The 112,515-nt window shown below is 45.0% G+C and overlaps 2 protein-coding genes across 2 annotated transcripts; one reads left to right on the top strand and one right to left on the bottom strand.

Annotated features, from left to right (window-relative positions):
- The first annotated feature begins 7,700 nt into the window (after positions 1–7,700).
- On the top strand, positions 7,701–84,060 carry KIF6 (kinesin family member 6). The gene is made up of 22 exons (XM_053461012.1): positions 7,701–7,774; positions 12,780–12,889; positions 13,671–13,745; positions 23,345–23,492; positions 24,405–24,514; positions 31,782–31,911; positions 35,169–35,375; positions 37,514–37,657; positions 38,357–38,443; positions 38,555–38,658; positions 41,455–41,560; positions 42,296–42,437; positions 43,114–43,287; positions 53,736–53,838; positions 56,823–56,878; positions 77,265–77,315; positions 80,218–80,302; positions 80,663–80,798; positions 81,018–81,082; positions 81,893–81,964; positions 82,508–82,614; positions 83,924–84,060. Exons 1-22 carry the CDS (start codon positions 7,715–7,717, stop codon positions 83,938–83,940), a joined length of 2,289 nt encoding a protein of 762 aa, XP_053316987.1. The 5' UTR covers positions 7,701–7,714; the 3' UTR covers positions 83,941–84,060.
- Positions 84,061–110,788: 26,728 nt separating this feature from the next.
- On the bottom strand, positions 110,789–112,126 carry LOC128483045 (DNA ligase 1-like). The gene is made up of 2 exons (XM_053459082.1): positions 112,070–112,126; positions 110,789–111,744 (listed from the first exon to the last, which is right to left on the bottom strand). Exon 2 carries the CDS (start codon positions 111,650–111,652, stop codon positions 110,789–110,791), a length of 864 nt encoding a protein of 287 aa, XP_053315057.1. The 5' UTR covers positions 111,653–111,744; positions 112,070–112,126.
- Between the last annotated feature and the right edge of the window lie 389 nt (positions 112,127–112,515).

Raw genomic sequence — 112,515 nt, 5'->3', positions numbered from 1 at the left:
GATAGTTTTTGGAGTAAAACCCTTTCTAATAAAATATCTAAATAAATAAAAAAATAATATTTTTGAGTAGGGGATGTTAGAAAGTTTTTTTTTTTTGTACTGGGAGATGTACGGGGTGTTTTGGTATCTATTTTTACATGGTTTATTATGTTTATTTTTTTCCATTTTTTATTTATTTTTTTAAATTTATAATTTTCTTTTACTGAATATTTCTTAGATGCCTTATGATGTCATAGTGAGGTCTGTTATTTTATTTAAGAGATTTCCCCCTGTTTTCAGTTCGAAGAAGCTGCTCTCTAATCTTGTCATCTTGCGGTTATTCAAATTGTTCGAATTGCCTTCTAACGTAATTTTATATCTTTTTTTTAATTAGATAGAATTATAATATAATAATTTAATTAAATTTAAATTTAATTTAATTTCTTTTAAAAATATGTAAAAATACGTCCTCAGGTCACAAAGAGTTAAAAATGGTAGCTTACAGCAAGACCACAAGATTAGAGACTGGCTTCATCCAACTGGCAACTGGCAAAATATTATCTTTTACATATTTTATCTTTCCTGGGTTTTTAAATATTTTTCAGGGTGCTAAAGGAAATTTTTACTTACAAAAAAAAGGCTACGAAGTGAAAATTAATATCAAAAACTTTTTTCAGGCTGCTGTTTTCCTGAACTTAGTGGCGCTACCTCCCAGGCTCCGCCCCCCAGCATCCTGATTCGCTGAAGCTGGGAGGTATGGGATATGATGTCACATCCTGGCACCAGGTACAGCACACTATAGAGGTCCTGTCGGCTCGGCACTGTCCTCTATGGCATAAATGGGCCGGTTGGGGAGATCAGAGCTATGCCTACGCAGCGGCCCACCAGGGGCCCTGGACACCAAATCTGCCCACAGCAAAGTGGCTTCAACATCTGCAACCTGCTGCCTACACCGTCTGGAGTATTGGGCCGCCATGTTCCACAGGAACGTTCTCCCCTTCATGTAGGGTTCCTACAACATCTTCATACCCCTATCCTTGCGATACACGCATGTTGGTACAGGACACGGAACGGTCACGACAGGGAGAGCCTTGGCACGTGGAACCCCTCGTTAAACGCGGTGTCTGGTATTTTTCTTGCATGTCGACCTCACTGTTAGAGAGGAACGAGCGTCCAAAATCCCGATGATAAAAGTAAAGATTACGGAGGAGAAGGCTGTGTTTTCCGTGCCAGATCTAACGCAGAGCATCTGTACGCCATTTATTGCTAATGTCTCCGTTCTGGAGGTCAGGTCTCCTGATGCTACTACTGATTATAAAAAAAAAAACACTTCTAATACTAAAAAAAAGAATAATAATAAAAAAATATTTGCCGTCACAATAAAAACCCGCTGGATGTTGCAAATCAAACATCTGGGTTCCTCTCTATTATTTTTATAGAATATTTTCCTTTGCGACGTCTCCAATGTAACCGGTAATAAAGAAGTCACTTAGGGGTTATTGTGGGTCCTCTCTGCACTGCTGGAGCCGGTTAAAGTTGGGAACACAGGTTTGATGCGAACCGTCGGTAAGTGACTGTCGGTAATCCGTGGCTGGTGGGATGCGCAGGGATAAAAGGTTGCATGGTTTTCATTGCCTGTGTTTGCTTGGATAATAAATGGGGTCTGGGAGACGGTCTGCTGTCTCCCCCGTTTGGCGCCGGCTCATATGATGTGCTGAAAACCTGCTGTCCATGTGTGGGGCTGTTCATGGCCGATTGCACTGAACGTGGCTGGCACATGAGGGATAATTCAGGGAAGCATTGTGCATCAATTTCTTAACGTTAGATGTTTCTTCTACCTCTTTTATCAAACCTCCCCAGGTGTCCCTGCTTGTACCCCAAATTCCTGATGTCCATCTTTTATCCCCTGATGCCTTTCTCTCCTCCCCTGATGCCCCTCTTTCCTCCCCTGATGCCCCTCTTTTCTAGGAGGTCAGAATGTTTGCTGGGTATGAGGGGATCGCAGGGTTCTACAGCCCTAAAAGCCCCGATAATGTGTATAGAAGCAGCAGGGACCGGCTTTATAAATTAAACGGGGGAAATAAACCCCATTATTCTTCTTCTATATTCCCGGCTCAGTTACACAAATACCCGCCAAAGGGCACAAAGTCCCATAAAAAGTCAAGGAAAAGCCCCGCCACCAGCCACATCGATTACACCCAATGCTCTCGGGTAGGTTGGAACATCTCTCCTTCCATCTAAAATCTTCAGAAATATATAAAAACTGAAATATCTCCCAGAAAATAAGCTCTTTCCAGACATGGTTTTTTAGAAAGATTCCATCAGCCCATCCGAAAGATAATCTGTAATTGCAGCACAATGGAGGAGCGAGAGCAGAACTCATGAAGGTAGAAGGGAGATGATGGATGTGAGAATGGATGCTGGTACCAGAAACTATGTTTCTTCTGTGACACGTCTGAAAATGCAGCGCTCTCCCCAAGCGCGTCGTCGGCACGAAGCAAAATCTGTCCCCAAATAAAACTCAATGGGGCTTTTTACTAACCTCCAAGTTTGGAACTTTTTGCACCATTTGCAGGGTAACCTTTTGTGGAATGCCGTGAGTTCATAGTCGAGTTGCCAAGGAACTTTGTAACTTGAGGGACTGCTTGATATCTTGTGGAAGGACTTGCTGGGGAGTAGGGTATGGTGGAGTGTTAAATGTTCTTAGGAGAGTTTGAGAAAAGAGGAAAGCCAACTTCTCACAAATTAGTTTTTGATATTTTGGCTGGACTTTCTATGCAAAGAGCCTTGCAGGTGGAATAACGAATAATCTTTGTCAACTGCCTTTCTCACCCTCTCTGTGTGCGCCATAAAATATATTATACGAACCGAGATTGGGCGGTTGAAGAAGAAAGAAGAGAGAAAGAGATTGAAGAACAGCCAGGTGATGTCTGAATACTTGGAAGGCTTGTAATCTTTGCTTTGTCTAAGAAGTCCCACTGGACGTAAAGATACAAATTTACTTTTGAGCACCACCTGATCTTCATGGGACACCATCAACCAGCACCGATCTTCATGGGACACCATCAACCAGCACCCGGTCTTCATGGGACACCATCAACCAGCACCTGATCTTCATGGGACACCATCAACCAGCACCCGATCTTCAAGGGACACCATCAACCAGCACCCGATCTTCATGGGACACCATCAACCAGCACCTGATCTTCATGGGACACCATCAACCAGCACTCGATCTTCATGGGACACCATCAACCAGCACCCGATCTTCATGGGACATCATGAAACAGCACTCGATCTTCATGGGACACCATCAACCAGCACCCGATCTTCATGGGACACCATCAACCAGCATCTGATCTTCATGGGACACCATCAACCAGCACCTGATCTTCATGGGACACCATCAACCAGCACCCGATCTTCATGGGACATCATGAAACAGCACCCGATCTTCATGGGACACCATCAACCAGCACCGATCTTCATGGGACACCATCAACCAGCACCCGATCTTCATAGGACACCATCAACCAGCACCTGATCTTCATGGGACACCATCAACCAGCACCTGATCTTCATGGGACACCATCAACCAGCACCTGATCTTCAAGGGAGAACATCAACTAGGTCCTGCTCTTCATGGGACACCATGGGACAGCACCCGGTCTTCATGGGACACCTTCGACCAACAACCGCTCTACATGGGGCACCATCGACCAGCACCTGATGTGAAAGTGACCACTTCCCCACCAGCATGCATTCAAAACAACCGCTCTAAGGGCTCCCGGCCAGAAAAACACAAATTACCCGCTAGGATATTAACATCCCATTAACACACATACTGACACACTATCACACACTCTGCAACACTTCTTGTTCTCCATTTCTTCTGTCTTTGTTTCCTGGCTCTCCACCACGTTATACTCAGTCAGGACACGGAGCGTAACCTCGCCTCGTTAGTTTCATTCTAATTAGGGTAACGGAACAAGAAAGTCAGGTTTGTCGAAGCAAACAAAATATATTTATTTTCCAAGAATGTTTTATTACATTGCCTGCGCTTTGGGAATATTATATATTATATATTTATTTATTATAAAATTATATATATAATTTTGAATGAGCAAAAACTGCTACTTTTTGGCTATATTGCTTATCAGCGGGCCTGCACTGGCTTTAACACACTGAGACTCTCCTGCAATTTAAAGCCTTCCCTGTGTGGCAGGAGGGGGGTTAAACCGGGGGTAAGTCTGGTCAGATCCTGCAAACAGGCACAGAACAGAAAAGGTTAACATCACGTTGGTCCTTTTTAGTCTAGAAAGTATCTCACAGAAGACGTTTGTAGATATGGCTCAGATCAGATGATTGAAACGATGGAACAAAAGCAGATCCTTTCACTCCTAATGAATAAAAGATCCGCGGCGCGTCGTCCGGCGCTCCTGCCATAAACGCGCTCCGGCAGATGGAAATCTCTTCTATAACGAGCTCAGCGAGGGATCTGGAATGTGACATCATACATACATCACAGCCACACCACACTTACCCCGACGACTAGAAACTAGCGATTCCTCGCTGTAACAACTCAAACCGTAATCAGTCGTTGGTCTCGTCTTAGATTCAGGAGCCGTATGTCTATCCCATGCATGTTTAATACCCCCACTGTATTACCCTCTACCACCTCTGCTGGGAGGCTGCTCCACTTATCTACAACCCTCTAAGTAAAGTAAAACTTCCTTACTGGGATCCTCTCGTTTTACTAGTTTTCACCAGTTACTTTCCAATTATTCTACGATACGTTTTTGCTTTGTTTTTTTTGTCCGATAAAGCGCAGATACTGGAAGTATTTAAGGATGCTTACAGTCCCACGATACAAAAGGGCGCAAGGTCGGCCAACAAGCAAGTAGATGAGGTGAGATTCTAAAAATGCAAAATGTAATATCGCTCCGAGCTTTATGGTCTGGCTATTTGTTTCGATGAACATTCCGTTGCTAGGTGACCTCATGGAAATCCATCGCGTTCTGGGCTACTGACGGTTCCAAAAGGGACCGGGTCCAGGTCGTTCTAAACGCGAAACCTGGAAACGTCCGCATGTATTTTTGGAGGAAAAAAATCTGTTAGTATAACATCCGCGCTCCTGCGCTGCAGCGTCCGGGGCCAAGGCATTTAACCCCTTCAATACCGAGGTTTTTTCCCCATATTTTGCCGTTTAATCATTCTTTTTTTGGGGTGAATTATCATTATTAGAGCGTTCTTTGATATCATAGATACATAATTAGCCGAATATTTAGCATGAGTCATTTATTCAGTGTTGAGAAAAATAGGGATTTTTTTTTTTATATTTTTTATTTTTCTAAAAAAAATGTTTATGTAAATCCCCATTAAGAGAAAATAGAATCTAACAATTTTTGAAACGATTTTGGAAAATAGCTACGTTAGTATAGAATTTCTATACTTTGCCAGCAGTTAAAGGGCACATATTACAAGAGGGGCTTTCTGGACACTCGTCATGCGACTGTTAGCCAAAGTTAGCCGTAGAAATAATTTATTAGCGGCTGCCGGTAACCCGCCGGACATTTTCATCCTCAAAGAGTATTTCTCGTAAATTCTTGTAATTGGAACGCCAAGAATTTGCAGTTCTTTCCAGTTTTACATTTCCTGTACAGCGCGTACCGCATCGAACATGGCAACCTGGGTCAGGTAGACGGCAACCTGGGTCAGGTAGACGGCAACCATTTCATACCGCGTTCCGGTGTCCGTAAGGCCAGGTCTGGCTGTAGACACCGATCGGAAAGATCTGCCCCCCCCATGTTTTTAGTGTAGTTAATGAAGCGCTTCGGACCTGCGCGTCACCCCCTCCTCTAATTCACTGACAGGCGCCAAGCGTTCGTTGGGTATGGTGGAGATGAGCGAACAAAAAACTTATTTTTTTTTTCTCCTTTCCTAATCTACACTCCCCAATTCCCTCCAGCCACCCCCCAAAGTACCCAACACTATACACTAAAAATATATATATTTGTCTCCCTCCCTAAACACCAAAACCCCCTACACTCTCCCCAACGCCCTCTCACCACCCACCAAACCCCCTACACTCTCCCCAACGCCCTCCCACCACCCATCAAACCCCCTACACTATCCCCAACGCCCTCCCACCACCCATCAAACCCCCTACACTCTCCCCAACGCCCTCTCACCACCCACCAAACCCCCTACACTATCCCCAACGCCCTCTCACCACCCACCAAACCCCCTACACTATCCCCAACGCCCTCTCACCATCCATCAAACCCCCTACACTATCCCCAACGCCCTCTCACCATCCATCAAACCCCCTACACTATCCCCAACGCCCTCCCACCACCCATCAAACCCCCTACACTATCCCCAACGCCCTCTCACCATCCATCAAACCCCCTACACTATCCCCAACGCCCTCCCACCACCCATCAAACTTCACCTTTTGTTTTATTTATTTTTTGAGCTGGAAAGGTTAAATAAAACTGGGTTGAATGGGAGCGATTTCCGTGCATGTACAGGGAGAGGCCAAACGTTAGTGGCCCCTGTACCTAAAACACATGCACACACTTACACGCAAACTCACCCTAACACCATGCACTTACACATCTATACACATACACTATCCTCTCCCCCTACCACACACATACACTCATACTAACACCATACACTCATACCAACCTCATACTATTACACATCTATACACTATACTCCTCTCCCCCTTCCACACACATACACTCATACTAACCTCATACTATTACACATCTATACACTATACTCTTCCTCTCCCCCCTACCATACACATACACTCATACTAGCCTCACCCCCTTGTCGTACACAGTATATATCACCCCCCTGTATTACACACAGACAGTATATATCACCCCCTGTATTACACACAGACAGTATATATCACCCCCTGTATTACACACAGAGAGTATATACCACCCCCTGTATTACACACAGACAGTATATATCACCCCCTGTATTACACACAGAGAGTATATATCACCCCCTGTATTACACACAGAGAGTATATATCACCCCCTGTATTACACACAGACAGTATCTATCACCCCCTGTATTACACACAGACAGTATATATCACCCCCTGTATTACACACAGACAGTATATATCACCCCCTGTATTACACACAGACAGTATCTATCACCCCCTGTATTACACACAGACAGTATATATCACCCCCTGTATTACACACAGACAGTATATATCACCCCCTGTATTACACACAGACAGTATATATCACCCCCTGTATTACACACAGACAGTATCTATCACCCCCTGTATTACACACAGACAGTATCTATCACCCCCTGTATTACACACAGACAGTATCTATCACCCCCTGTATTACACACAGACAGTATATATCACCCCCTGTATTACACACAGACAGTATCTATCACCCCTTGTATTACACACAGACAGTATCTATCACCCCCTGTATTACACACAGAGAGTATATATCACCCCCTGTATTACACACACAGTATATATCACCCCCTGTATTACACACAGTTTGTAACATCGTCAACCGCCCCTATGATATATATGCCTCTCGGCGTTTAACTCCGCCCCTTTAAACTATCCATCACTTGTTACCCGCTCCCTGTATGGCCCACTGTGTTCGCAGTGCATGCTGGGTAGCGTTCTCTGGTTACTGTTGCTAGGGAAGGCAGAGCGGGGACTCCAAGGCGGAACATGGTGAAGCAGACCATCCAGATCTTCGCCCGAATCAAACCGAGCAGGAGACCCACAGGGGTGAGACGGGGGCAGCCTTCAACATGGGGGAGCCGGGGCCATCCAAGGGGTGCGGGGCCTAGGGGCAGGTGAAGGGGCGGGGCATGGTGCAGGTGGCAGGTTAGGAGAAGAGGGTCGCGGTACTGAGGAGGGGTCAGGGTGCAGGTGCGGAGTGGGGTCAGGGTGCGAGGTGGGGTCAGGGTGCGGAGTGGGTGCAGGTGCGGAGGTCGGGGTGCAGGTGCGGAGTGGGGTCAGGGTGCGGAGTGGGTGCAGGTGCGGAGTGGGGTCAGGGTGCAGGTGCGGAGGTCGGGGTGCAGGTGCGGAGGTCGGGGTGCAGGTGTGGAGTGGGTGCAGGTGTGGAGTGGCGGTCGGGGTGCAGGTGCGGAGGTCGGGGTGCAGGTGTGGAGTGGGTGCAGGTGCGGAGGTCGGGGTGCAGGTGTGGAGTGGGTGCAGGTGCGGAGGTCGGGGTGCAGGTGTGGAGTGGGTGCAGGTGCGGAGGTCGGGGTGCAGGTGTGGAGTGGGTGCAGGTGCGGAGGTCGGGGTGCAGGTGTGGAGTGGGTGCAGGTGTGGTGTGAGGGGATAGACGGGGGGGTAGTTTTTGTCAGGGGATTACGCAGCAGTAGTCTGTGAGTTACTGAATTTTATTAAATCAACTTTTTAAGTATTTCGTGGTTAGCGAGCGCCGGGGTCACCGCATTGGAAATATATTCATGAAATGACCGATGCGCTCCGCTCGCCGTCTGAACTCGTTCCGGATTTCAATTAACCCTTTGGGCGCTGCACAATAACTCAAATATATATGAAAAATAAGACAGACCGACTGAGTCCACTTCCATGGACTAAATGCTTTTGTTTTAATCCATATTTTATCCCCAGACTTATATTTTCGGTTGCGGTATAACGATGTATTCGCTAACCCCGGGGGTTACTGGAGTTTGTATGAGAGTCCGTGCTGGGGGTCTCTGGGGGGCTTTATTTTAGATCTTTCTGCTTTATACACGGCTGTATAGAAAGTATTACATTAAAATATCAAATGATATTTACATTTATTAATGTATATTTAATTTATACCGTGTGCAGGGTTTCACAGGGTTTATAATAAACGCGTTTCACATTTTAAACACCTTGAAGATTTTATGTTTTTCCTCCAGATGGAATTAAGTTATATTTTCAAACACTTCGTTTAAATCACCTCTTAACTTTTAAGTGTCTGAAATTTTTCGCACTCTGTGAGACGCCCCGAGACGCGTCACACGTATGAGCCGTGTTCTCAGAAATCACGCGTGTGCGGAGGTAGTTATCGCGTTTTACTTACTCATCATCTGTGATCTGATCTGTGTGATCAATACAAATCATATTAAACAGGAGGCATGCGACCAGTACATGTATATGTGTAATATACCCCCCCACGCTGTATACAGTAATATAACCCCCAGCGCTGTATACAGTAATATAATCCCCAGCGCTGTATACAGTAATATAACCCCCAGCGCTGTATACAGTAATATAACCCCCCAGCACTGTATACAGTAATATAACCCCCAGCGCTGTATATAGTAATATAACCCCCAGCGCTGTATACAGTAATATAACCCCCAGCGCTGTATACAGTAATATAACCCCCAGCGCTGTATACAGTAATATAACCCCCAGCGCTGTATACAGTAATATAACCCCCAGCGCTGTATACAGTAATATAACCCCAGCGCTGTATACAGTAATATAACCCCCCAGCGCTGTATACAGTAATATAACCCCCACGCTGTATACAGTAATATAACCCCCAGCACTGTATACAGTAATATAACCCCCCAGCACTGTATACAGTAATATAACCCCCCAGCGCTGTATACAGTAATATAACCCCCCACGCTGTATACAGTAATATAACCCCCAGCGCTGTATACAGTAATATAACCCCCAGCGCTGTATACAGTAATATAACCCCCAGCGCTGTATACAGTAATATACCCCCCCAGCGCTGTATACAGTAATATACCCCCCCACGCTGTATACAGTAATATAACCCCCAGCGCTGTATACAGTAATATAACCCCCCAGCGCTGTATACAGTAATATAACCCCCCAGCGCTGTATACAGTAATATAACCCCCAGCGCTGTATACAGTAATATAACCCCCAGTGCTGTATACAGTAATATAACCCCCCAGCGCTGTATACAGTAATATAACCCCCAGCGCTGTATACAGTAATATAACCCCCGAGCGCTGTATACAGTAATATAACCCCCAGCGCTGTATACAGTAATATAACCCCCCACGCTGTATACAGTAATATAACCCCCCAGTGCTGTATACAGTAATATAACCCCCAGCGCTGTATACAGTAATATACCCCCCAGCGCTGTATACAGTAATATAACCCCCAGCGCTGTATACAGTAATAACCCGCAGCACTGTATACAGTAATATAACCCCCAGCGCTGTATACAGTAATATAACCCCCAGCGCTGTATACAGTAATAATACCCCCCCAGCACTGTATACAGTAACATAACCCCCCAGCGCTGTATACAGTAATATAACCCCCTAGCACTGTATACAGTAATATAACCCCCCCAGTGCTGTATACAGTAATATAACCCCCCAGCGCTGTATACAGTAATATAACCCCCAGCGCTGTATACAGTAATATAACCCCCAGCGCTGTATACAGTAATATAACACCCAGCGCTGTATACAGTAATATAACCCCCAGCACTGTATACAGTAATATAACCCCCCAGCGCTGTATACAGTAATATAACCCCCCAGCGCTGTATACAGTAATATAACCCCCCAGCGCTGTATACAGTAATAATACCCCCCCAGCACTGTATACAGTAACATAACCCCCCAGCGCTGTATACAGTAATATAACCCCCTAGCACTGTATACAGTAATATAACCCCCCCAGTGCTGTATACAGTAATATAACCCCCCAGCGCTGTATACAGTAATATAACCCCCAGCGCTGTATACAGTAATATAACCCCCAGTGCTGTATACAGTAATATAACCCCCCCAGTGCTGTATACAGTAATATAACCCCCCAGCGCTGTATACAGTAATATAACCCCCAGTGCTGGTTATTATAAGTCAGAGTGTCTGGCTGGGTGGTTGAGACTGAGCCATTCTATTGTTTCCCGCAGGTAGTATGATAAGGAGCATATAAGGGGCATATGTCTAGTAGATTGGGGCTCAGCGAGAACAGGGTAATATTTTTATTCTGATGCTGGGAATCAGAGTATTTGTTGGCTCTCTGTGATGTAATTTGTTCAGCGGGTCCTGACTGCGGCAGGTGATGCAGAATTAGGTCATTTGGTTCTGTAAACACAAAGGCGAGAGATTATCTGAGTAACCAAAAAGTGCATTATTACCCTAAACTTGTTATTGGAACGGGATTATTCATTATATGTTATTGTGACCGTTGCCAAAACATATCTGTATATTATCACTCACACGACGTGCGTTTGTCGCCTCCGGTTAGGTTTCCTTGGTTTTGCTGGATTATCTTTAGATCCTGTATATATGTGCACTCACGCTATATGCGGTGAGATATACGCATCACATGACTGTATGATATCGAGCGGTTGCTGTTTATGCGTTCTTTGGGATGGGGGAGAGTGAATTATACGAGTCTCCTGTGGAAATAGTGATTAGCGGATATCGGAATTTACAGAGACCGGTGATGCACATTTGCTGTGTTAATATTCACTATCGGGAAAAGGTTTGGGGGTCACTTAGAAACGTCCTTGTTTTTGAAAGAAAGCACATTTTGTCCAGTAAAATAACATGAAACGGATCAGAAATCCAGCACAGATGGGGTTAATGTTGTAAATGACTATTGTAGCTGGAAACGACTGATTTTTAATGGAATCTCTTCATAGGCGTACAGAGGCCCTTTATCACTCCCATCACTCCTGTGTTCCAATGGCTCTTTATCACTCCCATCACTCCTGTGTCCCAATGGCCCTTTATCACTCCCATCACTCCTGTGTCCCAGTGGCCCTTTATCACTCCCATCACTCCTGTGTTCCAATGGCTCTTTATCACTCCCATCACTCCTGTGCTCCAATGGCCCTTTATCACTCCCATCACTCCTGTGCTCCAATGGCCCTTTATCACTCCCATCACTCCTGTGTTCCAATGGCCCTTTATCACTCCCATCACTCCTGTGTTCCAATGGCCCTTTATCACTCCCATCACTCCTGTGTTCCAATGGCCCTTTATCACTCCCATCACTCCTGTGTTCCAATGGCCCTTTATCACTCCCATCACTCCTGTGTTCCAATGGCCCTTTCTCACTCCCATCACTCCTGTGTTCCAATGGCACGTTTTGTTTGCTGATCCAAGTTTAAGTGTAAAAGGATAATTGATGGTTAGAAACCCTTTTTGTAATTATGTTACAGCCAGAAATGTCCTTGTTTTCCATGAAAACAGCCGAGTGACCCCAAACATTTGAAGGGTAATTTTTTATGTTAGGTGAAACGTCCCACAGAGGTTTGGGGCAGTAGAATCGGGGTAGTATCCTGTATGTGGCCCCTGGATGTTTCCCAGCTCAGGCTTTGCTACAGACCATATCTGGGTGGAATTGGCTTGGGCTGAGCTACAGCAGAACATCTTACTCGGCTCGGCTCTGGAATCATGGGGGGGGATAGACCGATCTGCTCTTGTGGTGAGTCCAGTTCAGCGTCCTTGTGGCTCCGTGAGCCGAGGATCGAGTCTGGGTCACCCTGTCTTGGCTCGTCCTCTCCAGAGGTGCCGCTCTGCACACGTAATCTGCCCCACGCCAGAGATACATTAAGTTATTGACTCCATGATTAATCTATGGCCAATCGAGCCAGGGATACCTTAGAACTTCTCTTCTAGGTTTAGGAACCTGAGGCCTCGGAGTCAGTGAGGCTTCTGTTGAAGGGGAATGAAATACATATGTTAGCTGCTGATGTCCTGCGTTGCCCCCGCCATTTGCATCCTGTTAGACCCCCTGGATCCGGCTGACCCCATTAACCTTTTAATTCTCACAGATCTTCTCCGTTTCTGATGAAGATGCCGCCTCGTCCTGCTTGGAAATCACCGTCCCCCGCGACCTCGCAGACGGATTCGTGAACAATAAGAGAGAGAGTTATAAGTTTAGGTACGGCCTTTCCTGATTCCCAGCACTCCTTGGCCCAAGCTTTCTGTGAAAGGAATTCTTTTTAATTTCTGCCTTTAATTTTTGGGTGCAAAATAACATTATATTCACGAGCCAGGTGATTGGTCCCCCGCCGGGATTTATATTTTATATATATTTATTATTATTATTTATGTCACCGGTGGTCCACTGAAGTCAATGGGCAGTCCCGCTGACATCCCTGGTGGGGTCCCCCAGGAACACGCTGTGGTTGGAGGGGAAGTGGGGGTGACCTGGAGGCGCCGCAGAATGCAGGTAGGGTGTTCCAGGGGCCAAAGAGCATGGGCCCTCCTGCTCATCCGGGTACCATACAGGGGTACTGGCTGTAGCCCACCTGATGATGGCAGAGGTTTGCCCCCGTGGCAGTTATCTTGCTGTAATCGTAGCTATTAGGGTACTATTGAAAGTAATGGGATTTGTAACGAGGTTTTGTGTTTTAAGCTAATATTTGAGATTAAGGGGTTTTTGTGTATTACTGTGAGTTCCCGCTCAGAATGCGTTTACTTTCCTCGGTTTGTTATCTCGTACGTGATTGGCCGCGGGGACCTGAATAAATAACAGAGCTTTACTGCCCAGAACTAATCTCTGGCGTCCGCGTATTCACGACCCGGCGATACAGACCACCCTGCGGGCGAGGGGCCAACACGGCCCTGTGTTTTTTAAGCTGCGTTCGGTAAGGAGGGGCCAATGATATCCTGCGAGAAATTGCTTTGCTGCTAGCGCTTAATCTTTGGATATTTTGCAGGTTTCAAGAAACGTTTAACCAAGACGCCAAACAAGAAGCCGTGTTCGAGCGCATCGCAAAGCCGGTGGCCGAGAGGTACGCGCTCATCAAATCTGTGCTTTTACTCAATAAATAACTTTGTGTCGCGTGAATTACGTGGAGTTATAAATAGTCTGAAATATTACAAGTAATACCAATGTTTGCTGTTGTTAATTTTGTGCTTTAGTTTGCCAAAGTCAGGCTGTTTGAACTCATGAATTACGTTATGTAGTTAAAGCATCAATCTACCTACTCTACCTAAATCGGCCCCATTCGGCCCCTGTCTAGTTGCCCATTTCTCCTGCTGTAAAGACTCAAACCTTAATCAGTCGTTGGTCTCGTCTTAGATTCAGGAGCCGTATGTCTATCCCATGCATGTTTAATACCCTCACAGTATTACCCTCTACCACTTCTGCTGGGAGGCTGCTCCACTTATCTACCACCCTGTCAGTAAAGTAAAACTTCCTTCTATTCCATCTCAGCCTCTGTCCCTCTAGTGTTAGATTCTGGACTCTTGTTTTTCTCCTCCTTTGAAATAAACTCCCCTCCTGTCCTTTGTTAAACCCCTTTATCTGTTTAAATTTTACTGAACAAGATACTTTGGCCCGGGGGCCGCCTGGCATCTGCCTCTTTTCTGTGGCGTTACATGTACGTCTGATGGATGCTCTACGTTTTCTTTTTGTTTGGGGTTTCTTTTTTTCTGTAGGTTCTCCACAATGTTGGAGAAAATTGTCTGATTTTGGTCTTTGGGAAGTTGAGGTCAAAATCCAAGATGAAGCCGGACCGGGCTAATGATTATTTCACGTGTGAGGAATGCGTTAAAACCTTCAGACTCGGAGAAAGATCAAAGCGCAGTTCATTTACAACGCCGTCAGAAGTCTGAACAGGAGCGAGCGGTCCGTGGAGAGCCGATCGCTCCGTATCTGCCGAGCTCCAGTGATTTCACGGAAACTCCGCCAGATATACAGCGACCGGCGAGGCTCAGAATGTTTGCTGGGTATGAGGGGATCGCAGGGTTCTACAGCCCTAAAAGCCCCGATAATGTGTATAGAAACAGCAGGGAACGGCTTTATAAATGTCCAGTAGGAGGGTGGCAGTCCCGGTATAGCGACCGAACTGTCTACTGTCTTCCGGGTCCCAGCGACTGGCGTTATGATGTCATCTGATTATCTGATGATTCTTTGCTTGTTTAGCTTTCAGTGGCTGAGAGTCAAACATTTGGGGTCGATGCGCTTAACCCCGCAAAGAACCAGATCGTGGAGCATGTTTACGCAAATAGCCCGAGTTATCAGGCTGGGGTGCGGGGTCTCGGAGTATCACTGAACATCTCTTCAGAGACCCCGCGTGCGTCTCGTGACTGTATACGTTTCACAGAGACAGCACCAAACGCACTCAGCACATTTTCCAGAGACTGCAGGCCGAAAAAATATGATACAAACCGAGGATAATTGCGATGTTTACCCAAACGCGGGGTAAACACGGGAGCCGGACCCCCGGGAGCGAGCAGCTGCGGCCGCCGCTGTACAGAAAATGATGAGGTTTATGAAATATGACACGTGGCTTATTCAGGGCAAACAACGCTGATATTATGTAGCCCTTGCACATTGAGGCAAACGTCTCTGCAAATAGCGAGAATTCCAAGGAAATTTACCACGGACTACGGAATGAACTCATCAAGCATTTAAATGAACCCTTTAATTACTATCTTGGCACAAATAGTTAAAGTCTGTCGTAGAAAAAGATGTAGAATCACAAAAGCTTTCAAGACCTCGGAGGTCTCTTCATTAGTTATCATTGGTCCAATAAAAAGTATCACTTTTGAATTAATACTCCATTATACAGGGCATAGCACTAATTTAACTATACATTATACAGGGAATCACATCCATATAACTATACATTATACAGGGCATCACATCCATATAACTATACATTATACAGGACATCACATTCATACACCTATACAGGACATCACATTCATACACCTATACATTATACAGGACATCACATTCATATAACTACATTATTCAGGTCATTTCACCCATACAACTATACACTATGCAGGGCATTTAATTCATATAACTATACATTATACAGGATATCTCATTCATATAACTATACATTATTCAGGGCCGACAGAAGGCCCCCTGCCGGAGAAGCTTCCCATGGCTGGCATGAATGAGTTAAGTAATGTTCTTCTCGTGATGATTTTGGTGAATAAACCTCATGGATGGTTCTTTATGGCGAATAGCGCAGGCTGCGGATGAACTCTGCAGGATTAATATACCGGGGGGGAAGCTGTTTGGAGGATCTGGGAGTCTTTACGGTGCGACTTGGCATATAAAGCGGATTTCTGTGAACGCAGACCCTGCCAGCCAAGAGAAATCCAACTCCGCCGAATCATCCGACGTTTTAATTACAAGACAAAAAAGCCGAATTATATATAAACTCCTGAATTAACTCTGTTTGGGGAGAAAGTGTGAAGAGCCGAGGCTGTCCCCCTTCTCTGCTCAGTTCAAATGTGTTCCCCGGCATGATGTTCGGAGGCGCACTCCCACCCGCCCTGGACGCGCATGCACAACCGTGACGGCGCAGGCTCCAGATGTTGGGGTCCTCGGCATTCTTCTGTGGTTGGTGACCATGACCTATTGGCTTGCCTTTTGGCACCTTACCTTGCCTTTTGGGGAATTGTTTTAGCCTAATAGCCTCCAGCACGCAGGAGTTTTCAGCCGCGTTGGTAATCTAGGAGCCGGCTCTTGCGCAATCCGAGTTGTTTTTTTTCTCCGACGGCCGCCGTGTTTTTATCAAAGGCCTGTTTTCTGGTTTTCTGTTTTTTGTTTTTTTTAGTTGACACGGACGCCTGGGCTAGAAATGTTGCTTTGGAGCCAGAGCGTAAGCGTTTAATACGCGGAATGATACGGTGTTTATACTCCAGGAAAAGCCCTAAACCCTCCGAACGGCGTCTCTGAAACATTCTGCAACGCACTAATTACTCGGATATTTGTTTGGAAAGAAGTTATTATATTTACAGCGAGCTCCAGAGCGTTAATATGAGCCGAGCAGAAGTACATGTGGAGAGCAGACTCTCTTCTCCACCATCCCTTACTTCTCTCCTCATCTCTCGCTCTCCCATTCTCCCTTATCCCCACTTTCCTTTTCTCCCCTTTTTAATCTCTCGTTCTCTTTTCTCTCTTTTCCTTACTCTTCTCTCGTCTTTCCTTTCTCCTTACTCTTCGTTCTGAGTCCTTTCTCTCTCCCTCTCTCTCCCATTCTCTTCTCTTTTTGCTCTCTTTGTCATCTCTCCTTTCTCTCTTCTCTCCTTTCCTTTCTCTCTTCTCTCCTTTCCTTTCTCTCTTCTCTCCTTTCCTTTCTCTCTTCTCTCCTTTCCTTTCCTTTCTCTCTTCTCTCCTTTCCTTTCCTTTCTCTCTTCTCTCCTTTCACGTCTCTCTTCTCTCCTTTCACGTCTCTCTTCTCTCCTTTCACGTCTCTCTCTTTTCCTTTGTTTTCTATCAGCTTTACCTCCTCTTATTTCTCTCTACTGCACATTTTATCTGTCACCATCAAAACAATGCCCATGGCCAGACCTCTGACCATGCCCCGGTCACACCCCTAGGGAGAACCTGTGAAAGAGCACCCAGGAAAGGCCTATGTGCCCTCTGTGCCCGTGGCACGGTGCTGGCTTCGCCTGCTGTTATCATTATCATTCATTATCTGTAAGTGAATCCCGCACCCGGCGGGGAGCTCCTACTCTTTTCTGCTGGTTATGTGTATATACACGGTCGGTGCCATCATGCCCTTTGTGACAGCGCTGCTTGTATTGTTCGCTGTACTCTGTGCTGCGCAGCTTGTGTTTATGTTGGCTCATCGCGTCCAAACTACTGTCCAGCTGCTGCCGCTGCTCTGAGACGGGTCGCGTATGCACAGCTCCCGGTACATCGTGTCTCCGAGCGCCTCTCCACCCAGATACAGGGAGTCCTGTTTACCGGCTCCATGTCTACAGTCTGGGGAGATCTAATAATAGAAAGAAAACAGCGCATGACTTTTAACCCAAACTTCACCGTTCTCTGCTGGTTTTCAGCCACCTTTATAGAAATGAGAGAGAATTTACTGCCCTGGAAACCTGCAGGAACAGAGCGAAACATTATAAAGAATTAACCCCAAGGAGCATAACCCAGCGCTGTATACAGTAATAACCCCCAGAGCTGTATACAGTAATATAACCCCCAGGGCTGTATACAGTAATATAACCCCCCAGCGCTTTATACAGTAATATAACCCCCCAGTGCTGTATACAGTAATATAACCCCCAGCGCTGTATACAGTAATAACCCCTGCGCTGTATACAGTAATAACCCCCCAGCGCTGTATACAGTAATATAACCCCCAGGGCTGTATACAGTAATATAACCCCCCAGCGCTTTATACAGTAATATAACCCCCCAGTGCTGTATACAGTAATATAACCCCCAGCGCTGTATACAGTAATAACCCCTGCGCTGTATACAGTAATAACCCCCCAGCGCTGTATACAGTAATATAACCCCCCAGCGCTGTATACAGTAATATAACCCCCAGGGCTGTATACAGTAATATAACCCCCAGGGCTGTATACAGTAATATAACCCCCCAGCGCTTTATACAGTAATATAACCCCCAGTGCTGTATACAGTAATATACCCCCCCAGCGCTATATACAGTAATATAACCCCCAGCGCTGTATACAGTAATATAACCCTCAACGCTGTATACAGTAATATAACCCCCCAGCACTGTATACAGTAATATAACCCCCAGCGCTGTATACAGTAATATAACCCTCAACGCTGTATACAGTAATATAACCCCCCAGCGCTGTATACAGTAATATAACCCCCAGCGCTGTATACAGTAATATAACCCCCAGTGCTGTATACAGTAATATACCCCCCAGTGCTGTATACAGTAATATACCCCCCAGCACTGTATACAGTAATATAACCCCCAGCGCTGTATACAGTAATATACCCCCCAGCGCTGTATAGAGTAATATAACCCCCCAGTGCTGTATACAGTAATATAACCCCCAGCGCTGTATACAGTAATATAACCCCCAGCACTGTATACAGTAATATAACCCCCCCAGCGCTGTATACAGTAATATAACCCCCCAGCGCTGTATACAGTAATATAACCCCCAGCACTGTATATAGTAATATAACCCCCAGTGCTGTATACAGTAATATAACCCCCAGTGCTGTATACAGTAATATACCCCCCAGTGCTGTATACAGTAATATACCCCCCCAGCGCTGTATACAGTAATATAACCCCCAGCACTGTATACAGTAATATAACCCCCAGCACTGTATACAGTAATAACCCCCAGCGCTGTATACAGTAATATAACCCCCCAGCACTGTATACAGTAATATAACCCCCCAGCGCTGTATACAGTAATATACCCCCCCAGCGCTGTATACAGTAATATAACCCCCAGCACTGTATACAGTAATATAACCCCCCAGTGCTGTATACAGTAATATACCCCCCAGCGCTGTATACAGTAATATAACCTCCCAGCGCTGTATACAGTAATATAACCCCCAGCACTGTATACAGTAATATAACCCCCAGCGCTGTATACAGTAATATAACCCACAGCGCTGTATACAGTAATATAACCCCAAGCGCTGTATACAGTAATATAACCCCCCAGCGCTGTATACAGTAATATAACCCCCAGCGCTGTATACAGTAATATAACCCCCAGCGCTGTATACAGTAATATAACCCCCAGCGCTGTATACAGTAATATAACCCCAGTGCTGTATACAGTAATATAACCCCCAGCACTGTATACAGTAATATAACCCCCAGCACTGTATACAGTAATAACCCCCAGCGCTGTATACAGTAATATAACCCCCCCAGCACTGTATACAGTAATATACCCCCCCAGCGCTGTATACAGTAATATACCCCCCCAGCGCTGTATACAGTAATATAACCCCCAGCACAGTAATATAACCCCCAGCGCTGTATACAGTAATATAACCCCCAGCGCTGTATACAGTAATAACCCCCAGCGCTGTATACAGTTATGTCGGTCGGTGACAAAAAACAGTTTTTAACTTATTTTACCCCAATAAACTCTCTTTATCTGCAGACCTGGAGCCGCCGTTGCTGTCAGTCATGTGATATTTTGGGTGACTTTCCTGGCTCAAACCCCGCACTGAGCTGACGCTTTATGGCAATGCTAATGAAGTCCTTTTTTTCTTTTTTGTTTTCTGATCCACATGGAGCTAAAATGTGACTTCTGTCATTTCTGTAGTTTGTGACAAGTTAAAAAATGTAAAAATGATGTTAACATGACACTTTGTTTGCCTGGAATATCTTTCTAATAAAATAACATTTTAGTATATAGGTGAATCTGCCTTTCCACTCGATTCATTACCTAAAACTAGAGGCTCAAATGTAATTTTGAATGTAATTTAAATCTGGTCTGAAGTCTTAAGGTCTATGGAGTCTTCATCCATGCGGCATTAACAGGTTAAATGGTTTCGGAGCAGAGATCTGTATAGCAAACCCCCAGACTTTCAGCTCTTCTCCGAGTGCCAGCGATCTGCCGACCGTAGGAGGTGGTCTCTGCAGAGGCAGGGAGATGATTCATCGCGGCCTTTCTGAATATAACGCAGGGCTGCCTCGCAACGCGGAGGAGAATTTCCATTTCTGAAACGGAATATTTATGCAGCTTCCTCGCCGGAAAGTTCCAAAAAAACACTAACGCCTCTTAAAAATAAAATAAAATTCCTTTTCATCTGGAAATGGGAAGCCGAGCGAATTCTTAGTGCTTCGTTCTATCCTCGGGGGGTTAAAAAGCCGTCACATTCCATCCGAGGCAGCCGGATTTATCTCTGAGCTCTCTGCCTGAGCTGTCCGTGCCCAGCGGATGCCGCGTTCCGTTATTCAGTTCTCTGTGGAGCATCTTTGGGGTATATTTACTAAACTGTGTCCTTACAGGAGATTTTAACCCCCCCCCAACATCTGCCTGATAGACCAACCGCTGTGAGCTTCTCCTCCATAAGAGCTGAGCCGGCCCTGTATAATGTATAGTTAAATCAGTGACCGTCCCCCTGTATAATGTATAGTTAAATCAGTGACCGTCCCCCTGTATAATGTATAGTTAAATCAGCGAGCTGGCCCTGTATAATGTATAGTTAAATCAGTGAGCTGTCCTGTATATTGTGTTGGTTAGTTGGGGAGCTGACCCTGTATAATGTATAGTTAAATCAGTGAGCCGGCCCCCTGGATAATGTATAGTTAAATCAGCGAAATGCCCTGTATAATGTATAGTTAAATCAGTGAGCCGGCCCCCTGTATAATGTATAGTTAAATCAGTTAGCCGGCCCTGTATAGTGTATAGTTAAATCAGTGAGCCAGCCCCCCTGTATAATGTATAGTTAAATCAGCGAGATTCCCTGTATAATGTATAGATAAATCAGTGAGCCAGCCTTGTATAGTGTATAGATAAATCAGTGAGCCGGCCCTGTATAATGTATAGATAAATCAGTGAGCCGGCCCCCCTGTATAATGTATAGATAAATCAGTGAGCCAGCCTTGTATAGTGTATAGATAAATCAGTGAGCCGGCCCTGTATAATGTATAGATAAATCAGTGAGCCGGCCCCCCTGTATAATGTATAGATAAATCAGTGAGCCGGCCTTGTATAGTGTATAGATAAATCAGTGAGCCGGCCCCCCTGTATAATGTAGTTTGCACCCTGGTGCCCCCGCTGCCCGCTCGTATTATTTTGCGATACTCGCCAGTATTCACAAACATCTGGTCTTCGTTGCCAAACAGTGCCAGTTGTAGTTTTTGCTGTTATTTACTGGGTTTTCGGTTAAATCTGAAAGAATGTTTCGGCTACAAACCCAGCTTGGAATCTTCTAATAAAAACATCGCGGCCCCAGTTATCTGACCTCCGTCAGACTTCCTAACCTTGGCACATTTGAGCTTTTGGAAGCATTTTTGAGCGCATTGTAATGGAAACGGCCGTTTATCACTAATAACGTCTATTTTTAAAGCCTGATTAAGAACAGCCCTTTAAGACATTCGATGGAAATCTCCCTAAAGCCTCCTTCACACAGTCTCTAAACGTTTGTGGTTATTGTGTAAATATTCAGCCTGGGAAAAAAGCTAATAATAAGGATAAACAAGATTTACTAATAATGCTTAAACCACAGGGTTTGCGACCAGGGGGTCTCTAAAGCCCCTTGAAGTGCATTGATAAAGGTTCTTGTGACAGGACGTCAGCGATCACACCCCTCCAACGATTCATGTGACGAATTGTGACAGCTGTGTGGGAAGGTGTGGCAAGAGGTGGTAAGGTTCCAACACCAAAAGTGGGCAGGGCCAGATGTGTGGCCGCCCCTGAGGAGCCGCCATGAGCTACTCAGCTTCAGAATGGAGGGCGCTGCAGTGGAGATCTGTGCTGCACTAGGGTTGGTCGTTGTCCTGATCCGTGGTTCAGGTCCCATGGTGGCTCCCTGCATGCTCTGCGCTCTCTGTGCTCCCTGCTCTCTCTGCGCTCCCTGCACTCTGCTCTCTTTGCAGTCTGTGTGCTCTCTGCGCTCCCTGCTCTCTCTGCTCTCCCTGCTCTCTCTGCTCTCCCTGCTCTCTCTGCGCTCCCTGCTCTCTCTGCGCTCCCTGCTCTCTCTGCACTCCCTGCTCTCTCTGCGCTCCCTGCTCTCTCTGTGCTCCCTGCTCTCTCTGCGCTCTCTGTGCTGCCTGCTCTCTCTCTCTCTGCACTCGCTGCACTCGCTGCACGCTCTGCACTCCCTGACCCTCTTATGGGTTCTCTAATGAGAATGTCTCTTACATGCTGTCTAATTATACCGGTACAGAGACCCTCATTAAATGAGTAAATCAATGTATACGTCTAAAAATATATATATATAAAAGGTCAGGAACGCGTGTTTTTATATTTTTAGAACTTTACCGTTTCATACAAGTGCTTAATTTATGGGTATTTATAACATTCCATGTGCTCCTGGCATACAGTTCTTTTTTAACCCCTCTATGGCCTGGAGGTGAGCAATGAATTACAAAAATGATTCTGTCTGTCTGCCTGTCTGTCTCTCTATCTCTCTATCATTGTAGTAATAATAATAATTAATAAATAGTATCAATTAAAGTCATTATTTATCTGTAATGCAGGACATGATTTTTTTCATTGGAATGTTAATTTTCTTTTGCCACCTTTAATATTTTTCATAACTTCCTGTTCTCAAGATCTGCAGGATTATTCCTCCCCGTTAAGTTATCTCTCCCCCATTAAGTTAACCCCCTTAAGGACAACAGGTCCTCCATCAGGACTGATTTAAGCCCATAAGAGGATGGATTCCACCTTTCTGTCTTTCTACTCTGATCCATTCACATTTTTCTCTGAAATCTCAGATATTCCCACCGCCTCCTGAGCCCTAATTGACCCCTCGGTGTTTTCTCGCTTCTTACGCCCCCCCTCCAGGCTTTGGCTTTATCTAAGTAAATGATAATTAAGTATCTGAAAGTAGTTGCCGAGTGATGTGTTTAGTGCCGGGGTGGCTAAAGTGTCCTGGGGGGGTCTCGAAAGTCCTACCTGTCCTGTTCCATTGATTGACCGCCATGTTTCTTCGCAGTGTCCTTACGGGTTACAATGGCACCATATTCGCGTATGGACAGACGGGCAGCGGGAAGACGTTCACCATCACCGGAGGAGCCGAGCGCTACAGCGACAGAGGAATCATCCCTCGGACCCTGTCCTACATTTTTGAGCAGATCCAGAAGGTACAGGTGGCTGGGGGCGGAGCTTCGAGAATTGGGTTCCCAATATCCCAGCCAAATAACTTCACACATTTTAACTTTTTCAGTTTGCAGCGAACTTCATGACTTAGAAGAACTTGGTTGATTAACTGATCCATAGACTGCTAACATTATTATTATATATTATATATTATTTGTTTTATATAGCGCCATGAGATGCCACAGCGCTACTTTTGGAATATTTGAGAAATATTTATTATTTGAGAATCATGGATTAATGAGATATTTAAAGCAATTTACTTTTGTTATACACGCGACTATTCACACACAGTTTGGGGTCACTTATAATTTAAAAAAAAAAAAAAAAGAAAAACACATTAAAATATCGTGAAATGGATCAGAAATGCAGCGCAGACAGGGTTAATGCTGTAAATGACTATTGTAGATGGAAACGGCCTTTATCACTCCCATCACTCCTGTGTTTCAATGGCCCTTTATCACTCCCATCACTCCTGTGTTCCAATGGCCCTTTATCACTCCCATCACTCCTGCGTTCCAATGGCCCTTTATCACTCCCATCACTCCTGTGTTCCAATAGCCCTTTATCACTCCCATCACTCCTGTGTTCCAATGGCCCTTTATCACTCCCATCACTCCTGTGTTCCAATGGCACGTTGTGTTCGCTGATCCAAGTTTAAGTTTTTAAAAGGCTTATGTAATTATGTTACAGCCAGACATTTCCTTGTTTTCTGTGTAAACAACTGAGTGACCACAAACTTCAATCGCCATAGAAACCAATTGATTTAGAAACCAATTGATCAGTTTGCATGTGCGATGCCTGGTATGTTTCATAGACACCGGGCTTCACTGATGAGGGCTCCGTGTATCCCGGTATCTGCCGCCGTTAATGATGCGTCACATTGTCTGTCGCTGCAGGACGCCAGTAAAGCGTACACGATGCACATCTCCTACTTGGAAATTTACAACGAGTGCGGATATGACCTGCTGGACCCCAGACACGAAGCTTCAAAACTGGAAGATCTCCCGTGAGTAGACCGATCCGACCCTCTACCACTTCTGCTGGGAGGCTATTCCATTTATCTACCACCCTCTCAGTGAAGTAAAACTTCCTTAAATTACATCTGCGCCTCTGACCCTCTAGTTTTGTACTAGTTTTGGTCTCTTTGGAGCTTATGAGACAGACAGCGACTCTGGAACAGGAAGCATTCGCTGCTCCAACTTCAGACAGGAAGTGTCCATGGAACAAACCACTTGACGTGCGAGGGAGGTGGAATCTGGTCTCCTCTGTTACACCTAACTGTCCCAGGCCCTAACCGCCCAGGGGCATTAAAACACAAATGTCGGGGAAAAGGGGCAGCCGTGGATGGACCATGAGGATGTTTAACCCCTGGGTAGCAGCTTGCCCTGTGCTAACGATGGCCATGTGCACAGCGCTGTGTCTGAAATATGCTTATCTCCCCCGGGCCGCCCCCTTTAATCCACGGCTTTTAATGAGTTTATTATTTATTGTCCGGGCCGGAGAAACGCGTTATCTGGCCAAAGCATCTCTGGAGCGCGTTTCAAAGCCGTCTTTTTAATTATGTTGGAATTATCCTGTTAGTGTAGTTCTTATTTTTGGCCGCGGTCCGTGTTTCAGCCGTGGCCTCTGTTCTGTTGGCGGCTCATGGACCGGGACGCAGGCCTCCTCTGCTACTTCTGCCATCATTTCAAAGATTCTCGCTGTATTTCTCCGACAATCTGCTCTTTTTTGCAAATGTTATATTTTAAACATAGAGACCCAGGACCTCCCGGCAGATCGGCCCCCATTCGGCCCCCGTCTAGTCTCCCATTTCTTCCTGCTGTAAAGATTGAAACCTTAATCAGTTGTTGGTCTCGTCTTAGAGAGACGTTTAATAACCTCACTGTATTACAGTCTACCACTTCTGCTGGGAGGCTGTTCCGCTTATCTATCACAATCCCAATTAATTAAAAAGTCATTTTATTACATTTAAGCCTCTGACCCTCTAGGTTTAGATTATGGCCTCTTATCCTAACATTTAAAGGTATTTAAAGCATTCATCATTTTATTATTTTCCTGCATAAAAACAAGCAAGAAATGTTTAAGGAGCTTTTTTAAGTTTCTATGGTAACAATAATTATTAACAGGGCAAAATGTTCAAAGATTGAAGTATTATTTATGGGAGAGGTCTGGACATTTAGCATCACAATTAACGACGTTTCTAATGCTGCATTTAGACACAGAGTTTAAAACCCGGCAGAAGCTCAGTTTCCTAATAGACCCATGTGACGGCATCTCCAGACCAATCAACAGAAATCAGCAACCCTGGGGAGAGATATTGGAATGGGGAGGAATAATCACTTAGATCAGGAAGTTAAGGTGGCTGCTCCTATGGTATGCACATAAAGTTGGTCTATAATATACAGAGCCAGACTGGGGATGACTAAACAACCTTGGCAGATTAAGGCTACTGGCCAATTGATGGATGTGCGGCCACCGGCCGGACAGCCACCGCTGCACGTTATTTTTTTAAATACTTTCACAGTGTGCTGCTGCGCATATCCAGCACCCGGTCTGCAGTGGGAGCTGCAGGATTGGTACGCGGCCCTATCGCCCATCGTGCCTCATGTCGCAAATAACCATTCCATGGCTGTATATATATATATTTATATATTAATGAAATGGATCAGAAATCCAGCGCAGACGGGGTTAATGTCATAAATGACTATTGTAGCCGGAAACGGCTGAATTTTAATGGAATCTCTTCATAGGCGTACAGAGGCCCTTTATCACTCCCATCACTCCTGTGTTCCAATAGCCCTTTATCACTCCCATCACTCCTGTGTTCCAATAGCCCTTTATCACTCCCATCACTCCTGTGTTCCAATAGTCCTTTATCACTCCCATCACTCCTGTGTTCCAATGGCCCTTTATCACTCCCATCACTCCTGTGTTCCAATGGCCCTTTATCACTCCCATCACTCCTGTGTGTGTGGTTTTTTTTTTTTTATACATAAAATATTTGGGAGAAATGCGACCCATTTACCACTCTGATTAAAGAAAGATTCTCCTCCCGGCGGGGACAGTTAACGCCGCCGCATCTGTGTGTTTATGGGTTAGGGAGCATCCACAGATCAAAAGCGCTGTCACAGAGTATCCTGTTACGGTAATAATGCGGGGAACGCGGAAAATTACAGACGCTCAAAACTGGCCTATATTTATCAAAAGCTTTTTTTAAAAAGTTTGAAATTGTCTATTTTGGGGAAGCAAACTCCCATTTCTGGAAAGCCACTAAGTGGAATGACATTCTCTGGTATGGTGACATCATGTTTTCCATCGCATGGTGACTCTATCCGAGCATCATGTCTCTTAAGGGGAAACTGTCCCATTAACCGCGGTCACTGTAACAAAGGCATTCTTAAAACCGGTAGCGCGTGCTTTCGTTTGTCATTCAGTGTCATTATTTTAGAGAAATTCAAGGTATTTACCCCAGGAAAGATCGGTGGCAGCCTGTGGCAGAGCCAGCATTATCTGATCAATTTCCTGCCCTGACGTTCTCTCTTCTCCACCTCCCAGCAACTTAACAATAGAGGAGAGATAATATAATGGGGAGGATCCTGCAGATCCTAAAAACAGGACGTTACGATGGCTGCTCCCATTGGATGCACATAAAGGGGCGATCTACATGGATTAGTTTCTTAAATTTTGATTAAGGATTAAGGAAAATATAATACAATATGATAATATAATACTAATAATATAATACCTGTTTTATACAACCAAGGCTAACTGCTGCAAATTTCTTATCAAACATAGAAACATCAAAACTCATTTTGCTTTACCCGGCCCATCATCCTTATCCATGTCACTGAGAATAGAGGGAGCTGAGGCCAGCAGCTTATTTTTTATTTTTTATATACGGTATATATTATACACTCTCCGGCCCGTATAACTAATCCCGTCCTTATAACCCGTTATATCCCTGTATATTCCTCATATTATATATTATATACTCTCCCCCGTGTAACTAATCCCGTCCTTATAACCCGTTATATCCTGTATATTCCTCATATTATATATTATATACTCTCTGGCCGTATAACTAATCCCGTCCTTATAACCCGTTATATCCTGTATATTCCTCATATTATATATTATATACTCTCCGGCCGTATAACTAATCCCGTCCTTATAACCCGTTATATCCCTGTATATTCCTCATATTATATATTATATACTCTCCAGCCCGTATAACTAATCCCGTCCCTATAACCCGTTATATCCCTGTATATTCCTCATATTATATATTATATACTCTCCCCCGTGTAACTAATCCCGTCCTTATAACCTGTTATATCCCTGTATATTCCTCATATTATATATCATATACTCTCCCCCCGTATAACTAATCCCGCCCTTATAACCCGTTATATCCTGTATATTCCTCATATTATATATTATATACTCTCCGGCCGTATAACTAATCCCGTCCTTATAACCCGTTATATCCTGTATATTCCTCATATTATATATTATATACTCTCCGGCCGTATAACTAATCCCGTCCTTATAACCCGTTATATCCTGTATATTCCTCATATTATATATCATATACTCTCCCCCCGTATAACTAATCCCGCCCTTATAACCCGTTATATCCTGTATATTCCTCATATTATATATTATATACTCTCCCCCCGTATAACTAATCCCGTCCTTATAACCCGTTATATCCCTGTATATTCCTCATATTATATATTATATACTCTCCGGCCGTATAACTAATCCCGTCCTTATAACCCGTTATATCCCTGTATATTCCTCATATTATATATTATATACTCTCCGGCCGTATAACTAATCCCGTCTTTATAACCCGTTATATCCTGTATATTCCTCATATTATATATTATATACTCTCCGGCCGTATAAATAATCCCGTCCTTATAACCCGTTATATCCCTGTATATTCCTCATATTATATATTATATACTCTCCGGCCGTATAACTAATCCCGTCCTTATAACCCGTTATATCCTGTATATTCCTAATATTATATATTATATACTCTCCCCCGTATAACTAATCCCGTCCTTATAACTCGTTATATCCTGTATATTCCTCATATTATATATTATATACTCTCCCGCCGTATAACTAATCCCGTCCTTATAACCCGTTATATCCTGTATATTCCTCATATTATATATTATATACTCTCCTCCCGTATAACTAATCCCGTCCTTATAACCCGTTATATCCCTGTATATTCCTCATATTATATATTATATACTCTCCCCCCGTATAACTAATCCCGTCCTTATAACCCGTTATATCCCTGTATATTCCTCATATTATATATTATATACTCTCCGGCCGTATAACTAATCCCGTCCTTATAACCCGTTATATCCTGTATATTCCTCATATTATATATTATATACTCTCTGGCCGTATAACTAATCCCGTCCTTATAACCCGTTATATCCTGTATATTCCTCATATTATATATTATATACTCTCCGGCCGTATAACTAATCCCGTCCTTATAACCCGTTATATCCCTGTATATTCCTCATATTATATATTATATACTCTCCGGCCGTATAACTAATCCCGTCCTTATAACCCGTTATATCCTGTATATTCCTCATATTATATATTATATACTCTCCGGCCGTATAACTAATCCCGTCCTTATAACCCGTTATATCCCTGTATATTCCTCATATTATATATTATATACTCTCCGGCCGTATAACTAATCCCGTCCTTATAACCCGTTATATCCTATATATTCCTCATATTATATATATTAAATACTCTCCGGCCGTATAACTAATCCCGTCCTTATAACCCGTTATATCCTGTATATTCCGCATATTATATATTATATACTCTCCAGCCGTATAACTAATCCCGTCCTTATAACCCATTATATCCCTGTATTTTCCTCATATTATATATTATATACTCTCCGGCCGTATAACTAATCCCGTCCTTATAACCCGTTATATCCCTGTATATTCCTCATATTATATATTATATACTCTCCCCCCGTATAACTAACCCCGTCCTTATAACCCGTTATATCCTGTATATTCCTCATATTATATATTATATACTCTCCGGCCGTATAACTAATCCCGTCCTTATAACCCGTTATAACCCTGTATATTCCTCATATTATATATTATATACTCTCCGGCCGTATAACTAATCCCGTCCTTATAACTCGTCATATCCTGTATATTCCTCATATTATATATTATATACTCTCCGGCCGTATAACTAATCCCGTCCTTATAACCCGTTATATCCCTGTATATTCCTCATATTATATATTATATACTCTCCGGCCGTATAACTAATCCCGTCCTTATAACCCGTTATATCCTGTATATTCCTCATATTATATATTATATACTCTCCGGCCGTATAACTAATCCCGTCCTTATAACCCGTTATATCCCTGTATATTCCTCATATTATATATTATATACTCTCCGGCCGTATAACTAATCCCGTCCTTATAACCCATTATATCCTGTATATTCCTCATATTATATATTATATATTCTCCGGCTGTATAACTAATCCGAGAAGCACACATGGAAATGGCCTTTTCTGGATCTAATACCTTAATTCCTTTTTTTTTTATGTATTTTTTTTGAAATGACTTCCAGCCCTGATTTTCTTGAGCTATTCCCGTTAATCCAGGGCGTTCACAGAGTACCCAGTCGGAGGCGGCAGCTGCCCTACGGGCCGGCCATGTGCGTATTATCCATAAACACCTCGCAGTAACAGGGTGCGGAGACCTTCTAAGAGCCTCTACATTTATTCTGACCGCTGAAAAACAACCTTAAAGCGGACGAAGGTGAAACAGAAACCTCCAAAAAATAACAGTGGGAAAGAAAGTATATATTTCTGCCGCTCGCCAGCCTCCGTGGGTCTGCGCGGCCGTGTGGTTCTTACCCCGTGGGCTTTAACACACGGCCGCCTGGCAGCGGTGGAACGTTGGCCAGCTGGATCTCCTGCTCGCTGCGTCTGGTGGCCGCTCTAACAACTCCCCCGACCAGAAGAAACAAAAATAGGCGCTTCTGCGGAGCAAATTACTACCTCTGCATTCAGCTGGCCGCGCAAATTGCTTTTTTTTCAGAAATCCGATGCCCGTCACCATAATGATTCTTTAAAACAGATGCGATGGCCTCAAAACTTCAAGTTATTTCAAATGAAAAATCCACAGTAATTAAACGTATCCACAAAACGCTTAATTTGCTCAAAGTGAAATTACAAGGATTCCAGGGGAAAAGTGAAGAAGAGCTCTTATCACCCAGAGACTCTGGGTCAGACCCAGAGGGTTTCCCAGGTTTGGCTGCGGGTATAAGACCCATACCCGGGTAGTTTAGACATCTATATACTTTGATATAAAAGCTCTACTAAATATTTAATTTCCATATTTTGGGACCCATATTCCCTTTTTTATATTACTGTATACAGCGCTGGGGGTTATATTACTGTATACAGCGCTGGGGGTTATATTACTGTATACAGCGCTGGGGGTTATATTACTGTATACAGCGCTGGGGGGTTATATTATTGTATACAGCGCTGGGGGTTATATTACTGTTTACAGCGCTGGGGGGTTATATTACTGTATACAGCGCTGGGGGGGTTATTACTGTATACAGCGCTCGGGGTTATATTACTGTATACGGCGCTAGAGTTATATTACTGTATACAGCGCTGGGGGTTATATTACTGTATACAGCGCTGGGGGTTATATTACTGTATACAGTGCTGGGGGTTATATTACTGTATATGGCGCTGGGGGTTATATTACTGTATACAGCGCTGGGGGTTATATTACTGTATACAGCGCTGGGGGGGTTATATTACTGTATACAGCACTGCTGGGTTATATTACTGTATACAGTGCTGGGGGTATATTACTGTATACAGCGCTGGGGGTTATATTACTGTATACAGCGCTGGGGGGTTATTACTGTATACAGCGCTGGGGGGGTTATATTACTGTATACAGCGCTGGAGGGGTTATATTACTGTATACAGCACTGGGGGGGTATATTACTGTATACAGCGCTGGGAGGGTATATTACTGTATACAGCGCTGGGGGGTTATATTACTGTATACAGCGCTGGGGGTTATATTACTGTATACAGCGCTGGGGGGGTTATTACTGTATACAGCGCTGGGGGTATATTACTGTATGCTGGATATGAGAACACACTCAGAAATGCATTAATTTTAATATTTTTCATGCGTTTTACAGGAAAGTGACTATAATGGAGGACCCGGATCAGAACATTCACCTTAAGAATCTGTGTCTGCAGCCGGCAAACAGCGAGGAGGAGGCCCTGAACCTGCTGTTTCTCGGAGACACAAACCGGATGATAGCGGAGGTGAGAGCGCGGCACCGGCATGGCCTCAAGCACTAGATCTTCTCGTTTAACGGGTGTGGGGTCCGTTAATGGATCTTTGTGTTTTATTTCTGGGGTGGCTATTAGTGGAAACATTCAATGAACAGCGAGTCGCGGGGATGGGAACAATAGCTTTCTAGGCGCTCTCTACAAGTCCATGTTCTTCGAGACTTCTCCCCGCACCCCACTGGACTCTCTCCATCTGCCCTGCGTTGGACTCTCCCCTACCCACTCTGCCCTTCATTGGACTCTCCCTCCACCAAACTCTCCTGTCCCCCCACACGACTCTCTTCCCCCTTCTTCCCTCTATTGGACTGCATCCTGCTTCACCCTCTCCATTAGACCCCAACCTTCCACTGGACCCCCATCCACCATTAGGCTCTTTCCCCCAGTGCTCTCCACTGGACTTTCCTGGACCACTCAAGGCATAGCTTACAGTTTCTTGCAGCCACCGAGAGTTTCTTTGCCTGCGTTTATACTGCGAGTGATCAGAAGGAGGACCCGCGTTGGCTTTTATTCTGCACGGCGAGCGGATCCGGCTCAAACTATCGCTCAGAGGTCTGAAAACCAGCAGCAGACTCGGAAATCCAGAAGTCAAATAAAGTGTAACGGCTGGGGATGCCGACCGCGCCGGGTATGATCTAGAACCCCGGTTCTGCCGTGGGACTGGGCACACAACTACCCGCTTTTTAATGTTTTTAACAGAAGTTCTAAACCTAGATGACATCACTCCGGAACACCAGAAAACATGAAAAAAAAACCTCCCTGAGAACATAAGGAGCACATATTTTTTTTATTCTTAATTTTTTTTTAATTAAAAAGATCTATTTTTTTATGCAACGTTGGCTTGAAAGGCACGGCCTGCGGTTGGCCGGTAGTGATGTCATCGCTCGCGGAAAACCATTAACACGCACCCCGGAGTACAGAGTCAGAAGGCCCTGCAGTCCGGCCTCGACAAGGCATGGGGACCACATGTAGGCAAATAAAAAAGATCAGAGCGTCCCGTGCTATACTGCGGCATTGTTAGGGGGTTTTCAGACATATTGGCCGCTATTTGAAGTGGTTTTATCCTATTTATTTAATAATGAACACGTGGAGCGAACGGTTGTTTTTACGAGAAAAAAAATTTGCTCTTTTATGATTTTTTCCACCCCAAAATATAATAAATATATAATATTTATTCACAATAACTGTTGCCTCTGGAGAAGACTCGGCGGTCTCTCTGTGAGGAATACTTTACCTGGATGCGGGAGGATTCAGCAGGGCTAGCTAGGATCGGAAAACGTCTTTCGTTGCTTGACCGACGGCGTTAGTGTTATTTAGACTGAAATTACTTTAAAAATAACTTTTTTTTGGAAAATACATAAATTACATAAATTACAAATGCAGGTTTGATGTCTTCCTGTCGGCGATGAATTTATTTGCTGATGAGCTTTGGGATTGGCCGATAAATATAGAAGGATTCTAGGAACGTTACATTCAAATTAAAAACAACCCGAGAAGCTGGATTATTGGCAAATCCTTGATTTTTTTTTATTTTTTTTGTTGGTTTGGCAAAAAATGATCTAAAAATTATTTAAAACATTAATGAAAAAAAAATATTTAACTTAAAAAAAACATGGATGGGTGTGTACTGGTAATATATATGACCTAATGGGAGGTGGTTAATTTGCATGTGGGGGCTGCAAAAAAGGGGTGGAGCTTCCACTTAGAAAATTAACATAATTCTGATAAACGCGTTGGCCGGAATCTTCCTGCACAGCCATGCGCGGGTCCTCCTCCGCCGCCTTCTTCTGCGTCCCGGTCTGCCGTCGGCAGCAACCGACGACGACCGGCACAGATGCTTCAATGAATACGAGACAAACATGCGCTGACATGCGACGCTTTGTTAACACCGTTTATTTTCAAAATAAAACGCCAGATCTGATGGCCTCCAAACAAATGCATTCCCAAGTTTTAATTGGTGCCAAACCCGCTCACCGCATTAGCCTTGATCACACGCTTTTTTTTTGGCGCATGATCTCATGGACATGTGGCGTCGGGATGAAGCTTTTATGTGCCGAGCTGTGAATAGAGAGCAGCCGTTCCAGATGCCGGAGTCCCGACTTGAGTGTCTGTAACGCTTGGGAATCAACTGCCAATCATAATAATAGTAAAAATAATTGAGCGCAGGGTCTCTCTAGCAATATTCACTATAGGAGGGTCATAGACAAGTGGAACAGCCTCCCGGCAGAAGTGGTAGAGGGTAATACAGTGGGGGAATTTAAACATGCACGGGATAGACATATCTGAGTCCCAGACATTTCACTGCTGGATTTGGGTTGTTTTTATATTTAAATATTTTATTTTATTTTAAAAAAAAGTTAAGTAAATATTAAATTAAGTAAATAAAATACAAAAAATATTCACTCCCCCCCCATGACAAACACAGAATTTGGTAAGTTTGAAATAAATGTTTCTGATCTAAAGGATTCGAACCTCTATCTATCCATGGTCCGGTCCCACGCATGTTTAAACTCCCTCACTGTATAAGCCTCTACCACTTCTACTGGAAGACCGTTTATCTACTACTCTCTTGGACTTCCTTATATTACATTCAAGCCCGAGCTCTCTTCAAAATGGGGGTCTCCAGAACTATCCCCAGTACACTACGTAGGGTCTGGGCAGAGATCTGTAAAGTGGCAGAACCTCCTCTTCTTTCCTGCTACTAATGGCTCTCGTTATACTACCCAGCATTCTCTTGTGTTTTCCAACTGTCTGCTTACCTTTAAGTCATCAGAAATAATTACTGCCGACTCCTTCTCTTCCGGCGTCTCTGACAGAACAGGGTCCCAAATGCTATGTCGTGCTTTGGGATTTTTGTGTCCCAAGTGCGTTATTTGACATTTATCAACATGAAACGGCAGCTGCCACGCTCCAGACCATTCTTCTAATTGAGTAAAATCGTTTGCCGTTTGATTTGTTCCACCGGAAGGTCTACCCTGGTGCAATTTGTAAGGGTGATCATCACACCTCCCGGGGAAATCAACGAAACCATCAGGTTGTTGTTTCACCTTTGGGTCGGTCTCTATGTAGACGGCTGAGACGAGAGGAGACTTCTACACTCGGACATCACTGGGTTGGTGTTGGGGTGCAGTCTTGTAATGGCTCGGTTCTGTTACTACTTATAATTAAAATGTTTCTATTATTATTTAACGTTTCGAGTCCGTTGTAACGTTCTGTTCTTTCTGTGTGTCCAGACCCCAATGAACCAAGCCTCGACTCGTTCGCACTGCATCTTCACCGTTCACATCTCCAGTAAGGAGCCGGGATCGGCCACCGTCCGGCGCTCCAAGCTGCACCTGGTGGACCTGGCCGGGTCGGAGCGGGTCGCGAAGACCGGAGTGGGCGGCCAGCTGCTAACGGAAGCAAAATACATCAATTTATCGCTACACTACCTGGAACAGGTGAGCGCGGGCGGAGCGAGAACAACGCGAAGCGTCAGCATTTATTTAAACCGAGGATTTTCCGCTGACAGAAAAATTTAATGTTAAGCAACCAAACCCTAGCAGATCTGTGATTTTTTTATCTTCTTTTCTTCCAAAGGTTTGATTGATAAAAAAAAAACCACAGAAACTATTAGGAAGTTTATTTTTTCATTTTCTATGCCAACAACCTATCAGGACCTGCTTTTGTGTCACATGACAATTAAGTGTTCCCTGCAAAAATAAGGACTGGAACAGAATTGTACGGGATTGAGGAGTTACTTTTGGGAAGGGTTTGGGCATTCAGCATTAATAGGAATGATGTTTAGGTTAGTATTAAATTTAGTAGGCGGGACAGCATCTTTAACTATATTAATCCAGTTTATCCCCCCCCTCCCCCGGCCGGTTATCAAACCGCAATAAGTTTTATTGTTTTTGGGTAAAAAAAGACACATCTTTAGCCTATTCATGAAATAATAATAAGTTCTGGGAGGCCGTGGGCAGATTGCGGCAGAGAAGGAGCTTTGGGTAAACATTGCATCATTGATACAAACCCACACAATATCAGCCACGCTTGTTTTCCCTGCTTCTTTCTGATTTGAGGCCAGGGCAGGAGGTCGACTTGCGTTACATCAAATGCATAAGATTTATTGAGTGGTGTTTTCGCCCGTCGCCGCGGTGAAGCGAGAATAATAACAACGCGGCGGCGCGTTTTGGGTCTCTGCTCGGAAGGGCGCGCGGAGGACCTCGCACCTGCGCAGGGCTGGGGAGCTGAGACTATATACCCCATTGTTAGGAGCCGATCTCTCTGCCAAACTCCGTGTTCCGCAGGGAACCCGGATCACGTTCCGTGATCTGCTTTTCCCAAATTAAAAATTCGGACAATTAGGTCTATTGTTTTATAACAATCCAAAAGCACAGGATAGAGGATCGAGCCTTAGAAGCTCCTGGGATTTCTGATTGGTTTTTTTTATTGTTGCTTTAGGTTAAACAAATATGTTTAATAACTTACGGGAAGAAAGACGAAACCTTGCGATTTTAACAATAAAACAAAGTGATAAAAATGAAAATACACTTAATAAATAAATAACAATGTAACAACATTTTATCGAAGCGCCATTTTCATGGTGTCCGTGGGGGTGCTGCTGGCCATTCTGAATCTACAAAAATTTTCGACAGGTGTGAAGTAAGAACGCTTTAAAAACAGACATGTTCATGGTTTATTTTTGTCATTTAACAAAATACAAATTGAGTGAACAGAAGAAAAATGTAAATAAAATCTATATTTGATGTGACCTCTAAAATAGCATCTTCCGATAGCGCAGGGACGTAAGCATGATGTGTCTTTCATCTGCCGCGCCTGTGGTCCGAAGCGTTGCCCATTTCTATGCGCTTCTTCAAAAGAGCTTGGTCAAAGCATCTGGAAACTTCCGTCTGCCTTGAAATGTCTGCCTGGCAGAGACCTGTCTGAAGCGGTGTAGCTACCTTGGGGGTTGTTGCTGTGCTCAGTGCCACGGTGTAAGACTTCTGACATTAAACTGTCTCCAGCGGCCTCACCTTGTGAGGAAGTTTGGCCCCCAACCAGTTTTAATTCCCCCTACAGGTGTTCCTGTTTCAGTTAATGCCTACATATTGCATCGATGATCACGAGTGCCTGTCTGTTTAATCAAACACCTAACTAAATGCCTGCAAATTCCCTGACTTTGTGTAAGCGCCCCTAGGAGAATTGAAGGCAAATGGCGGTCGCATCAAATATTCCTTTGGTTTAGATTTTTCTTCTGTTCTCTCACTTTGCAAAAATAAACTATTAACGCGTCTATTTGTGAAAGCATCCTTACTTCACAGCATTTTTGTTACACGTGCCTAAAACTTTTGCACAGTACTTGTATGAGTGAATTGTATGAATTTTTAAAGGGACAAAATGTTCAGTTCATGCATTTAAACGCAACTCAAACTCGACGCCCCACATTGTAAAATAGAGAAATCCGTTATTAAGGGCTGTGACGTTCATTGTGTCATCATCACAGATCTGAGACTTGTAGCAAAATGTTTTTTTTTTTTGTTTTTTTTTTTTACTGTTTCCCGCTTTTGGATCATTCGGTAACCGGTGGCGTTTCTAGGTAATCATCGCTTTGGCTGAGAAGAACCGCTCCCACATCCCCTACAGGAACTCCATGATGACCTCGGTTCTGCGAGACAGCCTGGGGGGGAACTGCATGACCACGATGATCGCGACGCTCTCGTTGGAAAAGAGGAACATTGACGTACGTGCACAAAGGACGCCGTTTACATTCTGTTCAAATGTTTGGGGTCACTGAGCTGTTTTCCTGGAAAACAAGGACATTTCTGGCTGTAACGTAATTACTAAAGGGTTTTCTAACCATCCATTAGCCTTTTAACTTAAACTTGGGTCAGCAAACGCAACGTGCCATTGGAACACAGGAGTGATGGGAGTGATAAAGGGCCATTGGAACACAGGAGTGATGGGAGTGATAAAGGGCCATTGGAACACAGGAGTGATGGGAGTGATAAAGGGCCATTGGAGCACAGGAGTGATGGGAGTGATAAAGGGCCATTGGAACACAGGAGTGATGGGAGTGATAAAGGGCCATTGGAACACAGGAGTGATGGGAGTGATAAATGGTCTCTGTACGCCTATCAAGAGATTCCATTAAAAAATCAGCCGTTTCCAGCTACAATACTCATTTACAACATTAACCCCGTCTGCGCTGGGTTTCTGATAATTTGATGTTATTTTAATGCACAATATCTGCATTTCTTTCAAAAATAAGGAATTATGTAAATGACCCCAAACCTTTTGAATATATATATATATATTTACAGCTAAATTACACCTGATTTATATGTTTTATTGTAAATTAATACACATATTCACTACGCTATGTAAACTGTATGTTTTGTGCTATAAATCTATAAAAAGCGTGTGTTTTGGGTCGTTCCAGGAATCCATATCCACGTGTCGCTTCGCGCAGAGAGTTGCCTTAATAAAGAACGAGGCCGTACTCAACGAAGAGATCGACCCCCAGCTGGTAAGCGATCTATAATTACTATAATCTGATGACGGAATATTATTATTCCACTTACCCCACGCAGGGGCAGCAACACCATGAGCTCCGTTCACCGGCACTTCTTTGTCTCAGGTGATCGTTCGTCTTAAGAAGGAGATCCAAGCTCTGAAGGACGAGTTGGCCCTGGTGACCGGGGAGCAGAGGACCGAGGAGCTGACGCACGATGAGATTCTCAGGTATTGTAACAGAGCCCAGAATCGCTAATCGAGGTGAAAAGACAAAAGTCCGTAGCGCTCCTCCCCGCCGCTGATCCAGGCGAAGACGGGACACGGGGGTATAGAATGTGTCCGCTCTTGGTATTAATTACATGGGGGATCTATAGGCAGCCTAGATGGGCTAAATGTTTGTAATGTAGGGAAGATTTCGTTTACTGGGAGGGTGGTGGATAAGTGGAACAGCCTCCCAGCAGAAGCGGTAGAGGGTTATACAATGAGGGGGTGTAAACATGCATGGGATAGACTAGACGGGGGCCGAATGGGGGTCGATCTGCCGTCAGGTTCTGTGTTCCGTCGGGGCTCCTGCTGCTGCTGTACAGAGGGAGTCGTTTGGGTTAAATCAGACCCCCCGCTCTGTATGGAAGTATAAATAGTAAAGCGTTTTTCCTGCGTGACCCGGGCTGGCAGCTCGCGTTTGAAACGCTTTCTTTTTATTACTATTAATCGGAATGAGGTCACCGGCACCTCAGTGTATACTTAGAATCAGGATTTTACATCAGATCTGGCCCAGCGGCCCCCGCGTGTCCCGGGACGCTGCCAGCTGGAAGCAGAGGACGCTGCGAGGACGCGCTGGGCCGGCGTTTCATTTAATTAGAACAAAACTATGTTTCCAGGTAAAGCAAAAGCCACAAATCCCCTCTATTTACCTAAAACACTGCAATCTTTGTAATATATATATATATATATACTCACACAAACGCGCACTCACACACACACACGGGATATATATATATACTCACACTCACACAAACGCGCACTCACACACACGCACGGGATATATATATATACTCACACTCACACAAACACGCACTCACACACACACAAACGGGATATATATATATACTCACACTCACACAAACACGCACTCACACACACACACGGGATATATATATATACTCACACAAACACGCACTCACACACACACAAACGGGATATATATATATACTCACACAAACACGCACTCACACACACACAAACGGGATATATATATATACTCACACAAACACGCACTCACACACACACAAACGGGATATATATATACTCACACTCACACAAACACGCACTCACACACACACACGGGATATATATATATACTCACACTCACACAAACACGCACTCACACACACACACGGGATCGCAGCGGCTTCCGCGGCTTTCTGCATTAGAAGCCGTTGTAAAAACCCCAGTGTAAAGTTTAAAGGACCCCGCGGGTTAAGCTCCGCACCCTGGGTCACTTTGGTGTCATGTAGAAAAAACGCGTCGCTATGGTTACAACGCCACATAGAATCATGGAATTTGCTGGCAGATAAGACCCACTTGGCCCGTCTATCTCGAAGCTTAATCTGTCGTTTGTCTTCAGGAGCCGTATGTCTATCCTATATCATGTTTAATCCCCTCACTGTATTACTCGCTACCACTTCTGCTGGGAGGCTGTTCCACTTATCTACCCCGCTCTCAGTAAAGTAAATCTTCCTTCCATTTCTTCTCAGTCTCTGAGCCTCTAGTGTTAGATACCCCTCGTCCCCCCCTCCCCGTCGAGCTGATCAGCCCCGGTAACCGGGATTGCTGACTTCGGCTCCGCTCTATCTTCCAGTTACGGTTTCCTGGGCTTCTGAAATCCGTTTTACGGGTTTTGTCTTTTTTTTTTGCCAAAAAAGTGATTTTGCTGCCAATTTAACCTCTCGGGTCAGCGAAAAAAAGAAGGATCCCGTTCTAATTAGAATTCGGTGCGAAATATGTGTGTGAATTGTACCGGCGCCAGGGAATCGCTGGAATAAACGGAATCCGGGATCCGATGTATAGCGTTTACCCGTCACACCTCTTTATTCGGCACAATGATTTTGTTTGATCTATACGTTTTTGGTTTTTTTATGTTATTTGGTTCCGCCGGTTAATGTGGGAAGTCAGCGCTTGCCGGTTTCTGATGCCTCAGTCAGGTTCCGATATGTAAATCGGAGCTCCAGCCGGCAGAACGTTGCCTTGCGTTACGGTATGAAGGGGTTAAAACATTCTGTATGTTTTGTATATACATTTTAGCCGGGTATATTTTAGGCGTTAAATAACTGACGAGCTCCCTCTTAGCCTGGAATGGCCCCTATCTCATACCTGCCAAGTGTCCCTGTTTAGTTTGGCCAGTACCTATTTAGCCCCAAATCATTGTACCCCTCTTTCCTCCACTAATGCCTCTTTTTCCACCCCTGATGCCCCCTTTCCTCCCCTGATGCCCCTCTCGCCTCCGCTGATGCCCCTTTTTTCTAGGAGGTCAGAATGTTTGCTGGGTATGGGGGTATCGCAGGGTTCTACAGCCCTAAAAGCCCCGATAATGTGTATAGAAACAGCAGGGAACGGCTTTATAAATTAAACGGGGTAAATAAACCCCATTATTCTTCTTCTAAATACCCCCTCAGTTACACAAATTGCCTCTCCCCAGCCAGACCCCCCAAATAAAAAGTGTCCTGTCTGGGTATTTCAGTGTTGGCAGCTATGACCCGTGTGAACCGCTCTCACACGTCGTGTACCCCGTTAATGTTGTGTGTTTGTCTCTTTTCTTGAGACGCGCATGTACAGCGGGAACGGCGCTCCGTCTCTGGCAGTCGGATCGCGGTTATTAATCATGTAGTCGGCTCCATGCAGTTTCCTCTGTAAATCTGACCCGATACCTCTGGAAAAGCTTTGAAAACGCGCAGCGACAGATCCGTCACCATTCATTCGCCTCACCGGAGGTTTAATTCTGTGTCCTGTGCACCTCCCCCACAGACTCGAGGAGCGAAGCCGCGCATACCTGGAAGACAGAGATCCAGAAAGCTTTCTGGAAATAGGGGCTGACATGCGGAAAATTCAGCACTGCTTTGCTTTCTTCAAGGTACCGTGTTCTCCCTCTGTGTGTTTAATACATTGAGAATGAAATAAAAAATAAGAAGCAAAGAAACGTGGAACCTGCCGGCAGGTCGGCCCTTTCGGCCCGTCTCGTAAAGAATCAAACCTTAATCAGTCGTTGGTCTTGTCTTAGATTCAAGAGCCACATGCCTATCCCATGCATGTTTAATACCCTCACTGTATTACCCTCTACCACTTCTGCTGGGAGGCTGCTCCACTTATCTACCACCCCAGTAAAGTAAAACTTCCTTCCATTCCATCTCAGCCTCTGAGCCTCTAGTGTTAGATTCTGGCCTCTTTTCTCCTCCTTAGAAATAAATCCCCCTCCTGTACTTTGTTAAATCCCTTTATGTATTTAAATGTCTCTTCCCCCCCCTCTTCTCTCCCTGTAAAGTGGCAGAACCTCCTCTCTCCTCCTGCTACTAATGCCCCCCGCTGTACACCCAGCACCTTTATCGCACTTCCCTCAGAAATCATTACTCCGCAGCCCCCCATGCTGTGTTCTGCTTTGGGATTCTTACATCCCAAGTGCGTTATTTGACATTTATCAACGTGAAACTGCCTTCCATGGATATTGTCGTCTGCAGACGTTTCCGTGCCGATGGCTGCCTGTCCCTGCTTCCCGCCATGTGAGACCGCTGTGATCGCAGAGGCAGCGGCTCCTCCAGTAGATATCCACACGGCCCTCGCGGGATTTACTTTTTGTTTTCTTGTCAAACAGAAACTTTTAAACGACTGCAAACAGAACGAGAGCACAGCGGACTCTTCTGACGCGGCTCCCGACAGACCCAGCAGCTCTGCGGCCAAACCGGAGGAGATCAGGAGACTCCGTGACCTTCTGCAGCAACGAGACAACGAAATCAGTATCCTTTAACTTCTACACCAAAACCAGAAAGACGGAAGTTTCACTCACCAAATGCTTAAAATCGGATAAATTCGAGTTCTCTTCATTGTTAGCCGTTTCTGGCCTGACTGCCCCCATCTGAGGTGAGGATGTGTTGACGGGGTCAGAATGTCCATGGCTTTGGATCACTTCAACGTAAGCGGGTTCTTGAGTGGTAGTTCATTTGGTGGAGCCTCCTCTAGAAGGTCAAGTACATCCTGAAGGTCATCCGGACGATAAGTCTTTGTAGCCCACAATGAGAACTTTACAAAAACGACGCTTTTTATCTGTTCTTTGAAGACCCTTAAGCTGTAGGACCCAGGAAAAAAGGGGGCTTTGCTTCTCTTGCTAAACTTAATCCAGGTCCCCGGCCGATAACAAAGCATCAAAGATGGCGGCAAAGAGCAAGGGTTGCCTTGGAAATACACCAAACCTAGAGGGGCCCAAATGCCCCATTATGTCCCCCCCACCACCCGATACAATGGCTTCTGCCCCTGCCATTGGGGTCCCAAGGGATATTCATTGAGTCTGGTGAGCTCCACCGCCACAAACCACGTCCATAACTCAAATAACCCCACATTTCTGCAGAGCGCTTTGTGTTTTTCTTGTTACTTCGGGCAAAGTCGAGGTTTGACGTTTCTGAGCCAGCTGCCCAGATATCTTGGTCGGAATGCTAAAGAAAGAGAAGAGGAAGGCTCAGCAGGCCAAGGGAGAGGATGTCTCCTCGAGTCTCCTTCCGGATATCTCAGCCGGGAACGGAGGTCAGAGGACAGCGGTACCTTCTGGCGGGCGAGACACCCACAGATTCAATGCTCAGCGCAGGAGAACAGGTGCGTAACGTGGGGGGCGATGAGGGCCGTAACGCGTCCAACCAGAATCCAGGCCCCTCCGAGGAGCCGTAAAAACAAAAAGCGCTTTCTAAAACATGACATGAAATTGCTGAACATGACGTTCCGTGCCAGAAACATTACTGCCAGCGCCGTGGAAACGGACCTCATGCCGTAGCCAACTACTTTTCTAGTGAGCCGTGCGAGCGACTCTCCAGATGTATCGGGGGCCGAGCCAGTAATATCCACGATGGATCTACACGATGAAAGCGCTTTCTTTAAAGTCTTCTTCATGTGCGATCGTTGCCCAAAATCTGTCTCAGAACATCGGACCAGATGGATCCGGGGGGGGGCTTGGGGGTGTTATGGGGTTTTATGTTTGAATGTTATCACGCCGATCAAGTCCTGGGAAGATTTGGGGTCTTTTCTGTTACCGGGGGGGGGGGGATCTTATCGATGGTTTGTTTGCGTCGTGCTTGTCGTTTGGGGGGGGTAGAAACGATTTGTCTCCGGGTGGGACGGCTTCTCCGTCACGCGAATCGTGAAGACTTTTGCCCCTTTATAGTCCCGCAGCCTTCCCTTGAATGCGAATCTGAGCTTCTGGAGGTCTTTTTCTCGGGAGATAGCGGTGATGTCCGCAGGGGCCACGGCAGAAACTTTTCACGCTTTAACCCATACGACTCCGACCGCTTATAAATGCTTTGAAATGCATCCTTCGTTAACACAGAGCCCCCGGCATCTACCGCTAAAAGGTTTCAGGGATGTCGCGGAACGTTATTATCCATCCATGTTCCTCCAGGGCGTGTTATGTTTGCGGAACCGCTGTTTACCCTTTGAGTGCCGCAGCTCTCTGCACTGAATCTTAAATGTCGTAGTCTTAGTATTGGAAACCATTAAACTCCGTCACCAACAGCCACTGGCGTGTAACGAGTCTTACCGCGGTTTGACAAAATAAATTCCATATTTAAGTCTAATTCAGGAAAAAAATACAAACATAGACCCTGCTGGCAGATCGGCCCCATCCGGCCCCCGTCTGGTCGCCCGTTTCTCCTGCTATAAAAACTCAAACCTTAATCAGTCGTTGGTCTCGTCTTAGATTCAGGAGCCGTATGTCTATCCCATGCATGTTTAATCCCCTCACTGTATTACCCTCTACCACCTCTGCAAAGAGGCTGACCCACTTATCTACTACCCTCTCAACTTAATTAGTTCTTAAACTATCGCTCCTTTTAACACCCGGCTGTACTTGACCCCCGTAAGCATCAGTAACAAACTCTCTCTTCCAGGCATTTTATTAATTTTTAACTGTTTTACTGCTTGAATCTTTAGTAACCTGGAATTAAATTGACGGCTCAGCGGGGACTTCATGCCGTGCGTCCGCTCTTAAAAACACTCAGCGGAGCCAGAATTATTATTGTTATTTTTTTTCCCTGTCTTTATTTTATTGCAATAATGAAAAGCCGCGCTTGTTCGGTCGCGAAGCTCACAAAAAGGCCGTATTGTTCTCTTTAGAAATAGCAGCGATGGCGGGCTTTTCGTTAATGCGGCTTGTATGTGTGTTCCAACTCATCACCTGGAACCGCTCAGGCCTCGTAAACCCCCCATGACTCACCGGATCCTTTAACCCTTTGCTGCCCCCGACGCGGCTCGGGATGTCGGGAATCTTTGGAGGACCGAGGTTTCCCACTAAGAATGCAGCCTCCGGAATCCCGTCAGCCTCATGAACCACGATGATCGACGGGATCCCAAGAACGTCCGCGGGAATAATTAGTGCCGTGCGTCACATATCTGCTTGTAGAACAAGAGGCCGGTAACACTAGAGAGTCAGAGGCTGAGAAGGAATGGGTCGAAGTTTTACTTTACGGAGAGGGTGGTAGATAAGCGGAGCAGCCTCCCAGCAGAGGTGGTAGAGGGTAATACAGTGAGGGGATTAAACATGCATGGGATAGACATACGGCTCCTGAATCTAAGACAAGACCGACGACTGATTAAGGTTTGAGTCTTTACAGCAGGAGAAACGGGCGACAAGACGGGGGCCGCCAGGGGCCGATCTGAAGGCAAATTCCATGTTTCTGTGTTCTCCAAGTTCTTCTCAATCATCCTGCCCGTCCTCCATAGTCTCGACTCCATTGCACATCATCGCTAATCAATATCTCTTTGCGTTCTAATAAGAAAGAATGGAATGATATCAAATTTGACGAAGGAAGCTAACAATAGATGTTGGAGAATAAATATCGTGGACTATGAGACTGGAGCTACTACAGAGTGATGTGAAGAGGAAGCATAACGGGGGCTTCTAGGATTCCAAGTACCGGTGGGCTCAGAAGGTGACATTGATAATGGACGAGGGACTCGTCTCCGGGCAGTTTGAAAACATCGGAATTTTATTTATTTTTTCTTCCTAAAAGCAAAAAGGGCCCTCTTGTCCATTTCCCTGCGGGTTCCCCTTTCCTGAATCCCACGGGCGTTAAGTTAGTCGCTGACCAAAAACACATTGTTGACCCATTGTCATCTCCCAAAAGGGAATTATGGAACCTCGTGCTGTCTCGAGGGTTCCGTTAAGAATTGGCTTCATCTCTCAGGGACTATGAGGTCTCAAACAGACTGGGTTTATCTGCTAAATGGCAGCAGGAACCTTTTGGAAGCACATGAAGCACGATGGCCGGTGTCCTGGGGAGGAGAAAATAACCAATGACTTCCTCATCAACGAGATGTTGGAAGCAGAACAATTCTGAGCGGATTTTGGCGTTTGCTCGTTTCATGCACATATTCTTATTTTTTTTCTTCTTTTTGGTCCAAAATAAGCAGGTGCAGTGAATTGTCTTGAAAAACCGCAAGTGAATGACCTCACCGCCGCGCGCTCCCCGGATCGCAGCTTCCTTGATGTTTGGAAGGCGCAGAGGGCCGTTTTCTGCTGAAGTCAATAAGGGCACCGTATATTTTTATTCAAACAGATGATAAACTCTTCCTCACGGGCAGCTCCGATTTCACTGAACGCGCTCCTCGGTGGATCTCGGCAACGCCGCTAATTCAATGGGGAGAGCAGATGTTCTGTGAGAGCAGATATGGGATGGAACATCCAAAAAAAAAACTCCCATCACCCTCAGCCAAGCCAAACAGCCTGCTACTTTTTAGAATAGGCGGAAGTTTTTGCGACCTTTCGTTAAATGGGCAATTTAATTTTCGTCACTCTTAAAAAAAAAAAATAAAAAAAAAAATTATAATAATAACATCCTGCTGAAAAAACATTTCTGGCACTCAAAAAAAAAAATTGAGTCTGACGAGGGTTTTATTTTATATCATTAATTTATGTTGGGAGAGTACGAGGCGCTTTTGGACTTCCTTTTTTAAAAAAGTATTTTTTTATTACATTTTTTTTTACTTCTTCTATCAGAGAGAAGTGCAACATAAATAGAGATCCTATTAGGGTCTTTGAAGACCCCCGGCATCTTCTCTTCTCGATATCACGGTAGCATCTCCGGGGCATCCTTACATTTTTATTGTTTAAAAATAATATATATTGGAGAAACAATCTTCTCGCGTTCCTTCCCCTAAGGCTAAACGCTGGCCCAGCAGGAAGGGAAGACCCGAAGTTCTTCCATTATTGGCAAAATTATCTGTGAGATATTGTGTTTCGACACAAGGCAATATTTCATGGAAGCGGAGATGGGTGGCAGCCTGTGGCAAAGCCAGTATTATCTGATCAATGTCATGTCCTGAATTTATGTCTATTCTCCCACCCAATATGTGACGTTTTCTCCTTTTGGGGTCGATTCACTAAGGGTCGCGCTGCCATTGACGGGCTTCACTGGAAAGAGTCTGACGCTCTCTAGCTAAGAGAAGTCGGAGAGCTTGGCGTGTAGAGATAGAGCTGTCACGTTGGACATCCGGAGTCTCCCGTTGAGTCCCGCTCAGCAGCTGTTGAGTTGAGGACTTATGAGTTGAACCAACGAGTCGGCCGCCGAGTCTTTCCAGCCGGAAATCATGACTTTGGATGAGTTGGTCTCCGAGTCTGTCTGTCCGGGGCAGTTCAGTGCGGTTCTGGGGTAACCTTTCGGGGTTGTGTGGTGTCTGCTGGGATATGGAGGGCGTCTGTTTTACATTGAAGCAGCTGTCAGGGGTGGATTAAAATAGGAAACATTTAATAAAACAGCAATCATTTGTTCTACTGACCTCCAAGCTGTAGGCGTTGGGACCGACTTGGTCTGGTCGTACGGGGCAGTCAGAACGCTATTTGGATAATGAGTTACTATCGAGAGCACAACGTGCAGTAAACGACGGAGCAGAGCGGAGAGAGCCGGTCGATTAGATCCGCTGATCACTTTGGTCAGGTGGCAAGGCTGAGGCTCTAGGGTAGAGGATAGGGATTTGGCGCGGAGAGACGTGGGGGACAAGCGAGGTCAAAATCCAATGGCGGGTCAGGCCAAAGGGTAGAGGATAGGGATACGGAGCGGAGGGACGTGGGGGACAAGGAACTGGGTGAGGGCCGGACCTGGACGAGTCAAGTATCAGAAAGCCGCGTTCCATCGAGAGCAACCGAGCGGCACCTGAGCACCTTGGGAAACGGACGGACATTGAGCATGCGGTGCAGAGCCTCCCGCTGCCCCGGCAAGTCTGGCTGCTGACCGTAAAGGTCTTTTGCTCTCAATGTATGGAGGCATCTATAGAGAAATCGCTAAAGGACGTCTTCCACCCCCAAAATGTTCATTTACACTGGAAACTGTCCGTAACCGCCGTCACAACGCTTAAATACGCAGGGAAAATAATTTGAGATTCTGAAGGGTGAAGTAAAAGCATTCTGTATTTAAGATAATCCCCTGAGAAGCAGACGCCTCGCTGTGGCTTGTGGCAGAACCACCGAGGACTGGGAACGCGGCCGCGCGATGAGGGTGGAGATACGGCCGTCATATTAAACAGCAGCTCGGAATAGGGACTGCTGCGCGTTTCACGGGCTGCTGTGTAACAAACGCACAGGTTTATTACGTTAAAGGGGTTTATTGCCCCCCACAGACCCATTAAACGTCTCAGACCCCAACACAATGCGAGTGATTCAACGTGCGCTCCTCCAGAATCAAAGGAAAAGCCCCGGCCTAAAGTAGAAACTGCAGCTCCCCAGCTGTAGCTGCCCTCCTCCGTGGTCCGACGATTCTTGCCACTGATTGGCTGCTTGAAGCTGAGCCAGCTCACGGGGAGGGCTCCTAGACACATCACCCCCGCCGGGTAGCGAATATACGCTCCAGCACACACACTCACTCTAACACTCACTCTAACACTCACCCTCACTTTATCATCCCACCTCACTGGAGGATGTGACAAAAGATGTGATTGGCCAAGACATAGCGCTAAAAATGCTCGCTAAAAAGCCACCCGTTCTGAGGAGCTAACAGTCTATCCTTACTTCCTAATAGATTGTAAGCTCCCAAGGACGAGGCCCTCTCTGTATCGGTGCGTGTTACGTGCGTTCATATTGTTTATTTTGCATGTTGTCGATTTTAATGTTGTTAATTTTATATTCTCTTTCATTGTAACAGCGCTATGGAATCTGCTGGCGCCATAGAAATAAATAATGGGTATCCGGCGTAGAAATCGCGTTCTTTTAGATTATTTGGCTTTGTGGTTTATTGTTAGTGAATAGCTGCGGCGTCGCTCACACCTGCGAGAGCGGAGACTGAATATGAATAGATTTTTTTTATCGTCACCGCATCTCCCCAGGAGGGGCTCGGGCAGAATGCCCCCCGCACCGATCATTCCCAAGCTCTGAAACATCTGTCGTGCATCTCAAAAATGCCTGATTCCTGCCCAAAACCAGCGAGCCTTCTCCTCGCTCACAAAATGATGCATTTCAGGGTTTTTTCCGCGTGATATAAGCTCTTGTGGTTAAATCAAAGACAAACCCGCCCGGTCCGTCGGCAGCGTTCCTGGGGTAATAGAGCGGAGTTATGGGGGTGATAGAAATGGGGTCTGGGATCAGAGTGTTCGGTGCTGGCTGTAATGGTGAAGGATGATCAATGAATCCCTAAATTGCCCATATGTTTTGTGTCTGTACCTCCTCGATCACATTACCCCCCCAGTGTACCCACTCAGTAACAGTACCCCCCCGGTGTACCGCCTCAGTAACAGTACCCCCCCCAGTGTACCCACTCAGTAACAGTACCCCCCGGTGTACCCACTCAGTAACAGTACCCCAGTGTACCCACTCGGTAACAGTACCCCCCCGGTGTACCCACTCAGTAACATTACCCCCAGTGTACCCTCTCAGTAACAGTACCCCCCCTGGTGTACCCACTCAGTAACATTACCCCCAGTGTACCCTCTCAGTAACAGTACCCCCCCTGGTGTACCCACTCAGTAACATTACCCCCAGTGTACCCTCTCAGTAACAGTACCCCCCCTGGTGTACCCATTCAGTAACATTACCCCCCCCGGTGTACCCACTCAGTAACACTACCCCCCGGTGTACCCACTCAGTTACAGTACCCCCTAGGTGTACCCACTCAATAACTTCCCCCACTCAATGTGCCCATCTAGTAATGTTACCCCTGGTGTACCCACCCAGTAACATTACTCTCCTGGTGTACCCACTTGGTAACAATACCCCTTGGGATGTCTACTCAGTAACATTACCCCCTCCCCCCCAGTGTATTAATGTTATAACCCCCAGCGCTGTATACAGTAATATAACCCCCCAGCACTGTATACAGTAATATAACCCCCAGCGCTGTATACAGTAATATAACCCCCAGCGCTGTATACAGTAATATAACCCCCAGCGCTGTATACAGTAATATAACCCCCAGCGCTGTATACAGTAATATAAACCCCCAGCGCTGTACACAGTAATATAAACCCCCAGCGCTGTATACAGTAATATAACCCCAGCGCTGTATACAGTTATATAACCCCCCAGCGCTGTATACAGTAATATAACCCCCCCAGCGCTGTATACAGTAATATAACCCCCAGCGCTGTATACAGTAATATAACCCCCAGAGCTGTATACAGTAATATACCCCCAGCGCTGTATACATTAATATAACCCCCAGCGCTGTATACAGTAATATAACCCCCAGCACTGTATACAGTAATATAACCCCCAGCACTGTATACAGTAATATAACCCCCAGCACTGTATACAGTAATATAACCCCCAGCGCTGTATACAGTAATATAACCCCCAGCGCTGTATACAGTAATATAACCCCCAGCGCTGTATACAGTAATATAACCCCCAGCGCTGTATACAGTAATATAACCCCCAGCGCTGTATACAGTAATATAAACCCCCAGCGCTGTACACAGTAATATAAACCCCCAGCGCTGTATACAGTAATATAACCCCAGCGCTGTATACAGTTATATAACCCCCCAGCGTTGTATACAGTAATATAACCCCCCCAGCGCTGTATACAGTAATATAACCCCCCCAGCGCTGTATACAGTAATATAACCCCCAGCGCTGTATACAGTAATATAACCCCCCAGCGCTGTATACAGTAATATAACCCCCAGCGCTGTATACAGTAATATAACCCCCCAGCGCTGTATACAGTAATATAACCCCCAGTGCTGTATACAGTAATATAACCCCCCAGCGCTGTATACAGTAATATAACCCCCAGCGCTGTATACAGTAATATAACCCCCAGCGCTGTATACAGTAATATAACCCCCAGCACTGTATACAGTAATATAACCCCCAGCGCTGTATACAGTAATATAACCCCCAGTGCTGTATACAGTAATATAACCCCCCTGCGCTGTATACAGTAATATAACCCCCAGCGCTGTATACAGTAATATAACCCCCAGCGCTGTATACAGTTATATAACCCCCCAGCGTTGTATACAGTAATATAACCCCCCCAGCGCTGTATACAGTAATATAACCCCCCAGCACTGTATACAGTAATATAACCCCCAGAGCTGTATACAGTAATATAACCCCCCCAGCGCTGTATACAGTAATATAACCCCCAGTGCTGTATACAGTAATATAACCCCCCAGCGCTGTATACAGTAATATAACCCCCAGCGCTGTATACAGTAATATAACCCCCAGCGCTGTATACAGTAATATAACCCCCAGCGCTGTATACAGTAATATAACCCCCAGCACTGTATACAGTAATATAACCCCCAGCGCTGTATACAGTAATATAACCCCCAGTACTGTATACAGTAATATAACCCCCCTGCGCTGTATACAGTAATATAACCCCCAGCGCTGTATACAGTAATATAACCCCCAGCGCTGTATACAGTTATATAACCCCCCAGCGTTGTATACAGTAATATAACCCCCCCAGCGCTGTATACAGTAATATAACCCCCCCAGCACTGTATACAGTAATATAACCCCCAGAGCTGTATACAGTAATATAACCCCCAGCACTGTATACAGTAATATAACCCCCAGCGCTGTATACAGTAATATAACCCCCAGCGCTGTATACAGTAATATACCCCCAGCTCTGTATACAGTAATATAACCCCCAGCGCTGTATACAGTAATATAAACCCCCCCAGCGCTGTATACAGTAATAACCCCCAGCGCTGTATACAGTAATAACCCCCAGCACTGTATACAGTAATATAACCCCCAGCGCTGTATACAGTAATATAACCCCCAGCGCTGTATACAGTAATATACCCCCAGCGCTGTATACAGTAATATACCCCCAGCGCTGTATACAGTAATATACCCCCAGCGCTGTATACAGTAATAACCCCCAGCACTGTATACAGTAATATAACCCCCCCGGCGCTGTATACAGTAATATAACCCCCAGCCCTGTACACAGTAATATAACTCCCAGCGCTGTATACAGTAATATACCCCCCAGCACTGTACACAGTAATATACCCCCCAGCGCTGTATACAGTAATATAACCCCCCAGCGCTGTATACAGTAATATAACCCCCCCCAGCGCTGTATACAGTAATATAACCCCCAGCGCTGTATACAGTAATATAACCCCCAGCGCTGTATACAGTAATATACCCCCAGCGCTGTATACAGTAATATAACCCCCAGCACTGTATACAGTAATATAACCCCCAGCGCTGTATACAGTAATATAACCCCCAGCGCTGTATACAGTAATATAACCCCCAGCGCTGTATACAGTAATATAACCCCCCAGCGCTGTATACAGTAATATAACCCCCAGCACTGTATACAGTAATATAACCCCAGCACTGTATACAGTAATATAACCCCCAGCACTGTATACAGTAATATAACCCCCCAGCGCTTTATACAGTAATATAACCCCCAGCACTGTATACAGTAATATAACCCCCCAGCACTGTATACAGTAATATAACCCCCAGCACTGTATACAGTAATATAACCCCCCAGCGCTTTATACAGTAATATAACCCCCAGCGCTGTATACAGTAATATAACCCCCAGCGCTGTATACAGTAATATAACCCCCAGCGCTGTATACAGTAATATAACCCCCCAGCGCTTTATACAGTAATATAACCCCCAGCGCTGTATACAGTAATATAACCCCAGCGCTGTATACAGTAATATAACCCCCAGCGCTGTATACAGTAATATAACCCCAGCGCTGTATACAGTAATATAACCCCCAGCGCTGTATACAGTAATATAACCCCCAGCGCTTTATACAGTAATATAACCCCAGCGCTGTATACAGTAATATAACCCCCAGCGCTGTATACAGTAATATAACCCCCAGCGCTGTATTGGTTCCGGCAGTAAAAGTGAGAGAGGAGAAGCGGAAGAACTTGGGCCGTCTCCGATCTCCTCTCCCGGGGGGTTTATTTGTAAATCTCATATCGGGGCAGTCTTGGCTCCCAGAGGGTCCGGCGGATGTCGGCTGTCACAGACCTGCAATGTTCTCTTTCCCTTTAAATAATAAACTCGCTGTCCCTTTAACCTCTGGGTAGCTGAATGAATACGGGACTCGCAGACTGCTAAGGCTCGGCTATTCCCTCCCGGTTCTTGTTTCCATGGCAACTGCACGTCGGGCTTTCTGTGCCCAGACACTGAGCAGACGTCCTGGCGGAGACTTCCGAGGCACCGCCGCTCCGTCTGCCTGTGTTATCCTGCGCAGAGCCCGTGCCAGCCATGGCAGAACGCTTGGCGTTAGACGGGGACGCCCATCCCGTTTGTTGAACTTGGAAGCTTCCGCCAGGGTCCTGTAAGGTAACCGCGCATGCTTACCCTGCCGGGACCCCGGCTCGTTCCCAGCGTGTCCGTCTCTCGAGTCTAACCTGATGCTTCACACATTATTATTGTCTTATCAAAAACTAACAACCAGAAAGGATTTTTGTGTGAAATCGGCTGTTTCGTGGCAGTCGGTGGCAGTTGGTGGCAGAGCTCCTGATCTCCTCGCTCCTGATCTCACCGGATCACCTTTTTGCTGTAAGCATTGACCATGAAATCCGTTGTAACGTCTCGCGGTTCGTCCTGCAGGTGAAAAGATGTCTCTGGGCCGGCGAGAAGCTTTCGAAACGTTCCAACGAGATTCCGCTGACAGCGTCACCATCGCAGACAACAAGCAGCTCCTGAGACTGCGGTACGTTCTCTGCGCAGCGCTTTTATTACGATATCCACACAAAACGGGACGTTTTAGGGCTGAAGTTTGAAAAATTCCCGGCCCTGTTCGGGCCCCGTCTAGTCTGCCTGTTTCTCCTGCTGTAACCAGAGCCGTAGCTCATTTTGCACCCGGGGTAAGAATGGAAAATTGTGCCCCCAGCTATTATTTTTACAGAGGTTATTTTATTTACACTGCCCTTACACACACCTATCCATAAACACACACATACACGCTGCCTTCACACACACCTGTCCATTATACTCATATACGCATACACTGCCCTTACACACACCTGCCCATTAACACTCACATGCACACATACACTGCCCTTACACAACCCTGCCTTTACACACATACACACACACCAGCTTACAAGCATACAAATGTATACGCATACACATGACTTTACTGGGGCTGACGGCCACTAGAGGTATCATCAGAAAAGAGGGTCCGGCATGGTGTTAGTCGTTGGTCTTGATTCAGGTGTCTATCCCATGCATGTTTAATAGCCTCACTGTATTACCCTCTACCACCTCTGCTGGGAGGCGGCTCCATTTATCCACCACCCTATCAGTAAAGTAAAAATTCCTTCCATCCTATCTCAGTCTCTGACTCTCTAGTGTTAGATTCGGGTCTCTTGTTGTAACTTTTCTCCTCCTTTGTTAAACCCCTTCATGTATTTAAACGTCTCTCTCCCATGCCCTCTTTCTCTCTCTCGCTCTGTTAATATTTGGCTTTCTGAGTGCACTCGGCTTTGGCTTTTGAAAGGTTAATGTGGCTTGTTGGAAGATAAAAGGGGGCTTCGTGGGTCCGTGCCGGTGACTCACGGACTCTGTACTGACACACAGGCTTAGTCAGAGCCCAGAACCGTACATAAAACCACAAGACGGGCTCCAGAGACTCCGTGCTGACCCGGGCCATACAGACGGCCCCCGGGCCGTAGGGGTCCTCCGGGTCACCTGCACCATTTACTATTCATTCCCATGGTTCTTTAACCCTTCATGGAATAACCGCCTTCTAACACCAACAGCCGGATATATTCCCCAATATATTTAGTTTGATTAACTGATATTTTTCTTATTTAGCCCCCCTGAGTGTCCTATTATCGGGGCTTTTAGGGCTGTAGAACCCTGCGATCCCCTCATACCCAGCAAACAGAGAGAGGGGCATCGGGGGAGGGATAAGGGACGCGTATCACCTTTAATGCCCCCGGTACCGAGACGCAAAGGCCGAGCGCGACGCGGCGCAGATATCTGGGAAATGGGGGGGGGGGCGCACATTCAGTCAGATCTACAGAAGAATTTTCTTTAAAATAAAACAAAAATGAGTAAAGTCACTCGAGAACTTTCTGCTGAATCATCAAATGACTCACCGATTCATGAGAGTCTCATAAACGGCCCCCCGGGGCCCTTCATATCATCAGAGGAAACGCCAGTTATAAATAGAAACGAATTCCGCTGCCGGCATCAAAGACGCGAATCTATCACCCGTCAATTCATGATTTTCTTACCCATTAAACTTAAAGTGTTTGTACGGGGCTCGCCGGGGCAGGCATTTTACCCCCCGCGGGGTATCCGTACCGGCCGGAAACATTGCCCCACGTAAGAAAACCAGGAGCTGATACACTGTGCGGGCAGCCTCTGTCTGCATCGGATATTCTGATTATAGAACTTACTGATCGTTTCATATAAAACATAAAATCTGCTCCCTTCCTCCATTCTAAAAAGGGAGAAATGCCTCTCTGAGCCGCAAACCTCTGATGCCCCTCTCTCCTCCCCTAATGCCCATCTTCCCTCACCCGTGCCCCTCTTTCCTCCCCTAATACCCCTCTCTCCTTCCCTGATGCCCCTCTTTCCTCACCCATGCCTCCCTTTCCTCCGCTGTTACCCCACTCCCCTACCATGTCTCCATTTCCTTACATGCCCCTCTCTCCTCCCCTGGTGCCCCTCTTTTCTAGGAGGTCAGAATGTTTGCTGGGTATGAGGGGATCGCAGGGTTCTACAGCCCTAAAAGCCCCGATAATGTGTATAGAAACAGCAGAAAACGGCTTTATAAATTAAACGGGGTAAATAAACCCCATTATTCTTCTTCTAAAAACCATGCCCAGTGACACAAATACCCCACAGTAGATGATTCCAAAATATTTGGAGTTATGTTCCTGAGAAAGCGGTAGCTGGACTTAATAAAGAAGACGCCATCGCCATAACTGCCCCGCGCATGGACGCCACTCCCGTCAGTGGAAAGAAAGATGGCTGGTGCATGTGGCTGCTGGAAGAAACGTAGCAGGTCCGCCGTGTTCCGTCTCCGAAGCTCCCGAGAAGAATTTCCATGGAACGAAATAAAAAAAAGATTTGTGACCTTTGGTGAAAGCAACAACACGGGCGCGATCTCCAGCGCCAGACCCCGCGGCATCGTGCGGCACGCTGGCCGCTAGCCGGGTTTAACGAGCTCCTGCTTGCTGTTACTGGTTGAGCGGAGGTGTTGAACCTCAGTAGGTGGCGCGACCGGTTTATGTGAACGTTCCTTCCAGAGGCCACAGGATTTTATTTTATGACTCATTCAACCCACTTATTACTCAGCCGGTTACGGGTGGAGTTCACTCCGCATGTTTCCCTACAGTACTGAAAGGGGGGTAGATAAGTAGGACAGCCTCCCAGCAGAAGTGGTAGAGGGTAATACAGCGAGGGTATTAAACATGCATGGGATAGACATATTAAGGTTTGAGTCTTTACAGCAGGAGAAACGGGCGACTAGACGGGGGCCGGATGGGGCCGATGAGGAGTTAGGGATATAGCCTGTTGCACCCACAAATACCCCATTCATCCGCTATGTGATAAAGAAAGCGAAAGAATGTTGGGGGCGGGGTCACCCAGGGTCACATCAGTTTTGGAGCCGCAGTCGGTAGGCATTAGCCGGGGGAAGAGGATCATTAATCAGCATTCTCATTTTCTTTTTTTCCGTAGATTTGCTGAGGCGAAGCGTCTCGGGGAAGAAGTAAACACAGCGAGGCACCGGATCAGTGAGTCGCTTCCTAAAAATAAACTGTTTGGACATAGTTATGAATATCGCTCAGAATTCCGAGGGTCAGTTCCTGCCAGCTGGGGTGAGAGGGACAGAATGCGCAGGCACGGGGTTCTCGGGTTAACCCTTTGGAGTGCAGATCGGACGGGAGCAGCTCACTGTGCGCCGTGTAGTGTAACGCAGAGCGTTCTTGTTTAGATGGATTGAGTAGATATACAAATAATGATTATAAAGTGATTGTTATAATTTTTATATTGTTTAATGGGCATATACCACCCCAAGGATCATTTTAATTAACCCTCACCCTACCATACACAGTGTGGAGAGGAGGGGGGCAAAAGTCATGTTTTTTAAATGATTGAATTTCATTTTTTATTCAATATAGGAGGTAATTTTGCCGGTTATAGTCGAGTGCAAGTTTACTTTGAGCTCGAATGCCCTCGCCTGTAACAAGCAAAGTGTGACGGTGTCGGTGTCTGCATGCCCTCGCAAGCAGCTTGCCGTTTGGTGAATCTGCGATCGGCTTTACAGGTGTTAGCGCGCGAGAACATGTGACTGGAGTCAGGTCTGGGCACTCGGCTTGTAAGAGACGTAATATCTTAGGGAAACTCTCTAGTGCCAGAGGCATTGATGTCGCTTGACTTATCTTACTCAAGCACCACACTGAGCTGATGCTTTATGGCGATGCTAATGAAGTCCGTTCCTCCATAGACTTTCATTAGTCAGGGTGTCTGGCTGGGTGATTAAGACTGAGGCATTCTATTGTCCCCCACAGGCAGTATGATGAGGAGTCGGGGGGTTTAGTAGATCGGGGATCAGATAACAGAGCGAGAATCATACAAACGGCTGATATGCGGCTGCCTGAACACATTATATTATGGGGCAAAAACCACAACTGGGGTAAAAAAGAAAGCAGCAGAACTTTCTGAAAATGTATTTTTGATCTGATACGAGGAATATCTCAATCTAGGAAAATGATTAAGATCACCTAACTTGTATTAAAAATATTTGCACAATACTGCAAATCCCTTACGTGGCATAAAAGGAGCCCCCTTTTTTTTGCCTGCCAGTGCTCACTTGTGCCTGCGCGCCTTCTTCCTGCTGGTCTCCGGCTTCATCCATAAAAATCTGTCGGATCCTCACTTGAATTCAAAGAGTTAAAAACCCTATATTGTTTTTACCAAATTCCCCCTTTTTCCCGCTGGGTTTGGGATCGCAGTAAAGAAGCGGCTTCCAAAGCACGGGAAGGAAAACGTCTCGAAATTCCTGACGATTACTTCGGGAAATCGGCTTCGCTGATCTCGCTTTCGATGAAAGGAAAAATGTCCGACCCTGGAGCCAGCTGGCACGCGCATGGATTAGTCAACAAGACCCCGATGCCAATGGCTGACGGCGAACGCATGAATCTCCGCGGCTCAGCTGGATCTCCATAAATTAGCCCCTCTGTACCGCGATACACGGGGTGGGAATTAAACGAAAGACTCGTGTGACCTGCCCCGATCTCCTGGAGGGATGGATGGAGTGCTTGCTTCATTATGTCATACCGCGTGTATATAGCGCTGGCTGATCTCCCATCCCGTTAGATGAGCCGGGGCGCGAGAATCGGGCGAAAACCGCGTAAAGTAGCAACTGCCACTCGTGAGGTTACGACGAAGCACTGCGGTTGCCATATCAGCAGTTTGCTTCTTTGTCTGCGTTATGTCAGAAACTCGACTATGTCACAGATTCGATGTTCATGGCAAAGGCTTTGCTGACCGTCGCGTGTTTAGAAGCCATATGCCTATCCCATGCATGTTTAACTTCCCTCGCCGGATTACGCTCTACCACTTCTGCTGGGAGGCTGTTCCACTTATCTACCACCCTCTCAGTAAAGTACTAGCAGCACATGAATTGCACCAATGCAGCAGCCCATTAAAGGAGTAGTTAAATCATTTTGACTTCTCGTAAAATCCAGATATATTTTTCAGACAATGATGTGCATCTCCTGAGATGATGTCATAGCGCATGTCAGCCAATCAGCTGAGACGGGGCAGCACAGTCACCGGCTGCTTTCTCCAGAATAACTTTGGCACCTTAAGGTTCTTTGGAGGGCACTTTAGACATCCAGACCATCAAGGACTTTTACCGGCCCAGCGAGGTGAAGTCTATTAACCCCGCGGAGACGATCGCTGAGCCGTGTAGGTGATCAGCCCCAGCCCCCTACTCGTTAGGAGACCCTCGGTGTATCCGCGTAACGTAAACGGCGCCCGTCTCTGTTTGCGTCTCGTTTTGTAGACGGAGGTCGCTGGCGAGGACTCGGCGTTAACTCGTTCCAGAAAACCCCCCCCGGGGCGACCCCGCCGGAGCTCCAGCCGTTCCGTTTCTCGGAGTCACGGATGGATCTGTATTATTACGATTTATTCCAACAGAGCCAACGATTTACACGGTGCTTGTTACGCTTCGTAAACTTGGACAAATGGTGACAAACCCGATCCGTATGGCATAAAAGGACCCCACAGATCAAGAAGTTACAGAGGGTCCGGGGGGGGCAGGTTCCCGAGGGGCTCGCTGGGGCCAGCGGAATGTATAGTCAAGTACTTTGTATCTACAGACGGAGATAACATTAAAGGCACGCTTACCTTTAGAAGAAGTTGCAGCTCCAGAGCTTAAACCAGCCAATCGATGGCAAGGAAGCGTCCCCATTAAAGAAAGGGAGTTCTTTCTGCAAATGGGCACAGGGGGTCTTGCTAGACCCCCTCTGAAAATCTCATGCAAGCCGGTGCCGGCGGTGGGTACAAAGAGCTAGAGGTGGGTTTCTGATTCTGATGTGGCCCTCTATGCAGTTTACTTTATAGAGAGGGTGGTAGATAACAGAACAGCCTCCCAGCAGAAGTGGTAGCGGGTAATACAGTGAGGGTATTAAACATGCATGGGATAGGCACCTGAATCAAGACCGACGACTAACTCCATGCCGGACCCTCTTATCCGATGATACCTCTAGTAGCCGTCAGCGCCAGGGAAGTCATGTGATGTGGGATCCACGCGATGTCCGATCGGAATGAGCCGTATGCGTTATTTAGCGTTTCCCGTCGTAATAAATCATTATTATATTTCCTGCGAACGACTGGGACATAAAGCATTAATTTTATAACCGACGCCTGAGAGGGAAGAGCATCTGCCGGTGACATCATCTCTCCGGCAGAAGAATACGTTTCATTGAGAGCGTTAACCCCGGGGACCGGCCAGCCGGTGTACGAGATCCGGAACCTGTGTAATAAATCAGAACCGATTCCCCCCCCCCGCACGGCTGGATGGAGATAAAACATTCCCCGCAAAAAAACCATAAAACCCCCCTAAACAACGCGTCGCCCGCAAGACTTTACCGTTTGTCAAGGACCGTCTCGCCCGTCCAAAGTTGTGACTTATTTAGAAAACCCGGGTTCATCATCAGATGGCAGAATACATAGAAACCAGAACCCGCCGGCAGATCGGCCCCCATCCGGCCCCCGTCTAGTCGCCCGTTTCTCCTGCTGTAAAGACTCAAACCTTAATCAGTCGTTGGTCTCGTCTTAGATTCAGGAGCCGTATGTCTATCCCATGCATGTTTAATACCCTCACTGTATTACCCTCTACCACCTCTGCTGGGAGGCTGTTCCACTTATCTATCACTGCATGGCCTTCCACAGAACAATGGAGTAGATTAACAGGGATTTATTTAGTAATTTAGGTTGAAAAACCAAAGTCCGTCACGTTCCCCCCCCCCCGTCTACCGATCCTTCCTGCTTTTGATCCAAAGAAGGCAGAAAAAAACCCAAATTAAGCAATTTTACGATTTTTGCCTCTTAGGGGGGAAAATTCCTTCTTGACCCCAAAAAACAATCAGATTCCTCCCCGGATGGAGAAGCTCTAAAATATTGCTGTTTATTCTGTCATTTATACCCCTGTATGTTCTGCTTTTACCCCTTTTGGAGGCATCCGGTGTATCTGATAGAACCTCCTCTCTCGGCGGTGGATTCCGTACCTTTACTGCCCTCACTGAATGATCCTGTTGAAGCTACAGGTGAGTAAAATAAACCATTCCGGATTTACTCGTTCATATATTTATACATAGTTACTGCAGATCCCGCGATGCGTCGGCTGTGGGTCGGAAGCCTAGGTGCCCCCGGCACTGTCTCCGGATTCGACGCCGCGAGGCGCCCGCCGGTATTTCTGTCCTTTCCTGCGGTATTTCTGGAACCTGCGACCAAAAAAACACTAGGAAGTGTTTTTACCGGGAGCCGGGGGATAGAGTTACACTTTATTATAAACCTGTTTGTGGAGTCAACAAACAGGAGACGCTGAAAACATGAAAAAAAAAGGTTCATTTAGAAGCGTCTGAATTCTTATTCAAAGTGATGTTTGTGTAGAATATATATTCTGTACTTGTACTTTGCTTTGCGTTATGCTGAACTGGGTGTGATGTGCGTGGCTGGGGGTGATGTGCGTGGCAGGCTGCTGCGTTCCCATTGCGTTTCGTCTTCTAGAAGGGAGCGCGTTCATTTTAATGCATGTTAGAGTCCTTTCTGCGTGGACTCCGGCGCATTTTACTGCATGCAAATCGGTGCCCAGCAAACATTCTGACCTCCTAGAAAAGAGGGGCATCAGAGGAGGAGAGAGGGGCATCAAGGGGAGGAAAGTGGGACATTAGGAGAGGAGAGAGGGGTATCGGAGGAGGAGAGAGGGACATCAGAGGAGGAGGGAGGGGCATCAGGGGAGGAGAGAGGAGCATCAGGAGAGGAGAGAGGGGCAACAGGGGAGGAGAGAGGGGCACAAGGGGAGGAAAGAGGGGCAACAGGGGAGGAAAGAGGGGCAACAGGGGAGAAGAGAGGGGCACAAGGGGAGGAAAGAGGGGCACCAGGGGAGGAGAGAGGGGCATTAAGGGAGACGTACAGGGATTTGGGAAACGTAGAAGTACTGGTTTTCCTGTATTTGGGACACTTGGTAGGTATAACGCCACATATTAGTTCCCAAATTAGTTTTTTGCAGGTGACATAAAGAAATTTACAAACCCAAATATATAAATATAAATACTGTTACACCAAAATATCCTATTATTACTCCCCACCCCGCCATCACAGATTTGAATTATACCCAGAAGCCTTCACCGGAATGTTCTTTAATCCTGAATAATTCTATGGCGTATAATCAATTGTTTCCATATTCCAGCCGCTCGCCATAGAAGTGATCCGATAACCACGTAATGGATCCCTATCCGGCGCGCGGCGTCTCCATGCGCGACATTTACTGCGGTCTCCAAGGCATCTCGGCGAAGGCTGTTTTTCTTGGGTCTTTTCCGCTGCTATTTGGTGGAAAATGTGAGGCCCGCGGCATTTGGAGACCCGGCTGCAGAAATACAGAATGAACGTCAGCGCGATATACGGACAAACAGATGTTCTTTCTAGTTTATCCAGAACACAAATAATGCAGTAATTACAGCTGGGAGCGGCCCCCACAGCCCCACGGGGGAGGAAGAGACCGAGAAACGGTCCTGATGAACATCGAATCGCAGGAATTACACCCTGGAGGACTGGCCACGCTTAAAACCATTTCCACCGACGCGCCGGAGGCAAATCGCTGGCGTTTCCGTAATTACCCCACAATGCAGTAACACGGGGCGGCCGGCCCATCACAGGCTGGTGAAACCAGAGGCTGCTGGATAATTGGAACAGCCTCCCAGCAGAAGTGGTAGAGGGTAATACAGTGAGGGGATTAAACATGCATGGGATAGACATACGGCTCCTGAATCTAAGACGAGACCAACGACTGATTAAGGTTTGAGTCTTTACAGCAGGAGAAACGGGCGACTAGACGGGGGCCGGATGGGGCCGATCTGTCGGCGGGTTCTAGGCTTCTATGTTCCGTCTCACTAAAAATAAGGCTTAATTATAAAGAAATAAAACAGAAGACTGAGTTAATTCGGGTGTTCAGGTGGGGGAGGGGCAAAAACATATGGGGGGATTCTGCAGAATTCAGTCATTCACTTGCAGATGGGGCACCGCGGACATTTAAAGACCTCTCAGCTCCCATACCATTTATCCCATACAGGGATATATATTTCTTCTGCGTGATATATCTAGCCCATATACACTCACTGGCCCTTTATTAGGTACGCGTCGCTAGTCCCGGGTCGGACCCCCTTTTGCCTTCATTCTTCGTGGCAGACTTTCTACAAGGTGCCGGAAACATTCTTCAGAGATTTTGCTCCGTATGGACGCGATGACATCACGCGGTCGCTGCAGATTGGTCGGCTGCACATCCATGATGCGAATCTCCTGTCCTCCACATCCCAGAGGTGTCTGTTGGATTGAGATCCGGTGACTGCGGAGGCCGTCGGAGTTCAGTGACCTCGTCGTCACGTTCAAGAAACCAGTGTGAGATGATGTGAGGTTTGTGACGCGGTGCGTTATCCTGCTGGAAGCGGCCATCAGAAGATGAGTGCACTGCGGTCACAAAGGGATGGACACGGTCAGCAACAACACTCAGGTAGTCTGTTGCGTTTAAATGATGCTCAATTGGTATTAAGGGACCCAAAGTGTGCCAAGAAAATGCCCCCCACGCCATTACACCCCCAGCAGCCTGAACCATTGATAGAAGGCAGGATGGATCCCGGCTTTCATGTTGTTGACCCGGCCATCTGAATGTCGCTGTCGGAATCGAGACTCATCAGACCCGGCAACGTTCTTCAGTCTTCTATTGTCCAATTTTGGTGATTCTGTGCGAATCGTAGCCTCAGTTTTTTGTTCTTAGCTGGCAGGAGCGGCACCCGGCGGGGTCTCTGCGGCTGTAGCTCCTCTGCTTCAAGGTCCGACGTGTTGTGGGTTCAGAGATGGGATTCTGCAGACCTTGGGTGTAACGAGGGGTTAATTCATCTGTCATCCCGGACCAGTCTGCCCGTTCTCTCCTCTGACCTCTGACACCAACAAAGCATTTCCTTCACACAGCCAAAGCTCACTGGATGTTTTCTGGACCGTTCTCTGTAAACCCTAGAGATGGTTTGGGTGAAAATCCCAGCAGATCAGCAGTTTCTGAAATACTCAGACCGGCCCGTCCGGCACCAACAACCACCACGCCGCGTTCAAAGTCACTGAAATCCCCTTTCTTCCCCATTCCGGTGCTCAGTTTGAACTTCAGGAAGTTGTCTCGACCGCGTCTACCTGCCTAAATGCATTGAGTTGCTGCCATGTGATTGGCTGATTAGCTATTTGTGTTAACGAGCAATTAAACAGGTGGGAGGTGAGTATATATATATATATGTGTGAATAAGTGTCTGTATATCAGTGACATGCGGAGTAGGTCTGCACGTTTTCCAAGCAGGTTTCATTGCCCGATTACAACCTTTGGGGTTTCCTGTTTGCATAACAAATTTTAAGGGGGAAAAACCCTGATTTTGCTGATGAACGCATCTCCAAATAAGTATTGGAGAGTAAATGGCCGCGAGGAGTCACGGGAATGTTGTTTGAACTCCGCTTGGCGTAAACAGGATGCCGGATAGGTTTAGAGTTCACAAAGACTAAATGTTGACTCGCCTTTGATGCTGCGCATGCATAGCACCCTATTGAGAATATTCGATACAGTGTTGCAGTGTTAGAGCGCCTGAACTGACGATGACCTTTCCAAATGGGGAAATCCAAGTCCGTCTGTCCCTGCGCGTCTGTAGAGCAGCGTGGATGAGTTTCTTCAACAGTCCCAGATAAATGTGAAATATCTTAGAGTTTTTCCCCAAATAAACACAACTCGCGGCCTATTTTACATATTCTGAGCAATCTCGCCTAGGCCTGGGGCAGCAGATCCGGGGGGCAGAACCAGAGCCCTATTGGGTGGTCATGCTCCCTACCGCACCGCCACTCCTTGGGCCGATATATCTCTCTCGTGTTCGGCCCATTTACACATACCTGGGACCATCCCGTCTCTGGCTACCCGGAGCCCTCCCTTCTCGGGGCTGGGTGGTGACAACGGCAGGAGATTCACCGGGGGAAAGTGGGCGGTCCCACAGGAAGTTGGGCGGGGAATGGGGACGGCCCCAACGCTGTTCCCTGACCCGGTATTTTCTCTGTAGTGACCCGGAGAAGTGGCGCATCACCTGGAGGGTTCCCAGGTGTGTATATACTAGGGCTGCAACTAACGATTATTTTAATAATCGATTAATCGGCCGATTATTTTTTCGATTAATCGATTAATCGGATAAAAAAAAACAATATGCAAATTTTTCGTTTATTTAAAAGAATTTAATGAACTGGATGTTAAAAAACAACTTAAAATTTACATTAACATTCTTATTTTGTTATGATGTAATAAAAAACAATATTTTCAAAGTACAAGAACCCAAACACAATATTTATGAAACAAAATAACCCCAAACATTCTGAAAAGAGGTGGACTATTACTGTTCAAGAAACTTTGCCCCAGCACTTTGCACTTTGCACCCAGCACTTTGCACCCAGCACTTTGCACCCAGCACTTTGCACCCAGCCCTGGCACTTTGCACCCAGCACTTTGCACCCAGCACTTTGCCCCAGCCCTGGCACTTTGCATCCAGCACTTTGCACCCAGCATTCAGCACTTTGCACCAGCACTTTGCACTTTGCACCCAGCCCTGGCACTTTGCACCCAGCACTTTGCACCCAGCCCTGGCACTTTGCACCCAGCACTGGCACTTTGCACCCAGCACTTTGCACTGTGCCCCTGCACCCAGTCTCTAACTCTGCCCTGCACCCAGCCCTGCCCCCACACTCACACTCTGCCCTGCACCCACTCTGCCCTGCACCCACACTCACACCCTGCCCTGCATCCCCACCCCCACTCTGCCCTGCACCCAGTCTCCCACTCTGCTCTGCACCCACACTCACACCCTGCATCCCCACCCCCACTCTGCCCTGCACCCAGTCTCCTGCCCTGCACCCCCCACCCCCACTCTGCCCTGCACCCCCACCCCCACTCTGCCCTGCACCCCCACCCCCACTCTGCCCTGCACCCCCACCCCCACTCTGCCCTGCACCCACACTCACGAATCGCTCTGTGCGAATGGAGCCACTCGCACAGAGCGAACCGCTCTGTGCGAATGGAGCCACTCGCACAGAGCGAACCGCTCTGTGCGAGTGGAGCCACTCGCACAGAGCGAACCGCTCTGTGCGAGTGGAGCCACTCGCACAGAGCGAACCGCTCTGTGCGAGTGGAGCCACTCGCACAGAGCGAACCGCTCTGTGCGAGTGGCTCCATTCGCACAGAGCGATTCGCTCTGTGCGAGTGGCTCTGTGCGATCCGTGCACATAGACATGAAGAATACTTACCTCCGGAACGCGTCACATCCGTCACGTAGCTAAAAGAAGGCGGAGACTGCAGAGCGTGTAGCAGAAGCGGGGAACGCTCGCGGAGGTAAGTAAAAGGAGCCGAGTGCTCCAACAACGAATTGATCACTCGATTAATCGATAACGGAAATCGTTATCGATGATTTCCGTTATCGATTATTATCGATTTTATCGATTCGTTGTTTCAGCTCTAGTATATACACTATGGAGGAATGTGTATAACCAGCACTTCCTCCATAATCTCATTTAATGGTCATCACAGGTTACAATGATGCGGAATTGGGGGGGAATCACATTTTATTTCTGGAATTCAGGGATCCGGCCGTGGAGTTTCATTGGGATTGTGGCTTACAGAGGTTCTCACGTTAAAGTCTTTACATACGCTCTCTCATTTCTATACTCTCTGTATGTCTCACTCAGAGAGTAGATTTGTCTCTTTCCCTTTTTATCAGCTTTTCCCTTCCCCCCCCCCCCATTAATTTTGCCGCATATCCCCCCGACGCCTTTATCGGTCGGGCAGAAGCAGTTTAAATGAGGGCGTCTCTCCGGCAACACTTAAAGCTTCCGTTCCACTTAACAGAACGGATTTGCTCTCTCGGATTCGCTCATGTGGCCGTCCTAACGGGTTTCTGCAGCTTTATGATGTTTTAATATATTGGCCCTACATGCGGCCAGAAATGATTAATCGCCGTTCTCCTCGATCCTGCGCGACCCCCCGTGACATGCATACTGTGTCCGGATCCCATGATGCCGAGCGCAGCGTCCCGGGAATGAATCCCCCTCTCTGATCAGATATCTGAATCCATTAAAGGCAGCTGGAGAGCGGGTTTAACACACGCCTCGTCCGTCTGCTTCTCGGTTTCAATCACTTCATGAAATGTATATTTTATACGTCTGGAAACGATAGCGTAAGAGCCTCTTGTACCGAAATCGCCGCTTTTACTCCTCCTTCCTGAAAAAAGTATTTTTATTGTTTTAAAATTAGACAAACGAGAGATTATGAGTGCGATGGACGTTCCGGCTGCTCTATCGCTCCGGCGATGCTTTTCATAAAATATACTTAGTAAATATGTATGTTTTCAAGAATTTTTTTTTCAGTTTCTACGGTAATTGTCCTAAAATGGTTTAGGACATTAGGTCATTTTGGGGGAGGCTAATACGTTTCCTCTGATTTGCATTGGGAATAAGATGTACTTTTTCTTCCAAAGAAAAAGAAGGAATAAAGATAAGGAATAAGGGGGTTATTTCCGTAGGTTAGTGTTCTAGACATCAAATCATGTAATTGTCTTTATAGATTCAAATATATATGTATCAGAAACACGTTATGTGTATACCATTGGGCAGAAACATTAATTCCTGTTCTCGGGATTTGTATGATTATTCCTCCCCGTTAAGTTATCGCTCCTGTATTGTCAAGTTACTGATGGTTGTTTATTGGTTCAAGCAGCCTTTGTAAGGTCGTGGGGTTGGCCGACTTGAGCTCGCACCTGAATTAGACACAGGGCCAGCACTACCACTTGATTGACCCAGTCTTCTTGGGTGTTGTGCTTCAAGGGTGCCATTGCTGAGTGCCCTCCTGGCGATGGAGCGAGTGTACTGCATCAGGTCTCCCTACTGAATAGACCACGCTTAAAGTCCTTTGATCCCTGACGGAGCTGATTGCAGTACCAGTGATCAGCCTGCAGGGGGATCGTCGCTGTTTCTGCTTTACATCAGCCTAATCTCCCTTGTGCCAGCTTGGAAATGTCTAGAATTTACCATTACGTACAATAGGTCATCTAACACTCAATCCATAAGACGCTCTAGTAATAAGGGTTTAAACGAATACATTGTACCGGGGACGGTATAACCCGGGTAGCCCTGATCATGAAGGAGCTAAAAAGTAGAGGAAGAGAGGTTTAGGCCGGTCAGTAAGTGGCTCCTAATGCAGACATTAGCGCACCGATGAGACCTCGCTGTCACCGTCAAGCAGTAGGAGGCGTCGGAGAACCCAGGGTTGACCCGGATTAAATAATGCTAATTGTGCCACACTCACTGGCATCAAAATAATTCCTTCATTGAAACAAAGTATCCATAAAACAATGACACAGATTTCCAAAACCCGCTTTAAGTTATTTACCAGGAGAAATCGGAGCTTTTGGGAAGAATACGTTAAACATGAAAAACATTTTCCAATAATTAATGCGGAAAAGGCTTTTTGGCTACTCGGTTTATCCTGAGAATTTGCCTGCATCTGGTCGGAAACTGATATAAAACAGACCCGCGATTGGTATGGTCGCCAGAGGAACACCTTGGGAAAAACAGCCCTGTTATTGTGACCCTCATATTAATGTTAATCGTCCATCTGCTGAACTCCTGGATTTTCGCTCATGAGATATGTATTTTGTAAGTCAAGTCATACAAGAAGCCGCTCAGCCGCCATCTTTAGTGTTGGCTGGGACAATGTAGTTTTGTGATCGTCGAGTGGCCTCTCAAAGTTTTGATGGGCATCACCAGCACTCTGTTAAGGGCCATTCTCGACCACATGAGGCCCCACTTTGTGGGATATGAAGTGACCTTGTAGAGGAAACTCAGATTCAAGGCATTAGGTCATCAGGCATGTATCACGCGTACACGCGTGTATCCGATCAGCAGCAGGTATGTGGGAGGCTCATTTTCGCCAGTTTACCCGATGGCCAGTCTGGGCCTAATGAGAAGACGAGGAGCCAGCTGACCTTGGCATGTACTTGGACAGAACAGACAAAGTTCATCTTAATGGGAACCCTGGGCCTCGTAGACAGAACATTGGAAGGATTCCAGTCGATTTTCTTTACCGTACTCTTCAAGAGATGAAACCCGGTGAGATACGGTGTGGGGCAATAGCTGGTAGGCTTCAATTGTTTAAGGCTGGGGTGACCTGATGAGGAGCTTCCAGCTAATGGTAACTCATTAAGTCTTTCTCAGACCCTTTTAGCAGCAAAGGGGGCTTCCACACTCTGAACCATCACAGATCCGGAAGTTCTCTACATTCTGCTGCGGTTGGGTTAATTCCACCGCTAGACCCAAACGCTGAGCTGTCCTCTTCCTCCTCTTTTTCTCTGTTCAGGGAACATATCGATATTTGTGTTCATTGGCTACGGAGCGTAGTTTGCAGCTTAAGCCGAGTATATGACCCTCTCCTCCCAACAGTAATTCAGTGAAGGACTTGGCGGTCTTCGCTAGCGCAGAACCATCAGAAAGTAGATATGGCTACCGCTCCGTGATCCGGATCGGTGAATACAGAACTGCAGCGCCTCGATATGGGCTGCCGGCGTCTTGTGTAGCTGTGGGCATTCATATCAATAGTATGATTTGTAAGGTTTTCCAAAAAAAAAACCAAACCAATAGGAGATCCCAGCAGGGAGAGCGATCGGAGATCCCAGCAGGGAGAGCGATCGGAGATCCCAGCAGGGAGAGCGATAGGAGATCCCAGCTGGGTCTCTCTTCTCCTCAAATGGCCTTCTTGCAGGTGTCGGCTTTGACTCCTCCTGGAAGGGAATAACCGATTGCTCGATTGGGCTTTCTGTATGTAACAGTGCAGCGGTGCTCGTGAGGAGCGCCGTTAAACTTGATCAATAGACAGCCTCATCTGTCCCGTGTTGCAGGAGGGAGATGTCCATGCCGCTGCGGAAGACGTACGTCCAATTTTTAGCGACAGGGTTAATGTGCCAGACAGATGCGCCATTGTGTGGTAACCGGGCGCTGATTAGTGCTAGATTAGGTAAGCGCCCAACGGGTAGCCCAGCGATATCCCCTGCCCCCTCCACGCTGGTTCTTTTTAAGACGTTTACATTTTTCTAGTTGAATAATCTGTTATTTACATCCCATAATCACAAGCATTCGCCCATCAGCTCCCAACATGTCTGCGTCTGGAGGTCCTGCCAGGGCTTTAATGAAAATTTTACCCAGATGCTCTGTATTGGCTGCTAGGAGAGGCAGTCGGCAGACCAGGTTTATATGTGAACGCAGCAAGCGTTTTCTTACTACAAGGCTCCAGGTGTAAAATAGGCATGTTCCATACCTCCCAAGTGTCCCTGTTTAGTTTGACCAGTCCCTCTTTGGGCTCCAAATCCTTGTTTCCTCCACTGATGTCACCCTTTCTCTCTCCTGTGTCCCTCTCTCCTCCCCTGATGCCCCCTCTCTCCCCCCTGATTCCCTCTTTTCTAGGAGGTCAGAATGTTTGCTGGGTATGAGAGGATCGCAGGGTTCTACAGCCCTAAAAGCCCTGATAATGTGTATAGAAACAGCAGGGAACGGCTATATAAATTAAACGGGGTAAATAAACCCCATTATTCTTCTTCTAAATACCCCGCCCAGTTACACAAATAGCCCGCAATAGGGCACAAGATCACATAAAGCCCCAGTCACACTTCTACCCCCCCCCCAAAAAAAAAGTGCCCATCTCTGGTGCTTTTAAATATCGGGAGGTATCCCGTCCATTTCTCCAGAAGCAACTAAAATTATGATTCCCAAATAGATTACTGCAGCCGTCTCCTGTTACTTCTCTGCAGCCACCATCTATGCCATTTCCTTACGCACAGCTAATAAAATCTATTAAACATCTAGTAAAGGTAAAGAAACAAAGCTGCAGAATAATGCACTCTATTGGTTCCTGCCGTGGATGCAGAAAGAGGTCATGTGATGCGCCAGTCTAATTAGCAAATGGCGTTCATCAATTTTAATGGCTGCTAAACCCATTAACGTTTTAAAAGTATATTCCGCCTGCAGCCCATGCACTAAATCCTTCCTGGCCTTTATTATATTTATATCCCCCGATTACCGCAGGCGCTCCCGTTCGTTCATCGAATAAAAATCTGCTCGTTGCCCTCCCCTCCGAGGCTACAGATCGGGGGGGGTAGCGATATATGCCGAGGTGTGCCCAGCCCCATCATATAAACTTCTGCCCCCCCTGCCTCCAGGGACATTATCATTCCGATATTATTCGATATTATCTGATATTATCCGATATTGTTTTTAATGCCACATTTACATTTCAGTTATTTAAATAGCGCCAGCAGATTCCGTAGCGCTGTTGCAACAGGGGACAGTAGAAATCATTAATAGATGACGTAGAGAAGAGCGCCCTGTTCCTGTGAGCTTACAATCTATAATTTCCGAGTAGATGCTGTTACTAGCAGGGGCACTGAAAGCTGCATATGTCATATCGTGTTATTAGGTGTCTGGATGTATATGACTTTAACTCCACGTATTATACATATTTAGTGTTCTAGAACTCTAAATAAAATATTATTACATGTGATGCATGGAGATATAAACTATTATCACATGTGTGATGCGGGGGGCTGGCGTGTCTCTGTCACCATTGGTCCTCCTGCTGGCTAATCAGACATTTATCTCATTCTGTGAGTTAAAAGCAGAGTTTCTAAGCCCATTATACTTGTCCCACGGCCCCGGGTATTCCCAGTATAGCCAGATGGTTTTCCAGCCCCTGTTTAATCTTACTGGTTAATGGCGATGGGGCAGTTACAGGTACTTTGATGTCGCGACGCATGCCATATTTCCCAAAGGTGAAATGTACATCGTGACCACCAAGCATGAACTTAGAAGCTTCCACGCTTCTTCACCGGGCTTCAGAGCAACAAGTGGTTCGTTATTACCCCAGTGGGAAGAAAATTTGCCCCAGCTCTCCACCCCCACCTCTTTATTACTTTATATCGCCTGTATAAAAAGTTGGAAACATGATACTAATTGGACCATTAATACAAGAAGAGCAGCGGGATCGTAACCTTCTCGCCCTGGATCCTCCATGCGGGATTTAGGGATCTGCCGGGCTCGGTGCCGGAGCCAAGACCGAAGTACCCCATAAACACGTTTGTTCTTCCTAATCTCAGCCCATGGCGGGAACATTTTGTTTACTCTCCCTGCATTTTCTTCTTTTGCAAACAAAAAATCCATCATGTAAGGGAGCCAGAGCCCTCTCTATCCTCTCTTCACCCCGAGCCATCTAGAACGCTACACGGAACAATGATTTTCCAACCTCACTGGCCTCCTGCCTGGAGGTCCAACCTGGCCCGTTGGTTCAGCTTCAAACCCGAGGACCGTTAAAGGGCCATCACCTCCAGAAGATGGCTGGAAATCCGCGCATTCCTGGCCATTAATTCTTGGCTCATTAGCTTGGCAATAAGACACCCAAAATATATTTCAGATGTGTTTGTTCTGGATGAAACCGTCCCATTCCTGAAGTATTTGTGAAGACTGTCGATAGATTATTCCGTGTGATACGCACGAGCAGGCGCTCTATTATCGCCACTAGAATCCGGATCCTCTCTGTGCCAGCCGGGCTTTGTAGAGAACGCAAAAAATCACAAAGGGACAAGTGCCCCCCCCCCACGGAGATCTCTGTCTTCATGGGCAGCGGCTTTATATGGGGGGGTGAGTCCGGTTCCATATATAGGCGGTGGGCAGGGAGGGGGCGTGGCCGAAGGCCGATCCCCCTTCCCGGACTCAGAGACCCCGGAAAGCAACATTTCACCCGGAGACTCCGGATCACACCAGGAGAATTCCCAAGCTTGTGAATAGAATAATAAAAAAAATCCAATAAATGGTGAAGTTAAAACAAAAGCTTTAATCGCATGAATCTTCCGCATTTTTCCAAGGTGAAAAGTATCAGAGTTATAAAAGAGCAATTCTGGTGCAAACTGTGAAAAAAGGTGATTTTATGGCCATAACTCCCAATGGAAAATCCCTACTGATTGGGTCATTCCATTGCTGTTGTGAAAAGACCACCTTTAAAGCTCTATAAACAAGACCACCAGCTTCATCGCATAGTTTATTATAGGGTTCATTCAAGGTAAAGGAGCTGCTTGTTGTCTGTTCTGGACCGCTGGCATCTACCTTTTTTTAAATCCTGAAATACTTTTTCTTTCTTTTTTTTTTCTTCTTCTCCTCTCCGGAATTTGGTAACGCAGATGGAAACATTTCCTTCCAAACAGAACAACCCCAGAAGTTTTCCTCTCTCTCTCCGCCTCGGACAGAATGTCCGTGTCTTTGCCAGATAGAAGTTTAATCAAAAAAATCCATTATTGAGTTCACCGTTTTGATGGAAATTGTAATGAATTCATCGTTACACGGGATCCTGTTAGGAAAACGTTCTGTCTTTATGAGAAACATCAGCCAGCGTTAAAGAAACCATTCAGTGAGAAATGTTCTCCTCGACTTCCGGCCCGGAAACGATTTTACGTTTAGCTGCCCGTTGGAATACGGATTCATTACTCCCAGCCAGGACAGGGCCGGCTGAAAAGGATCCAGCTACGATGTAACAGCCCTGGTCTACAACCGGCTATAAAACAAAGCGGGTTCTCCGTGCGTGGAATCCAGAACAATATCCTGAGAACATCTCCCTGAAACGTTCTTTCGCACATTCTTTCGCTAATGAGTTGGATTTGGTGAGCGAGCGTTCCCGGGTTATTTCCGCTGGGATACTTCGCTTAGAGCAATCAGAGATTGCTGGAGTAGTCCGCGGCTGTGCCTAGCATCCAGCGAGGAAATCCAGGAGAAACGCTGGACCCGGGACAGGGATTTTACGAGAGCGGTGTTTCTGTAGCAGCTCGTAAGTCTCGCGGCTGACGGTCTCCAGTTGATGCGGCGTTCTTACCGCAGAGTTCAGGGCTCTCTCGGTTCTACCTGTATTAGCCAGGAATTAGAGCCACGTTTGGCCACGTATATCGAACGTTAACGCGCCCCTTGTGGTTACGCGACAGCCCCCCCTTTGGTTTTGATGGTCCTGCAGGTGTGATGAGAGGGATTCAGACATGCACTGAGAGACACATACATGTCTTATGGACGTCGCTCTGCGTTGCGCATGCTGGTGTCCCCTGCAGTATGATGCTGGGTTACAGGGGGGGGACACTGATGTCCTTCAACTGTGACCCAAGCCAGGCCGTGCCTGAAAGAATCCGGGTAGCCAGGAAATCATCTCAACCTGCATTGTACCAACATCCCTGATATTTCCCTGCTATTCCTGACTTTGGCTTCGGTCGCCCGACTTCTGCTGACCTCGCGTCCTCGCTTTCTAACCTCGGCTAAACTGACCAAGAAGGCGTCCGCCTGGTTTGCCTATATCTGCTCCGGATTTAGAAGTGCTCCTCTATCACAATCACCGTACGGTCACCCGGCTAACCCCACCGGGGCTCGTGCCCTGTACCTGCCACCCTACAAAGCTTTACGACCGCGGGTAGTGAATAAGTCACTTTATCAGATGACTTCATTTTAATGCGGAGTATCTGAACGCATCTCATGGATGCCTACAACCTCCCAATAACCTCAACAGAGAAGCACGTGAGAAAACCGAGACCCCCCATAAACACAGCCCCCCACGTAACACTGACATTACAGCGTGAGGTTATACCAAATTGGGTCATTATAATAATAATTGGGTTATTACAAACGTTGTGCTCCATACAACTCATGTGGAGAGGTACCCACAGTATGATGTCATACTCACCAACATTTCCTTCCTGATCCCAGCACAAAGGGGGCGGGGCCACGCACTCTCCGCGACCCTGGGCTACCCGGTGCCGGTCGTCTGGAGCTCATTTACAAGCAGTTAGGCCGCCCGTACACCGTGTAAATGCCGCGTTTATACAGAACTTTCCGGAATGATAATGTCCAGCTCATAGGTGTAAGAGCGGCATCAGCGGCAACCAGTTTTGCCCCCACCAGCACTAGACATAACATTTGCAGAAGATCGTGAAAAACCCAAAATTCACAAAAAAAAGAGAGGCTCCAGGTGTAAAACTCTACCTGGATCCACCATCTGTCCTTCTTTGGGGTTACGCCGGTTATTTTTCTAATTGAGCCCAAATATTATGGCCATTTTCGTGTCACTCTCAGAGCCGTCGGATGCGTTTTCCGGATATTCATGAAGAGGGAAACACAAACAACATGTCCAGGAGCAGCGGAAAAATCTAAGACTTATTAACCCTTCCCACCCTTAATATTACTAAATAAATGCACTAATAATGCACACATTCTCTTAACCGGCCCACAGAGATCTGTTCATTTGTTGCTAAACCCTGCAGCCAGATGTATCGTAAAGTCCAGATAATTCTCTATGTTTCTGCGCATGATATGTTCGGGACACCGATTTCCTCGACATTGCCAGAGATATAAAGCGCTCGATAGAAACCAAATGGCCGGCATCACCCTGTAATCCCCGTAATAAAACGCGTTGGGTCGGAGACGCTGGATGCATTACTAGAGAAGACGTCTCTAGGTGTCTGTAAAGGTTTTATGGCAAGTTCACCAGCAGAGTCATACATACAACTGTTCAAAAGTTTGGGGTCACTTTAAAAAGTCCTTGTTTTTTTTTTTTTTTTAAAAGAAAAGCGGATTTTGTCCTTTAAAACAACATGAAATGGGTCAGAAATCCAGCGCAGACGGGGTTAATATTGTAAATGACTATCAGAGCTTATTTGTAATGGAAAATCTTCATAGGTGTACAGAGGCCCTTTATCACTCCCATCACTCCTGTGTTCCGATGGCCCTTTATCACTCCCATCACTCCTGTGTTCCGATGGCCCTTTATCACTCCCATCACTCCTGTGCTCCAATGGCCCTTTATCACTCCCATCACTCCTGTGTTCCAATGGCCCTTTATCACTCCCATCACTCCTGTGTTCAGATGGCCCTTTATCACTCCCATCACTCCTGGGTTCCAATGGCAACTTGTGTTTGCTGATCCAAGTTTAAGAAATGTCCTTGTTTTCCATGTGGTGTACACAGGTAACTTGTACTATATAGAATCACTTTAGATTTATTACAGATTGATGTCTGAGACCTGCACTGAATAATGCACACATATATAATAAAAATGTGTGCGTATGATATATATATATATATTTAATAAAGTATATAAATGTTAAGCAGATCCTGAAAGTCATATATTTACATGTTTTGCCATTTTTCTAGTTCTGGGGTATTGAAGTCGCCTGTTTCTTCTGACACGATCCGCCTCTCTTCCATGTCACTTTGTATCTGTTTCCCCTCGCTTTAGTCCCATGCTGGTTCTAGATCCCCCTGTTAAGGGTGGTAGGTAAGTGGAACAACTTCCCAGCAGAAGTGGTAGAGGGTAATACAGTCAGGGGATTAAACATGCATGGGATAGACATACGGCTCCTGAATCTAAGACGAGACCAACGACTGATAAGGTTTGAGTCTTTACAGCAGGAGAAACGGACGACTAGACGGGGGCCGCCGGGGGCCGATCTGCCGGCGGGTTCTGTGTTTTAGTCTCTGGCCCCTCCATACCTCTCCCGGTGCCTCTGTCTGGGAGATACAGCCAAAGCCAACACATTTATCAAGAGGTTTAATGACAGCTCGCCGCACGCCGCGCACGTTCTCCAATCCTCCTGTGAATAGAGCGGTCCGGACAGGCGGGATTCTCGCTGTCTTATCTCTAAAGGAAAGAATGTCTGCTGCAGACAGTGATCGGGTATTAATCGCATTAATCGCTTCATGAATTGGCCTATTGAGCTCTGCGCAAGAACAACTTCTCTACCGCGATTGACTTTCTTTTTGGTTCCTTTTTTCTTAGATAAACTCATTGGGTTTCTCCGCGTTGCCGCTGCCTGTGATCATCGGCAACACACGGGGGAAACATACAAACCCAGAACCCGCCCGCGGATCGGCCCCATTTGGCCCGCTTGGTCTGCCTGTTTTTCCTGCTGTAACGACTCAAACCTTAATCAGTCGTTGGTCTCGTCTTAGATTCACGAGCCGTATGTCTATCCCGCGCATGTTTAATCCCCTCACTGTATTACCCTCTGCCAGGAGGCGGTTCCACTTATCTACCACCCTCTCAGTAATTACCTTGGTATGTACATCTCAGAACAATTAATTACTAATCTCTCTAGCAAGAATTGGCACCCAGTTGATGCTCGGGGGGGGGTTATATTCTCCATTCTCTAGTTGCTGCTCGGTGTATAGCGAGCAACTGATTTGATGCCCCCCATTTACAGCTGTTTTTACCCATTTAATGCACATTTCACTATTTTCACCATTTGTTAATTTTTTTTATTTTAGATCAACTGAAAGGGGAAGTGGAACAACGCAGACTGCAAAGAGCTGCCCTGGGTAAGCCCAGTGACCTCCAGCAGACATTGTGATGTTTGTTACCGGCGCCATCTTTCTCTCCCAAGGGTCCTTGATCTTCTCCCCTGTACCTTCTCCTCTGTACCATCTCCCCTGTACCTTCTCCCTTGTACCTTCTCCCCTGTACCTTCTCCCCTGTACCTTCTCCCCTGTACCTTCTCCCCTGTACCTTCTCCCCTGTAACTTCTCCCCTGTACCTTCTCCCCTGTATCTACTCCCCTGTATCTTCTCCTCTGTACCTTCTCCGCTGTACCTTCTCCCCTGTATCCACTCCCCTGTACCTTCTCCCCTGTACCCTGTATCTTCTCCCCTGTATCTACTCTGTATCTTCTTCTCTGTATCTTCTCCTCTGTACCTTCTCCTCCGTATCTTCTCCCCTGTACCTTCTCCTCTGTATCTTCTCCCCTGTACCTTCTCCTCCGTATCTTCTCACCTGTATCTTCTCCCCTGTATCTTCTCCCCTGTACCTTCTCCTCCGTACCTTCTCCTCTGTGTCTTCTCCCCTGTATCTACTCCCCTGTACCCTGTACCTTCTCCCCTGTATCTTCTCCCCTGTATCTTCTCTAGACTTCCAAATCAGCTGCCCCCCCCCTTAATTTACCCCAACATACTGCTGTCTGTAAACATCTTAGACGTTCAGACCCTTTCCCGAGCGGACTTCCCACCAATATCCCTCCAGCATCTTCTGAATGTTTTATTTGGTGTATTCTGGTTAAACACTATTCTAAAGTGACATTTACACACAAATGGCAGCCACAATATGAGGCTACTACAGGCATTAAGGGCATCATCTGCATTTACGTAATTTGGCGGCCACTGGCCTTAAAGCGCCAGGGCCACATAGATGGCCGGTGCTGGCCTGTTACGTAGTCAAACGGCTAAGATTATCTCCCTCGTGTTTTATGTCAAGTTGTGAGAATATGGAGACCCCCGGCCATGTCTTCCTGAGGCTTGTAAAACGTCGAGTTTGGCTGGTAGCCCTGTGGTTACCCCGGGGTGTCTCCCCTCCTGGCCCATGCACCGGTCATTATGATCTCGCTCAGCAAACAGGTTTTGGAAGTCCAATGAATTATTAGAAATCGCAGCGATCTCTCCCAGCTGGGAGCGTCTCCTCGTCCCGTCAGCCATGACAGGCCGCTCCCTCTCCCGTCAGCCATGACAGGCCGTTCCCTCTCCCGTCAGCCATGACAGGCCGCTCCCGTCAGCCATGACAGGCCGCTCCCTCTCCCGTCAGCCATGACAGGCCGTTCCTTCTCCCGTCAGCCATGACAGGCTGTTCCCTCTCCCGTCAGCCATGACAGGCCGTTCCCTCTCCCGTCAGCCATAACAGGCCGGTTCTTGTCCCGTCAGCCATGACAGACCGTTCCTTCTTCCGTCAGCCATGACGGGGCGTTCCTTCTCCCATCAGCCATAACATGCCGTTCCTTCTCTCGTCAGCCATGACAGGCCGTTCCTTCTACCGTCAGAAATCGTTCATTTAATTTCCAGATAAAACAATCGCAGACCAGTAAATATTTTCACGTAAAAACATAAACCAGACACTTTGTCCACGGAGCCGCGTGACTCGGCCAAACATTCGGCGTCCCCACAACCATCGCGTACGTGATGTAAAGTGCCGAGCATCCCATAAACCTCGACATGCGCTGTAAACAACAATTAATATAACACGCTGCGTTTACAGTTATGTTTATGCACCGCCATCATGCGCGGCCCCTCCAGCTGCGATCAAACTTTAATACCCCTTAATGACAAAGCTGTACATGTACGGGCTCACAATGAATTGTTTTTAATGGGTTTAAGGACAATCCATTGTCCTTAAGGGGTTAATACCCCGTATTCAGTGTCTTTTAAGAACTGCTGGAGGCCTAGGGGTCCGCTGCACCCCCCCCTCCGCACCCCCGAGCTGGATTGCCGTTAAGTTAAGCGGTGGCTTCCGGTAAGCGTCCTGCTGAATGTTTAGTTCTTAATCCGCTAACGAGCCAAATAGAGCCGGGGGGGGGGGAGTGGGTTTCGCGGGAGGAAGAAATAAGTTTGCGGCGTCGCGCTAGCGACCTCTAGTGGCGGGAAGCTAAGAGTTCAAGGACTATAAAGCAGTATGTGCGTAATAAACTCTGCTGTATAGGATTCAGAGATGTAGAGATGTGTAGAGATCTCGAGCTGCAGGTGGATTTAATACCTGGATTTAGCTCTAAAGTAAAATCCCTAAGGGGTGACCCTGTAACACAACGGAGCGACGAGAGCTCATGCTTTAAATAAACGACCGCACCGCGAGCGGATATGTGATCGTCATCAATAACGGGCAGCGGAACACAAATTCACCCCAAATTCCAGGGAACCCTCGCTTCTGGTTCTTTGTGTCTTTTTGAAGCTTGGGAGCCGCCATCTTGGATTTCCCTCATAAGAGGCAGCTGTAGTAATAGGACCGAGCTGTCGGGTATAAGGCCCGGGTATAACAAATAATATTACACGGTAACGAATATCATGTGATAAATATTATTGATGGTAGGTGAAACGCCCACGTTATTCTGTGGCCCTGGTCCAAAATTACTTGCCAGTGATCCAGGTGCCACTCCCCGGTTTTCCCTCCCCGATTCCTGTTTGCTTTTTGTTAATGATTACTTTATTAGCGATTTTACTTATTCCTTCTACAGAATTCATTTTTATTCTCATAAATAAATAAATAACTGATAAAATCTTACAAATATTATTTGGAATAAACCCCCCTATTATGTTTTTTGTAATGCAAAAGGCTGCCTCAACCAATCAGCAACAATCAGCAACTTAACAATGGGGGAGAGATCCCGTCTTCTGATTCGCGCGGCACTTTGTCCCGGCCCGTGCCGATCTGCTTAACGAAGCCCGTTCTCTGTAAATTAACCCTTAGGAGTGTCCGGTTCCTCCGATGAGTTGGACAAGCTGGATCCGGCAGAAGAGGAGCTCCGGGGCCAAATGGAAGAGGAGAAAAAGAGGTAACCGAGGAGAAATCTCATCGCCTTTTGGAGTCCAGAGGGAACTAAGTGGCAAAATGTGAAAAAAACTTTTTGTCTTCTTTTGGGTGGTTTACGTACGAGGGTTAATGATCACTATGTATGGGTTTAAGGCTCAGAGGGTTCTCCATACATTGTGATATTATTGAGACATTTCTCAATAGTGTCCAGTAGCGCTTCTAATGGTTTGTATCACAGTCCTGTTGTCAGCCCCCCGCTCCAGATGCCCCCATCCGCAGCCATCCATGCAGCTTCCCTAGCGCAGTATGTTATTATGGCAGTATTATACGATTGCAGTATGGAAGTTTCACCGCATCGCGCTGACTTCTTTCTGTGCCGCAGATACAAAATACTCTTCGGCCGCCTGAAGGGGCTGAAGACGGAGATCGAGCACCTGCAGCTTCTGATGGAGAAAGCCAAGATAAAGCTGCAGAAAGAGTTCGAAGAGTGGTGGTCCGCGGAGGAAGAGAGTCTGCAGGTATCCGATCCCATTCATCTCCGGCCAATAAACCATCATACCCCCCGTCATTAGTACCGTGTAATACCCTCATCAGCCCGATATATTATCCCCATTGTGCCCCCAATAGTGAGTCTATTTGCCCCCCAAAGTGCAAATGAACAATTTCTGGCATTGGCCGAGGATTAGTAGGCGGCGGGTATACAAAGCAATTAACTTATTTTCCTGTAGATGAAGCAGAACTTGCCGGCAGCAAACCCTGCGTCACCTTCAGCACCGATCCCGCGGCATCACCATCACAGCAGGTACCGCACGAGGGCATTCGTCACCACCATCCGATTGTAGCGCTCGTGCCCCCCCATAATGCAGTCGTAGCCCACATGTCTCGGGCGTAAGATGAGACCTCCCGGCACTGAGAGAGACCCCCGCCACTGAATTTAGATTTACAGAAACAAAAGTTAAGGAGGGCCCTGCGCAAAGGATCTTACACTCTATAATGTGCAGTACTTAATATAACCACTTACCCATGCAGAGTGGCTGGAATAATTAACACAGTTTCTAATAAAGTTAATTAAAAATACAGACTGTCCATATTTTCAGCTGTTTGCTCACTGCGTGACATCGCTGCCACCTAGTGAGCAAGCTGAGAATTACACCTGGTGTACTGTATATAGATAAAGAGATATAGATAAAATATATATATTTTAGAAAGGGAGAAGAGCTCCCGAAAGCTAGTCATTCCAAAATTCTGTTAGTCCAATAAAAAAGGTATTTTCACAAGATACTTATTCCATCTGTTATTTGATATTGACACCACTGGACTAATACGGCTGCAACCTCTACTCTACTAGATATTGAGGGTTAATTAGCCTGATAACAATAACTAATGATCACACGGTGAAACACTAACATTTCATGTGTGGGTTTTAATATATTTATTTATATCTGTTTTTCCGTTTTTTTCCCTAATCTGAGTCGGGGGCTGGGATTGGGGGATCTGAGTTCTCGAGCCGAGTTCATGAACCCCATATTCAGCATTTAGCGGATTTACTGCAGGGGTATTTTAGGGTCAGATTCACTAAATCCTTTAAAATGTTACTTTCTTGTTCTAACAGCATCTCAGGCTCAGTGGACCCGGCAGCGAGAAGCTTCGCAAGCAGCCTGGATGATTCGGCCGCCCGGCGCAGGTTAGTCCCAATCCCGGCGTACTGAGAGTAACTCAGCGAGGGGGACGCCACGGCCCTAACGGACAGGATTTACCCCAATCACACCATAGCATACGTACAGCCTTAGATTGCCGGTACAACGCACCGACCCGAGACAAACGGTGACAGCTAAACCGTTCTAGTTAATGGTCCTTATGGAGATCAAGACCTGTCAGGAGGTAATAATACCTGTAATCAAGCAGGGATTCCAGCTGTGATATAGCAGGGAGGAAAACACCAATCAGGATGCTCAAATGCCATTAAATCTGCCCATTCAATCACACCTGAGACTGGGGTAAAAACCCTGAAAACCTGCCCCATCACGCTGAGACTGCATAAAAAAAGAATAGAACGATTTTATTAAACTGCATTTATGGACCTGAATTAATCAGAAAGTATTATTTACATGATTTCTTCAAAAGTCACAAAATGAAGCTTTTTATTATTAAACCTGTAGCTGCGTTTCCCGGCTATGCTATATTTGCTATATTTTTAGATATAACCTTATATATATTTATCTTTCAGACCCCCCCAGACAGCAGAGACCCCGATTCCACTCACGGGGGACAGTCAGACAGATGCCGACATTCTGGCTTTCGTGAGAGCCCGTCAGAATCTCCTGCAGAGAAAAGGTAAGTCCGAGCGCTGCGGGTGATGAACGCGGGCGCCGCGTTAGATTTGGGCCGGCTGCGTGACACACATTGTAAAAACATGGCTGCCCAGCGGCGGCCATTGAAACAAATCCGACCAAATGGGTAAATGAAATAATTATTTCTTTGCTCAGTGTGGTGTTTGAGCCGGGAAAGTCACCCAAAATATCACGACTCACAACAATGGCGCCTCCTGTTGATGTCACAAAATCAGTGTAATAAACGCTGTTTATGTGAGTTCCTTTAGCACTGATTGAAACCTTATAACAAGCATTGGTTGTCCCAGGTGGGGCATGCGTGTAAAATCACTAATGTCCCAGGTATAGTATGTGTGATGTCACTGATGTCCCAGGTATAGCGTGTGTGATGTCACTAATGTCCCAGGTATAGTATGTGTGATGTCACTGATGTCCCAGGTATAGCGTGTGTGATGTCACTAATGTCCTGGGTATAGTGTGTGTGATGTCACTGATGTCTCAGGTATAGGGTGTGTGATGTCACTGATATCCCAGGTATAGTGTGTGTGATGTCACTGATATCCCAGGTATAGCGTGTGTGATATCACTGATTTTCCAGGTTTAGTATGTGTGATGTCACTAATGCCCCAGGTATAATGTGTGTGATGTCACTAATGTCCCAGGTATAGTGTGTGTGATGTCACTGATATCCCAGGTATAGTGTGTGTGATGTCACTAATGCCCCAGGTATAATGTGTGTGATGTCACTAATGTCCCAGGTGTAGCGCATTTGATGTCACTGATGTCCCAGGTATAGTGTGTGTGATGTCACTGATATCCCAGGGATAATGATGTCACTGATACTCCAGGAACAAGCGGTATGTGATGTCACTGACATCCCAGGTATAGTGAGTATGATGTCACTGATGTCCCAGGTATAGAGTGTGTGATGTCACTGACGTCCCAGATATAGTGCGTATGATGTCACTGATGTCCCAGGTACGGGGTGCGGGGTCCCTGATGTCCAGTAAATTTTTCATGCAGTGCCCTTTAGCTGCCGACAGATTCCTGCAGGAGGTTTTGATGCCAATTTCCCGGTATTAAAGCTTAAAAGATGACCGGTATAAGGGATGTGTGTAATCGGGACATTCCCCGACCTTCCAGGGTCTGCGGTGTCTGATTGCTCCCATAATGCTCAGCCAGAAATTAGAAGCATACCGTCCTGCAGCTGCAGTGCAATCGAATGGTCGTCTCCGACAAACCGAGTGACTTATTGAAAAACAATCTGCAGACTGCAGAGTATTTGAATCCGTTTCCATGTGTCTTTAACGCAGGATCGCCGCAGCAGTGACCGTGTACAGCGAGGGGACACGTGCGGCCCCCCATACTGTACCGCGCCATCTTCTCTCATCTTCCCACCATCCACATCACTGCAGCCGGGACACGGCCCCGGAATCACCCAGAAATCCTCGTCATTTGGGAACGGCCGAAAAAACACAACATCCTCCAAATGACTTCTGTCTGCGGGGAGCGCAGTCCGTGCCGGGATAACCGAAATGATTTCTGAGCCCAAAACATAATATTTCACACCAAAATTCTGTAACGTAAAACCGGGTGTTTATTTCAGACCAAGAGCTTCTCTATCAGCCCTCAGAGGACATCAAAACCACTTGTAACGGAAATGCGTCCGACAGCCCCTGATGGGCATCTCATGGTCGCCTCTGAGACACCAGGAAGCTTCTTCCAACATCGCACTCTCCACACCCGGGGGCCGAAGCATTTTATTCCGAGCTCCAGCGATAGCTTCTATCCATAAATAACAATATTTTGGTGTTGAAACTACCGGGTGTAAGAAACAAAGACCTCCAAGTGCCTGTAAGCCCTGGTTATGTTCTAATTGCAGTATGGCTGCGTTATAATTACAGGTAACAGAATGTATAGAATGACTTTGTGCCATTAGAAATACTTTTTTGTTTTTTTTGTAAATGTTGATTTGTATAAAATTAAAATTATGTTTTTGGAATAAGGATATCTTTGTATTATGTTTGTGAAACCTTCCCAGCTCATCTAATAAAGAGTTAGCTTACTGACAGGAGTCAATCTACTAGACAAACCCCCCGACTCCTTATAATACCGACACTGAGAACCAATTATCCAGCTGGACTCTCTGACTAATGACAGTCTATGGAGGAACGGACTTCATTAGCATCGCCATAAAGCGTCAGCTCAGTGTGGTGTTTGAGCCAGGAAAGACACCCAAAATATCACATGACTGACGGCACAGCGTTAGAGATAAAAAGACGTTCTATTGATGCCTTCGGGGAGAGGAAGGTCTGGAAGCGACAATGTGTCCTACTTTCAGAAGAGGACAGAAATGACCATTTTCTCGGATCTCATACAGTGGTGTCAGGGAACTTCTATACCTTGGGGTTCCAAATGATATAGATATCTTTATCCGGCGGCTCGAGAGAAATCAGAGACAGACAGGAGCGTGCGTGTAATAAGATCTCTGCTTCACTTGGCAAAATAACCTTGAATATACACACAGTCCAGAACAAAAGGTACAAATTGTAACATAACAGAAAATAACGCCTCATAGCTTATCTCCACATTCCTTAGCGTAGGCGAAACTGTGTTTCAGACGTGACCGCGTCCGTGACGCTTCATACAAAACAGAATAGATCACATAGGAACAAGACGTGTTCCTTCACAATCCCCCTTTGTGATCTCAAAAGGTACCGATTACCCGTGCAGGACTTCCGTTACATCCTCACCACTATCTCCAAACTCACAACCTAAATCTAATTTCATCCTCATGCAAATCCCTCCTTCATTTCACAGAACATCCAAATATAGTCTCATCAACACAACTGTACAAAACTTTGCCAAAATCTATTGTGTGTGTGTAATATATATATATGTGTGTGTGTGATGTAATATATATATATATATATGTGTGTGTGTGTGTAATGTAATATATATATATATATATGTGTGTGTGTGTGTGATGTAATATATATATATATATGTGTGTGTGTGTGTGATGTAATATATATATATATATGTGTGTGTGTGTGCGTGTGTGTGATGTAATATATATATGTGTGTGTGTGTGTGTAATATATATATATGTGTGTGTGTGATGTAATATATATATATATATATATATATATATATATGTGTGTGTGTGTAATGTAATATATATATATATATATATGTGTGTGTGTGTGTGTGTGATGTAATATATATATATGTGTGTGTGTAATGTAATATATATATATATATATGTGTGTGTGTGTGTAATGTAATATATATATGTGTGTGTGTGTGTGATGTAATATATATATAGTATGTGTGTGTGTGTAATGTAATATATATATATATGTGTGTGTGTGTGTGTGTGTAATATGTATATGTGTGTGTGTAATATATACATATATATATATATTACACACACACATATATACATATTACACACACACACATATTACACTTATAAATATATTACACACACATATATATATATGTATTACACACACACACATATATTACACATATATATATTACACACACACATATATATATATATATATATACTATATATATTTATATTATACATACACACGTGCACATATACATGTTGTCTGCCTGAAGCAGCTTGTATCTCTTGCTCTTTTACTCGCTAAAGCAGTTTCGCTACGTATTACTATTAACTCATTATATACTTTAACTTCATAACTCTATCACTCAGTGGTTTCAGGTAAGCCGAATCTACGTACCAATTCCTTCAGAAGTTTACTTTGTCGTCGCCTTTGTCACTGGATATGCTTCAGGCAAACCTGAAAAGACATCTCCACACACACCAATACATATTCATATACTCCATACTTGGGTAACTGAATATAGTGGCTGAAACAGGTACAGAGGCCTCGGTAAATGCTTTTGGGGTGTCGTTTTCCCCCGTATTATGCTTTGCACAGAGCATGCACGCCGGGGACTACAAGACTAAGATCCAGATCCCCCGCAGTGCTGCAGGAGAACCGGATCCATCTCTCCGGCAGCCGGTGGAGGTCTGTGCGATGACACCAAAGAATCTGAAGCACGGGGGACAAGTCGAGGGATGCACTGGTAAGGTGGGGGAGGGTAAGCGTGGCATATGGGGGGTATAGGGGCTTGCTGGAGGCAGAGTGGCATATAGGGAGTTAAAAGGAATAACAGGGACGCAGAGTGGCATATAGGGGGTTTAAAAGGCATACCTGGGCGGCAGAGTGGCAAATAGGGGGTCAAGAGGCATATATTTAATATATTTACCCATCGCATACATATATTGATTGAATATTGCAGAAGCTGTACATTGACTGACACGCAATAGAAGACTGAAGATAAGGACCCTGGATACATTATAGTCTCTGCTTGATTACCTTTGTTACTTTTTACAAGAAAGAAAACCCACCCGGTATCCATTAACCTTTCAGTTGCTGGAAGTGTTTAAGTTATTCATATTATTGGTTCAGCTGTATTGTTACCGGAGTATAGGGCATGTACTATTAATATTGATTTTGCGCACGGAGCTTTAGATATATATAGGGAGATATAAGGCATATCTGGGGGGCAGGTTGGCAAATAAAAGGAACAAAAAAAACACGTTCGGCCTCTTTGGTCACTCGCAGGAATGGAAGAGATTAAGATGCATTAAACTAATAAATCACACAACTTAACCTCATTTGTTGACGGCAGCCGGAGGGACGATCGCCAGATGGGAGTCAGCGGCGCACGAAACACTTTCTGTTGTTCAGTTTCCCCAAGATTTGCTGACGTAACCAAATGACCTCATTGCTGACAACAAAATACAGAGAAATGTATAGCTGGAAACCTATAGATGATCTCATGCTAAGCAACTGCAAAACACCGCCATATTCACTTCCGGTTCTCAGGAACTGCAGGATTATTCCTCCCCATTAAATTATCTCTCCTGTACTGTTAAGTTGCTGATTGGTGCTGATTGGTGCAGGCAGGCTTTGTAAGGGTGGGGGAGGAGAAGGGAGAGGACTTTAGGACATGATATGCTGGCTCCGGCACATACAGTATATGGACGTTGTCTTCGGCCTAAACTCACGTCCCTTATCGTTAAAGTGAGTAGGATCCCCGGTAAAGAATTGCAGTTTAATAAGAAGCGGGGAGTACGGCCACGCCAGAGCGGAGAGGAGAAGAGCAGAAGGAAATGGGAGATAAACAATACATATAAATCTCTTGTCACTGGAAAAAAGTGAGGGGAGCAGCGACCAATCAGGATGCAGAAAGGGCAACCGTTTTATTATAACGAATGTCTATAATTTAATGAAATCAGATCAATACGTAACGCGCTCAACAAAGCAAAGAGCAGAACCTGAATATCCATCCAGTGCTTTGTAAGATATCTGCAGCCAAATATCTGAACCTCCATACTGTGCAACCTTATTTCCTTGGGACAGAATCAGGAACTTGATATTCTGTGTCTGTTTCCTTGGAAACAGAATCACTTTTATAATATACAGAAAATCAAATGGATTCGCAGAATCATTTCTAAACTGCAAAAATATCAAGAAAAACTCAAAAAGGGGAATTTTATCGGCTAAAGTGTAAATCATAGCAAGCGGCTCAACTACATTAATGGCAACAATTTAGATAAACGAAGGAGGTTGTTGGTGATCCGGTTCGTGAAGATCAGGGGAAGGCAGACATTCTAAATATTTTTTCTTGGTATTTACCAATAATTCACTCACGGCTGCAGGTTTGCTAATTCATTCTGCAGAAAAGCTGGCAGCAAACATATGATTGGCTGAAAGAGGACAAAGTGCCAGATCTGCTAAATAAATAAAGTAGAAGAGATAATGCCCCGGGGCCGGATGGTTTATACCCTCTGGTACTTAACCACTTGGGGTAAAGCAGAAGCGTTAACAATACAGACCAAAATCTCAGCCAGGTGGTTATAGACCCAGCAGTAGCGGGGACATTTTGGAAGCCGGTTAAGGGATAATATTCAAAAAAAAACAAAACTATTTATTATTATTTAACTCAGGTTTATGAAGCAGAGATCGTGCCGGACGAAATTAATTGCTTTCTATGAAGTGTTGAGTAAAACCCAGAACAGAGAGTTTCAGTGGATGTGATTTATTCAGATTGTGTGAAAGCAGGTGATCCGGATCCACATACAAGATTATCGAGCGAATGGAAGGAGGTCGGCTTAGGGAGCGCTGCTGGGATAGAAAACTCTCCAAATGATAGCAGTCCGAGAGTTCATGGAGAATTATCCAACCGGAGAAATGGGGTAAATCAAGTGAAATGGAGAGTTCATGGAGAATTATCCAACCGGAGAAATGGGGTAAATCAAGTGAAATGGAGAGTTCATGGAGAATTATCCACCTGGAGAAAGGGGGTGAATCAAGTGAAATGAAGAGTTCGTGGAGAATTATCCACCTGGAGAAAGGGGGTAAATGAAGTGAAATGAAGAGCTGGCATGTGGGCCGGGCATCATTAAAACGAGATTCTGGCTTCCTTGATGATTAGGAAACCATAGTCAAGTTTAGAGTCTGTTTGCTTCGCCCTCCATGACTTTCATTTCCTAAATTTTTTCAGTTTTTTTGCGATGTTCAATTTAGGTTTCTTCACTTTCTTCATTTTCTTCATTTTCATTTTTGCCTTTGACTTCAATTTCCGCTTTTCGCGTTGAAGTTTGGCTTTGGCTTTCTTAGATTCTGCTTTCACCTTCTTTCGCATCTTTTTCATCTCTTTGATGCTTTTTTCTTTAAGCTCTTTTTTCCTTTTCTCCATTCGCTCCTTTCTCTCCTTTTTCTCCCTTTTTTCCTTTTCCTTCATTGTATGTTTTTTCTCCCTTTTCTCTTTTTCCTTCACTACCTTCTTTTTCTCCATTTGCTCCTTTCTCTCCTTTTTCTCCTTTTCCTTCTTTTCCTTCATTTTCTTCTTTTTCTCCCTTCTCTCTTTTTCCTTCATTTCCTTCTTTTTGTCCTTTCCCTCCCTTTTCTCCTTTTTTTCCTTTTCCTTCTTCTCCTCCTTTTTATCCCTTCTCTCCTTTTTCTCCTTTTCCTTCTTTTCCTCCTTCTTATCCTTTCTCTCCCATTTCTCCTTTTCCTTCTTTTCCTCCTTTTCATCTTTTCTCTCCCTTTCCTCCCTTTTCCTCCCGTACTTCTTTTCCTCCTTTTCATCTTTTCTCTTCCATTTTTCCCTTTCCTTCCTGTCCTCCTTTTCCTCTTTTCTCTCCCTTTTCTCCCTTTTCTTCCTCTCCTTTTCTGTCTCCATTCTCTCACATTCCTCCTTTTCTTTATAGTCCTCCTCTTCCTTATAGTACTTCTTTCTCTTCATTCTCTCCCATTCCTCCTCTTCACTCTCCTCTCCACCCTTCTCTTCATCATAAATCTTCTTTTTCCTTCTGTCAGTGTGCTCTCTTCCTGACAATGCCATCAAGTTCTGAAAGAAACTGCTGGATGTTTTCGGTTTCCTTTCAATGCTTTCTTCACTCTCCTGTTCTTGGAGACTGGAAATTGATGGACTTACTAGAAAAAAACAAAAAATAAAAGAAAGCAAATCGGTTAATATGTTATAGATAGTCCCATGACAACGTGTACATAAAAAACGTAAAAACCCTATGATTCCCAAGTTTCAAAGAAATCTTTCCTATAATGTGACTTTCAACCTTATTTTTCATTTTTTTTAACAGTAGCAAATAATTGATATTCTATTTATATTGTGAAATCATTTCTTTTTAAGACGGGTGAGTTAACTTCCAGCAATGAATTTTAAAAGTCCAAGTTTGATGACATCATACGGTCAAAATAAACTTATACTCTTTCTATTATTCATTATTGTTGATATATGTTACCCAAGGAAGTTAAGAAGCGGAGGGACTCTTCATCCGGTGGTCTCAGTCCAGTTTCTCCTGCATACCGTTCAGAAATGTTTTTTTGTTGTCTACAACGGCGAAACCTAAAATAAGAATAATAAACCCCGTTAAGGAAGAAATGGATTCCAGCAGCATCGGGGTGTTTCTCCCCGTGTATAGTATACATGCTGTTTGGTCATTTTTTATATAGTGCGTTGCGTTGGATGTCTCTCCGCAGCATTTGAATTTCCAACAATTTGTATAACTTACTTTACGTAGAAATAGACCACCAGTCCGGCGACCATCGCGCATGTAACACAGAAGAATGCGTTCTGCACGATCCTCAACACCGGTCGTGAATAAACTGTAGAGAGAGCAAAAATATTTCTTAGCACAAGAAGAATGTGGAGATAAATACATATTTATATAACACACAGACAGATTTCTATATTAAAGCTTAAAGAAAAATAGGATCTGCTACTAAACGAGATCCGAGAAAATGGTCATTTCTGTCCTCTTCTGAAAGTAGGACACATTGTCGCTTCCAGACCTTCCTCTCCCCGAAGGCATTAATAGAACGTCTTTTATCTCTAACGCTGCGCTTCTATCTTAGTGTAGAGGAGTTAGAAATGACGCGTTTCTTTTTCCGGGTCCAGTTACTCCACTATGAGAGCATTTGCTATTATTGTGTAGTTTGCTATTCCATACGGTTATCATTAATGTTAAAAGAAAACACATAGCGTACCTGATTGCGCCATTCGTGTAATCAGTGAACGGAATCCTCCGATCGCCAGAGATCCTTTGTGACATAAACAGGAAAAAGGAACGTTAGCTGCATGTTCTCTATACAATATCTTTCTATTATCCCCGAGTTACAGATAAAGCCAGCCCCAAATGACAGTTACATGAGGAGCGGATACTGTAACCTCTCTTATCTAATATTCCACATTTCATCTTTCTTACGGGTAATTAAATCACGCGTGTGCATTGTACACATACACACATAACACGGATCACACGCTTCTGAAGCATGGATGCCCATCTGAGAGACGTCTGTATCTTACCATTAGATGTTGGGTTGGATTCTCGTGGCTGGAAATCCCCGTCGGTCCCTGCAAAAAAAAAAAACAACACCGGGGTCATCAACGGCCAACGAACTTCTTCATTCATAGGAACCTTACGTTTTCTGTGTTTAGGAAATGCAGGAATATCATTTGACTTTTTGGGGTAGAGACTTTCTGGATTGCATGAATATTAAGGCCGGACCACGTTCCCGCCAGGCAGATTAGCTTCCTTCTCATAAAATGAATAAGATGTACTATAGATGCAGATCCTGTCAGCGGACTTACTGGATCTCATTCTTTTGTGGGTTTTAGTGTTTTAAAGCTGATAACAAATCCTACGAATAACCCAAATAAATCACGCGGTTTCAGTGCAGTCAGGAAGAGACGCGCAATTCCTTTGTGTCCCAAAAACATTTCTAAATATCATATGTTGTCCATTGTAAGGTGGAGAGCCCGGTTTTCATTGGATTTCTAACGGATTTAACTGATATTTTTCTACCAAACCGCCTCGAGTGCAGCTGCAGGGCAGCGATTCCGGCAGCTACTGATACAAAGAGAATTATACCGCTGTTTGTACTCAACAATATAACCGCTAGCAAGAAATAGTTCATGGAAACATTTGCCGCTGATCTGCTGCGGTCACCGGGAACCCAGAACCCAGAAAGCCGATATTCCCCAGTTTTATCCGGATCTCGAGTTATTCGGATTCTTTACCTTTCGGGCGCGGAACAGGAAAAGTCTCAGAAGTCAAACAGCAAATAGCAAATAGCAAAGCTACTACGATCCGCATCTTCTCTGTTAGGAGTCTACAGTAGAAGTGTCCTTCTGCTCTGTGATGTGCTGTATCTGTGTACTGCACCTGTGATGTCACAATGAAGACATGACATCATCGTGTTCCGCGATCTCAAGGTAATGAAACAATTTTGTACGTTTGCAATGTTACAAAAACACTTTTGATACAAAATAAAAATCTAGTAAAGATAGAAGAAACCTTTAAGGTGTTTTCCGGCCGGATCAGAGTCTATTGCTGGGCGCTGTGAGCAGTAAATATTCATTATAATAACACCAAACTGAGAATGAAGGGAAGGATGTGTGATATTATTGATTGATATATACTGATTGATATAGCGCCATCATATGCTGCAGCGCTGTACAATGTGTTCCTATTAATTTAAATAGCGCCATTATATGCTGCAGCGCTGTACAATGTCTGATGTTACTGATTTATATAGCGCCATCAAATGCCACGGCGCTGTACAATGTCTGATGTTAGTTATATATATATAGCACCATCATCTGCTGCAGCGCTGTACAATGTCTTCTTTTTCATGTAAATAGCGCCATTATATGCTGCAGCGCTGTACAATGTGTGATGTAACTGATTTATATAGCGCCATCATATACTATAGCCCTGTACAATTTGTGATATTACAGATTGATATATACTGATTGATATAGCGCTGCTATATGCTGTGGCGCAGTACAATGTGTGATATTACTGATTGATATATACTGATTGATATAGTGCCATCACATACTGCAGCGCTGTACAATGTGTGATGTTACTGATTTATATAGCGCCATCATATGCTGTGGCGCAGTACAATGTGTGATATTACTGATTGAAATTTACTGATTGATATAGCGCCATCATATACTGCAGCGCTGTGCAATGTGCAATGTTACTGATTTATATAGCGCCATCATATACTACAGCGCTGTACAATGTGTTCTTATTAATTTAAATAGCTACATCATATACTACAGCGCTGTACAATGTGTGATATTACTGATTGATATATACTGATTGATATAGCGCCATCATATGCTGCAGGGCTGGACAATGTGTGCTGTTACTGATTTATATAGCGCCATCATATACTGCAGCGCAGTACAATGTGATCTTATTAATTTAAATACCGCCATCATATGGTGCAGCGCTGTACAATATGTGATATTACTGAGTGATATATATATATATATAGCGCCATCATATACTGCGGCGCAGTACAATGTGTGATATTACTGAGTGATATATATATATATATATAGCGCCATCATATGCTGCAGCGCTGTACAATGTGCGATGTTACTGATTTATATAGCGCCATCATATACTGCGGCATCATGCAGACAAACAGCAGCCTGGAACGTGTTTGTAGATAGAGCGACAAATCCTGTATTTGCAGGCATACAATAATAATGTATAGAAACAGAGCATCGCAGGTAAAGAGCAACAGAATAACACGCAAACCGAGCAATGCAGGTATAGATCACCCCCTCTCTCTAGCTACCCCCCTCCCTCCCATCTCACTTTCTACACCCTCTCCCCCACTTCTATCTATTTACCCCACTATATACCCCTCTCCCTCCCTTCTCACTATCTACACCCTCTCCCCCACTTCTCACTATCTACCCCACTATATACCCCTCTCCCTCCCTTCTCACTATCTACACCCTCTCCCCCACTTCTCACTAGCTACCCCACTATCTACCCCTCTCCCTCCCCTTTCACTATCTACACCCTCTCCCCCACTTCTCACTATCTACCCCCGCTCCCCCAGTTCTTGAAAATTGAAGTAGCTGCCTGCAAAGATGTCCCAAATAGGACATGGGGACAGGATGGCCACATTTGGAAAATAGTCTTTTGACATAGCAATGTGCTTTTGCTAAAAAAACAAAAACAAAACATTAGATATTTCTAAACTAAGGATCGGAGGGCGTGATGATGTAAGACGCCAGAGGGGCGTCCGGAGTTCGCGGGTAAAGTGAGAGAGGTCTGGCTTGCTGGGACGGTGTCCGATGCCGGAGGTTGGCGTTTATCGTACGGTGCCGAGGTGCCGAGGTGCTGACGTGCCGCTGCGGTGATATGTCGACCGGAGTTTTGAGCTGGTGCGGTGGTGCGGTAATGCGGTAGTGCTGCCATGTGGTCTTCGGTTTGGTGCTTTTCGGTCCGGTGCTGTTGCCTGTGGTTCTCCTGCTGATTTGCTTTTTCCCGCGTTAGAACTTCAATCAACTTCAATCAATATTCTTTCTATTTGACGGGACGGAATCTAAAAGCTGTACGCAGTGAGTCTATTCAAACCTGGCGGTTTTGGATGCAGATTTTTACTTTTGGCTGCATTAAATCTCCTGTACTATTGCACTTTATATGTTCGAAGATTACAGAATATATATAACCGGACATTCTAAAAAAACTGAGAGGCAGCTAAGGAAGAATATAAATGATGCACTTTATATTTTGGTACTATTATTTGCACTTTATCTGGCCGAAGAACGTTTGAAAAGCACTATAGTTCGCACTTTATCAATTGGAAGAGTGCAATATATATATGAATGGACACTTTAAAGATTGAGAGGCAGCTAAAGCAAAACTGTGATAAGAACAGAAGAATATAAATGACGAACTTTATTTATTTATTTATTTTTTTTTCTGCACTATAGCCAGCACTTTATCTTTTATGAAGATCACAATATATATATGAATTGACATTGTGAAGGCTGGGAGGCAGTTAAAGCAAAACTCATTGAAATCAAGGCGTCAATATAAATTTTCATGGAAAAACATATCTGCTGCACTTTATTTCCATGCACCATAAATTGCACTTTATTTGTTTGAAGTCTATAGTCGCTGATCTGAATTTTTAAGGAATAATCAACTTTTTTTGCACCATAATCCGCACTTTAACTTTTTGAAGAGTATTCCAAGAGTACTACAGTTGGGACTTTATCAGTTCGAAACGTATAATATATACATAATTGGACATTTTAAAGCATTTTAAAGTATGAGAAGAATATATATGATGCACTTTATTTTTTTTCTGCACTTTACTGTCTGAAGTTTACAGTACATATATAAATAGCTACGTCGAAGACTGAGTGGCAGATAAAGCAAATTCATTAAAATCAAGAAGTTAAGATAAATTTCAGGAAAAATACGTTGGACATTTAAACCTGAATAAGGAGGAGGAGCGAGGGGAAGGAAAGGAAAGAATCATGTCTCAAAAAAACCAGCTGAAGATAAGAGGAGAGAGAGGAATGTGGAGGCTAAAAAAGATAGAAAAACGGCATCCATATTTTCCCCTAATCTCGGTAAGAAATCACAGCAAAATACAAATACGGATGATTCAATTTCAGCTACTTTTACTTCATTATTAGAAGATTCAGCAGAATATTCAGAAATATCTTCCCAGGAAAAATCTACTAAAACTACGAGAAAACAAGAAGAAGTATTTTCACACTCTAAAATGCAGCAATGTATACAATTATGTGCTGATCAACAATTAATTCTAATCAAACAAGAATTACAGAATCACTATGAAGATATATCAAAAAAGATTACCCTTATCGGGGATCGAATGAATTTAATAGAAAATAAAGTCGATACGATGGATTCGATACTAAATGATACGACTAAAAAGCTAAGAAATTCAGAAGAAAAAATATTAAAATTGGAATCATATATAACGACTATGGAAGATATGAACCGACGCAAAAACATTTGTATGAGGGGATTAATGGATCAATTTATTTCCCCTGATCCGATGCCTCAGTTAAAATTATTGTTTCAAGATATGGGCATTGACAACCTTCAGGAAATATCTTTAATAAAAAGAGCATACAGAGTTGCTAAACCACCACAAATTGCTCCAGAATCCCCACGAGATGTAATAATTCGGTTCTCTACAATAGATGCACGACAGAAAATACTTCAAGAAGTAAGAAAATATAAGACGGGGGATCCCAGATATAAAAAAATAATCTTTCTACAAGATATATCACGACGTACGAGACAAATTCGTTCTCAATACAGCTCTATTACTCAAAATCTACGTGAGAAACAATTAAGATATAAATGGGACCAATTATCCAATTTAGTAGTAACTTATGAAAATCGAGCAATAATATTTAGATCTTCAGAAGATGCTCAAAAATGGTGGGACTCTGTAAAGAAGAATCACTGAATGATTTGTTCATATCAAATGCTTAATAGTGGAGTATAATACATACAAATTTACTTAATCATATTTTTATTTTTCTTTTTTTTTTTGAATGAATGTTAGTTTATCTTATTGATAAAATTGATAACGCACTTTTATAGCACTTTATTAATTTTAGTCGGGCGTCTAAAATAGAATTTGGTATGTATATGTTGAGAATATATAGTTTAAAGCACTTTACTTATTAATTAGAAATTTACTATATAATGTATTCTAATTCTTTGAGACGGATATTAATTTTTTTTTTCTTTTCTTCCTGATTTAAATCAGAAATGCACTTATTCAGCACTTTAGTAATTTATGGTTTGACGCCCGTATAGAATTGTGTAAGCACAAGCACTTTACTGTATTACAGATATATAGAGGTCAATTGGAGTTATAATAGATATTGGTTGTAAGCACTTTTAGCACTTTAAGAAATATTTGCAGGAGTTTTTTTTTGTTTTTTTTTTTTAACTTTGAATTAATGTTAGTTTATCCTATTGATAAAATTGGTAATGCACTTTTACAGCACTTTATCAAATATAGTTGGGCGTCTAAAATAGAACTTGGTAAAATAGAATTTGGTATATATATATGCTGAGATTACATTGCCCAAAGCACTTTATTAGAAACTTATTATAATGTATTCTAACTCTTTGGGATGGATTTTTTTTTATTTTTTTTTCTCCTCTCTCTCGCTTTCCTTTCATAATTCTTATCCTATGTTCCTTCTTTCTTCTTCTAAATTTATTCAATAAAAACAGCAAGATATAAAGTTAGATATAATTCCCCCGAACTCCTTATGTAAACCTCAAGAAGTGAGATTTCACATTATGAGTGTTACTTACCTGCCCCTGGCTCCCACGTTACCGCCACGGAGGAGAGGGAGACCCCCCTCCAATACACGGCCACCGGAGCCGCCACGGAGGAGAGGGAGACCCCCCTCCAACGCACGACCACCGGAGCCGCCACGCAGGAGAGGGAGACCCCCCTCCAACGCACAACCCCCGGAGCCGCCACGCAGGAGAGGGAGACCCCCCTCCAACGCACGGACACCGGAGCCGCCGCGCAGGAGAGGGAGACCCCCCTCCAACGCACGGCTATCACCGCTGCAGCCTCCTTGCAGGAGAGGGAGGCCGCCCTCCAACACGGTGCCGCTTCCATCGACGTCTGCTGAACTACCGTGCAGGAGAGGCAGACCTCCTGGAACACGGCGTCCGGCTTCGGCACTCTGTCTGACTTTGCCTTCTGTTGGTTGTCTATGCCTAGTGCTAGTACCCAGATAGCGTTTGATCCTGTATTCTCGTGTATGACCCCGGCTTGTCTGACTTTGTTGATTTCCTGATTCCTGACCTCGGCTACGTTATTTGACTATCCTGCTCTCCGGAAACCCGACCTCGGCTTGTTTGACCTGTTCTGTCCTGGAGTCCTACCTGACCACGGTGTCTCCTAAACTACTTGTACGTGACAGAAACAGAAGGCCATCATGAGACCCGCTTCGGTGGGACCTCAGGGTTCTTGTGAGGCTCGTCTGGATGAGATGGACTTTATTGTGGAATTACCGCCGTCCAGGGGACATACAGTGATCCTCGTAGTGGTCGACTGTTTCTCTAAAATGGCCCACTTTATCCCACTACGGAAACTACCCAGCGCTTCTACCCTGGCGGACATCTTCATCCGGGAGATTGTGCGGCTCCACGGAGTACCGTCTGAGATCGTGTCGGACAGAGGTACCCAGTTCGTGGCAAGATTCTGGCGTGAATTTGCGAAATCCTTGGGCATCACATTGGCCTTCTCTTCAGCATATCACCCGCAGACGAACGGTCTGGTGGAGAGAGCAAACCAACATCTGGAACAGTATCTACGTCTCTTCATCAATGATCATCAGGATGATTGGGTCGATCTGTTGTCGTTTGCGGAGTTTGCTAGGAACAACACGCTCCAAGAGTCTACCAGGATTTCGCCTTTCTTCTGCCTGTATGGTCTCCATCCACAGTCACTCCCAGAGACAGTACCGGTCTCAGCCATTCCAGATCTGGAGGAGAGACTTACTGCCATTTGTATCACCTGGGCTTCGGTACATTCGGCATTAGAACACGCAGCTTCGCTCCAGCAACGTCAGGCCAACAAGAGACGCTCTGCCAACCCCTCGTACCGGCCTGGCGATAGAGTGTGGCTGTCTACTAGATTCCTGAGACTCCGGGTTCCGTCCATGAAATTGGCCCCACGGTTTATTGGGCCCTTTCCAGTTCTACGGCAGATCAATCTGGTGGCGTACGAACTTGCATTGCCCAGAACGCTCCGCATCCCTCGGGTGTTTCACGCCTCATTGCTGAAGCCCCTAGTCTGCAACCGGTTTACCCGAGGCGGGAATTCTAATGTCGAGACTGCCAGGAGGGCTTCGGAGAGAAGGACTCCTCGGGTAATTCTTGATTCCCGGCGCCAACAGGGCAGTTTGCAGTATCTGGTACAATGGAGGGGTCTCGGTCCTGAGGAACGATCCTGGATACCTGCGGCACGACTTTCCGTACCACGACTGATACGTGCGTTTCACGCCAGGCGTCCTTCTCGCCCTGGTGGTCGCCCTGAGGGCACCCTTTCAAGGGGGGTACTGTTACTTACCTGCCCCTGGCTCCCACGTTGCCGCCACGGAGGAGAGGGAGACCCCCCTCCAATACACGGCCACCGGAGCCGCCACGGAGGAGAGGGAGACCCCCCTCCAACGCACGACCACCGGAGCCGCCACGCAGGAGAGGGAGACCCCCCTCCAACGCACAACCCCCGGAGCCGCCACGCAGGAGAGGGAGACCCCCCTCCAACGCACGGACACCGGAGCCGCCACGCAGGAGAGGGAGACTCCCCTCCAACGCACGGACACCGGAGCCGCCACGGAGGAGAGGGAGACCCCCCTCCAACGCACGGCTATCACCGCTGCAGCCTCCTTGCAGGAGAGGGAGGCCGCCCTCCAACGCGGTGCCGCTTCCATCGACGTCTGCTGAACTACCGCGCAGGAGAGGCAGACCTCCTGGAACACGGCGTCCGGCTTCGGCGCTCGCGCGTCCTCTGGTGGCGAACTCCCAAACTGCAGGCATATATGAGGGGAGATTACGCCACAACCAGGATGGTGGTGATTCCCGGACATTGGAAGTGACGTCATAGGTTTGGCGGGAGATTTGAACTTCCTCTGCGGTTACTATTTAAACCTGCTCAGTTCTGTCTGACTTTGCCTTCTGTTGGTTGTCTATGCCTAGTGCTAGTACCCAGATAGCGTTTGATCCTGTATTCTCGTGTATGACCCCGGCTTGTCTGACTTCGTTGATTTCCTGATTCCTGACCTCGGCTACGTTATTTGACTATCCTGCTCTCCGGAAACCCGACCTCGGCTTGTTTGACCTGTTCTGTCCTGGAGTCCTACCTGACCACGGTGTCTCCTAAACTACTTGTACGTGACAATGAGGTACAGTTTGTTTGGTCCTGGTAGAGGGGATGGACCACACCAACTCCTTACAAATTTGAAGTTGGGTATCAATAGAAAGAGGTTATGTATCTTCCTCTTTCCTTTTAATCTTTTTTCTTTTTCGTCTGTTTCTTCTATTCTAATATCTTATTTGTATTTATTTTTAATTTATATGAGCCGAGGGTATAAGAATATAATTCTAAAAAGATGGTACGATTTTTTTCCTTAAACACTCAAGGTCTAAACAGTCCTCAAAAAAGATCTACATTATTAAAAATTCTAAAAAAAGAAAAAATTGACCTATGTTTTGTACAGGAGACACATTGGTTAAGCATATTAGATATTCCTATCAAGAGTAAACAGATCTCTAAAATGATCGCCTCTTCTCTTCAACATAAAAAGAAAAGAGGAGTAGCCATAATTGTTACTTCCAATATAAGCTTTGAAATCTTGTACCAAGATATTGACTCCGAAGCTAGATATATAATTATTGTATGCAAAATAGAAGATCAAGTATATACTTTAATTAATTTATATGCTCCAAATACAGGCACTATTAAATTTATTGAAGAAGTATTTTCAAAAGCCGACGAATATATACAAGGCACTCTTATTATGGCAGGAGATTTCAATGTAATTCCAAATATGGAAATGGATAAGATTACAAGAAAAGATGCAATGCAAGACCAGAGATTAGAAAGATCGGCAAACAGATTAACAATTTAAAAAAAATAAAATAATCTCTATGATATTTGGAGGGTATTACACCCAACTCAAACAGAATACACGCATTTTTCCATACCGCATGCCTCATATGCGCGTATAGACCTGCTGATAGGAAACTGCCCTCTAGTATATAACATAAAAAAGGTTTTGATTAAAGATATCATTTGGTCAGACCATAATGCGATCATATGTGAAATTAATTCTAGTCGTTCAGAGAAAATTCTTAAAGATTGGCGAATTAATAACTCTATTTTGGAACAACAACATATACAAGCGTTACAGAAATTAATAAAACTTTATTTTCTGGAGAACGATGACAGATTGATATCTCGTTCTACCTTATGGTGTGCTTTCAAAAGTGTAATCCGTGGATACCTTATTAAAATAGCTAAATTAGAAAATAAAAGAAGAGGCCCAGATTTATCTACTTTATACATTAATTTCTACGATCTTACTAAATTAAATCAACTATCTCCAACTAAAATTCGATCCCTTAAAATTCAGCAATTAAAAGGAAAAATAAGGGATCTTGAATTTGAAAAAATCGGGAAAAATCTTGAGAAATTAAAACAGCGCTGGTATTTCAAAAATAATAGAGTAGATAAAGCAATGACAAACAGGCTTAAAAAAAACCAATCTAATAATCGTATTTATAAAATTATAGAAGGAAATGAAATATTTACATCTCCGAAAGAGATTGGACAGGCTTTTAATAAGTATTATTCGGCTTTATATAACTTGAATAATAATTCTAGTTTGGAACAAATTAAAAAATATTTGGCTACTGTACTTACTCCAAAATTGACAAAAGGACAACTAATACAATTAAATAAACCTATAGTGGAGTCAGAAGTTATTAAAGTTATACATAAGATCAAGAATAATAAAAGTCCTGGCCCAGATGGATTTAGCTGCCTTTTCTATAAAAAATTTAAGGGAGAGATAGGAGTATACTTATCAGCTTTATTCAATGAGTTAATGAAAGAAGAAAATGCGTCAGAAGAATTACTGAGAGCCAATATCATACCTATACATAAACAAAATAAAAGATCTGAAGATATCACTAATTATAGACCCATCTCCTTGATCAACGAAGATATGAAAATATTTGCAGGTATATTGGCAGAAAGACTAAAACAGGTTATCGCATTTTTAATATACCCTGATCAGATAGGATTTGTTCCTAATAGAATTATGGATGACAATGTTAGACGTATTATTGATATTATAGATTTGGCAAATATTGAACAAAGACAAATGGGAATAATAGCATTAGACGCAGAGAAAGCGTTTGACCGCATTAATTGGAAATTTATGTTTCAATCCTTACATACTTATAAGGATGGACTCGAGGGCAGTTTCCTATCGTCAATTAAAGCACTTTATTCTAACCCCACAGCCAGAATAGTTGGTCAAGACATTAAGTCTGATTGGTTCCACATCAACAATGGCACCCGACAAGGCTGCCCTTTATCTCCAATGCTTTATATATTAACGATAGAGATCCTGGCAATTATAATAAGGTCTAATGAAAAAATAAAGGGCCCAATGATGAAACAAGATGAACTCAAAATATGTCTTTATGCGGATGACATCCTATTAACATTAGAGGATGTGGAACCCTCTATAAGGGAATTGATGAAAATTATAAATAAATATGCAGAATTTACCAACTATAAATTAAATATAGAAAAATCAGAAATTCTTTATCTAAATTCTACAAGATCTGTTAAACAAACAATCCATAGGGAATTTAAATTTAAAGAGGTAACACAAGAACTGAAATATCTAGGTTTAAAACTGACCTCTAATGTCCAGAACATGATGGAAAGGAACTTTCTTTCCTGTATTAAAGAAACCAACTCTTTATTGAAGACCTGGAAGAATACGATGTATTCTTGGGTTGGATAGATAAATATAATAAATGCCTATATCCTTCCTAAATGGACATATTTATTTAGAAATTTACCTTTGAAAATGCCGGGGCCTTGGCTACATATTATACAAACTTCCTTTAATAATTTTATTAATAATAATAAAAAATCTAGATTAGGAATTAAACTTCTCTCTCAAAAATCGAAATAAGAAGGGAGGTTTGAATTATCCCATGATAAAACGCGCATATGAGGCATGCATGTTAACCCATATATATAATACACAAGTGGAAATTAATAAGACAAAACCTTGGTACAGGATGGAGCAATTTTTATTTGGTTTTGATAATTTAGACTCGATTATTTGGGACTCTCAATCTAAATTGAAAATGAGGATCTCTATAGGCCATAGTACAGTTTGCAAAGAAATCATACAAGAATGGTATAAAATTAAGAAGAATTTTGGCTTAAAAGATAAAATTCTAGATGTTGTTAGATTAGAGGTTATTGAGCTTAATTTACAAGATATATCATTATCAAGATGGAAAAATGCGGGGATTAGAAATATCAAGGATATTCTGTCTAATAACCAAATTAAAAATTTCTCTCAAATTACTCAACAATTCCATTTACCTTCCATTGAGATTTTTACTTACTTAAGAATAAAAATTTTTCTGAGATATACTCTTTATAACGCGGACCCAGAAATTCATTTAAAATTAGGTCGTATATTCAATGGAAAAGAATGTAAGAAAATACTAACTAAAACCTATGAAGTATTACAGAAATTAGACGAAGTAGATAGTGATAATATTATTTCTAGATGGACAAAAGACCTACAAATACCGATTCTAAAACAAAATTGGCAAAATGCAATCTCTGTTACACATAATATCATCCATTCAATCTCGATAAGAGAGAATTATTTTAAGTTGTTAAACTATTGGTATCTGACTCCGGTAAGATTAAGTTCAATGTTTCCTGGGACATCCAATATCTGCTGGAGATGCACTAAAGATAAAGGCAGCTCTATACATATTTGGTGGTCTTGTAATATAGTTAGCCAGTTGTGGGATATGATTTTTGATCTACTTACAGAAGTAACCAATCGTAAAATAACGAAATCCTCTGACTATGCACTTCTCCATATATTTCCTGTAAATACATCTTTAGAATTGAAAATTCTTCTAACTCATGCTATGGCGGCAGCTAAAGTAATAATCGCTAGGAATTGGAAAAACAACCAAACTTTTTCTATTACTCAATATAAAAATCAATTATTATTCCAATTACATATGGAAAAAAGTTTAGGTTGGCTGGGTCAGAACTATTACAGAAGAAAATCAATATATGAGGACTGGATTTCAAAAATCAACCATATTTACAATACATTATAAATAGAATACCCTCGGCTCTCTTCTCCTTTTTTTTTTTTTTTTTTTTTTTTTTTCGCTCTTGTGATATTGGACAATCAAAGAGAATGTAAAAAAATGTGATATATTTAATGTACTATATGATTGTGCAATATCCCCTATTTCCCTTTTTTCCTTTTTGTATCCTTTTATTCTTCTGAAAACAAAATAAATAAATATTTGAAAAAAAAAAAAAAGATATTTCTAAACTAAGGACAAACATTAGAATCTATAAGTGGTGGTCAGTACAGAGGGAGTGTAGGTGAGCTGCTGAGACTTGGAAATCTTGCCCCAGCAGAGAAGGCCGGGACGAATGGTAGGGTGAGTTGAACACACAGAATGCTTGCTCTATTGTGTTTAGTGATCCAAGTAACATTATTGATTGGAGAATCTACAAGAAAAGATTATAAGACAAGGTTTTGTCAGAGCAAATGCACTAAAAAATAACCATCGTCTTATATTCGAGGTGGTCTTTTAATCAGACCTCTCCGGCAGCCGGTGGAGGTCTGTGCGATGACACCAAAGAATCTGAAGCACGGGGGACAAGTCGAGGGATGCACTGGTAAGGTGGGGGAGGGTAAGCGTGGCATATGGGGGGTATAGGGGCTTGCTGGAGGCAGAGTGGCATATAGGGGGTTAAAAGGAATAACAGGGACACAGAGTGGCATATAGGGGGTTTAAAAGGCATACCTGGGTGGCAGAGTGGCAAATAGGGGGTCAAGAGGCATATATTTAATATATTTACCCATCGCATCCATATATTGATTGAATATTGCAGAAGCTGTACATTGACTGACACGCAATAGAAGACTGAAGATAAGGACCCTGGATACATTATAGTCTCTGCTTGATTACCTTCGTTACTTTTTACAAGAAAGAAAACCCACCCGGTATCCATTAACCTTTCAGTTGCTGGAAGTGTTTAAGTTATTCATATTATTGGTTCAGCTGTATTGTTACCGGAGTATAGGGCATGTACTATTGATATTGATTTTGCGCACGGAGCTTTAGATATATATAGGGAGATATAAGGCATATCTGGGGGGCAGGTTGGCAAATAAAAGGAACAAAAAAAACACAAAAAATCATAGTTTTTATTAAGACGTTCGGTCTCTTTGGTCACTCGCAGGAATGGAAGAGATTAAGATGCATTAAACTAATAAATCACACCACTTAACCTCATTTGTTGACGTTGTTGACGGCAGCCGGAGGGACGATCGCCAGATGGGAGTCAGCGGCACACGAAACACTTTCTGTTGTTCAGTTTCCCCAAGATTTGCTGACGTAACCAAATGACCTCATTGCTGACAACAAAATACAGAGAAATGTATAGCTGGAAACCTATAGATGATCTCATGCTAAGCAACTGCAAAACACAGCCATATTCACTTCCGGTTCTCAGGAACTGCAGGATTATTCCTCCCCATTAAGTTATCTCTCCTGTACTGTTAAGTTGCTGATTGGTGCTGATTGGTGCAGGCAGGCTTTGTAAGGGTGGGGGAGGAGAAGGGAGAGGACTTTAGGACATGATATGCTGGCTCCGGCACATACAGTATATGGACGTTGTCTTCGGCCTAAACTCACGTCCCTTATCGTTAAAGTGAGTAGGATCCCCGGTAAAGAATTGCAGTTTAATAAGAAGCGGGGAGTACGGCCACGCCAGAGCGGAGAGGAGAAGAGCAGAAGTAAATGGGAGATAAACAATACGTATAAATCTCTTGTCACTGGAAAAAAGTGAGGGGAGCAGCGACCAATCAGGATGCAGAAAGGGCAACCGTTTTATTATAATGAATGTCTATAATTTAATGAAATCAGATCAATACGTAACGCGCTCAACAAAGCAAAGAGCAGAACCTGAATATCCATCCAGTGCTTTTGTAAGATATCTGCAACCCAGAGGCGTATATAGGGTATGGCAGCCATGGCACGTGCCATGGGCGCCATCTCAAGGGGGGCGCCGGTGAGCGGCTTTTTTTTTTTTGATGCGGAGGAGAGAGAGGGGCGCCTAGCAACCGCTCGGCACCCCTCATTCTCCTCCACGAGCCCTCTACCCCCGTCCCGGTGCCAGCATTTCATGCAGAGCGCCGCAATATGCCGGCATATTGCGGCGCTCTGCATGAAATGCCGGCACCAGCGAGCGGCTTTTAAACACTGATGCGGAAGAGAGAGAGGGGCGCCTAGCAACCGCTCAGCGCCCCTCGTTCTCCCCCGCATCAAAAAAAGAAGACAGCGTTTAAAAGCCGCTCGCTGGTGCCCGCTGCTTCACTGCTGGGCGCCGAAATATGACGTCATATTACGGCGCTCAGCAGTGAAGCAGCGGGCATCAGCGAGCGGTGCAGGAAGACAGAAGCATCGTCCTCCCGTCACTGGACTTCAAGGTGAGAGAGGGGGGAGAGGGGTTAGAAAGTGATAAGGGAGAGAGGGAGTTAAAAAGTGATGAGGAAGGGAGGGAGGGAGGGAGTTAAAAAGTGATGAGCGTGGGAGGGGGTTAAAAAGTGATGAGGGAGGGAGGGGGTTAAAAAGTGACAAGGGAGGGAGGGGGTTAAAAAGTGATAAGGGTGTGCATTAATGTGTGGATGAATTGTCTGAATGAGGGAGAGCATGAGTTAATGTGTGAATGTATTGTCTGAATGAGGGAGAGCATGAGTTAATGTGTGGATGTATTAAGTGAATGAGGGAGAGCATGAGTTAATTTGTGGATGCATTGAGTGAATCAGGGAGAGCATGAGTTAATGTGTGGATGCATTGAGTGAATGAGGGAGTGCATGAGTTAATGTGTGGATGAGTTGTCTGAATGAAAGTGTGAATTAGTGAGTGACTGTAAAAGTGTTTGTGTATCATAGATGTATAATTGTGGAAGGGCAAAGATGGCACTAGCAGGAGATTTGAGCCTTGGGGACCAAGATGGCACAGGCAGGGTGTATATGGGACAAAGATGGCACTGGCCGGACTATTTGGGGACAAAGTTGACTTGTGCTGGGCTATTTGGGGACAAAGATTGCAAATCTTATGTGTGTAATCTGGGTGCTGGCCAGGTTCTATGTGGACAATGTGGACGCCAGGGCTGGCTTTGGGGTGCAACCTGTGATCTATGCCTGTAATTTAGGGGGTTTTAAATATACCTTTTAATGCCGCGTTTTTATGTGAATTCCAATTGATCTTTACCTGCAAAGCTGGGTTTTTGTGTTATTCTGTAGATCCATATCTGCTATGCTATGTTTCCATACATTATTTATGTGTACCTGCAAATACAGGGTTAATATGTCTTATTCAGTTGATCTATACCTGCGATGCTACGTTTCATATATTATTATTGTATACCTGCAAATACAGGACTTGTATGTCTGATTCTGTTTATTTGATCTATACCTTCAGTGCTGAGATCGCAAGTGAATTTCAATTGATCTGGGTTTGTGTGTTGATCTATACCCGCTATCGGCAGCAGGGACTCTAATATTTATATATATATATATATGGGCAGCAGGGGCTAGTAAATGGGTTTTAGATATTTGGACAGGGGCGCAATTTCAGTGCTTGCCATAGGCGCTATTTTCAGTAGATACGCCTCTGCTGCAACCAAATATCTGAACCTCCATACTGTGCAACCTTATTTCCTTGGGACAGAATCAGGAACTTGGTATTCTGTGTCTGTTTCCTTGGAAACAGAATCACTTTTATAATATACAGAAACTCAAATGGATTCGCAGAATCATTTCTAAACTGCAAAAATATCAAGAAAAACTCAAAAAGGGGAATTTTATCGGCTAAAGTGTAAATCATAGCAAGCGGCTCAACTACATTAATGGCAACAATTTAGATAAACGAAGGAGGTTGTTGGTGATCCGGTTCGTGAAGATCAGGGGAAGGCAGACATTCTAAATATTTTTTCTTGGTATTTACCAATAATTCACTCACGGCTGCAGGTTTGCTAATTCATTCTACAGAAAAGCTGGCAGCAAACATATGATTGGCTGAAAGAGGACAAAGTGCCAGATCTGCTAAATAAATAAAGTAGAACAGATAATGCCCCGGGGCCGGATGGTATATACTAGACTTGGGCACCAGGGGGCTCTTCGTGTTCGTCTTCGTGCTCGTCTTCGGCAAAAAAAAAAAACTTCGTATTCCGCGAATATTCGCCTGGTCCTGTCTTCTCTTCGGGTGAATATTCGCGGACATTCTTCGTGTTCGGGTTTTCTTCGTTTTCCCCGGTTAAGGGGTTAAAACGGAGTTAAAGCCGCTCTGGCGCCAGGAGTTTAAATGTCTGTATGAGCAACTCTATTGGTCGTCAGCAGGGGGCTCGTCTGCCATTGGTTGATGGCAGACGAGCCCCCTGCTGGCGACCAATAGGGTCGCTCGTACAGACTGTTATACTCCTGGTGCCGTAATTGTTCGGCAGATCCCGCTGGTCTCCCTGTTCTATCATTTATTAACTGATCGAACAGGGAGACCAGCGGGATCTGCTGGTTAAGTTGCAGCATTGGGATTTTAAAAGTCTGCACGAGCGACTCTGTTGGTCGCTCGTGCAGACTTTTAAAACCCCAATGCTACAACTTACCCGGCACGTCCCACTGGTCTCCCTCCCTGTTCAATTAATTAAATGTCCGTACGAGCGACCAATAAAGTCGCTCGTACGGACATTTAACTATCTGAACAGGGAGGGAGACCAGTGGCATCGGCAGGGTAAGTTGCAGCATTGGGGTTTTAAAACCCCAATGCTGCAACTTGCCCTGCCGATGCCACTGGTCTTTAACTAATTGAACAGGGAGGGAGACCGATGCCACTGGTCTCCCTCCCTGTTCAATTAGTTAGTCCGTGCCGGGTTAAATGTCCGTACGAGCGACCAATAAAGTCGCTCGTACGGACATTTAACTCTGTACAGGGAGGGAGACCAGTGGCATCGGCAGGGTAAGTTGCAGCTGCAACTTGCCCTGCCGATGCCACTGGTCTTTAACTAATTGAACAGGGAGGGAGACCGATGTCACTGGTCTCCCTCCCTGTTCAATTAGTTAGTCCGTGCGGGGTTAAATGTCCGTACGAGCGACCAATAAAGTCGCTCGTACGGACATTTAACTCTGTACAGGGAGGGAGACCAGTGGCATCGGCAGGGTAAGTTGCAGCTGCAACTTGCCCTGCCGATGCCACTGGTCTTTAACTAATTGAACAGGGAGGGAGACCGATGCCACTGGTCTCCCTCCCTGTTCAATTAGTTAGTCCGTGCGGGGTTAAATGTCCGTACGAGCGACCAATAAAGTCGCTCGTACGGACATTTAACTCTGTGCAGGGAGGGAGACCAGTGGCATCGGCAGGGTAAGTTGCAGCTGCAACTTGCCCTGCCGATGCCACTGGTCTTTAACTAATTGAACAGAGAGGGAGACCGATGCCACTGGTCTCCCTCCCTGTTCAATTAGTTAGTCTGTGCCGGGTTAAATGTCCGTACGAGCGACCAATAAAGTCGCTCGTACGGACATTTAACTAATTGAACAGGGAGGGAGACCAGTGGCATCGGCACTGCCGATGCCACTGGTCTCCCTCCCTGTTCAATTAGTTAGGGGTTAACTTTATTTTAAAGGGTTAAGGGGCCGTGCAAGTGAGCCTATTGGTCGCTTGCACGGCCCTTTAACCTATGGATTTCCGCTCCCGTTAACCCCTTCGATGCTGTGTTAGATAACGCAGCATCGAAGGGGTTAACGGGAGCGGAAATCCATAGGTTCGCTGTCAGGGGCTACAAAGACCGTGCGAGTGAGCCTATTGGTCACCTGCAGGGTCTTTCTCTGGCATCAACCAATTGGTTGATGCCAGAGGAGGTCCCTGTAGGCGACCAATAGGCTCATTCGCACTGCCCTGTAACCCATGACGGCGAACCTGCGGATTTCCACTTCCGGGAACTGCCGCGATGCCGCGAAGCCGCGAAGACAAGGTAAGATGAAGGGGGGGAATGGTAGACGAAGACGAAGACAATCACGAAGATCTTCGTGGTGTGTGTCTTCGTCTTCGCCTACGTTTTACTGCCGCCGTCTTCTCTTCGGCGTGTCTTCGGAACGAACACGAAAACGCACTCTTCGTGTTCGTTTCCATGTTCGCCCGAAGACGAATGCACAAGTCTAGTATATACCCTCTGGTACTTAACCACTTGGGGTAAAGCAGAAGCGTTAACAATACAGACCAAAATCTCAGCAAGGTGGTTAAAGACCCAGCAGTAGCGGGGACATTTTGGAAGCCGGTTAAGGGATAATATTCGAGAAAAAAAAACTATTTATTATTATTTAACTCAGGTTTATGAAGCAGAGATCATGCCGGACGAAATTAGTTGCTTTCTATGAAGTGTTGAGTAAAACCCAGAACAGAGAGTTTCAGTGGATGTGATTTATTCAGATTGTGTGAAAGCAGGTGATCCGGAGCCACATACAAGATTATCGAGCGAATGGAAGGAGGTCGGCTTAGGGAGCGCTGCTGGGATAGAAAACTCTCCAAATGATAGCAGTCCGAGAGTTCATGGAGAATTATCCAACCGGAGAAATGGGGTAAATCAAGTGAAATGGAGAGTTCATGGAGAATTATCCAACCGGAGAAAGGGGGTAAATCAAGTGAAATGAAGAGTTCATGGAGAATGATCCAACCGGAGAAAGGGGGTAAATCAAGTGAAATGAAGAGTTCATGGAGAATTATCCAACTGGAGAAAGGGGGTAAATGAAGTGAAATGAAGAGTTGGCATGTGGGCCGGGCATCATTAAAACGAGATTCTGGCTTCCTTGATGATTAGGAAACCATAGTCAAGTTTAGAGTCTGTTTGCTTTGCCCTCCATGACTTTCATTTCCTAAATTTTTTCAGTTTTTTTGCGATGTTCAATTTAGGTTTCTTCATTTTCTTCATTTTCTTCATTTTCATTTTTGCCTTTGACTTCAATTTCCGCTTTTCGCGTTGAAGTTTGGCTTTGGCTTTCTTAGATTCTGCTTTCACCTTGTTTCGCATCTTTTTCATCTCTTTGATGCTTTTTTCTTTCAGCTCTTTTTTCCTTTTCTCCATTCGCTCCTTTCTCTCCTTTTTCTCCCTTTTTTTCTTTTCCTTCATTGTATGTTTTTTCTCCCTTTTCTCTTTTTCCTTCACTACCTTCTTTTTCTCCATTTGCTCCTTTCTCTCCTTTTTCTCCTTTTCCTTCTTTTCCTTCATTTTCTTCTTTTTCTCCCTTCTCTCTTTTTCCTTCATTTCCTTCTTTTTGTCCTTTCCCTCCCTTTTCTCCTTTTTTTCCTTTTCCTTCTTCTCCTCCTTTTTATCCCTTCTCTCCCTTTTCTCCTTTTCCTTCTTTTCCTCCTTCTTATCCTTTCTCTCCCATTTCTCCTTTTCCTTCTTTTCCTCCTTTTCATCTTTTCTCTCCCTTTCCTCCCTTTTCCTCCCGTACTTCTTTTCCTCCTTTTCATCTTTTCTCTTCCATTTTTCCCTTTCCTTCCTGTCCTCCTTTTCCTCTTTTCTCTCCCTTTTCTCCCTTTTCTTCCTCTCCTTTTCTGTCTCCATTGTCTCACATTCCTCCTTTTCTTTATAGTCCTCCTTTTCCTTATAGTACTTCTTTCTCTTCATTCTCTCCCATTCCTCCTCTTCACTCTCCTCTCCACCCTTCTCTTCATCATAAATCTTCTTTTTCCTTCTGTCAGTGTGCTCTCTTCCTGACAATGCCATCAAGTTCTGAAAGAAACTGCTGGATGTTTTCGGTTTCCTTTCAATGCTTTCTTCACTCTCCTGTTCTTGGAGACTGGAAATTGATGGACTTACTAGAAAAAAACAAAAAATAAAAGAAAGCAAATCAGTTAATATGTTATAGATAGTCCCATGACAACGTGTACATAAAAAACGTAAAAACCCTATGATTCCCAAGTTTCAAAGAACTCTTTCCTATAATGTGACTTTCAACCTTATTTTTCTTTTTTTTAACAGTAGCAAATAATTGATATTCTATTTATATTGTGAAATCATTTCTTTTTAAGACGGGTGAGTTAAGTTCCAGCAATGAATTTTAAAAGTCCAAGTTTGATGACATCATACGGTCAAAATAAACTTATACTCTTTCTATTATTCATTATTGTTGATATATGTTACCCAAGGAAGTTAAGAAGCGGAGGGACTCTTCATCCGGTGGTCTCAGTCCAGTTTCTCCTGCATACCGTTCAGAAATGTTTTTTTGTTGTCTACAACGGCGAAACCTAAAATAAGAATAATAAACCCCGTTAAGGAAGAAATGGATTCCAGCAGCATCGGGGGGTTTCTCCCCGTGTATAGTATACATGCTGTTTGGTCATTTTTTATATAGTGCGTTGCGTTGGATGTCTCTCCGCAGCATTTGAATTTCCAACAATTTGTATAACTTACTTTACGTAGAAATAGACCACCAGTCCGGCGACCACCGCGCATGTAACACAGAAGAATGCGTTCTGCACGATCCTCAACACCGGTCGTGAATAAACTGTAGAGAGAGCAAAAATATTTCTTAGCACGAGAAGAATGTGGAGATAAATACATATGTATATAACACACAGACAGATTTC

This window comes from Spea bombifrons, chromosome 3 (assembly GCF_027358695.1).
Source record: "Spea bombifrons isolate aSpeBom1 chromosome 3, aSpeBom1.2.pri, whole genome shotgun sequence".
Lineage (NCBI taxonomy): Eukaryota > Metazoa > Chordata > Amphibia > Anura > Pelobatidae > Spea > Spea bombifrons.
Note: the sequence above shows the minus strand (reverse complement) of the source record. Positions and strands in the feature narration are given on the sequence as shown.

Coding starts and splice junctions, on each gene's coding strand:
- KIF6 (XM_053461012.1), top strand. CDS start 7,715: ATGGTGAAGCAGACCATCCAGATCTTCGCCCGAATCAAACCGAGCAGG. Junction 43,288..53,735: donor TGCTCAGCGCAGGAGAACAG/GTGCGTAACGTG, acceptor TTCGTCCTGCAG/GTGAAAAGATGTCTCTGGGC. Junction 56,879..77,264: donor CACAGCGAGGCACCGGATCA/GTGAGTCGCTTC, acceptor TTTTTATTTTAG/ATCAACTGAAAGGGGAAGTG.
- LOC128483045 (XM_053459082.1), bottom strand. CDS start 111,652: ATGGCATTGTCAGGAAGAGAGCACACTGACAGAAGGAAAAAGAAGATT.